The sequence below is a fragment of the Leptinotarsa decemlineata genome, unplaced genomic scaffold (assembly GCF_025532065.1).
Source record: "Leptinotarsa decemlineata unplaced genomic scaffold, Ldec_3_MD MMD2_tig00026317_RagTag_RagTag, whole genome shotgun sequence".
In the NCBI taxonomy this organism is placed as follows: Eukaryota; Metazoa; Arthropoda; class Insecta; order Coleoptera; family Chrysomelidae; genus Leptinotarsa; species Leptinotarsa decemlineata.
Window position 1 is genome coordinate 831,080 of NW_027412686.1, and position 141,007 is coordinate 972,086.

The window sequence follows — 141,007 nt, forward strand, 5'->3', positions numbered from 1 at the left end:
ATTCAATAAATTTTGCAGAATTTAATATTTGATGACAAATATTCTCCATATTCATTCAAGTATATGACAATTTTCCGTATTCTTTGGTCAGGTAATATGTCAAAACCAACTTTGAAATACAAATTTTTATACCACCAAGACTCTAGAGGGGATTTTTTTTGTTCTTTAGTAAAAATACATTTTAAATTTTGAGAGTTGGGTATAAACCAAAGAATTTGGATTTTAATTTACATATATTTCCATTCATTATCATTAGAATGTCTTCTTGTAAGCCAGTTGGTATTGAAAAAAGTAGACCAATGGCTTTGAATATACTCATTCCTCAAAAGATAGGACCAACTATTTGACTTCAAATATTTTGTTTGGTATTTTCATTCTGAAACTTTGATTCGATCCCATTACCTTGAAAATCAAATTCGACTTAAATAAATTCATAACATTTTTTCAATGTTCTGGTAGATTGTTTTGTTCGAGATTTTTTTTTGTAAATATTTATCATGAATCTAATATAATTCCGGTGGAGTTGAATGAAAATTTCTGTATAGTTCTTCATTCCTCCAATGAATATGTATCTTATCACCACATATTTTTCCCATTCCATAAATTATCCTAGATGTTGAAGTATAATTTTATTCTGGCTAGCTTTTTTGTAGAAATATCTCCTTCATGAAAGCTTTCAAATGTTGTTCACTGTATCACCAAAGAGGCTTATTGTATTATAATGACATACATAGGTGCCGAGGTACAATATTGTTTATACATGATATATGAAATAAATCATTATACAATAAGATAATCATCCAATACTTTTTTCTTTTCTGTATGGTTTCAGGCCGGAACTTGACTACCGATTGAAATAAACTCAACAGTGTGTATGTTTCAATCGAGAATTAATGAACCTTACCACTCGATCAACATTTTATAGAGTTCAAAAGAGAGCATGTCTGGGTCAAATTCAACGGAATGAGAGATTGTCAATCAAATACAGGGTTCAATAGACGGATATACTCCATAACTCAAAATGGAGTAGCTATAAAGTTTTGAAGAGAAAGGTAAACTCGAAGTCTTCACACAAAAAGGGGGAATATATTCAATTATTGAATCAGAGAAACATGCATATTTCGATCACAATCATGATCATTTTAAGTGTTGAAAAAGCTTGAAAATAAGGAAAACCATGCACAATGGATTATTTGACAATGAAAGTTATAAATTACATGAACAAATTATAGGTTAGCAAAGACAAATGGAATCAAAGACATCATTTTATTTATAAGTAAGTACATTTTTAAATTTCGAGAAAATGCCCCATAGTACAAAGAATAATAACATAATCAAAACAAGTAGTGTTTCCACTTGATCTTTCACCACGCCAATATAGATGGCATATTTGTTCGGTTTATTATTCTTTTCACGAAACGACTTCTCCATCTTGTATAATTTTTTTTGTTGCCATCAGCGTCATTCAATAAAAATTGATGTTTACAAACTACTTGTTTTGATTATGTTATTATTCTTTGTATGGTGAGGCATTTCCTCGAAATCTAAAAATATACTTACTTATAAATAAGATTGTAAGAAATGGGAAAAACTTGGGTGTAATACGAGTGCAAAATAGACTATTTATTAACTTTTCTGATGATAACTTGACAATTCCAAAATTAATTATAACGATTCTAAAAAGTCCCTGTCATAACAACTCATTCACATGACAACCGTTCCGATGAAAGTCTGAATAGAGGACGAACAGTTTTCATTTCCAACATTCTCCCACCTTTTGCAAATTAATTCACTCTTCCACTTTTCGTTATTCTGAACATTTTCTCTTTTCCTCCTGATTTCTTTTCTTCTTCTTCAGTATTTCTTTCAGTAGTCTGATCTTCTTCATGTTTTCCAGGACGTTGATACTATTTCCTCATTTCGTTTAGATAACTCAATGCTTTCATCTGTGGATAGTTCCAAGGCAATTATTAATCTTTGTAAAGGACGAATTAGTTCGCCTTTATTCACTTTTATTCGTGCTACTGTTATTATATTATCTCTGCATGGGGAAATCTCCAAAATTCTTGCTAATGGCCAATCCACACTCTTCTTATTATCTACTTCTAGCAATACAACATCGCCCACTTGAATGAATGGCTGTTCTCGCGAACCTGAATTCACTAAATCTGCCAGATATTCATTCCTGAAGCGTATTCTGTAGTTTTGTCTCAATCGTTGAAAGTATCTCTACCTTTTTATTAAATATTTTTTATCGATTGTATCTAAAACAGGTATTTCTCGGGAGTGCTTGTAAAAAACATGATGGAGTAAGAGCTCTCAGTTCCTCATCATCTGAAATATAAGTTAGCGGTCTTGCATTGATTGTGGATTCACAATCACAAAGAAGAGTTGATAGTTCTTCGTAATTGACAACCGCTAGTTACAGTTCGATAACCCCTTACATCAGCAGGATATTGTTCGATGACCCGAAGACGACATCAATTATTTTGCTGATATCTGCAAAGTCGGCAATAATTTATATATAAATAGGTGCAATTGATTTGTAATAGCCAGTACCTATATTTCATAGTTATTAGTTGTTACTCTGTTCAAATGAAATGTTTTTAAAAACCCTTTTGTGTGAACGAGAAATATAATTGGCGCAGTCGATAGGATAGTGGAAAAGTTCTTAGAAGATCCTCGTCATTCTCAAACGTTTATCCACCATTCTCCCGAACCAAGTTCCACCGAGAAGCAAGTACTCCAGGAAGAATTCCGGTCGTAGACAAGAATACCTCTTCACTATCGTCCGTCAAGAAATATCTACATAGAAATAAGTTTTTGGTGACAGAATATGCAACGAGCCATCATCGTCATCCTGTAAGCACAAATGAACTCAACTTCATCAATTTCAAATACTATTTTACGCCCCCCTACTTTAGTTTCACCAAATTCACCTTCAAGTCAACAATTGACCAACCTTTAAATCCCATCAACATGGCAAAACAATTCGACCTGAAGAATTTTTGGATTGTACCCGAATACGACGGAAGCCCAAATGAATTATACCAATTCATCAACGTATCAACAATGATTCTGAACGAATATTGGAATACTGAAGACCCCGGTTGTTTTCAGAACCATATATTGATACGAGGACTACTCAACAAGCTACGAGGCAGAGCCAAAGACGTCATCTCAGTTTATGGATGTAGTGAGTGGGACAGCATCAAAGGAACTCTAATCCAAAACTCCGCTGACCAACGGAATGAAAATTCCTCAACAAGAGATTTGGTAAACCTGCGACAAGACCAGAACGAAACACCACAACGTTTTTACGAAAAAGTCATGGGACTTCTAAACACAATATCAAACTATATCAAATTACACACATAAAGATCAGCAAGAAAAGCTTTTTCCAACAACAAGCTCTAACAACATTCCTAGACGGACTACGAGAGCCCATGGGATCCACCATAAGAGCAATGAAACCAATAGACTTGGCAAGAGCAATGCAGTACATCCAAGAAAAAAACAATATCCGTTATCTACAAAGGACGTTTGGACCCCCACGAGTCTCCAAGAAACCACTCCAGACCCAGCAAAGAACTGCAAATCACCAATATGCCCAACAATCAATACCACAGCGGATGTACCAACCCATGCAACACTTTCAACGACCCGGACAACAACAACCTCATCAGGCAATGGGACTCCAACCACAATTTCAACAACCGACCTTCAGACCACATTGGCAACCAAATACTCAACAGAGACAGATATGGCCTTCAGTTCAACCACAACGTTTTGGACAGAATCAACCAAACAGGCAGAACGGACAAGAGCCAACACCAATGAGTATCAGTACCAGAAATACTTATGGAGCACCAACGAGGAGCATGAGAACCCAACCTCAGGCAAGACCAAATTTCAATCCAGCTCCCATGTTCAACATTGAGCAACATGACGAAGACTTTGGATATGAAGCAAACCCCTATTACATTGAAGTAACCTGCTCTTATCCCAATCAAGAACCAACTGAAGAATTCCAGGTTCAAGAATACCAGCAGGAACCAGTACGCAGCAGCCCAATAAATCTTCAAGAGTATCATATCTATTCTGCTGACATAATCCCATCAGGAAGCAGAGACCCAATCAACAACATGGATGATCTAATCAGAACAGACCACCTGAATCCAGAAGAGGAGATGCATATCAGAAAATTATGCGGAAGATATGCTGATATTTTTCACCATCCAGATTCCTCACTCACATTCACCAATCATGTCAAACACCATATAAAAACCAGAGACGAAATCCCAGTCTACACAAAATCATACCGATATCCGTATGTACACAAGGAAGAAGTCAAGAAGCAAATAACTTCGTTATTGGACTAAGGCATCATCAGACCTAGCAAATCTCCCTGGTCCTCACCAATTTGGGCTGTTCCAAAAAAAACTGGACGCCTCTGGAAAAGCAAAATGGCGTATCGTTGTGGATTTCCGCAACGTCAACGAGAAGACAATAGACGACCGCTACCCTATTCCGAACATTTCTGACATCCTCGACAAACTGGGAAGGTGTCAATATTTCATTACCCTGGATTTGGCAATCGGATTCCACCAAATAGAGATGGCAGAGGAGGACATCCCTAAGACCGCATTCAACGTCGAAAACGGACACTACGAGTACCTGCGTATGCCGTTTGGACTGAAAAATGCTCCAGCGACCTTTCAAAGGGTTATGGACAATGTCCTAAAGGGTCTACAAGGGACCATCTGCTTGGTTTATATGGATGACATAATCATCTTCTCTACATCTCTGCAGGAGCATATGGTCAACCTCACAAAAGTTTTCCAACGTCTACGAGAAACTGGTTTCAAAATACAAGTAGACAAGTGCGAATAACTGAAAAAAGAAATCAGCTTTCTAGGACACATCGTCACTCCAAATGGGATAAAATGTGTTCAAACTTGTAAAAACCTGCTTACCAATGAATCACTACTACAGTATCCGGACTTCACAAAGCCCTTTAATCTGATCACAGATGCCAGCAATTTTGCCATAGGAGCCGTTCTGTCCCAAGGACCCGTATGAAAAGACAAGCCAATAGCTTATGCATCCAGGACCCTGAACGAAACTGAAATGAAGTACTCTTCTATCGAAAAGGAAATGCTAGCAATAGTTTGGGCCACCAAATATTTCCGCCCGTATCTTTTCGGCAGAAAATTCAAAATTCTGTCAGATCACCGTCCCCTCCAGTGGCTCTTCTCCTTGAAGGATCCAAACTCAAAACTGGTCCGATGGCGCCTGAAGCTAGAAGAATATGACAACAAAGTGGTCTACAAAAAAGGCACAAGCAATACCAACGCCGATGCGCTCTCCAGAATAGAGATACATACAAAGGAGCTCCATTAAGCAAACTTCGACGACGACAAGGCATCTCTATTCAACCATCCTCCATCAGAAGTTCCTGAGTCTGCAGATGACATCATCAACGATCTGTTTGAAGATTGCTTCCATCACCATTTTCCTGAAGATAAGGACCCCATACCGCAAGAACAAGAAATTCAGAATGAATCTCCAACCGAAGGAGATAAGGAATGCGTGAACCTGAACCCGGAAGTTACCCCAGACGAAGATACTAGTGGCATCACCAACCATACAGCCAGAGAAAGTCCAATATCAGATGTACCAATATCAGAGAAACCTCTCAATGTCTTCAATAACCAAGTCATCTTCAAACGAGTAAGCTATAACCCAGCAAGAACGGTGATAGAAGAAATATTCCCGAATAAAAGAAGATACTCTGCTCAGTTGGGAAACGACAATATGGACGAAAATGTTTTCAACGTTTTCAAAGAATATATCAGCCCGGGAAAGAAATACGCTTTGATGTTCGAAGATGACGAACTCTACCCCAGCATGTGCAGAATCTTGAGAGAGACATTCAAGAATTCCTCTTTCGATTTCATAAAATGCAACCGCCTTTTGGAAGATGTCAATTGCTCAGCTAGACAAAAAGAAATAATCAAGCAGCAATATGAAGGAAAAACAAACCATAGAGGAATCACCGAAACGGAAACTCGGATCAAAAGATTGTATTATTGGCCCAATATAAAAAAGAATATCGAAGAAGCTATCAACTTATATGAAACTTGTCAAATCAACAAGTATGATCGAAGACCAGAGAAGCCAAAGTTCATGCTGACACCTACCCCAACAAAGCCTCTTGAAATAATACACATGGATACCTTTCAGGCCAGTGGACAAAAATTCCTGACGATTGTGGATGCATTTTCAAAATATGGCCAGGCGTATCCAATAGAGGGATGTAATGCTATCAACACTCTCAATGCTCTCTTAGGATTCATCAACCATCATGGAATACCACATATGATCGTCAGTGATAATTGAACGGAATTCAAAATTGGACTGATCGAAGAATTTGTTGACACACATAAAGTCAACATTCACTATACCACTCCAGAAAACCCTCAGTCAAACGGGATTCCATTCCACATCGAGCACTTGAGAATATTGAGAGATACGCATAAGAACAGAGACATCAAAGAGCAGATGCTCTATGCCATCCTAGGATACAACAACTCTATCCATTCAGCGACAAGACAGAAACCTATGGATATTCTGAACGGACATCTCAATAGTCAAGACCCATTCGATATCGACATAAGACGAGCCTTGATTAACAACTACGTCCAACAACACAGGGAAAAAACGAAGGAAATATATAGAAAAATCAACGAAGATTTCCAGAAACAGGAAACAAATATCATAGAGAAGAGAAACAAGAAAAGAGAAACTCCTATTACCTACAAACCCTACACCAAGGTGTACATAAGAAAAACAGTGAAAAGAAACAAACTGCTACCACCCTTCTTCCCAAAATCCATCCAAAAAGACCAAACAGTAACTGTCGAGACAGAAAATGCAAACGTCCATAAGAAAAATATAAGATGCTTGCCTAATAAGATAACTAAATTCTTCGTCCCTTAACAGCCTTCATCTGACGAGAGGACAGGGGATCGAAATCCAGAACCTCAAGACAAATCTAGGACTACTTTCCCTCAAGATGGGACAAGCAAAGATCAAGACTAGTACCTACGACTTCATCCACTACTACGATCTTCAACCCATCCACGAAGAGATATTCGCTATAGAATCCCAATATGATGCCGTCTCCACAGCAATTCGTAACGGACTAAGTGACCCTTATTTCTTCAACTTGCAAAATTTCGATCAAGGACTGAAGTACCAACTGAAAACTGCCAAGGAAAAGCTACACACTCTTTATCCTCTCAGTAGACCCAAAAGAGGACTCATACATGGCTTAGGAAGTGTGATCAAAGCCATTGCTGGATGACTCCCATTTACATTTTAATCACCATCTTCATTCTATACGTAATTTACAGATTGAAAAGGCAAACGAAGAAAGAACCATCCAATGATGATCCACCAGTTTCCGAACACGAAGCATCATCTTCAGTCTTGTTCGTCCCTTACAAGACTTTCCCAGGGGATGGAGAAGTTACAGTTCGATAACCCCTTACATCAGCAGGATATTGTTCGATGACCCGAAGACGACATCAATTATTTTGCTGATATCTGCAAAGTCGGCAATAATTTATATATAAATAGGTGCAATTGATTTGTAATAGCCGGTACTTATATTTCATAGTTATTAGTTGTTACTCTGTTCAAATATAAAGTGTTCAAAAACCCTTTTGTGTGAACGAGAAATATAATTCGCCTCACCTAAATTTCGTCTTAGGGGGCCCTTCACCATCCTCACAATCCGCTCCCACCATCCACCCCACCAGGAGGCTGTGGGTGGACTGAAAACCCATTTAATTTTCCTTAATGAGGAAAATTTAGAAATTTCATCCCATTCAATATTTTTCACAAGATTATTACATCCAACAAATTATATGCCATTATGCCTCTGAGATTATGCCTCTGCGAGCAATGAACCTTCGAAATGCAAGAATAAATACCTCCGTGGATATCGACGCGACCAGTTCGAAGTGAACCGCTTAGTATACAGCACAAGTAAAAAAGACCAGCCATGCTTTTCCTGAACCTTTCAGAAACAAAGGCCCAGCATAATCGACCCCTGTTATTTCAAAATGTGCCACATTTACTATACGATCACTAGGGAGTGTAAAGGAGTTTCAAAGGTCTTCTGACTATTTCGTTTGCAAACCATACATTTAGATAAAACTTGTTTGATATTTTTTCTCGACTTTATTATCCAGAACCTTTTCCGTAATATTCCAAGGAGAGTTGTTACGCCAGCATTGTTGCGTCTTTATTTGTAATTTTCTGTTTTTATTACTATTATTATTGCTGGCATGGAGCGACTTCTAAGGGCGCATGCTCAAGACTCGATTGAAGTCTGCTTATCTATCAGAACCATAGATGAAGAGTGACCTACCTACGATCTCATGCTAAGTACGCTACGTGAATCGCTATTATTTTTACTAATTACTTATTTCGCCGTGTGTGCTCTAGACTCTGTGTCATCTTCGACTGTTTGGTAACTCATTTAACTTCCCGTTTTGTTGTACAATCCAGTGAAGCTGAAGAAAGAACACTCCAAGAAAGGGCCCTTTCAGAAGCAGGAATTTGTGCTAGGAATTCGGTGAGTTCGCTTTATGCCACAATTCATACAGTCCACTCTTGTTTTCATTTTTATTATTTTTTAAGTATTCGAAGACGCGACATTGGTCCTTCGAACCGAGATTACTTTGAAAATATATTTTTTTATCAATACAATTTTTTGTTTTGATAACGCTCACAGTTTCATTCCATTCATTCAGTCAGGCGCAAAGGAGAGTTGAGAGATCGTAGTGGGGATATCGCAGTATACAAACACATCAGGTGTCAGTTGTTTCTTCATCACGAACAGTGAATCTATAAAAAAGCATTTGTTTTTCTCTTCATTTTATCGCATTCGCTTCAGATTGTTTACAATTTGTACTGGCTTAGAGTTCAATAATGGCAGATAAATTGAAAAGGTACAAGGCTTGGCGGACTAGCGCACTTAACGAAATTTCTTCCTTGCAGGGAATCGCAAATTTGGCAAAAACTAATAAATCTCAACATACTTTGTTCAAAATTAGATATGCTGAGATAGAAACTCTCAGAGATGAATTCATGAAACACCATAATAATATTTTGGTTAGTTTATCTAGCGATCCAAACTTTGAGCTGGATCAGGAAAATACTTCAAAGGAAACATTTTTAGAATCATATTATGATATTCGCACAATATACGCAGATCTATTTGAAAATAGTTTACAATTGAATCAGACTGTTGAAAATACGAATTCAATTTCCGATAATTCGCGCATAAGGTTACCTAAAATGGAACTTAGGACATTTTCTGGTGATTACAAGGAATTTCCATTGTTTATTGATCTTTTCAACAATACGGTTCATAATAACGGATCACTGAATGATTCTGAAAAAATCAATTATTTAGTATCGTGTTTAGACGGACCTCCTTTAGCATTAGTAAAGATGCATCCTTTAGAAGGTCCCAGTTATGCAACTGCATATGCGAGTCTTGTGAAGAAATATACTAATGAAAGATTCAGAGCTACGGCTCACTGGAATGAGTTAGAAAATTGTCCAGAAGTTGATTGTGAAAATCCAATTTCGTTTCGACATCTGTTGGATGTTTTTTCAGAAAATTTATCCGAGTTGAGGAAGATGGGTCTTCCTATTGATGAGTGGAGTTTTATTTTGGTTCAAATGTTGATTAAGCGTATTAATCCAGAAATGATGAGAGATTTTGAGCGAATTCATTGTTCTACCTCTATTCCAAAATACATGGATTTATATAGTTTTTTGGATAAACAATGTACCGCCATTGAAGCTTCAGTTTTTTCATTCACTTCAAAATCAAATAAAAGTTCAGATACCAGTAATAAGTCAAGTATGAATTTCCGCTCTAAAGGTAAAGGTAATTTTTCAAAAAATGCTTCATTTTTTGCTAAAACTGAAAAACGCATTTCAAATAATCAGTGTCCACTTTGCCAGAGCAAACATTTACTATATACCTGCCCTAAATTTCTTGAGAAAACTGTTACAGATCGCTATAATCTTTGTAAATCGTTACATCGATGTTTTAATTGTTTGAGCAATATGCATGATATTCGGACCTGCAAGTCAAATGTCTGTTGTCGGTGGTGTAATAAAAGACATCATTCCTTGTTATGTTTGATGGAAAAATCAACTTCATCAACGCCTCAAACCCAAACATCTACATCTAATTCTACTGTTGGCAACACGCCTGCTGCTCAAGAAGTTGCTACTGTCAACTGTGGGTGTGGATTTACGAAACGCAATTCAGTGGTAATGTTAGCAACAACACGCGTTGAAATTTTGAGTAATCGAGGAAATTATCACAATTTTCGTGCTTTATTAGACCCAGGAAGTCAAAGTACATTCATTACTCAAAAAGCTTTCAACAATTTAGGCTTGCCAAAATATCATTTGTCTTTGGCTGTGCAAGGATTAGGTGAAACTAAAACTGTTACTAGTTCAGGTGGGGTAACATTGTGTGTCAAACCATATAGAAAAACTTCACCTGTATTTACAACTGATGCTGTTATTTTACCAAAAATATGTGAAAAACTTCCCTCCACCAATATTTCTATTCAAAAATGGCCACATATCTCCAATATTGAGTTGGCAGATCCTAACTTTAACTGTTCAGGTCAAATTGATCTCCTTTTAGGCGCAGATATATTTCCAAAAATTTTGTTAGGAAATCATTTGAAGGGTGGAAATGGGGAACCGTACGCTTTGGAAACAGTATTTGGTTATGTTGTAATGGGTCAATTCAACTGTGACGCTTCGCCTTCACTAAATTCATTTTTTTGTAAGATCAATTGTACATCTCTAGAAAACAATATTAAAAAATTTTGGGAGCTTGAATCTGTTCCTGATGTAACCTGTTTATCACTAGAAGATAAGCTGGTTGAAGATTTATATAAAATGTCAACTACAAGGGATCAGTCTGGGCGCTTCATTGTTTCATTACCTTTTCGAGACTCACCCCCTGTATTTTCCCGAAGTAGATGTCTTGCAATCAGGAGTTTTTTAGCCCTTGAAAAACGTTTACAAAAGCAACAACATATATATAAAGATTATTGTTCATTCATGCGAGAATACTTAGACCTTAATCACATGGAATTAATTTCGGAAAACAAAGTACCAATGAAAAGTTATTATATACCGCACCATTGCGTAATTAAACCTCAAAGTTCAACAACAAAGTTGAGAGTAGTATTCAATGCGTCTGCCCGTGATCCAAATGAATTATCACTCAATGATTATTTATTAACTGGTCCCAAATTACAACGTGATATTGTCACGATCCTGTTAAATTTTCGCATACATAAATATACCCTATGTGCAGACGTGCAAAAAATGTACAGGATGATTTTAATCACTCCCGATCATCAAGATTATCAACGCATTATATGGCGTTTCTCGCCATCTGAACCTCTTCAAGATTATAGACTGCGCACCCTTACTTATGGAATTTCAGCCTCGCCATATCTGTCACTGAAAACTATTCAGCAATTGGTGGCTGAAGATGGTGCCAATTTTCCGCTCGCATCTGCTTCTTTGTTGTCCGATTGTTATATTGATGACATCGTAACAGGTCATGCGACGTTTGAAGGTGCTTTACGTCTTCAAAAAGAGTTGATAACTCTATTGAAGAAAGGAGGCTTCGATCTACGTAAGTGGTCGAGCAATGAGCCCTCCCTACTGTCTCATTTACCCAAATCATATTTAGACACATCTCCAATTTCTTTTGATCAATGCCAAGAAAGCTTCCATAAAATTTTAGGATTATTTTGGAATTGTTCTGAAGATAACTTTTCATTTTCAGTTGAAGTATTGAATAGACCTTGCACGAAGCGAAATTTACTGTCCGAACTTGCTCGTGTATTCGATCCATTGGGAATTCTTGCCCCTATAACTTTTTCAACAAAATATCTTATTCAACAGTTATGGGTTTCAGGTTTGGACTGGGACGAAACTCCCAATGAACGAATTATTCAATATTGGTCACGCTATAAAGAAGAATTGAATTCACTGTCAGGAATTCAATTACCCCGCAGATTATTACACAATATTCATTTAGAATGTGAACTACATGGTTTTTGTGACGCTTCCGAAAAAGGTTATGCTGCTGTCATTTATTTTCGTGAAATACAAAATCAGAAATCGAAGCTATATTTTGTCTGTGCGAAATCTAAAATTGCCCCGCTCAAGCGCATATCTATTCCATGTCTGGAGTTGTGTGCTGCTGTACTCCTCTCTTCTTTAATGTCATTTGTCCTTAGTGTATATCAAGGTAAACTTAAATTCAGTTCTATTTGGGCATGGACAGATTCGGAAATTACTCTTGCATGGATTAAAGCTTCTCCACACAGATGGAAAACTTTTGTGAGTAATAGAGTCACATATATTCAGGATAAAGTGTCGCCTGAATTATGGCATCATGTTGATTCGAACGAGAATCCTGCTGATATAGCATCTCGTGGCCTTCTTCCATCTGAGTTGCTAAATCATCGTCTATGGTTTCAAGGACCCACTTTTTTGCAAAATTTTCAGAATGATTGGCACAAGTCAGATTTGAAAATGTATACCACGCATGAAGAGGAACGCAAAGTTGGTTTGTTAGTAGTAAATCGATCACACTATTTGAGCGAAATATTAAAAGATATATCATCATTCGGAAAATTACAACGAATTTTAGCATATTGCCAACGATTCATTTTCAATTCGAAAAATCCGAGAAGCAAATTGTCTGGTTCTCTTTCCTCTAAAGAGCTTCAAAACGCAACGAAACTTCTTGTTAAACATACTCAACAACTATCATTCTCAAAAGAAATTGAATCACATAATTTTTCGAAGCCGCTCAAAAAATTGAATATATTTATAGACAATGAGGGACTTCTCAGAGTGGGAGGTAGATTAACAAATTCTAACCTATCTTACGATAAGAAACATCCGCTCCTTTTACCTAGTAACTCAGATTTCACTTATTTAATTATTGAACATTTTCATAAAAAGTATTTCCATGCAGGTATACGAACTGTACAGTTCTTACTATCTCAACAATATTGGATTTTGGCATCAAAACGCGTAATTCGCAAAATTTTGTCTCGATGCATGGCATGTTGGAAGACGCACCCTGTATCATTACAACCTCCCATGGGGAATCTTCCTCTACCACGCATTTCACAAATTAAGCCCTTTTCTAACGTTGGTGTGGATTATGGTGGTCCACTTTTTATCACTTTGAATAAACGTAGGGGATCAAAAACTATCAAGGCATACATATGTCTATTTGTATGTCTCGCTACAAAGGCGATTCACATCGAACTCGCTTCAGATCTTTCGAGTGACGCATTTTTAGCAGCTCTTCGCCGTTTTGTAGCTCGTCGAGGACGATGTTCTTCGATAAGCAGTGATTGCGGAACAAATTTCATTGGAGCTTGTAGTCAACTTAAACTTTTACAAAAGGCCGCGTCCTCTGAGAATATTGAATTTCACTTCAACCCCCCTTCAGCACCGCACTTCGGAGGTATTTGGGAGGCGGGAATCAAATCAGTAAAGAGTCATTTGAATAAAACAATCGGAGAACAGGTTCTGACATATGAAGAACTTTATACGGTGCTGGTTCAAATTGAATCATTATTGAACTCTCGTCCATTAACACCTTTAAGTTCAGATCCTAATGATATTTCAGTTCTAACTCCCGGCCATTTTTTAACTTTAGAACCCCTGTCTGCCGTTCCTGACTCCGATCTCACGTCAACTCCTTTGAACCGTTTATCGCGGTGGCAATTACTCCAACGAATCCATCAAGATTTCTGGCGTCGATGGAAAATTGAGTATTTGCATACATTACATCAACGTAGCAAGTGGATTAAACCGATGACTCCGGTTGCACCGGGTACATTAGTTTTGATAAAAGATGTTACGCCCCCACTCCAGTGGACTTTAGGTCGAATCACTACTTTGAAACCGGGTAGTGACGGAATTTCCCGTGTTGCTGTGGTCAAAACAAAAAATGGTACATTAACACGACCTTTGGTCAAATTGTGTCCTTTACCAATTGAGGAGACAAATTGATTGAAATTCATTCTTTTCTTTCAACTTGAATATATTTAGTTTTTTGACATTAATATTGCTTTTTTTTATTTTAGAAAATTATAATTTTGTTTCGAATTGGAAAATGCATATTTAATCATATGCATTTTGGGGGCCGGTAATGTTGCGTCTTTATTTGTAATTTTCTGTTTTTATTACTATTATTATTGCTGGCATGGAGCGACTTCTAAGGGCGCATGCTCAAGACTCGATTGAAGTCTGCTTATCTATCAGAACCATAGATGAAGAGTGACCTACCTACGATCTCATGCTAAGTACGCTACGTGAATCGCTATTATTTTTACTAATTACTTATTTCGCCGTGTGTGCTCTAGACTCTGTGTCATCTTCGACTGTTTGGTAACTCATTTAACTTCCCGTTTTGTTGTACAATCAGTGAAGCTGAAGAAAGAACACTCCAAGAAAGGGCCCTTTCAGAAGCAGGAATTTGTGCTAGGAATTCGGTGAGTTCGCTTTATGCCACAATTCATACAGTCCACTCTTGTTTTCATTTTTATTATTTTTTAAGTATTCGAAGACGCGACAAGCATAATACAACAAAACATGTTGAAAAAATATCAACCTATGTACAATCGTGTCATCATGAGGCAACAAAATAGGATATTCAAAATCCTCTGTATCTTCTAAAAAAATAATCTAATTTGTACCCGCCATAACCTATGTTTTTCTTCAAAAACTGGTAAGCTTTTCTTATTATTTTTGAATTTCTCTATATTTTCTTTTTGTATTAACCTAATAAGAGTAATTTCAGCTTTATCAATTTCGGAAAACGTCAACTAACCACTCAATCGATCTTTACTTGATGAATTAACCCTGAATCTGAATATTCAGGTAATCAATCTGCATATCTTACTATATTTTAAAAAATAATGAAACCATTCAGTGAATTTTTCTCTGTAAGTTTCTGAAGTCGTCACTGTTATTTGTCCACCTTCTTCGATCCTATCACAATGAATAATTACAGTACAATACAAGCCACAAGTCTCTACTTCTTCGAAGCCATTCAGATCCTTCCCACCATTTACTCGCAGCTAAATGGTTGGCCTTGCATCCTCTAGAGGGAAAATCCGCTGGATTCATATTTCCAGGTACATGAAACCATTCATCGGGGCTATTAATATATTGAATTTCCTTTACCCGATTATCTACAAATGTGTTCCATTTCCCTCTTGTTTTGATCCAACTGAGCGTTACCATGGAATCAGACCAGAAGAATGTTTTCATCGAATTGAAAAACGACTTTTCTTATTGATTGACGTATTAGAGATCCTAAGACCGCAGCCATCAACTCCAATCTTGGCAGTGTCATTTTCTTGATAGGTGCAATCCTAGATTTGTACCTGAAGTTGACCTTCGAATTCAGCTCTGATAAATATACATGTGGCATAGGCAAGTTTACAAGCGTCGCAAAACACGTGTATTGTGTTAGTGGATGAATTTAAAGAAAAGGTAGTAAGCGCCCTGGGTATAATACAAAAACCAAGCCAAGAAATTTGTCGGAGTCATGATTGAAATTGATGAACTATATTTTCTGGCAAGTCTTTATCCCAACCTAATTTCAACTTTCATGATTCCCGAAGAAGTAATTTTGGCAACAAAGTTACTGGACATGTAAATCCAATCGGATCAAATATTCTTTGAGCCACTGACAACAAACCTCTTTTTGTTATTGGACTATTTGATATATTGGTCAAAGCCTGAATATCACAAAAAAGAGTATCATCTTTAAACTTCCATGGCAATACTAATACAGAAGAAACATTATCTGAGCGTGAAATATCTGGATCCGTTTCACCAAATGAATGTAGCCATCCCCGCAAATCAAACTTGGCTGAAAACATTATTTCCCTAGGTTGATTATTGAAAATTTTCAGATCAGCTTCATTTTCTACACTAACGCAATTATCGACATAGAAAGAAGACTCATCTTTTTCGCTGTATTAACCAAGTACTCAGGAACGTTCTCCAAATGATAATCAATTGTTGCTGCAAACACGACCCTAGTATGCCTAAAAATTTTTATTTCTTTCCTTGAATGATTCTTCCACCATAAAAATCTGAGATAATTTCTATCTTCCGGTGTTGAACTTATCTGCAGGAATGCCTTCCTAATATCAGCCGGTACACCAATAGAACCTACTCTGAACTGTATCAAAATAGATGGAATCAATTCAATCAAATTGGAACATATCTCGAGACACTGATTTAAAGAGTGACTTTCGCCGAAGCATCAAACACCGGTCGTACCTTTGTGGTGGCATTTCCCTCTTTAAAGATGGGGTGAATAGTGAGAAACAGCATGCCACTCGACGTCTGGAACTTCTACGATGATACCTTCTAGTTCCAATTCTATTAAAACCCTCTTATAATCACATATTCGATTATTTTCATTCAGCTTTTTACTAATAGAATGTAACCTTTTTTCAGAAAGTTCCTTACTCTACTAAATAACTAAGGTTTACCTAGCAACCACGGTAAACGCACTTCATATCTTCCATCATCATTCACACTAACTGTATTTTCGAAGAATTTCATTACTTCAACCTATCCTTCTCCCTTTTTTCGGGTTTCAATAGGATATCTTATTCCAAAAACTTCCAAATCACAAAGATCTGATACCTGTATTGAATTTAAAAAAGTGAAAGAGTTAAGAATTAATTCAACTCTTTCTCTGCCTACGATGGTCCACCCCATTCGAGTCTCCATCGCAATTAAACTATCGCCATTATTTTCTATCGACCCAGTATACAAATAACTAAGGACATTATCTCCAAAAAGGGGAGAAATATCTGAAATTTCAGTCTGAAAGTCTGAAATATTTATACTTTTACTTTTGTAAAGATTCCAATAAATTTCACTTTTGATACACGAAATGTAATTGCAAATTTTTTGTTGTTCTAGCATATTTATTCCATCTTTCATCTAAATTTTCATGATTCATTTCATCTAAATTTTGCATGGTTACCTTGTACAAACCAAATGTTTTTGGAGTAACTCCAATCCTCCAAAAACACCTTGTATGATTGATTTTTCAGCAATCTTTGAAAAACCCATCTCTTTAGCACAAGTACTTGTGATATATTACCTTTGAGATGCTGAATCTACTAAAGCCCTCACTAACTTAGTTTTTCTGCCATTAACAAGACGGACTATTGAAGTTTGTTATAAAGTTTCATACTGACTTTGAGTAGTATTACTAGTGAAAACATTGCTGCAAACAAGACATTTGACAAAATTTCTACACTTCTTTATCGTATGATTAGGCTTGAGACATCCTAAACAACATTGTTTTTTTCATTACTCTTTTTTTTGTTCATATGTTAGTTTTTGTGATTTCATACAATCTTGACTTGCATGAAGATTGTTGCAAAAAATACAAGAAATATCAATTTTTTTACTCACTTTTTGTTTATCGGATGAAATAAAGGTAGCCGCCGTGCATGAAAAGTTTCATCATTAACAAGAAGGTATTTACCTGTGCTGCGTACTTTGCCACTTTCTTTTTGTGAGAAACCCTTTTTTGCCAAATTTAGTCGCTTCTCACTTTGCACCTCCGCTTTCAGAAAATCTAATAACAAATTGAGATAATTAGTGGAATTTACATCTAATGAAATTTCATCCGTGATTTTAATTGAAATAGAATTGCGATGTCTCTCCCATGCCCTCAAAATATTTTCAGGAAGAGCAGATTCTACCAAAGGATACAGCATGGCTGCGTATTTGTCAGATGTGACACCTAACGTTTCAAGTGCCCTTAACTGTGTTTCTAGTTTGAGACATACCTGCATTATTTTCTGAAGATTGTTTCAATACAAGCTCTAGGAGCTCCCTAACATACACTTTTATAAGAAATTCATCTCTGGCAAACCTAGCTTCTAGTTGCTTGACAGCTTCATCGTAATTAGCACCTGACGGTGGATAGCTTTAGACCAATTCTTGCGCCTTTGAACCTGATTCCATTGATTGCAATGAGTATTGTAACTTATCTTCTTTGGCAATTTCTTCATCAACATAAATCTTAGTGAATTAGCCCCAGAAGCCTATACAATTCTTAACCTCGCCATTGAATTTCTTCAGTTCCAACCTAAGAAGCTGAAAATTCCGCATTGGTGCTAATTTTTCGTTAATACTTGATGAACCTGTCGACTTATTCTGTTCGTTCAGTACGAAATAAGCTTTTGACTTACTTCTGATGTACTCGGTACAGTAATATTTTGACGATGATAACTCCTGTTCAATTTCTTCATCGTTGGCGTTTGCTCTGACTAGTTCTGGTAAATTTGTTCATCCAACGCAATGACCCTTTGGCCCCTATCTTCTATTCGATTCAATAACGCTGCAAGCTCTCCTTTCTGCAATTCAACTTCGCTCAAAATAGTTTTGAGATCTTGCATGTCCTTTTCAAGCATTCATCTGAGGAAAACCCTTGTCTCTTGAAGTACTTTCAAATCTCCCATTGTCTGTCCTGTCACAGTCGCCAATAATGAAAGAAATGGAAAAAACTTGGGTGTGATACGAATGCAAAATATACTATTTATTACCTTTTCTGATAATAACTTGATAATTCCTAAATTAATTACAAAGATTCTAAAAAGTATCTGTCATAACTCATTCGCATGACAACCGTTCCGATGAAAGTCTGTATAGACGACGAACAATTTTCATTTCCAACAAAGAGGATGTCTTTGATTCCATTTGTCCTTGCTTACCTATAATTTGTTCATGTAAGTTCATAATATTTATTGTTAAATAATCCGTTGTGCATGATTTTCCTTATTTTCAGTCTTTTGTAACACTGAAGATGATCACAGCTTTAATCGAAACATGTATGTTTTTCCGTGTATGTTTTTGTGTACAGAAGACTTCAAGTTTACCTTCCTCTTCAAAAAAATACAGGGTGTTTTCTAACTGCGGTACGAAACTTTAGAGGGTGATTCGTTAGATCGCTTTAAGAAAAACATTTCCTATGAACATATGTCCGGAGTTACTTCGTTTCTGAGATACAAGGCGTTGAAGGTTAAAAAAAAAATAATCATAAAATATCATAAATATCCTTACACCGATTGTTTGAAATCAACAGTGATGGAATCACTGCTAAATGACAACTCTGACTTTAACTGATATGACAACACCATTCCTGTATTGCATCAGTTCGGACTCCCATTGTCTAATATAGTATAAGTTGATTTCCTCCTAGGATAAAGAACCTTATCCGAGAGAGGAACAGACTCAGACGAGTTTACCAGCGGACCCTCTATCCTGGGGACAAGACTGCTGCTAACAGGATGGCCAACGAAGTCAAACGGGCCATCATTGATTACAGAAACGAGAGGTGGAGTGAGTGTTTGGAATCTCTTGAACCTGGGGATGATGAGCTATGGCGAGTCACCCGCAGGCTCGAGAAGAAGAAAACCGCTCCCTCCCCTCTTCACGGACAGCGAGGTATCTGCTACTCCCCCGCCGAGAAGGCGCTGGCCTTTGCAGATACAATGGAAAATCAGTTCCAACTTAACGTTGATCCGGACGATGATATTGACCGTGATATCCGGCTGGAACAACGAGTTCAGCGTATCCTCAGGGAGAATGACGACGATGTGATCCGTCCAGCTTCGGAGGAAGAACTGAGGGGGTATATCAGAGCCTCCAAACCAAAAAAGGCTCCGGGAATTGATTCAATCAACAATAGGTTGTTGAAGCAGCTCCCGGAGAACTTTATCAGATATTTATTAGACATAATAAACAGCTCAATCGCCCTCAGATACTTCCCTCGAAGATGGAAGCATGCCGTAGTTGTCATGATTCCGAAACAGGGCCAGAACCCGTTGTTTCCCCAGAATCACCGACCGATTAGTCTGCCTTGCTCAGCGGCTAAGCTGGCTGAACGTGTTGTGCTGCAAAGGCTAACCGAAGAAGTTGAAGACCGAAATGTTCTGCCTGACGAACAATTCGGTTTCAGGAGGGCACACTCCACCGAGCTGCAGGCCTTGAGACTGGTCGAAAACTCCATCTCAGAGCTAAATAACAGGAAGACGGTACATCTGGTCCTCCTGGATATTTCAAAAGCCTTCGACCGTGTATGGCACGAAGGCTTACTTCATAAAATACTCGATTTCGACCTGCCTCGGGGCCTGATCCGGTGGATTAGGTCCTTCCTGAAAGGCATCATTTCAGGTCCGAGTTGAAGGAACCCTGTCTCCGGTCAGGGAAATCCAAGCTGGAGTGCCTCAAGGAGCTGTGCTGTCTCCACTACTGTACAGCCTTTACGTGAGCGACCTTCCGAGGTTTGAACACGTGAGGACTTCCCTATACGCCGATGATACGCCTCTCCTCGCTTCTTCCATGGGACGGGGGTTGGCGGTCGTCTATATGCAACGCGCATTGGACGACCTCGAACGCTGGTACCTACAGTGGAAGATTCGGGTGAACCCAGACAAAACTCAAGCGATAGATTTGGGGAGGCGCAACGTTTCTCCAGACACAAGAGTCACGATCTCAGGCAGGGAGATCGAATGGCAAACGCGAGTCAAATACCTAGGTCTTTGGATAGATCGCCGACTCACCTGGGCAAATCACATTGATTACATCAAAGACAAGATGCAAATGAGGATAGCTAAACTCTATCCTCTGATAAACCGCAAGTCGAAGTTAAGTCTTAAAAACAAGATTTTATTATACAACACGATGTTCAAGCCTGTCATTATGTATGCTTCAGGCGCTTGGGGACAAACCGCCCCGACAAATCTCTCCACTCTGGAGAGATTGCAAAACAAAATCATTAGGATGCTGGTGAATGCTCCATGGTTCGTGCGGAATGAAGCCATCCGCAGAGATTTGAAGCTGTTAACCATACAGCAGTCCATTCAGTTGAGGAATCAGAGAGTTTTCGAGTCAGCGGAAACTCATGATAACCCATTAGTTAGGGAAGCTGTAGATTACACTATAGACGACCCCACTCGATTCAGAAGGCCCCGTCGCTCAGTTGAGTGAAGGCCCCACGACGTCTGTTGAAATGAACAGTTTGTTCATCAATACCCCAGTCAGGTAGGGGTACACAAGGCCAGAGCGGCATAGATGTCATTGACCTCTATGTCGTTAGCAAACACAACACACTGAGACTTGAACCACTCGCCCCCATGGCGAAAGACAGTTTAAAGGGTACGGGAAGAGATTTTCAACCTGACACAAATCAAGATGGTTTCGATAAACATAATGAAGAATAAACATACTTACCTGGCGTGCCTGACGTCACAGCCAAGCCCAGCTCTAAGCTGGACGCGTTAACAGAAGTCGTTACGAACAAGCAGCGGTCGTTCCGCTGCCGTTTGGAGGTCAGTTCTCGCCGCTTGCGCGTCACCATCGACAGCGAGAGAAGAGCGATGCGTTACGTCAATGTCATCTCCGTATCGAGAGAGTTAAGAAAACCGATGAATACGCATTACTCAGCCACACGCCGTGGAGTGAACATCTCATTCTCCTACCGTTAAACGATTGCTGCTGTGACGTCACACCACTAACTTGATGGGCTCACACTGATGGAACATTCATTACTTGGACGATCTTTGAAGTATGCAGACGTACTAACTTGGCGGGCTCACACCGATAGAACATTCATTACTTGGTGGATCTTTGAAGTATACAGACGTATGTCTGTATTTCAATGTTAAAAGTGTAGTATGCAGATGTACTAACTTGGTGGGCTCATACCGATGGAACATTCATTACTCAGTGGATCTTTGAAAGAGAGGGCGTTACCAACTTTTTTCCAAACGGAAAGGGAAATTTTAAAAATTGTTTCAATTGTCTATTCAACACTGTATTACTTTTGGAATTTCGAATTAGCCATTTCTGTGTAATCAGCAGTTTCACATTCATTTAATGACAATGCAAACAAAATTTTGGAAGAAATATACTCAAGACGAATTCATCTCGATGCGCTCTCACATACTTAATGATGGCGTTCACGATCACAACTCGTTATGCAGACGTGTGTTTATTCTGTACAAACTAGTACAGAGTACACATGAACGATAATGTCAAATCCTAACTTTACCGTGTATGTCAAACCCAAAACACTACTTCAAAGTCGCCTTGTCCGCATGTAAAGACTTCTTCAAAGTCACCTTGTCGACATCGTGTGACGTATATTGATGTCATTTCAAAATTGAAAGTGTCTTGCGACCTCCCCACCTCGATGTGTTGACAGATGGTGATACGAGCAAGCAGTGGTCGTTGGAACTTCAGGGAGTGTAGACGTGTGCACTCTCTATCACGATAGGTACCATCCAAACTGATTAGAAAGGAGCACTAGTCAATGGATATTCGTGGTATGCAGACGTGTGTTTATTCTGTACAAACTGGTACAGGGTAATGTACACATGTCAAATCCTAACATTATCATGTATGTCAAACCCACTACTTCAAAGTCGTCTTGTCTGAGTGTAAAGACTTCTTCAAAGTCACCTTGTCGACATCGTGTGACGTATGTAGAGATAATTTCAATGTTGAAAGTGTAGTATGTAGACGTACTAACTTGGTGGGCTCACACCGATGGAACATTCATTACTTGGTGGATCTTTGAAGTATGCAGAGGTATGTTTGTACATTAACAAGCACTTGATGAAACCCTGTACCGTGCATTCTCACACACACCCACCAACACACACACACACACACACACACACACACACACACACACACACACACACACACACACACACACACACACACACACACACACACACACACAAAAACCAACCAAATGTAATTACGTCATTATGTCACACACACACACACAATCTCATATGAAAGAAAATTCTGAATGATCCATGCAACAGACACTTCAAGGTCACATCGCCTTGATGTTACTAAACAACAAAAAAAGCAATTAATACGTCATAGTAGTGGGGGGAGTAACACAGTCCTTGGCCGCCTGCGTGTCACCATCTACAGCGAGGCTAGAGCGATGCGTTACCGCATCGAGAGAGGTGAGGGCACACCGATGAATACGCATTACTCAGCCACACGCCGTGGAGTGAACATCTCGCTCTCTTACCGTTGAACGGTTGCTGCTGTGACGTCACACCACTACTAACTTGATGGGCTCACACCGATGGAACATTCATTACTTGAAGGATCTTCGAAGTATGCAGACGCATGTTTGTACATAGACAAGCACGTGAGGAAACCCTGTACCGTGCGCACGCACGCACGCACGCACACACGCGCGCACGCGTGCGTGCGTGAGTCGAATTCATCTTATCGTAATAACTTTCAAACTATTCGTCCAATACCTAGTATAAAAGACAAAGGTTATCTGTATTAAATACTATCAATTTTTTAAGAATTTGACAGATATGCATTGTAAAAAAAGTATCCAATTCAACTGTATTTATGGCTCAGTGTTTTGCATATAGTGGCTACCACATAAGAGGTAGATATATGCTATGGTGAACTTTTATTTAGACCTATTCAAGACAAACAAATCATATGGTACATTATCTTCATGAAACTCCAATGGTATAGGCAGCGCACGCCAAGATAGCACTCAGGGAGCAAGAATATTTATGACTTACTTAATATTTATCGTTATATATGACCAAAATTACACAAAACATTTGTAAATTGTAGCCTATATGTTATTCTTATATATAAGTCGTATTTATGTGAAATTTCATCCTAATCCGGGTAATCGTTCAGGCCTGAAAGAGCCGCATACATACATAAATACATACATATATACGTACATACATACATACATACGTATATACACATACATACACATGTACACATACATACATACATTCATTTATCGATCCTCACAAACTTTCAGATCTGTAATATTAATATAGATCCGTAATCTCTGTATTTTTATATGAACATAGTAAATGAAGTCTTTTTTTAATATACGAGAGTGTCTTAAGATCAGATTTCTGATCATCTGATAATTTAGTATCTGTTCTCTATAAACGGCCTTATTGACAGTTAAATATTCCATTTTTTATCTTTACCCAATATGTATAAACTATAATATATGTTGCTATCTTCAGTCTAACAAATAAGTAAAGGTCATGTGTTCCTTTCGAACGAGTTCATTTAGCATAAAATAAAGAGGTGAACGATTTAATAATTATATTTCTTGTTATGTTCTCCCTGAATTACCCTACGGTTTTATTCGAAACCTTGCTTCTTCCTGTAGAGGGTTTGCTCCCACTAGAGTTGTTCAATCTTCCTTTACTTTCTTCTTCAACCGATTCCGTAAAATCCGTCTGCTCTGCACTTATTTTTCCTTTCGGAAATTCCTCTCCGTAGTATTCTTCCCCCCCACTGAATTCAATTTCATAATCTTCCTCGTCACTTTCGTCACTATCTGCAGTAGTATCTTCGGTTCCACTTTCGAAGGAAATCGGCATTGAACTCGTGGTTGTAGGAGTTAATGTTTTTGTTTTACTTTTTTCTGATGTGACCGAATTGTTATCGCTTGATTTGATGCTTGGGTTGCACGGATAAAAGCTCACATTCACAGTTTCTTTCAAGAGAGTGGGGAACCTATTCTTTTTCATTTCTTGGCATATGCATTTTTCAACACTATCAATATTTTCGCTGACTAGCAGAGTTTTATCTGAAGGATCCATTCCGTCGATGCATGCTTTGATTTCTTTGGGAACTTTGAACTGTTTATAACACCAGTTCAGCAGACACATTAGTATCAGAATTTTTGATGCAATTGTAACTGCAAAAATCTGAAATTGAAAAAAACTGTGTATCAGAAACTATTTGAAGATGAAAGGTTATTTGTTAAATCATCGTTCATGTTCATTCATCAATCAATATTAGTGGCAAATCCATAATTTTTCATGAAGGATGAAAACACTATTATGTTTTCTATGTATACTATGTATTTCAATGTAAAATTTCAATTAAATAAAATTATTTTCTTCGTGGAAATGAAATTTTCTGGGATTTCAATAAATGAGGTAACTGCATTGAAACTCACCGCTATAATAAGAGCAGTAGTTTTGATTTTACTCCTGTTGACACAATTCCATCCACCAGTTTCCACGTTGCACATATGATATAGCATTAAAGATGGCTCATAAATGTCATCATCATCAAGAGTTGTTTTCCAGTCATTTTGACATTGACATTCACCACCACTATCTAAATCTCCATGATGACAAACAACATTTATCTGAAACGATAGAAAATTATCTTGAAGATTAACACTTCATGTAACAATATTATACTGTTGATTGTTGTTTTCTCAAGTCAGCTGGTACCTATTACTCAGACTCGAATATTGTGAAAATGAGCACATTAAATAGAACCATACTACTTATAATGCACTGTTTTCGAACCTTTGGTGTAGTAATGAATATCAATGAAGTTTTTTCCCAAGAGTTTTAATCTTCCTCTTGAAGATGATTGAAACACGTGTCGAAGTGTTAAAAATAACGGTTTTGTGTTGGGATAATACTGCAGTAATATCCATAACCGTACTAACAACCAAAATGATAAGGCAGTTGTGTATAAAAAAAAAACGTTCTCTTTATACGCAACCTTATTTCACTTCTTGTATTTCGTTCACAACGTGGTGAAACCTCCAGTCTGTGACCTCACAGAGACAATTTTTGAATCTGTGAATTGATCTTACACATCATTAAAAAAAAACTGTTTTTTGAATATTCTAATTATTCTCACCATTCCTAGAGCATCAATATCGCCAGCATCAATCTGATTATTTTCCAAATACTCCAAATCAAACTTCGTTATAGAAGTATTCAGATTCATGCAAACATTATTAGTGCAAGAGTACGCCTAAAAAAAACAAACATAATTTTTTCATTATAAATTCGAAATTGAATAATTATACAATATCCGGCACTTTCATCTGTAGGTCATTCAAACAGAGAGGAGCACATTCGCATTCTTTAGTACTAGGGTTGAAGTAGCTTCTTTCTCCTGAGTATTTTATAACACAATCTTGAGGCCTACATTCCTGCAAAGGATCTGTATCCACTGTTGGACAAATATTTCGATCTGAAAAAATAACAGTAATAGCAAACCACTTCATAGAAGTTGATGAGCAGGAAAATCTGAAAATAGGTGAAAAGTCACATATGATTAGATCAAACACCAAGGGAATGAGACGGCTTTTGATTTCAAACCTCCAAATATCTTGAAACTTTTTTCGGTTATCAGTTATCTGAATTCTACGACCATACAACAGATTAAACTGAATTCCGTATGAATTATTGTTTGTATTCTTATTGGATACCAATAATGAAAACACTACGGCAACGCTTTCAAATCGTGATAATTGTTGGTAAACTATCGGAAAAACTACTTTCAAATTTTTCTAATTCCGTTCCTTTCACATATGGTAAACCTTCATCATACACTACATGTCTGATAAAAACTACGGGTCAATTTCTCTTTCTCTCTCTTTCTTACGGGTTATTCCAGTGAGTTTTTCAAATTTTATCGAATTTTTTCCATACTATAATAGTCATGAATAGTATCATAGTCATTTTTCTGAAACCTCGGAGACATAATCCATAATAACCTCTTTCATAGATTCGGTTGAGGTCAATTAAAAGTATTCTTCATTTATTATGATACTTTCAGTAATTTCCGATTTTTCTCCATAATGAAAATTTTTCAAACTTTATACTAGTGTTTACTTTTCATGAAGAATCCCTTATTAGTAAATATCCTACATCATCATAAGTAATGTGACAAGGTAAGAAAGAGAACACGGGATTTCTCAGATAATATTATATTTTTTGATATCTCTAATAGACCAGGGTCGATAATTTTTCAAAACCAAAAAAAATAACAGTAGGACGAATTCAATTAGAAAAAAAATCTGTTTAAACTCTGTTTTTCCGTTAATCAGCTGTCGCCCCCATACGAACGATAATTCTCAGAAGTTGAGAAACGTGTTCGAACTAAGGACTAACGAGGTCTTACCTTTTAACGTGTGATTCCTAACACGGTTAGGAGAAAAATATGATGAAAATGAAAGGAAAATTAAATTACGGGCGATCTGAGTTCGGGAAGTAGGAGGGGGTAATTTTTAAGGGTGAAAAATGGTATATCTCGATTTTCAGAAAAACTACAAGTCTCATGGAAAAAAGTTAAGGAGCAAAATTGTAGGTAATAAAATGATCTGCAACTTTTGTATTTATAATTTTTCCACATAACCCCAAAATTTATGTGAAAAATTTAAATGTTGTTGTTTTTTTATTTTTATATTTATCAAAAAAAAAGTACGAAATTTTGTGGAAACACAAATACACTGTGATTCATTTGATTCAGAATATTTATTTTTTTCACCTCATTTTGACTTATTATCAAAAACGCATCAAAATTTTCAATCGAAAATTTCGCATCAAAATATCAGTTTTTTTTTAAGTCGGTGTGCTTTCTGTTTGTTAAAATATCTACTTCCTGATGGTGTAAAAAATGTATATTACTATAGTAAATGTTCTCAGAAAATACAAAATATCGAAAAAAAAAACTCGAATTCGAAACTGTTTTTTAATCATTATGTACAATATCATCGAAAAAATGTGATTGCTGCAATTTTATTCAATTAAATAGTTTATTCATTAAATTCTAATTGCATTCATGTCATAGAAAATCTCATTAATCACTTATCCATTAGCTTTTTTCTCTTTGATGGTATTTCATCATCGTTAGATTTGACAAACCCTTCCAATTCTAGTTGATTTTTGAAATCTTCAAGACCATCACCTTTGTCTCCAATATAATCTCCAGTCTGCATTGATTCTCCATCCACAATTTCATCTGAATCATTAACTTTCTCGTAGGTTTTTTCTTCCATATTGTGCATTTAAACCATGTTTTCGACAGCTACATTTTAAACTGTTACATTCAGTTTCACAGCTGCAGCAAATAGTTTTAAGCAATACTTCCGGAATTAATTCATTTTCTGTAAATTCGGGCATATTGCCACGTTGATGTTGCTTCTAGTTCCAATCAGTTGCTATCAGTTCGTTACCCAACCAAGTTTGAAGCTGATAATATGCCCTGCAACAATGTTGTTCTGCTGCTCCTTCTGTAGGTGGGATATTTGCCAAAATGAAAGACGATTTGATTTTTGCCAATTGATATTTTTGAAATCTTAATTGATTCAGTGTTATTTTTCCATTTTCTTACTTATAAATAGATTTCATCGATGTAATCAATTTTTTTATATCTTTTTCACTTGCATCTTTCTTATCGAATTTGACAAATTTTTAGCGTCTACAATAGCGGCAACAATATTTTTGAAGGATTGATGTTTGAAACTATTAGACGTGATCATTTACATTTCCAGAACGTGGTTTGAGAAAATAAATGTCAAGCTTATTTGAATTCAATTGATATAAAAGGAAATCAAATTATTTATGAACAATTCGTTCACGCCAGTCTCAACTCCCTACACAGTAGGTTAATGGACTGACACCTAACAGAAAACAACTACTCCCCTGGCTAATACCACGAAGGGCGTTGGATTATATCCGACAGGTGTCAGTGCAGAATTCTTAACAGAAGTTATTCCTGCATATGCTGTTGGCGATACAACTGTCACAATAGATTTTCAATTATTGGAACACACTTGCAGACCGGTTTCGTGCTATTTGGCCACTCGTCAGTGCAAGGTAGTGTATATCATCAACGTAAAGTCAATGATTTCCGATAATTGAAAATCGAATTCCGTCAGAGTATCATTCCTCGAACTAAGCTGAAGCATACAACAAACAATAGGTTTGTCGTCGCCCCATCTGCCTGTGTAGGGAGTTGAGACAACATCCCTACTGTGTATGGAGTTGTGACTGGCGTGAACGAATTGTTCACAGATAATTTGATTTATAGCCACTCTTCAAGTATGCCCACTACTCTATATGTGAAAGTTTTCTTTCCTTATAAGAGGAATTGGGCAAATTTCGGATATGCAATTGGTTACCTCGTTCCGCCGCCGATATTTTGATGGGAAAATTTTCGATTGAAAATTAGGGTGCTTTTTTGATATTAAGTCAAAATAAGGTGAATAAATAAATATTTCAAATCAAATGAATTACAGTGTATTTGAGACATGAAAAGGCAAGTTTTCACCAAATTTCGTAGATTTTTTTTTTGAAAAAAAAAACCAAAAACTTGTTTATTTCAATCATTAAACATTTCCTTGAAGATAATTTTAGAGGTACCAGAATACGTTTTTATGGGTTCCAATGCATTCTATAGATAATTCAGATGTCAATGGTTCAGTTCCCGACAATATCTTATAGAAAACTATAAGAGAAATATTTCAAGTTCCAATCATAGATAAAAAATATTTTCATATCAAATCGACACAAACATATCTGCTCCAATAGGACTGTCTAACATGTATGTTTATGTTTATAACATAGACATGACCTCACTGATTAATATCTGCTCCATCTGCCGGATGTTTATGATTATAGAGTGACAATACTATATTCTCGAAATTCATTACGATCATCTAGTTGGACATCATGACGACTTGAAATGACCACAAATGCTAAAAATATTTGGAGAGTACCCGTAACTACTTGTGATAAACAAACACAATTCTGGAGAGGAATATTCAATAACAGAAGTCCAACAAAAATTGTGATAAATCACACTCCTAATGTTGAATCGAACGTAAATTCAATAGAATTGGCCGAAACCTGATAAAAATCTATTCAAGTGTTACTATCTTCATTCGGGTTTGAAGGATGTCGTAGTTTGGAATCATAACGTTTCGTCAGCACAAGTGTCTGGCTTCTTCAGATGTTTATTCATCTTGATGATTCACCGATGACTGGTGATATCTAGTTTGTAGGTTGTATTTTTGTTGACTCAGGTAGTTCGCCTCTCTTGTTGATACGTTACTATTGGCCGAAATGTTATTACGTAACACAGCGTTGCGCAATGCAATGTTACGTCATTAACAATAGCAATGCATCAACAAGAGAGGCGGACTACCTGAGTCAACATAAATACAACCTACGAACTAGAAATTTTTTGTTTTTATTCATTTCATTAAAGTGATCATGAATTAGCACAAAATACATAAGTCATCAATAACACATATTTGAACTAGAAATCACCAGTCATCGGTGAATCATCAAGATGAATAAACCTCTGAAGAAGCCAGCCAGTCCGGCTGGCGAAACGTTAGGATGCAGTTCCAAAAACCGCAACACGTCTTCCGCCAGCTTTTTCCTTGAATAGGAAGGAAGCACACATCTTCGAAAATCAACTACAACGAAATCCAATCAAGTAAAATAATGACTAACTACCTATAAGAGTTCCAGAAATTGATCTACATAGAAGAAATTGATGAATAAGAATGAACATACTTGGGTTTTGAAAATTATGTTTCGCACATTGTTATTACCCTACATGACGTTAAATTGAAACCTTTCACTTCAATACCTTCTCAAAAACAATAACAGGTTGGAGAGATTTAAATCCGGACTGGTAAGCCGTGGACGAATGGAATCTGAAATACTAAACGGTCTCATCTGCAGAAGCAGACAAAACATTTGGTACTAGAAGTTTCGTTTGACCACGGCCTACCAGCCCAGATTTAGATCTCTCTAATTGTGACTACGTATGTGAAAACTTATGTTATGTTTGTAATTAAGACTGTTAACTTGGCGGATGTTTCATGAATGTCATGGATATTATAAGCAGTGTTATTCCAGGCGTTACTTCAGTAACAAAATGTAACTTTTTGGCGTTTAGAATTACCAAATTATATTCTCACCTAATTTGTTGCATCCTGAGAAAATTTCAACGGTCAATTTACGCATCAGAACTGACAAGTGACACATAAAAACTGTTAGTTAACCTGTCGTTTGTAATTTAATGAACTGAGGTATCCAAGCGGACGATTGAAGAACATTTTCACACGTCTCCTGTCACTTTTGAAACGTCATCTGTCACTTTTCACCAACCTCTCGACGCAAAATGCTGCGCTTTGTGTGCGACTCATTCAAAAGTAACAAGTTTTCATCGATGGCTTCACTCACTGACATAATATGTCACAAATAATCTTATAGCAGAAAAAACAACAATAATTATAAGCATAGGCGTTTTTTTTTTCAAAAATTTGTTAGCGTTATTTGATATGTACATATCAATCCAAGATCCCAGAGCGATCAGACATAACTTATTTTCACAAAGATGAAGCCTCAGGTTCCCAGTAGCGTCTCATGTTCTTTGAATACCTGTGTGCTTGTGGAGCTCGCCTTATGACACCTGGGCAGGTACCAGGTAAGAAAGGTAACAAAAAATAAGAGGTACTCATCCTGAATTTACAGGGCTGATTTTTATGTGTCTTGTAGAATATTATTCTAAAATAGTATCATCAGTGTCAAACACTTTCCTTGAACCAAAACTTTCATCATACGCTTGAAGCTTCACAAGAAATAAATGAACTTTACTTATTTTCACATGTCTGATTTTTCAATATGTTATTGAGGTAACTACTACAAAGTTATATTCCATCAGACAGGCAAATTGTAGCGACCAAACATCCCCTAAACACAGCGCAAGAGCACTATGCGCATGCATCTGAGAGTAAAATATTCAAATATTTCTGCAGTACTTACTGCTTTCGATTCGAAATTTTTGCATCTCTATTCAAATAAGATGAACTTCAGCATCGAAGTAATCATTAATATTTAAGTGAATTAATTCATTGCATATATTCGGGAAAATAAATTTATTCGGCGCAATTTGGTTTTATGAAGTATTATTTTCATTTTAGCATAAAAAGATACCAGTTGAAACAATTGGAACAAAAATCATTTTTTAAAAAATATTTAACTATGATTAAGTAAAGAAAGTATTTGTTTATCTTTTAATTATCGTAATCGTCGTCATAATCATGGGAATTTTGATCATTAGCCCAATCATGATATTGTCCATTCGAGTCATCATCCTTCTCATCATCAGGTATGTTGTCGTTGGTGGCAGCTTTTTCTTTAAAAAATCAAAAAATTATGAAACATGAAACTTCAAATATAAAGACTTTCAAACTTGAAGTCAAAGTATAGCAGCTGATTCTTGAAGGGATTCAACGTCTCCTGGTAAATAGTCAACATCAAAGCAATGAAAATGATATTGATTTTCTTCTAAAGTCTACCTATTGTTTTCAAAAGTTGAAATGGTAGGTTACTTTTGATTTGCATCGTTCCGATTGCTAGCAATGTAATTATCTCGAAAAAATTGTTTAAATAACAAAAACTTGCACGATGGTGAACTGCTGACATGAAATTTTTTACAGTTTTTGGAGTGAATTCTTGGAATATAAGATACCCTGTAATTATTTAAAAATAACTGAAATCGGGCAGCATCAACGACGAGTATGCCAGGAACACTATAAATTTCACAGATAAATTTTTATATTCAATTGAAAATGTCTTCTTGTATACGCTCATCGGTAAACGGCTCTGGATATCCAAATTGCATAAAAGCTTGCTGATATTCATATTTCTTCATTGATATATTAAATGGTCTTTGTTTACCTTTCTTAAAAAAGACGGAAAAAAGTCACATCCAGTCAATGCATGGAATCCTGGCAAACCTCAATACAAAGATGGTCCCAAGTGCTCTTAAACTTTTGTTAAATTAATGTATCTTTGGTTATTTCCGGTGCCTGTATGGGTATAGTGCTCTCGCGTTGAATAATTTTTGTATTTAAGGAATGATCGGTCACTACAATTTATCTGACTGACTAAATAGTTACCTTCATAGCATATTTAAAAGACAGACGTCAAAATAAGTAGATGTCATTTATTTTTTGTGTAATTTTGAAGCGTCTAACAAAAGTTTTGGTACATGGAAAATGTCTGACACTTATAATACTGTTTTTGAATAATATCCTGCAAAACATATATAAAAATTAGCCACATAAATTTAAGTTGAGTAACTTTTATTTTTAGTCACCTTTCTCACCTGGTACCTACCGAGGTGTCAAGGCGAATTCTATAAGCACGCAGGTATTCAAAGAACATATGACGCTACTGAGAACGTGAGGTTTCATCTATGTGAAAATAAGTTTTGTCTGATCGCTCTGGGATCTTAGTCCTATATAAGTTGTACTGACGGGGTGAGGTTCAAACTTTAAGTTGCTGTACTTTTGGGAGAGACTTTTGAATTTTGCTCACGTATTCTTAAATATAAAAGCCCTTTCGAAAATGAGGAACCCGAATATTTTAATCCATCCTGCAGTATGGCATACATGTCAACTCCATTTCCAAAACTACTCCAAAAAACTTCATAATTTGATAACTAACCTTCAGTTGTGGCATTAGTTTTAAATTCTATGACTTTAGTCAGTACTTTCTCATATTTTTCACTCCTGTATTTTACGGCAACAGTACAAGTTCCCTGGCGATACAGAAGGTACTGGAAAAAAGTAATTATATAATGTTGTTTTCAATATGCTTCATCAGTTACCAAATTGGGATATATAAGTGTCACATTTTTTGTATATTTCTTATATAATATTCCCATGTGACCTCCGATCAGAAGCATTTTACAATCGTTTTGATTTTCTTTCGATTGTTCGCAACATTCCTCCATATGTACCGATATTTCCAAATCTTTGTCACATTTACTCCCAATCGTAAGATCTGAAAAAATCGAATGACACAAAACCGTAAAGAACTGATTTTGTATTCTCACAAAAAATCATGGCAATATCACCTTCACTAACCGGAACAATTCCTGCATCCTGAAATTGAATTCAAATAGACAGTTTTATCAATGAAGTATATTATTTTACCTTTATTTCTATATCAGATCTGCACAATATAGAAAAAGTTAATATTGATATTAAATAGAAGAGCATGAATAACTGAGTTTTGACATAACTTATCAATAAGTGACATATCTTTGGGCACACGTCATTAGCGGCATTACTGAGAACATGATATGTGTATAGTATGTTACAAAAATCCAACGTTTAGAAGTACTTTAGCTGAATTTCATTTAAAACATTGATTTTTTTATGTTTTCACTCTCAGACTACGACTCCGAAAATATGTTATTTTTGAAGCGTGTTTTTTTTCACGTGTTTCTAACGAAATTTTAATTTATTGAAAATTAAACATCGGCATGACTTCATGGTTCTTTGATTGTCTACGTTTCATGATAGAGTTAAGTGATAAATGGGTGAAGGGGGCAAATGTTTTACCATAGCTTCTACACAAAAAAGTATTTACGTAAGGTAGGAACTTAAAGTTTATTGGTGATTTTGTTGCCCATTCAGTTTGTTATTAAAAATACCTTCTAATTTGAATGTTGTTTTTTATTTTGAGTTCACAAGAGGCTCTCTGCAGTATTTCAAAAAAGAATTTTGGAATTTAGCCTGTGATGAAGCGGTTTTCTTGTAGTTTTTGAAGTCATTCATCACAATTATGCAGTTTTTGGCTTGATTGTTATGCCTTCTGACATTTCATCACCAAAATATTCAGTCGATGTTTTCAATTTAGAATTGAAATCTTAGATCATTGTCGAATAATCGAAAAATTAATATCTTGTACAATTTTTTTCTTACCTTTTAGTATATTTGTCCTTCAAATGACCATATAAGGTAAACTTTAGAATCAATGGTCATATCCGGTCGTAATTCTTCTTCATCCTTTGATTGATCTGCAAAGTATTGATCAAGGTTGAATCAATATTTGCTTCTGTCTACTGCTCCAAACTTTTGAATAATTGAGTGGTACCGGGGCCTTTGGGTACATACTTTTTTGAAAATTTTAGGTTTATTCGCCTTTCTGATATATTAGAAATGGAACGATCATGGCTTGGCCCCCCTATGGTTTTGATCCTAAGTACGCCCCTGCCTCATGCTGATTTTAAGTATACCAAATAGTCAACTAATATTGAACACGACTAAGGAAGATCTTGTAAAATGAATCATGTGTTGCAGTTTTGTAATTATGAGATGATAATTTCGTAAACTATGTTGATCAGTATGGTTACCGTTACCAACCTTGAGGTTGGCGTTATTCCTGAAGTTTTTTTTGGTGCTCTGTAGTTCTCGATCGAGTTGAGACGTTTGCGTTGCTGTTAATTTCTCCTGGTCTGTATCTTATACTGAAACTATTCCTTCAGAACCATAGCCCCATTTTGCTAGTTTTGTAGTCTTCATCAGTTAACAGATAGACTAATAGTAGATGATCAGAATATGTAAAATAGCTGCCTACGATATTTTTTGATAATCCAATCTACATCCAAACAGTCTCGCTCATAAGTAAAATATTTTTGTTCTGCTTAATTCAGAGGACGACTACTATAACGAACTGGATATTTTATCATATATCTGGCTCATTCAAATTGTATCTGTGGTCACAATAAAATTAATTCCACATTTTACAGTTCTAGTTTCTGGGTAATGTTCAATTGCTTGTCTTTTCAGGCGCTTGAAGCACTTTGAAATCGATGCCTGTGCGAAAATAACAATTCACGTTTTTTTTTATATGTACCGCTCTTGGTGGAATCAAATGTGCAAAGTCACTCAAACACCTCCCGTGAAATTATATATTAAAGAGAGACAAATCTCCAACCTTTCTTCGATGTTCCAGACTATCAAGGTTGCAAGTGATGTTCGTGTCTCCAATCAGGCGAGTGGCTCTTTTCTGGATATAATCCAGCGGCTTAAGGGTATGCTTAGGGGCGGAGCTCCATCAAAAGCATCAAAAGTTGCTGAGGTGTGTACAGTTTTCCAGTTCGAAAAAGTATTTCGAGCTTTTGAGAAGCAGACTTTCCAATTCCAGCAACATGATTGTGCCAAGACATATTTGTGTCCATTTTAAACCCCAACAAAGTTATCGATGCAGAAAGCGGAATTATCTGTCCTGACAATTATCCAGTTCGGACACATTCATCTTCTTGGAGAAAACCGATGACTTGGTTTTTGTGGCATTGAATTGAACCTGGTTATTTTCACCCCAATTCGAAATCACTTCTAGATCCTCATTAGGATATGTAACCTCCTGCTGCTGGTGAAGATGTACCTCCGTAGCCGATGTCCTGGAATCCAAATGGAATGAAGAAACAAGTATGATGTCAGCAAAGCAATATATTGGATTCCTGAAGATAAATCGTTATAAATAGTCTCTCTTGAGGAAGTAGATATCTACACAATGGTTGATACTGTTATAATCTGGCAACCGATTAGCATAAGGCTGCTTTTTCTCGAGACGACGTACCCAACAATTATGTATTTTGTGTATTGCCTATTTCGAAATAATGTGACCTGCGTCTTTAATTTTTGTAACCATTACGTACATTTGTAACAAATGAAAGACTAATGAAACCAATAAAACTTTATTATAATTTACTATATTTACGAAATATAGAAACATGCTCGAACCATATCAAAACCGCTTTTATATTCAATTAGTTGTAATGAGTTCCGAATCATTATCTAGTTTCACACAGTCGCCATTTTTTCCTCGTTTGATAATATGTGGAATCATTTTGGGAACCATTCTGAAATTAATATGGAATAAATATAGAAGTTATTGTGAATTTCTACGAAGATATCTTACGTAATACAATCGATCACAGGACACACAGACATACACAGGGTACATCCTGTACAATCATCGTTAACTTTTGGGATGTGAGTTTCTGGATCAAAGTGTATGGCTTGGTATCCGGAATCATTACAGGCCATGTAACATTTTCCACAATTTATACACATATCCTAGAAAAACATTAATTTTTATCAATTCATATTTTTTTTTTCATTGATACAACTATACGTATACAAAATTTTCGAAAAGATTACTCATAGGTATCAGATGTCAACAAGCGATAAAATGATAACATCGATTTCTAATAACTAAATAATACACACACTGTAATTATAAAAGTTGATCAGTAGAAATTCAATGAAATCAGACAGTTTTTAAATTGCCCAGTCAATACAGGTGTCACCTGTCGTTTATTTTTTAGTATCCACGTTATTGGCGTGGTTATCATGTAGTAGAATCAATCCACTTACAAATTGATAAATGCTCACGAGAAAACTATCTAACAGAAATTGAAATCATTCTGATGACTGTGTCGAGGAAAAATGAATACATATTGAGGAAATGAGATGAAATTCGAGATAAATAAAATGTAGGGTCTTTTCAGGAGGCGCTTCCTATCTTTTCAAACTGTGTGTGAGATACATTGAAATGTTTTATTCGTTCGAAAAACCTATTGATATCATTATGTTTAGAATAGATCATGTTAGCTTTTTGGACCGCTGTGGTTAACCGATGACCGCCAGCCCTAAATCTATACCATAAATCCGGAATGCATTGGACGCTCTCGGTCTTTTGGGTATGGGCCCAAATTCGACAATTTTGTTTGTTCACGCACACATTCATCCAGAAATAGGCCTCATCGCTGAAGATGATTTTTCGATTGAAATTAGGCTCAGTTGGCAACTGCTCCAGAGCCCATTCAACAAACACACGTCGTTGTCTATGGTTCTCCTCAGTTCAGATCAGAATGATACTTATTCATTTATCTTTTGATTTTCATAGAATTATTTTCCAGCAGTTCGACTGCATTAACCCTTCTCGATTCCATATAATTTCTAGAAACATGTGGATTCGTTTTTCGATGACATTCCAGGTTAGCTTCCCAAATTTCTGCCACCGCAGTTGTCGGTTTATTGGTCAAACCATCAACACTGATATAAAATCTTGGTAAGTATCGCTTGCGTGTTCGCAGTTATTTCTATTAAGTACTTTTCTTAGTTTTTCACATTTTGTCTTCAATCGAGGACCGCTTTCTCAGCACTGACGATGCCCAATAGGCTGAAACAGCTGTATACCGGTGGCTCTTAAATTGAAATCAATATGGGAATGATCAGAATGGTACTTATTTATTGATTATATATATATATATATATATATATATATATATATATATATATATATACAGAGATAAAAATATTAACGAGTGTGTAAGATATAAATCAAAAGGGGAAAATTCGTGGACAGAACACTCAAAAAATAGGGGCAAATCGCGGACACGTATTTCTGGCTATTGGCCTCACCAGCGCGGTGCAGCCAATTGCAAAGATGAACAACAACTGGTTACCAAAAATGAAAAACTTCACATATGCACGGCGTCACCAACAGGAGCTAACCGCACATTTGTGGTTTCAATTAGAAGACCTAGAATTCCCAGGCATCATCTAACATCACCACGTAGGCAGCTATAGCTACCTGCGTGACTTCCGGGTCCAGGATATAAATACAGAGATATAAATATCAACGAGTGCGTATGATATAAATCAAAAGGGGAAAATTCGTGGACAGAACACTCAAAAAATGATGTTAGATGATGCCTGGGAATTCTAGGTCTTCTAATTGTAACCACAAATGTGCGGTTAGCTCCTGTTGGTGACACCGTGCATATGTGATGTTTTTCACTTTTGGTAACCAGTTATTGTCCATCTTTGCAATTGGCTGCACCGCGCTGATGAGGCCAATAGCCAGAAACACGTGTCCGCGGTTTGCTCCTATTTTTTGAGTGTTTTGTACACGAATTTTCCCCTTTTGATTTATATTTTACACACTCGTTAATATTTATATCTCTGTATTTATATCCTGGACCCGGAAGTCACGCAGGTAGCTATAGCTGCTGCCTACGTGGTGATGTTAGATGATGCCTGGGAATTCTAGGTCTTCTAATTGTAACCACAAATGTGCGGTTAGCTCCTGTTGGTGACACCGTGCATATGTGATGTTTTTCACTTTTGGTAACCAGTTATTGTCCATCTTTGCAATTGGCTGCACCGCGCTGATGAGGCCAATAGCCAGAAACACGTGTCCGCGGTTTGCTCCTATTTTTTGAGTGTTTTGTACACGAATTTTCCCCTTTTGATTTATATTTTACACACTCGTTAATATTTATATCTCTGTATTTATATCCTGGACCCGGAAGTCACGCAGGTAGCTATAGCTGCCTACGTGGTGATGTTAGATGATGCCTGGGAATTCTATGTATTCTAATTGAAACCACAAATGTGCGGTTAGCTCCTGTTGGTGACACCGTGCATATGTGATGTTTTTCACTTTTGGTAACCAGTTGTTGTCTATCTTTGCAATTGGCTGCACCGCGCTGATGAGGCCAATAGCCAGAAACACGTGTCCGCTGTATATATATATATATATATATATATATATATATATATATATATATATATATATATATATATATATATATATATATATACAGCGTGACTTACGGTCGATAGTAGGTTAGACGTTTCTGGAAAACGCGCAAAGCATGATTTTTCGTTGCCACTTCTATCAAAAAGTCCTAGCAATTATATTTTTTTAGATGGAACATCCCGTATATTAATACATTTTTGTAATCGCTCTAGTATTTCAATACTTTTTTGTTGATAATGTCCTATACCTATCTCTATCTGTTTTCGAAATAAAAAATAAATTGTGCTAAATATGGTCCAAAACATAGCCTTAATTGAAATTAAGTACATCAGTACTCTCAATTCATGAGAAGTTGATATTTTGATGATAGTTTGGACAAACTCGAAATATTCAAATAACACCAAGAAATCGACTCCATATCATACAGGGCGTGCGAAAATTACTATTATTTCCATTGTGCATTAAAGTAGTCGAAAGTTCATTTTTTCAAATGAAACCCCCTGTATATTACTCGATAAATTTGAAGATGGTGATCAATGCTTCAAAATGATATATCATGTCCCTATACCTAAATCGTCAAGTTTTCTTAATAAAGCCGTTTTTGTGGAAAAATAGTTATTCACGTTTTACCTTCAAGTGTTGAAAGTGGCATTTGATTTTGTGACTGGAGATTATTGCAAAACGAGCGTCAGCAAGTGGAGCAAACTCACGAGCAAAATAAAATCACTTTTAACAAATGTATCATACAAATTGTTTTGTATAACGTTACTGCTGATAATAAAAAAAAATTATAGGGTTCATGGGATTTGAACACACGATCTTTGAATTACAAGGCATATGTTACAACTACATACGCCAACTCAAGTTATTTCAAGGAGGAATATTGGTTAGTCATGAAGGACTTTCTACAGTTGGACTGAATACTACTTCGTCATCGTCAGTAACTTCGCAGGGATTTAATATTAATAATAGCACGAACTGCATGTGTGAACTTTTCTAAATGATTTGTTGGTGGGTGTTCTGATTGAAGTGTTTCTATCAAAGAGATTTTCAACAACAGTTGTACAAAAAATAATTTTTAAAAAATTTGATTTCTAGGTAGCCGTGGAAATATCAAGCTTATGACAGTTTGGTGACTTTTATAAGTAATTGATAAATGGTTATTGACGGTGTTTCAAAAAATCGCCAAAAATGAATGCAAATATTGATTATTCAAAGGAAGTTCTTATGAAATTATTTATTATACACGGACAGTGATTTGATCACACTGATCAAATCATTGCCAGAACTTGTAGAAAATTCAACCAAATGTATCCTGAATTGACACCAATGAACGAGAGGAAGTTTGTAAGATTACAAAATAATTTCCTTAACTATGGCTCCATGTTAAAAGCGCCTTCAACATTTCCAAAACCTATTACTTCAAATGAGGACAATACTGTTAACGTTTTGGCATATTTTTATGCCTATCCAGAAGCTTTCATTCGCAGTGCAGAAAAAGATTTAGGTGTATCACATGCTTCAGTACAACGAATTTTGAAAAATCATGGAATGCATCCGTATAAATTTACCAAAGTTCAAGCTCTAAAAGCAGAAGACTTCGAACGTAGAATGCATTTTTGTGAATCCCTTTTGATTCATACACAGGAAGATCGGGAATTTTTGTCAAAAATAATTTGGCGACGAATCAAAATTTACGAGGGATGGTATTTTCAATAGAAGGAATAAACATTTTTGGGCTGATCATAATCCTCATGTTACAAAAGAAATGGGTTTTCAAGAAAAATTTGACCCGAATGTTTTCTGTATTCTGAAGAACAATAAAATTAGCTTTTTTATTTACGAAGACACACCGAATGCAGAGAGATATCTCCAAATATTAAGGACGACTGTAACCGATTTTCTTGAAAATTTGCCTTTAGAGGAATATAGGAATTCATGGTTTCAAGTGGACGGAGAGCCAGCTCATTCCAACCAGAAAGTTTCCAGGAAACTTGACGAACTCTTCGACGATCGTTGGTTTAGGCGTTTAGGGCCGTGGGATTGGCCACCGAGATCACCCGATCTAACGCCACTTGACTTTTTTTATGGGGTGTTTTAAAAGAAAGGGTATACAGTACTCCAGTGTATACCAAAGAAGAATTGCGACGGCGAATAGTGCGGAGTATTGAAGATCTGGATCCCCAGGAAATTGAAAAAGCAACCACAAGTCGCGTACAAAAAAACATTTTAAAGTGTTTAGAATGTAATGGACAACATTTTCAGCATTTATTGTGAAAATGTGATATTTTGTTTACAATTTTGTTATTTTGAATCATCCTATTCTGTTATTGTCTGTACTTTCACATATTTCAGCCCACAAAATCTTACTTTTTACCTAGAAATGACATTTTTGGTATAGTTGTTTCCTGGAAACATTGTTAAGAAAATTATTTTGTAACCTTACAAACTTTCTCTCGTTCATTGATGTTAATTCAGGATACATTTGCTTGAATTTTTCACACGTTCTGACAGTGATTTGATCATTTTTTTCATGTGTATAATAAATAATTTCATAAGAACTTCGTTTGAATAATCGATATTTACATTCATTTTGAAAGATGATTCGAAATACCGTCGATAACTCTTTGTAAATTTACTTATAAAAGTAACCGAACTGCTATAAGCTTGATAATTCCACTGCTACCTAAATCCAAATTCTTAAAAAAAATAATGTTTCTAGAAGAAGCGACTTTATTGAGAAAACTTGACGATTTAGGTATAGGGACATGATATATCATCTTGAAGCATTTTTTACCATCTTTCAATTTACCCAGTAATATACATGGGGTTTCATTTGAAAAATGAACTTTTGACTACTTTCATGCACAATGGAAATAATAGTAATTTTAGCACGCCCTGTATGATATGGAGTCGATTTCATGGTGTTATTTGAATATTTCGAGTTTGTCCAAACTATCATCAAAATATCAACTTCTCATGAATTGAGAGTACTGATGTACTTAATTTCAATTAAGGTTATGTTTTGGACAATATTTAGCACAATTTATTTTTTATCTCGAAAACATATAGAGATAGGTATGGGACATTATTAACAAAAAAGTATCAAAATATCAGAGCGATTCCAAAAATGTATCAATATATGGGGTGTTCCATTTAAAAAATAAAGTTGCTAGGACTTTTTGATGGAAGTGGCAACGCCGCAATGCTGAAAATATTTTAGATCGATAGAACAGGTAAGGAAATGTGAGAGGTGAAATTTTCAGAGAAATCATGCTTTGCATTTTCCAGAAACGTCTAACCTACCATCGACCGTGAGTCACGCTGTATATACAGTAAAATGGAATAACTGGGTCTTTCAGTCAAGAAATCAAAAATCAAAACTCTGCTTTACTTTGCCAAGCTTCCGCTTCTAGTGGAAAGAGAAAAGTGAAAAATATAAATAGATTTCTAAGGAATGAGAAATTTGAACAAATTTCAAATTTGAAAAGGCGTGTTAACGCTAATACGAAGGTACTGTGAGAGACATGTAGGATTTTTGTCATAAAATTCACCAAAATAATCAGAAATTTCAACATCATAATCAAAACTTATTCGTATAATAAGCCATTTTTTATTCAAATGAAAATGTCATTCTGAATATCAATGAAATCGAATAGAATACGCGACGTATTGGTGATGTATCTAGCCGCGTAAAGGAACGATATATTTCACCTTAAAATCCTATTGTTGAAAAATACGAGTCATTTACGTACTCTGTTCATAAATTCACGTTATTCTAGTGAACAAAACGATTTAATTTGGGAATGGATATTCTGTTCTTATATGGATGCATTCAGTTGAGAATATTTCAGGAAATAATCTTTACTCGACCTCCCGACCAAAAAATTTTCTCAGATAAATGTCAATTTTGCCCTCATGGTATTGCTGAATAACAAACGTCTGATTGAAAATGGAGATTCATCGAAAACATCACTTTCTATAAGAGAGACTTCATTTAATCACTTACATCATCTATCACAGCCACCACTTGCTCATTCGCATTTAATTTCTTGTAGGGTCCAATCTTGGAAAGCGATCTACCAAGAAGATCCAGAACCTTTGGACTGTCTTTTCTGCAACCAGCTTGGTTCTTTTGAGAGGATGTAATTTTAAATCCATCAGTATGATGAAGAATAGGATCGTCTCTCACATTTGATTCTTTATATAACTTAGATAAAAGTTCCTCCCTTTTTTTATGATAGGGCCCGAAGTGTGGTAATTTCTGAAAATTGATAAGAAAGATACATCAAAGTTACTCAGTTATTCAGAAAATCCGATGCAAAGTTTTCTGAATTACTTCGTATGATTATATGACTTTGGCTTTCTTTTCAGAACACAGCCCCTTTTTTCCAACTAGTAACAAACTTCGTGAGACTTGCAGCATAGAACACATCTACTAATTACTAATATCTAATAAATTTATATAAATGTAAAATAATAATTCATCGAATCTCCGTTCATTATATGAAATACACATTAATATTTTATTTCAATACACTTTGTTCAGAACAAGAAAAATATTTGATAGCCACAAAAATATTTTCAATATGAATTTTCACGGCATCCAATTTCATTACTAAACATTATACTTCACAATTGATTTGTTGAATATTCCTACTTTCAACTGTTTCAAGCATTTGAACTTTCACACGCAAATTTGTTTTCTCATTCTATGACAAAAAATGTTGCTTGAAATCAATTGCTAGTTGAAGTAAAACGTCGCTGTTGATAGATTTAATTTATACTAATTGATCATGGAAAACGTTTATACCTTTCCATTTTCGTCGAATAGTGAAATAACTTTTTTTCCTTTCTGATGTTTAAAAGTCGGAGGACTTTGACCTTGCCAACCTTGTAGTCTGCCATCCAAATACAGCATTGCTTTCAGTCCGGTACAGTAATCATCGATGACTGTGTAATCCTGATTCTGAACTGCGCTGCATACTTGAAATGCTGAAGCTCCACATTGTAAGTATTGGAAGGCAGTATACGCAGAATCGATTCCACCCGTTGCTGAAAGCATTCAGAAATTATTTCAATTACAAAAATTATCAAACTATCCATGATATGCAATGATTGAACTAGTTTTCAGAAAAGTACTGCTTGTTGCCCCAGATAAAACAACATTCAATGAAATGAAATGACAATCGACAAAACTTTATTGATGACTGATCAGAACGACGCGATGCATCAATTCGATATGCCTGAACCAATATTGAGACCTTCAGTACTTTTTTTTTCCAAAGACTCATCAAACAAGTGTTTTTGTACTATTCAATGGAATTGTAGCTACATGTAGGTAATGATATTTTTTTAACCAATATCAGTGACTGGCGATATCGCTCACAGGACCACATCCTGGTTCTCCACCAAAGGAAATGTTATATGAGGATGTTGAAACATCACAGAATCCAATGTATGCTTTTCCAGGAAAATAATTGATTTCGAACGATTTTCTAGATATTCATCCATAAGTGATTGAAAGTAGTTGCATTAGAAGCAATCGTTTGTGAGGTAGAGCCGTTTGCAAATAATATAATTTGAATAAGAAATTAAGTTGACTTGGTCCTTGTTCATAAGGTGAACAATTCATTCACAACTTTTAGTAAAAGTTTTTTTTTGATTTTCAATCGCTAGAGAAAACAATAAGATGTTTGTTGTTCATCAGATACCCTTGGCAGGAAGGAACCCCTTCTGAAATCTTAAATAGTGAAAAATTTGAAATATCAAATTGAAGAACATTCAAGTATACAATTCGTTAAAACTCTCATACCATGAACTCTTGAGGTCATCCAAATCAAAAACAAAATTATGTATCAGAAAATTTTGTAGTCAACCACTCCAGAATGGTTTTTCCAGCAAAAGGTGATTTACTAGGAAAATAATTCAATTACGCTATCCTTGATTCTGCCATCTGTCTTTTTATATATCAACAGTTATTTTTTCTCATATCTAGAGGTCTTGAGGTTTCACCCACATATCCACAAAAACAAGATATATTGTAAATACATATTCTCTATTGATTTAGCTTTCATTTTTCAGATTATGGAAGGTTACAAACCCAAAAAATAGTAGAAAGTATTGAATCCTCCACAAAAAAATGTCATTCAAAGAATAACTAAAAAGTAGTTTTACTTCATCTGATCATATTTCGAATACACTCCAGAAGCAAATTGAACTTTTCGTGATTAATAGTCTCATTAGTGGTTCAAATTAAACGCAATCATAATATACAGAAAGATAAGACTTACATTAATATACTTTCCAAATGATTCAACAAATATTCGAAATTCTATGAATGAAGATTTTGAAAAATTATATTTTTCTATATCTATTATTAATCTATATTTATTAATAATATAGCACTCTCGCTATGAGATATCTCTCACGCAACAAAATTCAACTTCCAAAGCGGCGTTGTAATACAAGTGAGACTAAAATTCACAAGAGTCCTGAATGGCAAGGGTTTAAATAGGTTTAAGTCTTTGGCGAGTGTTTGCAAGACCTTCGACAAGTGCAACCACACGCGAGGGCAATATATTGCTATTATTTACTTGAGAATTGACTTTCTTTTGATTATTTTTAAATACATGCGTAAGTTTGAAAATGTGTGACGTCATATCAGGGGAGGTTCTAAAAACGTGATAACCTGTGACAAGAACCACGGGGACCTAAAAGTTCTGAAATTCGTATGACGTAATTTACGGATGTGAATCACTTATTGTGATCTTTCAAAAAATTTTCTGTTCATTTTGATTTATCGTACATTGATTTTTTCCAATATACTCTGTAATAGTTCCTTGAAAAAATAAGAAGTATTATTATAAATACCTAATATCGGGAAGCTTGGAAACTTTTTGGCAATAGCTGAGACAGCCCTGAGACCGACAGGCCTAGTTGCGTTTCCACTAACTCCTCCATAGGTAGTCCTTTTATCCATTCCAACTGAAGGCCACGCCGTTGAATCTGGATTGATGTGCATCAGTCCAGATATGGTATTAATTGCTGTTACTCCAGAAGCTCCACCTATAAGAAAAAAAATTAAACAAGTACCAAACACACATACAGTTTTTTATTTCACATTGGAGTGTATCCAAAATGAAAATCAACATTTCAGTTTTGTTACATTTTTGGTTCAGTTATATTGCCTTAACCATACAAATTTATCTTTTTTTTCAGATATACCTGATATTCAGTTATACCTATAAAAAGCTACAGACTCTTGCCGTTTCCTTGATGTGAGGTGAAGCTGCAAGAAGAGCACACTAATTCAATAGCGCCTTCGAAGGTAATATTTACGCTGATTGGCGGATGAACAAGTTGAAGTTCTTGATTCTTAGAATTTGGCGTGAAATGAATCCATTGACAAGACTTCTCCTACACCAGAAAAAATATACTGTCTCTCGACGCGCATGACTGTGCGTTCTAATACCTAATCTTCATCTGAATTTCACTAGTTCGGACTTCCATTGTCTAAGTCTACTATATAAAATGATTTGAAATCCCTGAAACAACTAAAAAGAAGAATTAAAAATAAATAGCTGAAAATAACAATTACATTAAACAAAAAAACCTGAAATGGAATAATACTGAAATAAAATATAAGTAAAAATAGAACAATTGAACAAAAATGGAAAATAAAGAATTACAAAATGGAAATAAAGATAAAAATAAAAAAGGTTAGGAGATTTCAAGCCAAGTTAGTTCATGACGTTTCGATTGTTATTATTCACAATCGTCTTCGGGTGATGACTGGACTGGTTCCTCCAAGAGATGACTATTTATGGGTCGTTCGAGTACTTTCACTTATCCCCGCTTTCCATATTTTCCGCTTCACTGGTTCTGTGGGAGATGACCGTTTGGCGGAAGTTGGCCATTTTTCGCTTGATGATGGGTTTCCATATGTTGCGTATTTCTACGCTAGCTTGGCTGAATACGTTGTTGGACAACATGTATGCGGCTTCCTCGAATTTTCTCCTGAACCAATGTTCCTCTCTGTGTGAGATCTCAGCTTGGGACTCCTCGATGTAGTGTTGATGGGTCCAAACATGGTCTGCTATTCTCAGGTTTCTCCTCGCTGTGTGTGTTTATTTTGCTTGGCAATGCGAACATTCAGAGCCCGAAAGCACGGTCTAATAGAGTCTTGATGATTCCTCTTTTAGTTGATTAATGGTGGTTAGATTCGTGGTTCAGATACTGTCTCTTGTGAGTAGGTTTTCGGTATACAGATGTTTCCCACTTAGTGTCGGTCCTCTTCACCAAAACATCTAAGAATGCCAATTCGTTGTGGATTTCCTACTCCATTGTGAAAGTGATGAAAGGTCTCACGCTGTTGATGTCTTTCAGGAAGGCGTCTAGTTCAGTATTCCTATGGTTCCATAGTATAAAAATGTCGTTAACATATCTCAACCAGACTCTAGGTTTCTCGTGGGCTTCTTCAATGGTCAGAGTTTCAAACAACTCCATATATATGGCAGTCCCTCATCTTATGTAAAGAATTCGTCCTTCAGTTGGAAATAACAGTTTCGTACACAGCATTCCATAATTACTTCTATAGGTAGATTCGTTCTCTCTTTCAGGTTCCCGTCTTCGGATAGCTTTCTCTGTATGATTTGGAGTGCTTCTCCGACCGGAACGTTGGTGTAAAGGCTTTCCACGTTGAAACTAATTAGTTGATATTCCTGTGTGACTTCGATTGACCCTAGTAGTTCGACAAAATGCCTTGAATTCTTCACAAAAGTCGATGTTTTTCCTTGTAATGGTTGTATTATGGAAAGTAAAAATCTAGACAAGTTTTACTAGGATGCTGTGTACGAAACTGTTATTTCCAACTGGAGGACGAATTCTTTACAAAAGATGAGGGACTGCCAATGGGATCGCCACTTTCGCCAGTCATAGCCAACATATATATGTTTGAAACTCTGGCCATTGAAGAAGCCCACAAGAAACCTCGAGTCTGGTTGAGATATGCTAACGACACTTTTATAATATGGAACCATAAGAATACTGAACTAGACGCCTTCCTAAAACACATTAACAGCGTGAGACCTTCCATCACTTCCACAATGGAGAAGGAAATCCACAACAAATTGCCATTTTTAGACGTTTTGGTGAAGAGGACCGACACTAAGTGGGAAACATCTGTGTACTGGAAACCCACTCACACTGGACAGTATCTGAACCACAAATCCAACCACCATCAATCATCTGAAAAAGGAATCATCGAAACTCTATTATAACGTGCTTTCGGGCTCTGTAACACGAAGGAAGGTCTCGAGACGGAACTAGACATCATCAAAAATGATCTTCAACGGAATGGCTACTCCAAAGCGATGATAGAAAAGATTTTGGCTGAAAGACAGCAGGAGCCTAGCAAGGAACAGAAGTCGTCACAACCAGTGCTTTCACTTCCGTACATCAGAAGATTATAGGAGAGGATAAGCAGAATGGGTTCCAAGTACAACATCAGAACCTGCTTCAGATCCGATAACACTATCCGTAGCAGCCTCATGAAAACCAGGCCACCAAACACGGACTGCGATTCCAAGAATTGCATCTAGCGGATACCCTGTGAGTGCGGAAAATCCTATATTGGTGAAACTAAGAGGCCATTGAATGTTCGCATTGCCAAGCAAAATAAACACACACAGCGAGGAGAAACCTGAGAATAGCAGACCATGTTTGGACCCATCAACACTACATCGAGGAGTCCCAAGCTGAGATCTCACACAGAGAGGAACATTGGTTCAGGAGAAAATTCGAGGAAGCCGCATACATGTTGTCCAACAACGTATTCAGCCAAGCTAGCGTAGAAATACGCAACATATGGAAACCCATCATCAAGCGAAAAATGGCCAACTTCCGCCAAACGGTCATCTCCCACAGAACCAGTGAAGCGGAAAATATGGAAAGCGAGGATAAGTGAAAGTACTCGAACGACCCATAAATAGTCATCTCTTGGAGGAACCAGTCCAGTCATCACCCGAAGACGATTGTGAATAATAACAATCGGAACGTCATGAACTAACTTGGCTTGAAATCTCCTAACCTTTTTTATTCTTATCTTTATCTTCATTTTGTAATTCTTTATTTTCAATTTTTGTTCAATTGTTCTATTTTTACTTGTATTTTATTTCACTATTATTTCATTTCAGATTTTTTTTGCTTAATACAATTGTTATTCTCAGCTATTTATTTTCAATTCTTCTTTTTTTTTTTAGTTGTTTCAAGTATTTCAAACCTCACAGATCATTTCGTAAAACCCAGACTTCCATTCCTGTCGTTTTGTCTTTCGTGTTGCCCAACACTTGTTGCGTATGAGCAGCTTTAAAAGACACTTTCATATTCAGTTCAACCTATCCGTTGGTGTCGTATTTGGTTCGTATTAAAGAACTGTAAATTTAGAGACTCCATATTTCTGAAAAGTTGAGGATTTACAACTACGACCATTGTCTAACAACAGAAAATGGCGGGACTAAATTTTCTTATCCACAGACTTGTCACGTTCACCTTGAGCAAGTAATCCTCGACTTTTTTGAAAAACAAATTATCATAGTCCAAAGTTTTTCTATACAAACCAAAAAAAAAACAAACGAATCAATTGAAAATTATGAAGAATTGAAAATGAAAGTGGCTTTCAAAACTGCTCGTACACTTCGAAAAATATCTTGGTCAAACTGATCGGACTATAATAACTTGCTACAAAGTACACGTTTCACATATTCGATTGCATGGACCAGAAAAATCTAATGTCGCTCAACATGCCATAGAGAACGATCATACCGGTTCCTACATGACAACCGCAAGTTTTTGACTGCCTTCGAAAATTTACAAATCGATAAATGTGGAAAGATCTATGAACGGCGACAAAGATATCATTCCTAACAGTCTTTTGCGTTTACTCTCTCCCACGTAATATATAGAAGGTATATGAAGCTGGGATGATTCTGCAACCATGTTAGGAATCACACGTTTAAAGGTAACACCTCGTTAGTCCTTAGCTCGTACAAGTTTCTCAACTTCCGAGAGTTGTCGTTTGTATAGGGGCGACAGCTGATTAACGAAAAAACAGATTTTAAACAGATTCTCAAACAAATGGTATCTATCAAATAGATATTGAAATTAGAAACAATAGAAATATACTAGAAATAATTTCAGTGACTTTCATTATGTGAGGAGGTGTATCGTTCAGATGCATATAAAACATCAACAGCAACAGCCGTAGAATTCAATCTAAGTCATCTCCTGATTATGCGAAACGCGCTTCGGGCGAGGTATTTTTATTCTGGTGTAGAAATTGTGGTTCGTTAATTTAGAATTCCAGCCTCAGGACTAAACTGTACAAGGTATATCAACGATGCCTGGTTGGCGATTCCTGCTTTTCTATGCGAGATTAATAACGCCCCGGATAAATGTTGCTGAAAATTTTCTAAAATTAACTACCGACATATGAAATATCCAAAAATATATTATATATCTGAACTAGTTGTTGCCCGCGGCTTCGCCCGCGTAGAATTTGGTTTGTCACGTTAAGTTTCGTGACAGACCATTTTAAACAAATAGTTGGTATATAGATAGATCATGACCTTGAACAACACATAGGGTAGGTTTCCACGGTAACGCGGGTAAAACAGCGACGAACAGCTAGTATTGTATATGTGGAACCCATTGATTGACTGACACTCTCATATTAATAAACGTACAGCTGAAGCTACTGAACCTAGAATCTTGAATTATACTGATTGTTTCTCTGTACAGCGTATAAAAGCACCAAAAACGAAAATCAAGAATTTTCACCTCCAAGGAGAAAAATAGGGGTTCAAAGATAGTATTGAATTTCGTCAGTTTTTAAGTTGGACACCGGAAGTTTTGGGTTAATAAAAAAATTATCGTAACTATTTGTTTGAAATGGTTTGTCACGAAACTTAATGTGAAAAACCAAATTTCACGAGGGTGAATCCTTGGGCAACAGCTAGTAATTTATATTTTCACTTTAAAAATACAGTAAAAAAAAATATGCCAACTGCCCTAAGTAATGAATAGCTTCGAGAATCGAATTATGTTACCTAGAAAGAAATTTTGCAAAACTAACACAACAGTCAACGACATCTGCCCTCACGCGTCTGCTCGCGTTGGGGCGCGCTTTCGGCGATGGCCCTTCATTGCTTAGACCGCCCCTCTACCCCCGCGCATCGTCACCCGTCGTCTCTCAGTAGATGCGACGCGTAATGGCTTACTGCTTTGCGTCAAGTTAATCTCATCGTGAAAACTTTCAAACGATTAGTTCAAAATACTCAGTATAAAAGACAAAATTTACCTACATCGAATGCTTAAAACGACAATTGTATCAATTTCTATAAGAATTTGACAGATATCCAAATCAATTGTATTTATGGCTCAGTATTTTGTATATAGTGGCTACTACATAAGAGGTCGATATGAGCTATCACGGACTTTTATGAAGAACTATTCAAGATAAACAATCTCTCGGTACATTATTTTCATGTAACTTTAACGGTATAGGCAGCGCACGCCAAGATAGCTCTCAAATAGCAAGAATTTTTCCGACTCACTTCATACTTATCGTTATATTATGACCAAAATCACATAAAACCTTTGTATATTGTAGGCTATATGTTATTCTGATGTATAAGCTGTATTTATATAAAGTTTCATCTATATGCGTTCAGTCGTTCAGGAGTGAAAGAGCCACAAACATACATACATACATTTATTCATCCTCACAAACTTTCATATTTATAATATTGGTATAGATTATATTTTTGAATGAAATATTTGGCGTCTTTTCGCATCGAACGTTCAAATTGAAAAAGGATTTTTTTAAATAATTTTGACTTTCTTCATTTCGAAAAAAATATTGGGAAACTTCCGAAGAAATAAAGAAAGAAATGTACTTCAATATAGACTCTTCTCAAAAATGTGTAGATCAGGCAGAGAAGTTTTTTCAGGTACAAACTGAAAGAAACACTACTTCCAGATTAACATTAAATAACACGAAAAAAAGTACTTTCGAAACCACTACTTTTATATGATCCTTGAATAACACGAAAATCTCATTTTCTGTTCTGTTTGTACACAAAACATTTGTTATGGAGTTGAAACAGATATCATTTATTGGAACGCTACACAACGTTGAATAAGAAAGAGTATTAATGTAAAATTTCACATATTTTCATGGATCACTATCATCGTTAAAAGTATACTTTTTGAAATTTTATGTTGAAAATACTCGTCATCAACTCTTCATTAGGACATTCTTGAACATTTAAAGACAAACATGCATTTATTACTCAAGATTGCGACTTCATGTCATCAAAACAGGCAATTCTGCTCTTGTTATATAAAATGACAATTCGTGAAAACAATCATACGGATAATAACCCGTATTTTCAGATCAAACGTAATAACGTTTTTATATTTCAGGAAACTTCGAATCAAACTTCTGTTGAAATATTCAAGAATTGATTAGAATTTCCAGGTGAAAAACCTCAGTTCCAAGTTAAAGTTAACAATGTTTTATTCAGAAATGTTTTCGTTTCGAATAATCCGCAATATTTTAGTTTTTGTACCTTCTTTTGCAGCCTCTGCCAATTCTGTGATGTCTGTAATATTAGGTGTTAGCTTAACGAAGAACGGTATTTTGACTGCATTTTTGACCCACTTGCATACATTCTTCAAAAGATCAGGTTTCTGCAAAAAATAAATAGTTATATAGATACAACTTCCTTCTATGGTATATCTCTGACTACTTTCGAAGTATAAAAACTATATTTCAACATTAAAATGTTTTCTATATTTTAATTTGGAAAAATACATCAAAATTTCAAAAATTCTACTCGAGTTTATCTAATTGTGCTCAAAGCTCACGTGAAAACACTTATGCTATTTTTTTATATGACATTATGACTCATTTGAAAGAGATAACATTGTTTTATTGACGAGTAGCTTCAGAAACTTTGACTTTTCCTGTATCTTCTTCGTTGAACTTTCTTCAAAAATTTGTTTTTCATCATGAATTGAAAAGGGTATATTTTTAGGAGAGAATGATTTTTAGATAAATTTTTGGCTTTCTAATTCTCCATATTTGAACAAAAAATGTAAACTCTTCACAAAGATGTGTAGAAAATGCGAAGGAGTAACTTTCAAATACAAAGTGAAAAAAAACGTTCTCTCCAGAAAATACACCCCTATCAATTTCTAAATTTCCATTTTATAAAACATAAAATTGCCTTAAACTTTCGAAGCAATTCATGATTGAAAACGAATTGTTGAATGAAACTTCAACGAATAAAATACAGAAATAGTCAAAGTTCATCATGAAACATTGTCAATCACCTTCAAACAAACACAACTCCACATGTTTTTTTAAAATCATGTTACCTCAGTGAGCTATTTTTTTTTGTAAACCAAACTCATCTTCAGAGTGATACAAGAGTATTCGTAGTTTGAATGAGAAACATTGTATTAGTGAATATTGAGAAGAAAGGAAATCAACCCGATATTTTCACAACTTTTGTTCATACATAATTGAAGAAGTCATTATATATCTATCTTCTGCCTGATGAAAAGAACTGTCGAGAACAAATTAAAAAACTTTTTCTATGAACAATTTTTTAAGTGGCACACTTTTCACCTGTCCAATTGCTAATCCCATTCCAGATTCACCAACACCATGTGGACAACTCAAATTCAACTCCAGCATATCAGCACCAGCTTTCTCAACTTTTTGAGTTATTTCTATCCAGTCTTCTTCGTTATAGGTAACCATGACACTACCAATTATGACCTTCAAAATGGAGAAATATATACTCAGTGTATTGAACTGAAGAAAGAATATACTCACTTTCTCTGGGAAGTCCTGTTTGAGTTCTCGAATACCTTGCAACCAGTAATTGAAGTATTTCTCAGAAATAACTTCGATGTTCAGAAAAGATCCCTGTTGGGGTCCGTAGTTTTCGCCAGATGTTGTTCCTCGAATTATTCTGGGAGATATATTAGTCACTGCATTCTGAAAAAAAAACGATAACTTTAGTTTTCATTAACTATTTTTCAAAATTTTTATCATATGGTACAATCGATAGCTTCTAGATATAGAGTTAGTAACAGATACCCATAGTTATCAGTCGATAGACAATAGTTATTCAGGAAATTGGGGTTCTCTAGTGAAGACATTTTCAAAATATCCAGATTTGGTGGAAAGTAAGCAAACAATTGTGAGTCAGCAGAAACTTTTTGAAAGTAACATCTGCCTGAATATATGAAATGTTTATTCCATTCGACTCTTAATGTTTCAGTGATTTCATTAAATATACTAAAGGCTATTAGAGAGTATCCATTACTATTGTATATTTCATTTCATCGAATTCGGTTCCACCTAAGAATAACGAAATTGAAACATTAAAAGAAAAATTAAAACAAAAAATATACTACAATGTATTTGAAATATCTATCGACTTTCGAGAAATATATCCAAAAATTCATCTCCTAAGCAGTACTTGCTTCGAATTTATTCTACGTCATTGAATATCAAGATTATATCAGAAATAGTCAAGTAACAAAATCAAAACTGCCAGGTCACAAACGGTGAATATCGAGTTCATCGTCAGCAAAAAAAACAACAAGATTCGTTGGATTTTTTTTAAGTTCTAAAGAGCGAAGTAGATTGTGGCCATGAAAATTCCAGATGAGTATCTGTATAATATCCTAGCTCTTTTTTGATAGGCATAATTGGTAGCCTCCCCATAAAATTTGAGGCTATTCATCGCAATCAATTAAAATATATTGACAAATAATTATGATTATTTTTTTCTAAAAATGCTTAGTTATCATCACTTTACCATTAATTTTTATTATAAATACATAATGTGCCCGAAAAAACACTCACTCATTCACTACGTAGTACGTACCACACTGTATCCTGCATCACCAAAACTCAACGCCCATAAACGAATAACGAATAAACCATCAACCCGAAATAATAAATGCCATACGTTGCAAGAGAGCCTCTGACCGCTTTGAAATACACAGGCTGCACGAGACCGATCCAACCAGCGATATACGTCCCGATTTGTAATTTCGGTTGCAGAAATTATAGCGTTAGAGGAGGCTAGCCTCCAGTTGGTATGACTGCGTTTGTTTTTTATTCAATTATTCGGACGGGATGCCGTGACGGACCGGGACTGAAAAATATTTCGGTAAATCGTTTTAATGTTTCTTGGTAATATTTGTTATTTGTGTATAAAACAGGCAGTATTGTATTATAGCAGTGCTTTTTAGTAATATTTTTAATGTGTTTTTAAAATGTTTTCTTTCAATTTCAAGGTGTTTTCAGGTTTTCACTTTTCGGTAAGTTTTTTTTTTTTCATTTATTATGGATAAGTTGGACCAAATTAAAAAATCTGACGATATAGTCGATTGGTTGCTGACAAATAATTTTAAGTCTTTATCTTATGATAATAAATTTCACATTATTAAAACTATGGAAAGGTCTCAACCAAATTTGGTTTCAATTAAAACGTCAGATAATCGACAAAATCGAGGATTTAATATTAGTTGGTACAATAAATGCAATTGGTTAACCGGCTCCATTGAACGAGAAAAACTTTTTTGTTGGCCCTGTATTTTATTTTCCGATCAAACCGAATACCAAACGTGGTCTAAAATAGGATACTCCAATTTAAAAAATTCACCTCATTTTACAGAAAGACATTTCAAATTTAAGGAGCATATATTTTCGTCTTGAAAATTAAAATTGTTTAGCAAACAAAATATAGCAACAGCTTTAAATACAGCTCAAAAAGAGGCCATAATTTCTTTTAATAATCAGGTTAGGGAAAATCAGTCGAATTTAAAAGGACTTATCGATATTATGATTTATTTGGGTTCCCAAGAATTAGCTTTTCGTGGACACGATGAAACCGAAGATTCGATTAATCGCGGCAATAACAAGGAACTTTTAATGTTATGGGACAAATATGATTCACAATTTGGCACTTTTTTAAATGGTAGCGTTTTAAGGGCACCTCAAAAACCATCCATAATCAGCTTATATACAGTGTGGCATATATTATTAAGGAAAATATAAGCAAGGAGATTGAAAGTGTTTCTTTTTTTGCATGGGAAATTGATGAAACTACCTATATTACCTGTACATCACAATATTCAATCATTTTTAGATATGTCAAAGATGGTAATGTAGTAGAACGTTTTATGGGTTTTCATGATGTTTCATCTGGGCGCACAGTTGAGGATCTGTTTAATTTTTTAATTCGTACATATGACACCTATAATTTTAGGCAAAAGTTGATTGCGCAAACCTATGGTTTACCAAAATGGTTTACAAACTAAAATGAAGTCCATAGCTCCTCATGAACTTTTTGCGCATTGTCATCCCCATGTCCTAACTTCAGTATTAAGCAAATCGTGCAACAACATAAAAAAAATCCGGCCTCCGGCGGGCTTTTCTGTGTGTATATAGCCTTTATGACTTTAGCCTCCCCTGTTCTTCAATGCACGAGCCGTCACTGGTTACTGATGAATAAAACATTTTTCTTTGTAAAAATACTTTGAGTTTACGCAGTAACTTATCGAGGTGAACTGAATAGATATCCCTTTTTACACCTCTATAAAGTTCCTTAAAACAATTTTCTTTGTTTTTTCAGATTGTGGAAGATGAAAACACCCAAAAAGTTCAAAAACCTAAAAAATCATTTTCGTTCTACATCCATTATTAACTTTTTCAGTGTCAATGATCGAGAATCAATACCACTTACCTTATCAAGTGTGAATGTTTTAGTCACAACAAAAGACCAGCCTTGCTCGAAACTCCTCCTGATCATAGCTGGAGTTGTAACTGGTGGGGCGGATGCTAACCCGAATGGGTTTTGAAATTTAACGCCACATATTTCCACAGATATATCGACTTCATCAATTTCTGTGTAGAATAAAGGCAACTTTGGTTTAGTCTCTTTCGGTAAACCCTATAAATATATGATTAATTTTAATCATCATAATGGAATCAAACCATTGGTAAAGTAAAAGTTAACGTACATTATGAAGTTTGCGACAGATGGAATTTTTTTAATTTCAAAAAAATCGCCAAAAGTCAGTGCATGTTCGATAACCATACTGTAGAATAGAATTCCATTGTATTTATATTTTTTCAGGTAACAGTCAACTTCATCTTTGTTGCTGCATTCAACATTTTCTTAATATATTACATTGAAGGTATATACAAGTATATTATTTATAATGATGATGTGCAAACAATTACAATGAAGAGAAAACAAAAACTGTTTGCATAGAAAAAAAATGCTGGAAGAACTTCAGAATTCAAAAAAACCCTAGAAAAATTAATACCACGCGTGTAGGTGAAATTGTGAAAAATTGTTCATTTCAAACTAGAGAATACTCATGATTTCAGATAAGATTTTTCTGTATGGGTCCAAGAAGAAATTGAAGAAATATGTTAATTCCATCGACATATTCTATTATATAACAAACGATGTTGTATCATCTCAATATTGAAGATATTGGACAACATGGCATTGCAAAATATTCACAATTTATGGTTCCAACATGATGAACGTGCTTTCCATTCCTATGGTGACATTTCTAAATGGATAATTAGGAAATTTGGTAATTCACAGATCCAAGATATCTTCCTCGTTCTCTGCAACATCAGAGGACTCAAAACCCAAATATAAACTCTGTGCACCAACATTTGCAAACAAGTAGTCCTCATGTTCTTGCACTCACAGAAACCAAAGTCAATGCTTCAACAAACCCCGTCAATTTTCTATATCTCGGCTGTGATTTCCACTCTCTATTCAAACAAAACTTTGAATTATGTATTTTTATCCAAAGCGATCTCTCCTGTCAACGAGAACAAATGCTGGAACCCCAAAACTGTGATGTTATGATGTTAAAATAATATCACAGAAGACCACTAAATTCATATGCTGCATTTATCGCCCACCAAGCGATACACCAAGCAAACAACATTGACTTTCTGCAATCCAATCATACTAGTGCCGAGATTTCGTTCATTCTTTAGTTCATTAAAAACGACGAAAACCAAGATAAATATATCTCAGGTCCATACCATCAACACACGAAGATATTTGGAAAGATTTTCAAGGAATTAAAATTGAAGGTGGTTTTTAAAACAAGTCATACCTCTTGAAGATGATCACTTGGTGATCGAAACACGGTTTAGTGTTGGTAAAAAAACTGCAATAATATTAATTACTACACCAAAGGTTCCAAACAGTACATCACAAGTAGATTTATGTTGAATGTCATCCGAAAACAAAATGTCATATACACTAATTTGTATCATTTATGAATACTATTCGAGACTCAATTTCTTCCACAGGATTATTCATTATACCGGCAACAGATTTTTCAATATCACCAGATATTCCCGTTTTTAAACTGTCTCTGCTTCTTCCTCTCTTCAATTCCCTTTGCTAGATTTTTCATACTCCCCCTTTCATTACTACTACACCTCATTTGAATTTTTCTACAAATCTTTTATGGGTAACAATGAAGGGCATTCTCTTTATCGTAGATATCTCCCTTCACAAAACTATTTCAGAAGGTTGACTACAAATTCTATTAAATTCATGTAAATCGTTTCCATAGTTAAACCTTTTTTCTATCTAGATTTCCAACATATCTTTAATATGGTGTACCAATGTTTCGTTTCATATTCTTAGTAATATAGAACAACATTTCTTCGAATGAAACATTTAATAATAAAACTTAGCAATGTTGTTTTGCGTTTCATATGGAGAGTTAGTTCCTCATGAAATACTGGGTGTAACTGAATGAGTGTAAAACATTCAAGAAGGTGATTCCTCATCGAAAAAAAGATAGGATCTTTCATATAAAGAAACTTCATTGGAGCATCCCTTGTTAAGAAACAGCCCCTTAAAGGGGGTACATAAAATTTGTATGACAATTTTTTTCAAACGCACTGTTACGCAAAGTTACAATATTGAAATCAATCTGACGTTTTGTACTACCAAAAAGACACCAGAAATTTATTTAGTTTACCCCATGGTTGTAAGGGGTGGAAAACGCAACCCCCAAAATTTATTTCCAATGTAACTTTTTGTCTTATTATTTGTTTATCATTTAAAAATTCATTTCCGATAGCTTGTTTCATTCTAAACCAAAAATGTTTCTTAGGTTTTTTGCCCAGAATGAACCAGTTCGCAGCAATTATTTTACGAACAACTACAGAGATACATCGTCATAAATGCGAACTGGATTTATTGTTATTTTGTAGTTAGTACCTGCATTAAATGATTGAAGGGTAATAAACAAAACTAATTTATCAATAACAAAACACACAACATGTAGAAATCATAGTAAATGTTCAATATGTCTACCTTCAGACATTACGCATGCGTCTAGACGTCGGCGCATCAAGCCACGTATTCGCTCAAATATTCCTGGAGTCTCTCTGATTACCCTGCACACATCGATGATGCGGTTTCTTAAGTCCTCTACATCGCGAACAGGAGTACGATAAACCAAATGCTGTAAATGGCCCCAAATAGAGGAACCGAGAGGATTGAGATCCGGAAATCGAGCGGGCCAGTTCTGTGGTCCTCCTCGACCTATCCACTGATTTGCATATGTTTCAGTGTAATGCTGACGTGCTACTTGACTGAAATGGGCGTGAGCCCCATCATGCATAGAAAACATTTCCCTTCTGACGGCCAAAGGAACTTCTTCCAACAGTACTGGATGCATTTCTTTTAAAAATTGAACGTATGCCTCACCATTCAATCGAAGAGGTAGGAAATGAGGCCCAATTAAATCATCCCCAATTTTTCCGAGCCACACGTTAAGAGAAAACTGTTCTTGATGGTTAGTTTCGACAATAGCGTGAGGGTTTTCATCGCCCATATGTGATAATTATGAAAATGAATAATCTGGTCCCGAGAAAAACTACATTCGTCTGTGAATTATATCGTCTTCAGAAACTCACAATTTCTTCTAATCATTTCTAGCATCCAATTGCAAAATTCAAGACGGTTCGGAAAGTCTCGCGGTAACAGTGCCTGTACTCTTTGCAGATGGTAAGGGTATAAAAGTTGTTCCTTTAAAATTCGAAATACCATCATATGATCAACATTTAGCTGGAAAGCAATCTTTCTAGTACTGGTAGTAGGTTGTTCTTCAATCAAATTAAGTACTGCTTCCTCGAGCTGCCAACCACAATCTTCAACCATATCCTCGTAATCGAGCAAATATTCTATCTGAAGGATGCTGCCGTTGAGGATACATTTCTGCATATCTTCTAGAAGCTTCTAATCCATTCTCCTCCGATAGATCGTAAACGTAATGCAAATCAGCCATTTCCTCATTTGTGTATGCCATTTTAATAACAAGTGAATTATTAAAGTAACAAATTAAGAACAGAACAACAACACACAATTAGTATTGATTCCATTTCGAAAATTCACAAACTGACAGCGTCGTACCAATTTAATTGGTATGACGCTGTCTACTAGATAGATTAGTTTCGAATTTTCGCATTTATGACGATGTATCTCTGTAGTTGTTCCTAAAATAATATTTTGCTACGAACTGGTTTATTTTAGGTAACAAACCCAAGAGACATTTTTTGTTTAGAATGAAACAAGCTATCTTAAATGAATTTCTGAATGGTAAACAAATAATAAGACAAAAAGTTACATTGGAAATAAATTTTAGGGATTGCGTTTTCCACCCCTTACAACCATGGGGTAAACCAAATAAATTTCTGGCTAAGTGTCTTTTTGGTAGTACAAAACGTCAGGTTAATTTCACTATTGTAACTTTTTTAGTGCTTGTGAAAAAAATTATCATACAAATTTTATGTACCCCCTTTAAGGGGCTGTATTTTAACAAGGGATGCTCCAATAAAATTTCTTTATATGAAAGAGCGTATCTTTTTTTGATGAGGAATCACCTCCTTAAATGTTTTACAGTTATTTAGTTACACCCTATATAAAGGCACCACATCAAAAATTAATTTTTTTGACCTTGTCATTGAAATGGCAGAAAAACTGACAAAAAACTTCTCTTCAAATATACAAGTGAACTTTACTCCAAATATCATTATATTACCTCAAAAGCACAGTGTATGTACCAAGCTGCTATTTTACCATCATTTACGGATTCTACCGTAGTCTGGGCAACTCCGGCAATATCTCCTCCACACCAAACGGAAGTATGGGAAGATTGCATTGTGATTGGGTCTACCACTGGTAAATTATCTTCATTCAGTTTCAGGGGTTTTAAAGCATCAATCACTGAAATAACCATGTGAATGTATTAAGAGGGCTTGGATAGGTATAGAAATTTTTTTATATAAATTTGGGTGATACCACCGATATTCGAAGATAATTCATCATTATAATAAAATTGAAGTTGATGTTCTAAATGAAAATAATTGAAAATAATCAAGGTACATATTTACAAAATTTCAACTTTTTTTAACAATCATGTCGAAATTCCATTGGAAAATCCAGATTTTGTAGAAATTGAAATAATAAATAAAATGAAAAATTAAATTAAAATCATTTACTTTCTTCATCTTCCAATCCTGAACCAAAAGCAGAAATGAGGAAATTCGCCTTTATCGTATTCAACTGTTCATTATCTTGAAACCATTTTCCATCTTCAGTTTGTTCATTTCTACAGAAAGTTACTGAATGAATTTTTCCATTTTTTATTTGTACTGAATGTGGTGTCAAGAAACCAACCAATTCACATTTCTCTTCAACTGCAACTGAAACCTGAAATAGTATAGAATTATTAATATTATCAAGTGAAATATGAAAACCACCATTATTTTCCAATTATAAATGAAGTTGAGTTTTGTGTCCCTACCGTAAAATTTCCTACTTTTTTTCACAACTCATGGAAAAATTAAGAATAATAATGATCGAAATCACTTGGTAAGTAACCTTAAAAAATAATTAAAAAAAACTAATCAATACTGCTTATTGTATGATTTTCACTATAAAGAAAGGGTTTTACACAAACCGGGACACGTGTTTCGCTTTACAACAGCGTAAAATTTATGCTTGAGGAAACTATTGTATAGTGAAACACGTGTCGCGGTTTTTGTAAAACCCTTCATAGTAAAAATCATACAATAAACTGTATTAATTAGTTTTAATATGGACTGCCATCAAGTATCGGCCAGTTCTATTCAATTCTTAGAAAATAATTCTACCATGGCAATTCCTAAACGAACATCCACTACTTCAGTTTAGTAGAATTTTTTTGACAAATATTCGAGATTGCTCAATATTTTCATGTTGAAAATTGTTCTTCAATCAATGAATACTTTCCGACAGTGAAGGACTGAATATTCGTCAATGTACGGGATACTCAATAAAACCGTGACGTGGCAAACAATAACAGTCATTACGTTATCAAGATTGAATCTTCCAAACGAAACTGTAATTACATAAATTTCTCCTTATCGTAATACTAACCAGAAGGGTCGATAACCTAAAATATGTAATTACTTTCAGCGATTTTCTACTAACTAAAATAATTGATCAGATAAATTGTACTCAAAAACACTTGAAATGTTGACAGTGGCATACGGTGGTAGTACTGTTAGTAAGAAAAATGTTCACAAGTAGTACAATATTTTCACATACGGTCGAGAATGTGAATGACGACGCTCGCCCTGGACGCCCCAGCATATCAACAACCGATGGAAATATTGATTATGGAAAATCGTCGAATCACTATTAGAGAAGTTGTTGAGGATGTCGGCTATCGATTGGATCATGCCATGCAATTTTTTCGGCAATTTTGGTCATGAAGCATGTGGCAACGGACTTCGTTCCAAAATTTCTGAATCTTGTCCATGAAAACCGTCGCATGAGCATCATTCAGAAATTGTTGAAAGACATCATCGGCGATCCAGATTTGCTTGAATGGGTATATGATTATAGTTATGACATCGAAACAAAAGTCCAATTGTTCCAATGGAAGAGCCCAGTAGAGCCAAGAGCGAAAGAAAGCGCACACTGCTTTCGTAGTGGCGTAGTGTATCAGGAGTTTTTGCCACACGGTCGTACGATTAATAAGGACTATTATCTTGAAGTTTTGCGCCCTTGCCAGAAGCAATAGGAAGAAAACGTACGCACAGTAATGCACCTACTCACTCGTCATTGCTTGTTCGTAAATTTTTGGCCAGTCTCAGCCACCGTATTCACCAGATTTGTCCCCCTGCGACTTTTCATCTTTCCATACCTATAACTTTAGTCTTTCATCTCCAACGTGTAATGGAAGTTGAATGTAACATTCACTGTATGTATAACAAGTCATTATGAATGCTATGAAATACTGATTTTTTCAAGAAATAGAAGATAGGCTTTCAAGAACTATAGAAAGTCATGCACCATCATGCGATGTTCGAATTCTGTCGAATTAATAATATATCTTATGGAAAAAGAAACTAATTAATAAACTTTATTGTATGATTTCCAAATATAGCGTTTTACAAAAACCGAGATAAGTTTTTCGCTAGTCAATAGCTTTCTCAAGCATAATGAAACTTTGTCAATCATAAACAATCAAATTCGTTACAAACGTTATATGAGTTTCATGAACATCAATTTGAAATTCTCACCTCTTCTGGTACCGCCCTTATATTAGTGAATCCTCTCCTGAATACAACGAATACTTTCTTAGCACCACATCTCAAAGCAGAAGTTGCACAGTCAAAGGCAGTATCTCCGGCGCCCAGAACTATCACTGTACCATATAATTTGGGAAGAACAGGCGTAGTTTGTTTACACAAGCAACTTCCACTTGTAAGGTTTTTACTGGCTTCCGAAACTCGGTGTAAGAAGCTCTTGGATGTATAAAATCCCATTTCCACTGTGAGATCCTTGAAAATAGGATCAATTTTTGGCTGGGGCAGACCGATTCCTATAAATACTGCTTTCGAGTCTTTAAGTATATTTTCTATCGTGAGATCTTTGGTGGAAAGGGACCTGTTTGTTAATATTTTCACTCCTAGATCTTTCACCAATCCAATTTCGTAATCCACAGTTGTGATGGGTAGTCGGTATTGAGGAATTTCGGTGGCACTAAAACAATGAGAAAATCGGTGCTTAACTGAAGTTGTTTGAGATCAGAAGTCTTTTAAACTATGAAAATTGAGAAATGAAAATTTCTTTGTTTTTTATCAATTCAATTTGTAAATAAAGTTACTGTAGTTTCGTCATATAATGACATTTTCAAACTTATACATTAAACAAAAAATGAACGATAATTTTACCCTTTATATAATACCACTGTATAAGTAATAACATAGGTACTTAACTTAATTGAGTACCTGCATTATTTTTACCTGTGAGTACGCTAATTTGAAAACCGGTGGGTAAACTAAATCGATTTAATCATTCACCAGGTTACAGCCCAACCCTTGATTGCATAGTGCAAAATTTCCGTATCGTTTAGATTCGGGAACTTGTGGTTGCATCCCAAGCAATGGTTTGAAAACGTCGAATCATTTTTACCTAGTCTGAAGGACCTTTCATGTTCAGCATACCGTTTTGAGAAATTTCGACCACATAAACACTATTACACTCCAGATTTCTTCAACTTGTTCAATGAATTCAAATGAATTACGAAAAGAACCGGTCCTAGGGCCGTACCCTGAGGTACGCCATATGAAACTGATTCTTTCGAACCCATAACTCCATTAACTTCGACACGCTATTTTTTACATGTTAGGAAGTTTCTGAACAAATCCAACATCACTCACCTCACACCAAGATGTTCCAATTTATATATCAAAAACTCGTACTAACCGTGTCGAAAGCTTTTGACAGATCTATAAAAACACCCAAACAACTTTTCTTGGTATCAGCAGCATTATATATCATACAAGTAAGCTTTGCAATGGCGCCTTGGGTGCTTTTGCTTTCACGAAAACCATGTTGTGTTTTCGAAATAATGCTATTTTGGTTCAAATAAGTACTTCACTCATATTTTTTTGATTATTTTTTTGAATAATTTGGTAAAGGAGAAGTTCAGGATATTGGTCGATAATTTCATACATTTGTTCTTTCTCCTCCTTTGTACAAGGTTTGATAGTTAGCAGTTTTAAAATGCTCTGGTACTTCATGTATCCATACATGAATTAAATATATAGGAAAGTGGTTCAGACACATAATCAAATGAAAGTTTGATAATTTCATTTTTTATTTTGACCGGTCCATTTTCATTTTTTAGGTTCAAAGCCCTCATTTCCTCTCTATCATATATGGATTTGTAATTTTTTCTTTTAATTGCTGTCCTACATGTGAAAAATTTGATTTTAATGATACCTTTGTGTTTATTTCGATAATTATTCTTTTCTATTTTTTTTTCAGATTTCACGATATCTGAATTGAAAAAGTCCTGGTTAGTTTTTGCAATTAATTTGTTCAGATTGTTTCTATAACCAACTATTTTTTTGTCGTTATCTAACGGATTTTTTATGTACATATGAAATGATTTATCACGTGTTTTTATTGAATTTATTAGGCCCTGAGATATTCATGGTTTTCATTTTCTCATTTTTTCCAAGTAAATGTTGTTGTCGCGGATTTGTTTAAACTCTCATATATGTTATATAATATATCAATAGCTTTATTTGAATCTGAGTTTACATATATTTCATCCGAACATTGATTTTCTGATAGCAGTATTAATTTTTGTTCGTCCAGTTTTTTGTGAACATTTTGGCATAGATGATTTTCCTTCTCTTCAATACTACTAATATAACTAATACTGGAAAATGATCTGTTATTGCTACTTTATGTAGGGCTGAATATAAATAATGAATGTCATTACTTTTGATGAATTGATGGATGTAGCCGTTAACGTGGTAGGAGATCATATTGAAAAATGAAATTTTCTATGTTTTTTACCACTTTCATTTGTAAGTAACGTTACTGCCGTTTCGCGCTATGAAAACATTTTCAAACTTATACATTAAACTAAAAATGATTGATTATATTAGCCCTCATATAACACTACTGTAGGTAATAACAGATGTACTTAATTTAATTGAGTACCTGCAGGTTACAACCGCAATGAGTTGCCAACCTTTGCATAGTGCAAAATTTCTGTATCGTTTACATTCGGGAACTTGAGGTTGCATCTCAAGGAATGGTTTGAAAACTTCGAATCATTTTTATCTAGTCTGAAGGACCTTTCATGTTCAACATACCGTTTTGAGAAATTTCGACCACATTGTCCCATATAAACACTATTACACTCCGGACACTTAAGCTTATAAACTCCAGATTTCTCCAACTTATCCACTTTATATTTGGCATTGAATAGGAAATCAGATAACCTGACATGTGATCTGAATGCCATTTCCACATTGTTTTTTTCTGAAGAAACCTGCAATTATTTCTGTTCTTTTACCAAAATATGTTAGAATTACCCATTTCTTGATTTCTGATTGTTTGATCTGGGGGTATATTAATCTGTAAGTGAATTTACGGCTTTGTTTTCTGACTAACTTCTGGATTGTATCTGCTTGGAGACCATTATTATGACCTATCTGTGTAATTATATCAATTTCCCTAGCTAGATTGTTAGCGGACGAAGGTAGTGAGAATGCTCTGTGCAACATTGAATTGTAGGCTGCTAATTTATGACTCTCAGGATGGAAAGAATCATTTAGGATTGTAATGCCTGAATAGCTCGACTTTCTGAATACATTGAACTCAAATTCATTCTGATTGTGTGTAATGGTCAGGTCTAAAATATAAATCTATTTCTCTATCTCTGTTTCAAATGTGAACTGTATGTTTCTATCGAGATTATTCATGAATGTCATAAATTGGTTCAGCTGTCGTGTAGTACCTGTGAAACAAGCAAGAATATTGTCTACATATCTATACCAAAAATGAATATGTTTTTACCCAGGTCGGAATTTACTATAGTGATCTCCAAGCTGTTCATAAATATGTCTGCTAAAAGTGGACTAAGAGGTGAGCCCATTGGTAAACCTGAATTTTTTTTATGAAATTTGTTGTTGAAATAATTCGTAATTTTCTATGAAAAAATACCACATTCTTTTGTATAAAGATGGAAAAATAGTCAGTCAAAACCTTTACCTTCCCAAAATATCAACCCCTTCTAGAAATATACACCTTTCAATTCAAACTTTTTAAATACAACACAAATAAAGATCAATTTCATCACAAAATAGCACAGATAATCAAGTATAATACTTATATTTAAGATGCATTTCTTCACACAGTAGGTTTAATTTATCGTGAAAATTCTATAATTATTATCACGTATATAGATTTTTTTAAACGGAAACATTAACTGAATCATTGAAAAATGAATTTTTCCAAATATCCCATTCATTTTGTTTTCTTATTGATAAAAAATACATGAACATATTTTTTCAACTTTTCATTCAACTAATATTCAAAAATTGATGACATCGAGGGAGAAATCTTTTTCATTTCTATTATATAAAGACTCATTCGTTAATTATCTATTTATTTTGCGCGAAAATATTAATATTAAGAACTTATATTTGGTGAAAACCATTAATCTTCCCAAATCATCCATCACATTTTTATACATTTCGTTGCTATTTGAAAAAGTCTCGTATGAAAGTTATTTGTTGTACAAGAAATTGTTCATCTGGCGGTTATTTCATGTTGAAACCCCATATGTCAAAAATTTATAATTTTTCAAGAAAAAAAAGTAAAAGAGGAAGTAGATGCTGTGTTTTGAGTATCATATGTTTCCGAAACCAGTGAATGATCAATAGACGGGCTCTTAAGATGAGTCCAATTGCGGTATGTACTATGCTTACTACGGTTTTTTTTATCATGCGAGTAAGTGTATTTTGGCATTGAGCAAGCATCACTTGAGTAATGAAATATTGTAGTTTGACACCGTAACAATTATTGGTTTTAAATATTATACCCCAAATATCCCCAACCATAAGTTTATGCATCAATCTCTTGAAAAAACTCTTGAATATTGTGGATGTGGTCTCTATATGGAATGTTCAAAAGGTATCGAACGAAGCCATATTTTCAATATTAGTCATGAGATATATATTTTATACCTTTTATCTGAGTTATAAATATATTTCACCTGCGTTTTTGTATGTCAGTCAGACAATTTCAAAGAAAGGATTGTATACTGTTTCAATAAATATTTGCAAGATACCCTCATTCCAACTTCAGAAGTATATTCCATTACACCTTTTTTAAGAACAATAAAATAAGTAAAACATTTTTTTAATTAAACAGTTTAATTGAAAAAATGTACTGAAATGTAAAAAATAATTCGTAAGGTCCTAGATAGCAGTCATCATACCACTCTTCTCAGCAATCTATGATATTTAATTTTTATCTGATCAATACCGTAGATTGCTGAGGAGAGTGGTGAGTTTTTCAATAAAACCATTTAACATAAACACTTTTTTTACTCATTTTATTTTCAAATTTTCAGTTTATAATTTTTATCCACCCTAATGCCACACAGTTCTTGGCAGGTTTTGACCTTTTACCTTAACTTGGGTGGGGTATCGCTAATGACCTATCATTTCTAGCCACCCTAACGCCACCCAGTCCTCGACACGATAGAATCGGGATAGAAGCATGAATCGCCCACCCAAGTCAAGATTTTTTTCAAGTTCTTTGTATAGATTATATCGGATTTGCATCTTTTTCATAGTGTACTTGTCAAGCCCTTTCGTTCTGATACCCATATTGGGGTAGTTGTAAAAAATATATAATCTGCCATTTTGTAGCTGTGGCCATCTGAAATTTACAATGGTACAGATTTCATTAAATTGTATTGTCTTCAAAACTAAATGTGTGTACCAAATATCTGATCAATCTGTCAACAGGAAAGAAGTCGAACTTCAATTACTAAAAAAAAACTAATCAATACTGTTTATTGTATGATTTTCACTATAAAAGGGTTTTACAAAAACATACAATAAACTGTATTGATTAGTTTTTTTAATATGGATTTTCATCAAGTATCGGCCAGGTCTATTCAATTATTCAATTAATAAATTTGACCCATATGAATGAATAAATAAACATAAACAAACGAACAGGGCAAGCTAAATAGAACAGTTTGAAAAATAGAGATGAATGAGCGTCTATTGGATATAACATAGACACATGTGATATAATTGGCAAAGTACACCATTTTTTCAGTTTATTTACCCACTTAATTTGATACTATATGTGTGTAGCATAGCAACTCAAAGATTACTGACATGGCCTTGAAAATTGATTCAAGTGATCCATTATTTACTGAGAGAAATTCATTTGATCAGATAAATACATGGTATCAGTTTCTAAGTTCATCTGGTAATGTACAATCAAGTGATGAAATATTAGTTTTTGTAATAATGAAAGAACTGTTTTGAATACCACTTCTGAACAGTTCAATATCATAGTAATTCTATGATACCTTTTTTTTGTATCATCACAAAAATCGTATTGTGAAATCTATTTTCGTGCTCACGTTCACTTGATAATTGAAATATAAAATAAATAAAACAAGCCCAAGTATTGATCTTTATGGTACAGTACATTTATTTATTGATGTGGCCGATATCTAAGATAGTATAGTTCTCACATTCGGGGTTATATATCTCAAATCAGTCTTATCCGCCCATTTTCCACCCTCAGATAAGAAATGAAGAATATCTCTATAAATTTGACACTTCTCATTTCTCACAACGAATTCAATAGATAGATAGATGGTTCATTAATAGTTTAGGTGTACATTCATCGTTCATTTAGAAAGCACAAATAATATTCGTCAATTTCGTCATATTGTACTTATATAAAAAAAATATATTAGATACAATACAGATATTAAAACTATGTTATTAAAATATACAGAATAATAAAATATTGTAAGTGTCAAAATAATATTTAAATATAAGTTTAAATAAAAGCATCAAAACATTTCAAAAAGAGAATGAAAATTTGCGACAATACAGTGTAAGTGTAAGTGATCTTAATGTGAAGTGATCTCAATACTGAACTGGTCTCTCATTTCACAGGTAACAGGGCAAGCGCATGATCCATATATTCCTTTATAGAGTACAAAGCGTTATCAGTTAAATAACTTTCCATGGTTTTTTTAAATTTGTGGGAATTTAGCTCTTTGACCCAAGAAGGTAGCAAGTTATAAAGATTAACATCGATTAAATTGTTCTTTGACCTTTGGAGTCTAAATTTGCTTGGTCTAATTAGTAGACGACTGCGGGTGCTGAATCTATGAAAGTCTGCATTTAATGCGTAATCGTTTTTCTTATTATGTATTTCCAATAAGGAGTGATATATATATATATATATATATATATATATATATATATATATATATATATATATATATATAAATGCTAGGTAGAGTCATAACTTTCAAGGATGAGAAGAGGGGTTTACATGAATCTCTGTATTCCGCTCCAGAGATAATTCTTATTGCCTTTTTTGCATCATAAATACTTTATTAGAGTGGGCACTATTACCCCAGAGGATTGTGCAATACGATAACTGTGAATGGAAGAACGCATGATATGCGTTCTATTATGATATGTTAATAGAGCATGTGTACTGAGAATGTCTTTCAACTTTCTAAGCAAGAACAGGTATTTGGAAATTTTTAGGCAAAGTTATGTGAACAGACCAGCTCAACTTATCATCCAGATATACACCCAACAAATATGTGTTGGCATGTGAGGACACGTTAGCACTTAAGGAAAAGAAAATTGTTTGTGTTTTATTTTTATTTAACATTAAGTTATTGTTCTCAAACCAAGTTTCTGCTTTTCCTTGCGCATTTTTTATGTCCTTATCCAACTCAGTGGCAAGGTTATGAGAGTTTATGATGGTTGTGTTATCTGCAAATGCAATCCATCTATACCAAATCATATAGGTGAAGAGGTCATTTAGATAAATAATAAATAAAAGAGGACCCGACACTGAGGGGGCACTCCACATTCAATTTTTAACAGGTCTGATGTATTATTAGAATCCAAGGAAACACATTGTTGTCTGTTTGATAAGTAGGATTTAAAGAGATAGAGGGCAATCCCCCTTACTCCATAATCCAATTTATGAACCAGAATAGTATGCGACACACAGTCAAATGCCTTACTCAGGTCGCAAAGTGCAGCCGCAGCATGTTTTCTTTCCTCAAAATCATTTATAATACAGTCTACAACTTTTTTTAGAGCTTGTGTAGCTGAGGAAGACTTCATGAAACCATATCGGTTTGGATTGAATAGGTTATTATTAGAAAAATATGTATAAAGTCTATTTTTTAACAGAATTTCAATTTTTTTCCAAAGATAGGAATTATTGATATGTGTCTATAGTTTCCAATATCATCTTTACCTTCTTTCTTAAACATAGGAAGACCTCTAGCAATTTTGAATTCATCAGGAAACTGACCTTTCTCTATGCATGTATTGAATAAAAAGGTAAGAGGTTCTATGAAGTTTGAAGCAGTTTCTTTTATCAGTTTGCTATTCAAATTGTATATTTCAAATGAATTGGATTTTTTTAAATCTGAGATTGCATTAACAACCTCAGTGTATGTGATAGGTCCTAAGAAAAATGATCCAGCATTTTTTGGCTTGAGAATAGCAACACCGGTATATCAATATCGTAGACGAAGCGAAGACACTTCGCTGTATAGTGAAAAGCGTCTTGATTCAATTCTAAAGTGTGAAAATCGTATAATTATCTTAGCAGCCTCGCGTCAGCCTCTGCAGTTTTGCTTGACGTGTTTACACCCGTTTGGGTATTGTGTATTGAACACATGAACGAATAAAGAATATCTATCCATCTATCTAGCTGACATGAAGCTCTATAGTCATCTCGCGACTAGGATAAACTGAGTCGTTGAAAACTCCATACCGGCAGGTCAAGATCTGTTTTGACTGGATGGAAAACAACACATATCTGCGTTGAAATGTGAATACCATTTATTGCACCATCGCGATAAAACATGTGAATCTTTTCGAAACTCATGGGACTCTCATTCAATTTGGTGTCATCTGCATATTGGGATTTAGGTGATTCAATTATTTCCCATATATCATCCTAAATGTGAACCATAAACAACAGGAGACCCAAAGCGCAGCTCTGAGGTTATCCACTGCTTATTAGAGTTTAAGAGGGAGTCGACTCATTAACTCCAATTTACAACTAACTGCCATTATCAAATCGAGAAAAGGTTTTTATCGTGTTCGATAATTAGTTTTTTCAATGCATGTGCTGGATCAAGTTAACTAACATACATGTCAGACGATTAAGAAAACTCAATCGGTTGATATGATCTAGCAAAAAATCAAACTGGAATTAATATGTGAAAAACTGCCTTTTATTTGTACAAACACCTATAGAAAACAAATTAATTTCAGTACTCTTCGAGTCAAAAATGGAAATGTAACGTATGAATTGTTAAAATCTAGTGTATGGTGAGTCTCATCTACTCATGAGTATATCGCTTAATGAAAAAAGTAATTAAAAAAAAATATTGTCGAACGGTTTCATTGAAAAATGAAGATAATAGTGATGTAGATGATGTACTAAAAAATAATTCGGAAGGTCCTAGCAGTCATCATACTACTCTCCTCGGCAATCTACGGTATTGATCAAATGATAAAATCGTTAGGCGTAGAATCTACATATTCACTCAGGTTACGCTACACCTAACAATTCTATTATTATACCGTAGATTGCTGAAGAGAGTCGTATGATGACTGCTACCTAGGACCTTCAGAATTATTTTTCATTTTATAGTACATTATCAACATAATTTTTATTACTTATTTTATTTTCAAGTTTTTAGTTTTTAATTTTGTTACTCAATTCTTCTCATTCTCTTTAGGGTATCCAAAATAAAACCTTTCAAAAGCCTTATCTACTACTATACTAACTGTTATATGACATTATTACCTGAGTCCACCTAGAGTGTGTTTGTTCTCGTAAATTGTAATATTATCGTATCCCAATCGTCCCAGAAACGTTGCACACGAAAGTGAAGCTGGCCCTGCTCCGAAAAGTACTATTTTAGCATCTGGACATTTAGGTTTGGCGGTTTTCGGGTCTCTTATTTGTCTAACACCCATTTTACTGAATACCTGAAATGAATATCAAAAATATTATTAAGCAAAATCCAATCATATAAAAACTTGCCTCGGTTGCAAATTGCTGCAATCCTCCAATGTTAATAGGACCTTCTTCGGTAGCCTGAAGGTTGCATCCTCCAACGCAGAGGTCACTCGTAGGGCAAACCATTCCACAAGTAATACCCAAGGGATTATCAGAAAAAATTGCTTTAGCAGCTCCATAGTAATTCTAAAAGTTTCAAGAAATTTCAACGAACCTTATATATTTTTCAATTTTTTTATTTCTTCTACACAATGGAAGAAAAAAATGTATTATATTGTATTAAGGTAAATATGTTTACTATAAATATAAATATAGCTATAACCAAAACTATAACTATAACTATTTGTCAATATCAACATTTCTCACACAATGGAAAAAAAAAGTTTCATTCACGACATTTCAAGGGATTGGTTTTTTTTAAGTATTATGGTTTTAGTTTTACTAACTAATGCAAAAGTTTTTCAAATGGCCATATTTCTAAATTTATTCAGTTAATCCTTAATACCCTACATACTCTACCAAATACAACTTACCCTGTTAGCAATACTGGTTATGAATGATTTAATGTCAAGTTGTGTCGGGCAGGATTTCTGACAGGGTGCATCGGCACACTTGAGGCACCTCGAAGCCTCTCGAAGGGCTCCTCTTTCACTGAGTGTCGTGGATTTAACGTCAGAGAAGTTATTTTCGAGTGAAGGGCATTCCTGAAACAATCAAATCATTCATTCATAGACCAGGGTCGATAATTTTTAAAACGAAAAAAAGTAATAGTAGGATGAAACCCATTAGAAAAGGAGGAGAATATTATAAAAATGAAAGAAAAATAAATTACGGGAGATCTGAGTTCGGAAAGTGGGAGGGGGTGAGTTTTTGAGGGTAAAAAATGGTTTATCTTGATTTTCGGCAAAATAACAAGTCCTATGGAAAAAAGGTGAATGGCATAGTTGTAGCTAATAAAAAGGTCTTCAAGTTTCGTGTCAAATATTTTTTCACATAACCTCTGAATTTATGTGAAAAATTGAAATAACCAAGTTTTTTTTTGTTTTCTTTTATCTTTGTTTAAAAAAAAACATTTTCTACGAAATTTGTTGAAAACTCACCTTTTTATGTCCCAAATACACTGTAATTTATTTGATTCAGAATATTTATTGTTTCACCTTACTTTGACTCAATATCAAAAAAGCACCCTAAATTTCAATTGAAAATTCTCACGTAAAAAATCGAAAAAAGCTCGAATTCCAATTTTTTTGTATGATTGCTGCAATTTTATTCAGTTAAAAAGTTTACTTATGAAATTCTAATTACACTCATGTCATAGAAAATCCTATAAAATATAAATGTACATGTAAATCGTACTATTGGTTGTTCAAACGTTAAGAACACAATATTTTACTCTTGTTTTTGGCATTGTTTAGACAATGGTGTCATAATAACTCGGAATTTTTATGAGCGGCACAGGAATAATTTTTGAAGTATGATAAGTCAAATTAGTGTGTACCTTTTCCATGAACCCATTCCAACCATCGGATTTCTTGTTTGCAAATTTGGAATAAAACCATGTAAAATCTGCCGCAGAAATTTCATAGTTGTCCGTAACATCTAAAATATCTTCTATCAGATTTATCGGAATTTTTGTTTTCAAAACGTTTGAATTTCACAAATCCAATTTTGCCTATCTCTTCAGAACATGGAATCTGTTTTAATCTAGAGATGGTTTTCTTTGAAGTAACACTAGACGCCGGAATAAGAACCATTATTCCATCCATTGCATGAAAAGTATATTTGCCATCAATCGTGCATGTATTATAGTCCGCATTGTCATAAATGAGGGAGCTCTCCTGAAAATCCCTTTTTCATTTCATTGACAGAAAATTGATATTCTGTTTCGTTGGCAACGATATAATTTGTAAGACAATCAATAAAATTCTTTGTGTTTTCATATGCTGAGCGACCCCTTTTTTCTTTCATTTCTTTTGTTATAAAAAATAGCCATACAAACAGTGTGATAATGAACTTTTACTGCGACTAAATCAGGAACATTTATCAAACGAGCTGATCTTTTTATCGTAGTCATTCAATGTGTTTTGTTAATTATAGTAGTATATTTCAATTTGAAATTTTTCCGTTTGTAAATGTAACTTGGATTCTCACGTTTTTTGAGTGATTAAAGTGAAAAATTCAATAAATAGCTCAAAATTGTTTATAATGATTAAAAACACATTTTCGAATTCTAGTTTTTTCGATTTCTTGCATAATACTAATGTATATTTTTTTACAATATCGGAAAGTAGAGATTTCAACGAATAAAAAGCATATCGAGCATAACGCGGGAATTTTCGATTGAAAATTAGGGTGCTTTTTTGATATTAAGTCAAAATAAGGTGAAAAAATAAATATTCATTCAATTCACAGTGTATATGGAACATAAAAAGGTGAGTTTTTACCAAATTCCGTAGAATTTTTTTTTTGAAAAAGTTAAAAATAAAAAACCAAAAACTTTGTTATTTGCATTTTTTACATAAATTTTGGGATTATATGAAAAAAATTGTAAATACAAAAATTGTAGATCTTTTTATTGCCTACAACTTTGCCATTCAACTTTTTTCCAGAGGACTCAGATCGCCCGTAATTTATTTTTTATTTCATTTTTATCATATTCTCCTCCTTTTCCAATGAGTTTCATCCTACTATTATTTTTTTTCACTTTTTACCATTTTTGAAGCCTTCAGCCCTGGTCTATCATAGCATAATTTTAAAATTAATTTTAACAAATCGTAAACCAGTCATACTTAGAAAATCATAACCTGAACATACATAATGTCAGTTTTATGCAAATCATAAACAAAATAATCAAAAAATGAAATAACGGAGATAAATGATAAAAAAACTTCAAAAAAATAAAAACATACTACTTCAGGACGCCTGGAATGTTAATATCCACGGACGACTTAAGCAGCCACATACATGTGAACCTAGTTCGCCGAACTGGGTTTTACAAGAAATGAGAAGAAAAGATCGCAATGTTCCAAGCAGTGGCTTCGTGAGAAAAAGAAGTGGTCTCACCTCAATCTCTTATATCACCTTAGGGAGAACAGTGCGAAAGATTACACCAATTATGTAACAATGAAATGGGGCGATGAAAGAAATGAGGTCATAGTGCCATAATATGACAACCCTTATCCATTAGAGCGGTTGAGGTGAAACCCGTGAACGGTAACAGATCATCTCAAGATGCTCCACTGAAATATACAAACAAATAAAAATAGGTATTACCGCTAGATAAAAGGAAATATTCAAAATTTTCAATTAATAATTATATAGATGAGCAGCAGCGATCCTTTATATGCAAAAGTACAAACTATTGACTAAAACAGACAGTGAAATGTTATGCGAGCTATGAATCTCTGCAAATATTATCAAGTCAATAATACTTACACTACATTTATTGTCAGCATTTCTCTTCCAGTGAGCTTTGTTCTTCTTTGTGATACTGGAAGGAACAAAATTAGAATGGTCGCTGACCCTTGGATTCAAAGCCAGAATATTCTGAAACCCAAACAAAAATTCAAAATGAAAAAGTGCAAAACAATTATAGTTACTGGAAATTGATTTTGAATACAAATTAATTTATAATGTTGCACTTCAGTTTCGGAGTGTCGGTGAATCGAATCATGCAATATCCATCGAAAATTATATTATGAAACATTACATTTTGGATAATGGATTTCAAAAGAGAATTTCGAAATTCCCGCTTGTTCAATACATGTATCAATTCACGTGTCTGTTTTATCACTCATTTACATGTTTCAGTTTGCTGGCTCCAACAACGCATCCACGGCTCTTTCTGTTCTGAAATTGATAAACGACTTTCAGAGATTTTACTGGCAATATTGTGTCAAAAATCATAATATTATGTCAGTGTCAAAACTTCAAAAACTGTCCCAATGTTTTTGGTTGAGCAGCTATTCCAAAGAGATGTGAAAATAACAGCTGTTAGATTTAGAATGTATGTTTTTATCATTCCCTCTGTATAGAGATTTTCTATTTAGTTTATGTGATGTCTGATAATATTTTTAGTTGAATCAAGTTTGTTAGTAAGAAGATTTTGATGAAAGTTGCCAAATAAATAGAATTTAAAAACGTCAGTAAGAATTTATTTGATGATAAAATTATATCCATCCCATATTTAAAAACAGCATTATCTATAGATAAATAAAATGTGTTTCTTCTTTTCATGTTTTTATTTTAATCCTCAAACTAGGATATGTATGATGAGAATATAATGAGTAATGTTTCAGTTTGATAACACACTAATATGGCCGATACTGTACTTTGGTACTTTGAATCGGTTAGAGTCCTTACAGAACTCATGCTCACGACTGATCAAAAGAATCAGAAGACGAAAATATATATTGCATAATTTGGTAAGGTGTCAGCCACCCTACCGAGGATCACATGAAAACGCGACGTATATTAATAGTAAAAAATTCGTTATTTGAAGTAGTACTAGATCTATTCATCTCATAATGCTTCATGACACAGGTTGATATGTAGTCCCGTCACGTATAGTCTGGGAACTTCTGTCAAAGAACACCGAAAATTATGATCCAGGTTCATTTGATTTGGAATGACCTCTAGCAAATTTTTGAGAAATTTTAAGAGGGGTTCGAAAAAAAATGCAAAAGTTATAAACAATTCAGTAAAAAAGGGGGGTTTAGTTTTTGACAAATATCTCAGAAAATATTAAAGATATCCGAAATTTGAATAGAGATCTTTAAAAAGGAGAAAATTTACTAAAAAAAGTCCCACCTCCCGGAACTCTATCACCAATATTTATAATTTTAATTTAAAGACGAAAATAGCGCTAAAAACGGCGATGCCCGTCCCGCACGCGCTAACCAATACGGACCTTTGAACAATAAAAATTATTTTAATCATCAAACATCATTATTAAGAAAAAAATTCACTTGAATAAACGGAAATACATGGAAAAAAATTTTTTCCCGTGATTATTTTATTAGATATACTTTAATCAACTGATTTTTACAAGTTTTAAATTTACATAAAAACATAATTTTTATAAAAACCTCAAATTTTTTTCACTTTTTGGAGCTTTTCTTGAAAACCTTCTAAAAATATTTCCGTTGGAAAATGAATATTATGATTTTTAAAAACAAAATCGTTTCTTAAATAAATAGCGATGCGTGTCCCGCGCGGTAAATTTCCTCCTCTTTTAGGATCTTTTTTCAAATTTTTGATATCTTCAATATTATCCGAGATATTTGCAAAAAACCAAACCTTTCTTTTTTTTTACTAATTTTGTTAATAATTCTAAAATACAAATCTTGAAATTATAAAACAACAACAAAAATCAATTGGCGCTCCGGGGCGACTTCACTGATTCCAGAGGCGCATTTGCTTTTTCAGCTGCAGGAAAACCCGGAGAAACCTGTAGCAACATCATCTTTTGCAATTCATTCGAACCCCTCTTGAAATTTCTCAAAAAGTTGCTAGAGGTCATTCCGAATCGAATGAGCCCTGGATCATAATTTTCGGTGTCCTTGGACAGAAGTTCCAAAGAAGGATTTCGAGATCCAGACTAGTAAGCAAAAATAATAAACTGTTAACTAGTTAACACCTTCATTTTGGTGTTCTAAAAGTTGTCTCAAAAGTCTTATGAAATCCCGTGTCTGCGCCGGAAGTTATTCAAAGTAAATGGTCACAATAATCAGTTTTTTGCGATTATCTTTTTAGCCAACAACATTTGTTGAAAAATGTAGAACATTAAATTTGCAACGCATTTTGTTTGAAAATTCTTTCATACGCCCGACAGCTTTTGAGATAGAGATCAGAAAACTTGCAGCACTCAGCCATATTCTCTGTAATAGAAAGTTAACCGTGAATCTCAGTGAATAATACCTCATATGAAGTTGTTAAATTGATGCATTTTATTGGTTCGGACTTCCATTGTCTAATATGATATAAATTGATTTGAAATCCCTGAAAGAATCTATGAAAAAATAAAAAGATTAGCTGAAAAATAAAAATTATTGTATTGAGCAAAAGAAACTGAAATTGCAATGAAAAAAAAAACAACACTCAAAAATTTGAACTATTAACACGAGATGTAAATTAAAAATTGTTAACAAGAAGTGAAAATTAACAATTAAAAGATTCCAAGCTAAGTTATTTCACGACGTTTCGATTGTTAGTATTCACAATTGTCTTCGGGTGATAACTGGACTTGGTCCTCCGAGATCATTCGAGTGGTTTCACCTATCCCCTCTTCCCTCTCTCCACTTCGGCGGTTTTAGCTGACCGTTTGGCGGAAGTTAGTCATGTTTCGTTTGAGTATAGGTTTCCATATGTTATGTATCACTACGTTAGTTTGGCAAAATGCGTTTTTGGACAACATTGTATATTCGGCTTCTTTGAATTTTCTCCTAAACCACTGTTCTTCCTTGTAGATGATTTCAGCTTGAGCCCACTTGTTGATAGTAATATAGCTATAGGAGTTCTGGCTCATTCCTTATGGAGATTAACATGGGAAAACGGTCCATTCTGGCGTTTTTTGCACCTCAGGATCAGTTCACACGGAAGGGACAAATGTCCGCACTTCGTCTCCGCCAGACGTACATTCTGTGTGAATATTGGTTTGTTCATTGATAGTACAATAACATATAATTCATTATAACATTAAAAACAACAATTCAAAAACAATTCTCCAAAAGGCTCAGAGGTGCGAAATTGTTTCCTCCTTTTCATAAAAGAAGATGTATGTATCTCCACTCACAAGCGATTTTGGTGAAATTGGTGACGCGTGTGAATCATTGTATTCGTGCCACTTGCCAGTATAAGGATGTCTACAGAATGCTGTATAATGTCTGCTGTAGGTAGACCCAGTGTGATTCGAAAGTGCATATAGATTATAACGACAAGGAGTCACATTGTGTGCTGCATAATTGTTCATATCTAATCCATCTAGACGAAATTCGATGGCAACATTTAACTTGCCTCTAAATCTTTCTGTTGGAGAAAATTTTATAAACTGAATGACTAAAATACGTGGAAACTTATGAATCGATAGAGACTTTGTGCATTTTCTTCTTTCCTTGCAACTTGAACACGTCGATTTTCCATATCCATCCAAAGTTTCCTCTTTTGTGAAGAAAGCCAAGCACTGTGATAAACTTAATGGCCAGTTCCTTGTGGTATGGGGAGTGATAAATCCCAGAAAGGATCGAAGGTTACAGATGAGTGTCCACAATGTGTGATTTTATCGTGGATTTTAATTGACCAACGAAATTATCTACAATCTCAGAGTTATATGTGAATCGGGCTTTAGATTTTCAGAGCCTACTTTTACCGTTATTCAGTCAACCAATCAGCTATTGCGCATACAGAGGCAAATTCAAACCACCAGTAGATGAACAAAGAGCTTCTGCCCTAAAATCCCATGTATTTTCTTTTGGAGCCAAACTTTTTTCAATTTTTGGTTCAAACAGGAATGGGGGAAACATGTGACGTAATCGACGAAGGATGGAATGAGTATCGTAGCGATTCAAGCGTGGAACTCCGCCCTCTGCCTCCTTAGTAATCCGCCTCGCCTCTCGGCCCCCTTAGTACTCCGAATCACCGCTCAGGCCCCCTTGGGACTCCGCCTCACCCCTTGCCCTCCTTGTCACGTTCCATTCACGTGATCCTAATTGAAAAAGTTTATAGTTATGAGAATCGAACCCGGGTCCCGGGTCATCCGCGTGGTACTCGTGGTAGACGTTGTTCTTAGCCTCAACACCAATGTAAGATATTGGATATGATTGCGAATGGTGGGTATTTATAGCGTTTGTTTTGTCGGGAATGAAATTGACTCATTTTATATACTTGACCGCATTTTTTTTATTTCCGTAGAATGTTAGGGAAGTTGTAACGTCATTATCATATTGAAGATAGGAAAATATACTTAGATTTATGAAAGAATTGATATTTCATATAAAGGTGTGTGTGAGAATGAGACACGTGTGACGTAATCGAGGCAAAGAGAGATGGAGATGGTATCGAGGTTATACGCCGTCAATGCCAGTATGGCAGGTTCGGTGTTGCCAGTTGTAAAATAAATCGCTGTTTATTGGGCTATGTAGTGTTGCCGGTTTCAAAATTAAGCATGAAGGGTTAGGAATACGACTCGATAAAAATTGGAAGCGCGAAAGTGATATACAGGGTGTTCCTTAAACAGATGCTAATATTTAAGGAGGTAATTCTCAAACCCATTTTAAGAAAAAAACGTCCTATGGACGTATGTCCTAAACGCCTTAATTTTTGAGATACAGGGTGGCAAAGTTTTCAAAAATAATCAGTTTTTTAATAATAACTGAGATAATTTTGTAGGCATCTTTGGCATATTTGGTACATATGTTCCATGCCTCAAGGCGCATTTTCTGATGTACAATTTTCTTAATTTTCTCTGCCAGTGGCGTACGTACGAGTTTTGAAATGTATATTTTTGGCGAAAAAAATACTACGCCACTGCTTTATCTTGAATTAAAAATTATTTTTAAAATCTCCATACATTTTTGAGCACATTTGATTTGCTGGGTTTTCTTTGTCCGACGCATGGTTTTCGCTCAAAAAATTAAAAATCGCTTTACTTAAGGATAAATTCCTTAAAAATCTGATGCGGTATCGTGCATCGACTGAAAGCAAACTAAGAGATCAGATTTGTTGCAAAATAATTGAGGATCTAAAAGGTATTTGTTTGTTGTCAGATGCACTGTTCTCAATTAAAATTACGTCATAACGCAGCACCGCTTAATAATTTTTGAAAACATAAATTTAGTTATCCTGGAATAAATACGTGTAGCAGAATTTATGTACTGCACCTCTTGGAAATATGGAATTTGTCGATATGTGATTTCTTTTAAAGATTGAAAGCAGAAAAAACAGCGTACCCACCATAGCAATAAAAAATTAATTCTCTGTATGTACAAACGTCAGTAGCTAATATTGATGTTGGTTTAAAGTAAGGTGTTGGTGTTAAAAACTGTCACAGCGCGTTTTGATTGATTTTGAAGTGTTATTGAAGTTATTTTGGTAGTCCGCTGTTTTTCTGAATATCAGTAAATATGGTAAATTATACGAATGCGGAAATGGCGCAAATGCATTACGCATATGGCCTTGCCGATGGTAATGCAACAGAAGCCAGGCGCATTTATCAGGAAAGATATCCTAATCGTGCCTTACCAGATAGCCGAACCTTTTCAAATATTCATCGTCGACTTGAGGAAACTGGTAGTTTCAAGAAAGGGGCTCCGGAAGGTAGACCTCGTGTAGTAAGAACTCCTGAAATTGAGGAAGCGGTGCTGCAAGAAATTGAGGAACATCCTGAGACGAGTACGTGGAAGATCGCTAGAACTCTGGATATTTGTCATCAAATTGTTTGGCGTATTTTGGTTGATTTTTTGTTATACCCATACCATATTTCAAGAGTGCAGGCATTACTCCCCAGAGATTTTCCACAGCGTGGAACTTCAGTCAGTGGTATCTACAAAGTATTGCACTAAATCCACAGTTTGAGACACAAATGTTGTTCACAGACGAAGCAAATTTTTCTCGGAATACCATTCAAAATTTCCATAACAATCATGTGTGGCCTGAAGAAAATCCCCATGCAATAACCGAAACCCATTTCCAACACCTATTTTCGGTTAATGTATGGGCAGGAATTATAGGTGATCATCTAATAGGCCCATTTTTTCTACCCGGACGCCTTGATGGTCGTTCTTATTTACACTTTCTCGAAGAAGACTTACCTGGGTTATTGGAAGATGTGTCATTTGCGTTAAGGAATCGAATATGGTACATGCACGATGACGCCCCTGCTCATTTCAGTGTAATTGTCCGAAACCATTTAAATACAGTTTATCCTAATCGTTGGATAGGTCGCGGAGGACCTCAGCAATGGCCAGCAAGATCCCCCGATCTCAACAGTTTAGATTTTTTTTTATGGGGTCACCTTAAAACTCTTGTGTATAAAACTCCCGTTAATACTTTAGAAGATTTAAGAGAGCGAATAGTTGCCTCGTGTGAAACTATACGAAATACGCCGGGAATATTTGAACGGGTGCGTAATTCCATGCGTAGAAGGGCGGAAGCATGCATACTAAGTGCAGGTGGCCACTTCCAACAATTTTTATAATCAGTTTTGGTATTATTACTAATTAACAAATTTGTGCTATTCGTTTAGACTTACTGTCACAAAATAAAATAAAACTCGTTTTTGTGAAAAATTTATTTTTTTGCAGATTATGTTTTCAAATATTATTAGGGAATTGGTAATGCGTTATGAAGCAATTTCCAGATTCTCATTCATTTTAGAATTGATCTAATTTCTTAATTTGCTTTCTGTCGATTTTTATTTTTTTGAGTGAAAATCATGCGTCGGACAAAGAAATACCAGAAGATCAAATTTTCTCAAAAATAAATGAGGATTTTAAAAATGATTTTATTTTGAAAAGAAAGCATTGGCGTAGTACTTTTTCCCCAAAAATATTCAATGCGAAACCCGTAGGGATGCCACTGTTTGAAAAAATACAAATTTGTGTACATCAGAAAATGCGCCTTGAGGCATGGAACATATGTACCAAATATGCCAAAGATGTCTACAAAATTATCTCAGTTATTATTAAAAAACTGATTACTTTTGAAAACTTTGCCACCCTGTATCTCAAAAGTTAAGGCGTTTAGGACATACGTCCATAGGAAGTTTTTTTCTTAAAATGAATCTAAGAATTACCTCCTTAAATATTAGCATGTGTTTAAGGAACACCCTCTATTGATAATAATGAATCAGATTTAAGAAAAAATATGACAACTCAACATTTCAACCTGCGATCCCTCAATTATACGAAGTGTCTCTAAATACATCATTGAAGGAAAAACCATGGCGTCGAGGTGTACGGGATGCGTCAAAATACATCATTTAAGAAAAAACATGCTGGTTTACCAGAAGTCTAGCATTCCAACATGTCAAAAGGACACCAAATCATATGATTGGTAACCAAGTTAGCATCATCAGGAGAAGGGGGAGATGGCACCAAATGTGTCGAGGAGTTACGTATTGTGGAGTGAAAATTCGAAAATGTAGAAGTATTCGACCGTTTACATGCGTTTCTACCGATTTATGCGCTTTTCGACCGTTTTAGTGCGTTTTCGACCGTTTTGCGTGCGTCTCAACCATTTTGCGTGCGTTTCAACCGTTTTGCGTGCGGTTCGACCGTTTTACGTGCGTTTCAACCGTTTTGCGTGCGTTTATTTTTTACGTACGTTTCATCGTCATTGTAGCCGTTTTCATGTTTCAATACGACAGTCATCTATCACTTAACGCGTTTCGTTAACCAAGTGTGCATCATAAGGAGAAGACTAAAGTCCATGCTTTATCGTATGAAGGCTCATTTTGTGAATTTTCGGACTGCTGAACGGAACCTTGTGGAACACTCAGCTTAACTTCTGTTACAGAGTTGTGTCGGTTAGCCAATCAAAATGGAGGAATCAAATATCGGTCAGTTGATTGTGTTAGATGGAATTGAATAGGAGAATTAGGGTCGAATCTGTTTAGAAAAAATCTGTTTTTTCGTTAACCAGCTGCCGCACCCCTACAAACGACAACTCTCTGGAGTCGAAACTTGTGCAAGCTAAGGATTACCGAGGTCTTACCTTTTAACGTGTGATTCCTAACACGTGATTATTCCTAATAATAATAATAGTGATAAAACATTGAAACTTTGAAAGTGACGTAGTGGTGTGTGAGATGATTTGTTAAAATGAATGAGTTATTACAAAAAATTGCGTAACATGTCAGGAAGGCACTAATCCACATCTTCGTTAATGATAGTTGAATCTCAACGGGCAGCATATCAAATGAAAGGGAAACAAATGCAGAATTCATCGACAGAGAGAAAAGAAAGACGGCGTAATATGTGAAGGGCACTAAGCCACATCTTCGTTAATCATAGTTGAATCTCAACGTGCAGCACATCAAATGAAAGATAAATGAATGCAAAATTCATCGACAGAGAAAAATCAAAGATAGCGTAACATGTCAGAGGGGCACTAAGCCAAAAACTAAAAAAAACCTAAATCGATAAAAGAGTTCACCAAATTGATGGCTACCCTCCAACACAAAGAAAAATATGTGATTCATTATCGCGCCCTCAAAAAAAGCCATTGCTAATGGTCTTATCATCACAAAAATTCATAGAGTACTTCAATTCAACCAATTACCATGATTTAAGTCCTATATAGATTTGAAAACTGAATTGCGAAAAAGGGATAACAATAAGTTTGAGAAAAACGTTTTCAAACTAATGAATAATGCAGTATTCGGAAAAACGATGGAAGACATTAGAAAAAGAGTCAACATTAAACTCACCACCAAATAGGCTGGTCACTACGAAGCTGAGGCCTATATTTCCAAGCCAGAATTCAAAAATTGCATGATATTCAATGATAATTTAGTGGCAGTCGAACTGAGCAAACTGCAAGTTTATCTAATTAAACCGATACAAGTAGGACAAGCTATCTTAGACTTGGCAAAGACTACCATATACGATTTTCATTATGGCTATACGCGCCATCGATTCAGAGATAATTGTGTAATTCTTTACACCGATACAGATACCCTGATTTATGAAATATGCAATCAGGATCCTTATCGCAGTTCCGATGACTGAATATGTAGACGTTAGGAAATTATATACAACTAGGGTATTGGTAACGGAGGATAGTGTCAATAAGAAGCGTCAGAGTTGGTAAATGATGGCTATGACGAGAAAGAAATGAATCAAATGATCTCATGCTTGGGGGTTACCAAGAAGGCAAAGGGTGTCAAATCTTCTGTGGTGAAGAATAAAATTACTTTCGATAATTATGTGAATTGCTTAGAGAATTGGAAGAATGTGAGTGTCACCCAAAATTTGATTCGATCCGATAAACATCAAGTACATTCCATCGCCCAATACAAGATGGCTCTCAGCCCTGAAGATGATAAACGTAATATATCCAGATTCACACGATACGCTACCTTGGGGTCACTATTCTATCTCTCAAACGTCAAATGCTATCCATGGATATTGATGATTATTAAAAGATATATATTTTAGTATTTCATCACTCAATGTTCAACTAACTACTCCATATTATTGATAGATTTTAGGTTTAGAGATTCAAAAAACTTTGATAGCAGCAGAATGTCTCGATACTCGAAAAATGTAATTGTGAACATATCAATGGAATGATCAGATATCAATAAATATTTCCTGGTATATTGTTTTTGAATTTACGAATGATTCCTTCCTACATTAGAAACTTCCAAATCTTTTCAGATTCTACTCACCCCTCACTCATAACTAACATGATGCTAATTACAGTCTACAAGCAATTTTTATCTATTCGAAAGGTAAAAGTTTGCTCCTTCATGTGGTGGCGCTGTTTCGAATCATTATGGTTTAACCAAAGTGAACTGATTTTCTATTTTTCTCAATATCCTTAGTGAAAAAATCTCGGTTCTTTACACGTTTCAGCGCGTTATATTTTTATGAAAATTTTTATGTGATTTCCACTTCATAGAATAATACGCCATTTTTTTATTATATTGACATTACCTACCCTAATCACTGAATTGGATGTGTAGGACTTCAAAATTAGCCAGCTCGTAGTCCTGATATGAATCCTCTAGATTTTGTATTTATAGGATCATTTGAAGACTCTAGTTTATGAAACTCCTGCACTAGATGTGAATGAATTGAGGAACCGAATAATGGACAGATGCAATGTCATAAGGAAATGGTATTTTTGAACGTGTCAGATAACACAGGTCGGCGATGAAAAAATTGTAGGACATTGTGACAAGTGATTTTAACAGTATTTTGTGTGCAGATTACGGAAAAAATAGTAAAAATATTTTATCGCCTATAGATAAGTCACAAATTTCACCTAAAATTTCTTATTAAATGGATTTTTAGGTTCGGTGTGGCTGTTTGCTCTGTTCCTCATAGACCTGACTTGCCTATTCCTTCACCTCCGGATACCTTGGACAACATTTTAGACGATTTAGACGCAAAAACACATAGTAGGAGTAGCGACAGTGATGACAGCTACGCTCCAGGTACCACAATGACCCTGAACTTTTCTCTCAATCAGACTTGAACGATTTAGTACGAGATCTGGGCCTCCCAAAAGACTCAGCCGAAGTTTTATGGTCTAGACTTAAAGAAAGACATATGTTAGCCTCCGGTGTTTCATTTTCATGCTACCGATTTAGAGAAAGGGAATTTATTCTTTTTTTTCACACAAGAGGGTGACCTAGTTTTCTGCAACAATATACCCGGCGTCATGGAAATGTTCAAGTGAAATGGAGACTTTTCATCGATTCATCAAAAAGAAGTTTGAAACCTATACTTCTTCACAATGTGAACCAATATGTTTCTGTGACTGTTGGACACTCAGTCCATTCGAAAGAATGCTCCAAAAATCTTGAATTTGTTCTTAATAAGCTCAGCTATTCTGATCATGAGTGGGCCATTTGTTACTAGATCAACAAAGTGGTTACACTAAGTTTCCATGTTTCCTATGTGAATGGGATAGCCGTGACAGGAAACAACAACAACACTATGTCATGCAGGTGTGGCAAATAAGAAAGGGTCTTATTTCTGGAGTTGGAAATGTCGAAAAACAAAGTTTAGTGGATCCTAAAAAAATCTTATTTCCACCACTCCATATCAAATTAGGGCTAATGAAACAGTTTGTGAAAGCATTAGACAAAGAAGGAGATTGTTTCAAGTATCTTTCTGAGAAGTTTCCTGGTCTATCCGATGCTCAACAAAAAGAAGGAGTCTTCGTTGGGCCTGACATAAGAAGGCTTTCAAAAGATAAAAGCTTTGTCATTAAAATGGAAATGAAAGAAAAAAATTCCTGGAATTTATTTAAATTTATAGCAGGCTTTCTTGGATACAAAAAGACCCAAACTACAAAACTCTGGTTGCTGAATTGATACAAAACTGCAAAATGTTGGGCTGCAACATGAGTGTCAAAGTCTATTTCCTTCACTCACATCTGGACTACTTTCCCAAAAATCTAGGGGCTGTAAGTGAGGAACGAGGAGAACGGTTCCTTCAAAACATAGAAAAAATGGAATGCAGATACCATGGTCGGTGGAATGTTAACATGATGGCAGACTAAAAAGGGAAAATTACCAAGAACATTTTTTCAAAGACTTATAATTACTTTGCAAACACTTGTGTATCATGCTTAGTTTAGCTATGTAGCATTGTTGTTTTTGCTTATACTTTATGTCAAAATAATAAAAATAAATCCATAATTACTCGTTTTTTGTACTTTTTCAATTATTTCATCTTTATTAAATAGGCAAACCTTACGTGATAGATAAAAAAAATGTCATTTTTGAAATCAGCGCAAAAAACTACATGAAGATCAATTTACGAAATTTTTTTTAAAATTTTTTGCTGACTTGTGTAATCAATGACAGATCGATCGCAGTCGTGTATATTATCGGACATTTCGCACATTAATTTCAGGCTAGAAATAGTTTATTATTTACTTTTGGTCTTCACCTCACCATCAACTACACACAACTTCACGCCAACCTAGCCAGTTCAGTTGTGACAGTGTGATAATGAAAACGTGTCTTGTGAATTTGAATCCCTCACCTCCAAAACTTCAAGACCCCTTCTGGTTTGATTATGATTAAAACTGCTGCTATTGAATTTCACTTATGGTTGTTGGTAACCTAACAACATTGAATTTCAAGTTTTTTTAATGTTTTTTCTTTGTATTTGAAATTCTCCCTTCGTTATTCCACATTAGACGCTCGATATTATATTTTTCACAATTAGCAAATGAAATCATTTAAAATGAGTACCCACTTCGGCCTGTTGCAGCCATTATAACTGAAATAGGTAATGAGGTCCTTTTGGCTTCGGAAAGTTATTAATTATGTTTCTTTACATCCAAACGAATTCATTGATGCCAAAATCATTGAAATCGGACGACCAGAAGTGGAAATCATAATATATATATATATATATATATATATATATATATCACTAAAATATATCGTATGTTTTAGTAAACGATGATTTTTCCATTACCGGATATATATATATATATATATATATATATATATATATATATATATATATATATATATATATATATATATATATCACTAAAATATATCGTATGTTTTAGTAAACGATGATTTTTCCATTACCGGATGTGTTTATTTTTGCATGAAACGTAAAGATATGTCAGAGGTTTCTTTATCATTTTCAACATTCATGCCCCTTCCATGTGCTTTACATCATAATCTGTATGCGAAGATGTGAACTAGTGCCCTTTTGACATGACGTTATCTTTGAGTTCCCTGTATGAATTCGATTCTCCTTCTAGCATTTGACGTGATGCACGTTGAGATCCAAACATTATCAACGATGATGCGGCTTAGTGCCTCGTTGGCACTGTCTTTGTTTTTTCTTTGTCGATGAACTATACATAAATTTCCCTTTCACTTGACGTGTTGTGCGTGACGATCTGATCATCATTAGCGAATGTACAGTGCCCCTCTGACATTTTGCGGCCATCTTTGTTTTTTTTTGTCAATGAATTCTGCTTTCATTTCCCTTTCATTTGATGTGCTACACGCGATGATGTGACTGTTATCAACGAAGATACAAACAACTCAGTGCCCTATTGACATCATCTTCGTTTCTTTTCTGTCGACGAATTCTACATTTCTTTCTCTTTCATTTGACGTGCTGCACATTGAAATTCAACTATCATTAACGAAGATGTGGCTCATTGCCCTTCTGACATGTTACGCCATCTTTGTTTTTCTCTGTCAATGAATTTTGCATTCATTTCCCTTTCATTTGATATGCTGCACGTTGAGATTCAACTATCATTAAGGAAGATATAACTTAGTGACCTTCTTACATATTACGCCGTCTTTGTTTTTTCTCTGTCGATGAATTCTGCATTCGTTTCCCTTTCATTCGATATGCTGCACGTTGAAATTCAACTATCATTAACGAAGATGTAGCTTAGTGCCATCCTGACATGTTGCGCCATTTTTTTAATAACTCATTCATTTTAACAAATCATCACACACGCCACCACCTCCCACGCTGACTACGTCACTTTCAAAGTTTTAATGTTTTATCACTATTATTATTATTTGACCCTAATTCTCCAATTCAATTTTATCTAACACATTCAACCGACCGATATTTGATTTCTTCATTCCGATTGGCTAACCGACACAACTCTGTAACAGAAGTTAGGCTGAGTTGATTGTTCCACAAGGTTCCGTTCAGGAGTCTGAAAATTCACGAAATGAGCCTTCATACGATAAAGCATGGACTTTAGTCATCTCCTTATGATGCACATTTGGTTAGCGAAACGCGTTAAGCTATAGATGACTGTCGTATTGAATCATATACGCACACAAAACGGTCGAAACGCACGTAAAACGGTCGAACGGCACGCAAAACGGTAGAAACGCATGTAAACAGTCGAATACTTCGCTTTCCACATTTTCGAATTTTCACTCCACAATACGTAACTCCTCGACACCTTTGGTGCCATCTCCTGATGATGCTAACTTGATTAACAAACATACGACTTGGTGTTCTTCTGACATGTTGGAATGCTAGACTTCTGATAAACCAACATGTTTTTTCTTAAATGATGTATTTTGACGCACCACGTACACTTCGACACCATGTTTTTCATCAATGATGTATTTTGAGACACTCCATATACATTGAGGGATCGCAGGTTGAATTGTTGAGTTGTTATATTTTTTCTCAAATCTGATTCATTATTATTAATATATCACTTTCGCGCTTCCAATTTTTATCGAGTCGTATTCCTAACCCTTCATGCTTAATTTTGAAACCGGCAAAACTACATTGCCCAATAAACAACGATTTATTCTACAACCGGCAACACCGAACCTGCCATGCGGGCATAACCTGGTATAACCTCGATACCATCTCCATCTCTCTTTCTCTCGATTACGTCACACGTGTCTGTCACTCTTACACACACCTTCATATGAAATATCAATTCTTTCCCAAATCTAAGTATATTTTACTATCTTCTACATGATAATAACGTTACAACTTCCCTAACATTCTACGGAAATCAAAAAATGCGGTCAAGTATATAAAATGAGTCAATTTCAGTCCCGACAAAACAAACGCTATAAATACCCACCATTCGCAATCATTTCCAATATCTTACATTGGTGTCTATAAACTTTTTTAATTAGGATTACGTAACTGGAACGTGACAAGGAGGCCGAGAGGTGAGGCGGAGTCCCAAGGGGGCCTGAGCGATGATTCGAAGTACCAAGGGGGCCGAGGGCGCTTCAATCGCTACGATACTCATTCATCCTGCGTCGATTACGTCACACGTTTTCCCCACTCCTATTCGAACCATAAATTGAAAAAAGTTTAGCTCCATAAGAAAATACATGGGATTTTGGGACAGAAGCTCTTTGTTCATCTACTGGTGGTTTGAATTTCCCGCTGTATGCGCGATTGCTGATAGGTCGACTGAATGACGGTAAAAGTGGGCTCTGAAAATCTAAAGCCCCACACAGAATGAACATCTGGCAGAGACAAAGCGCGGACCTCTGTCTCTTCCGTGTGAACTGAGCCTGAGTTCCAAAAAACGCCAGAATGGACCTTAGCCGTTTTCCCGTGTCAATCTCCATAAGGAATGAGTCAGAACTCCTATAGCTGTATTACTTGTTGATGACTCCAAACGTACTCTGCTATTCCTGATTTGCTGGTTCTTATGTTATACTTGAACAATTTTTTTATCCTTTCCGACAATCCTCTGATGTAGGGAAATACAAGTACTGGTTGTGGCGGCTTCTCTTCCTTGTGAGGCTCTTGATGTCGTCTAGCCATAGTCTGGAGTACTTCGAAGTAACCATTCCGTTGAAAGTCATTCTTGATGATGCCTAGAGGTGGAAAAAATTTGGCTAGAAGACAGCAAGAGCCTCACAAGGAAGAGAAACCGCCACAACCAGTACTTGTACTTTCTTACGTCAGAGTATTGTCGGAAAGAATAAGAAAAAGTGGGTTCAAGTGTAACATCAGAACCTGCTTCAGATCTAGGAACACTATCCGTAGCAGCCTCATGGAAACCAGGCCACCCAACGCGTACTGCGATTCCAAGTATTGCATTTACCGGATACCCTGTGAGTGCGGAGAATCATACATTGGTGAAATTAAGAGGCCATTAAAAGTCCGCATTGCCGAGCACAAGAAACACACACAGCGAACAGAAACCAACAAGTCAGGATAGCAGAGCATGTTTGGACTCATCAACATAACACCAAGTGGTCTCAAGCTGAAATCATCCACAAGGTGGAACACTGGTTTAGAGAAAATTCAAAGAAGCCTAATATATTTGTTTGAAGGTGGTTGACAATGTTTCGTGGTGTATTTCATCAATTCGGACTTCAATTCTCTAATTTAATATAAACTAATTTGAAATCCCTGAAAGAATCTGTAAAAAATTGAAAAGATCAACCGAAAAATAATAATTTTATCGAATAAAAAACTGAAATTACACAGAAATAACATACAAGCAACAACCAATAAAATAAAATTTGAAATATTAATACAAGCTGAAAATTAAAAAAAAATAAATATCATCAACAAGAAATGAAAATTAAAAATTAAAAGATTTCAAACCAAGTAGTTATGTCACGACGTTTCGGTTGTTAGTATCCACAATCGTCTTCGACAGTTATCAATTTTTTTTATTTATTTTGGTTGTTGCTTATATGTTACTTCTTTGTAATTTCAGTTTTTTGTTCAATAAAATTGTTATTTTTCGGTTAAACTCTTTAGCTTTTTACAGATTCTTTCTGGGATTTCAAATCAATTCATACTAAATTAGACAATGGAAGTCCGAACTGATGAAATAAGCCAAATATATGTTGTCCAACAATGCAACAAACTAGCGTAGTGATACGCAACATATGGAAACCTATAATCAAGCAGAATACGACCAACTCCCGTCAAACAGTCTGCTCCCGCTGCTAAAACCGATGAAGCGGGAAGAGGAGGTAAGTGAAAGAACTGGAATGATCCATAAATAGTCATCTCTCGAAGGAATAAGTCCAGTTATCACCGACGAAACGTCGTGAAGTGGCTTTGCTTGGAATCTTTCAATTGTTAATTTTCATTTCTTGTTAACAATTTTTAATTTTTATCTAGTGTTAATAGTTCAATTTTTTTATTTTTTATTGTTTCTTGTATTTTATTTCATTGTAATTTCTTTTTTTTTGCTTGATATAATTTTTATTTTTCAGCTAATCTTTTTAATTTTTTATAGATTCTTTCTGAGATTTCAAAACAATTTATATTATATTAGACAATGGAAGTCCGGACCAATGGAATGCACCAAGAAACATTGTCAACCACCTTCAAACAAATTGTTGAATTGATAAGGTTTTACCAGTTCAGTTGTTAAAGCAATCAGTCAAAATTAACGATTGTAAAATCTCAGTAGATCAATTGTTACTCTTCCAGAGGATAACTGTAACCGAATATTTTGAAAGTAACCTCGTAGGATACCTTCAATGTGAATTAATTCCGACATCATTATTTGATACTAATGACATGAGAAAAACCACGAAAGCCACATTATATGATAACATGACACCTGTTAATATCGAACTTTGTGAAAATAATGTGACCTATCTCATAGATGGTAGATTGCTTCTGCATTGCGTCGTATGGAGTAAAGGCAATGCTTTTTCAGTAGTTCTAGATGAATACGTTAAGTATTTACAAATATATTATGGTACGAAAACTGCTGTTTTATTTGACAGATACTTAGACTACACTAAAACATAAAAGCAATGGAATCAAATCAATCCAATAAAAAAAACTTGATTTCTATTAAGGACAAAATACAAGCAACACAGGACAATCCTTAAGGCGCTCCCAGAGCGGTGCCTGTGCGAAAGTAGCGATTCACATTGGATTTGAATCGCTGGAGAAAAAATCATTTTGTAAAAACGTTCTCAGGAAGTTTATTCTACATAAACGCAGTTCTCCAGATGAAAGAGTTCTCAAAGAGTGAAGTTCGAGGTGTACAGAGTTGAACCTCAAAACGATGAGCAACCACAGTCCGTCGCGTATTTCTGATATGCACCGCTCTTGGTGGAAGTATTAACAGAAGAGAGACAAATCTCCAACCTTCTTTCGATGTTCCGGGTTATCAAGGTCGCACGTCATGTTCACGTCTCCAATCAGGCGGATGGCTCTTTTCTGGATAGAATCCAGCAACCTTAGGGTATGTTTAGAGGCAGAGCTCTATACATGATAACAATACTCCAAAGTAGGTCTGATCTGAGCTTTATAAAGCATCAAAAGTTGCTGAGGTGTGTATAGTTTTCTGGTTCGGAACAGTGTTCCAAGCTTTTGAGCAATTTCAGCGACATGATTGTGCCAAGACATATTGGTGTAACCCCAACAAACTTTTCGAAGCAAAAAGCGGAATTGTCACACCTGACATTATTATATCCGATTCGGAGACATTTATCTTCTTGGAGAAAACCGATGCGTGGGTTTTTGAAGCATTGAATTGAATCTGGTTACTTTCACCCCAATTCGAAATCACTTCTAGATCCTCATTAAGACATGCAACCCACTGCTGCCGGGGAAGATGTGCCTCCGTAGCCGATGTCCTGGAATCCAAATGAAATGACGAACTGCTGTCGTCAGCAAAGCAATATATTGGATTCTTTGTTTTTTCCAATATATCGTTGATATATTGGGGGCAATATGGATCCCTGGGTAACACCAGCGTTGTTGGTGAAAGTATTCGAGAGATATCCATCGACGGCCACTTGCAGGGAACGCTCTTTCAGGAAGCTAAAGAGCCATACACAGAAATGATCCGACAAGCCATAGCATCGAAGTTTGGCCAGCAAATCCTCATGCCACACACGATCAAAGGCCTTAGAAATATCAAGCATGAGAGCTCTTGATTCTCCATGTTTCTTGACTGCGTTATTTCAAATAGGGGTGACATACGATAGAAGGTCGCCTGTTGATCTTTGAATCCGAAAGTCTTATTGATGATCGCTCAAGATGTTGAAGCGTTGCAAATATTTGATAGCATATAAATATATAGTTATTTGGAAGATTTTTCTTGCCTTTTTTGGGAATAGGCTGAACGCGAGCATACTTCCAACAAGAAGGAAAAACCCCTTTTTCGTAAGACAGGTCAAAAGACTGCAAAATACTGGTGGAAGTTCATTTGCGCACTTTTTAAGTACGATGACGGGCACTTCATCAGGGCCAGACGCCTTGTTGATATTGAGCTGTTTCAAAATTCTCCTGACTAGACGCTGTCGAAAAGTGATTTCTGGCATTGTGGATTCTAGTGTGGGAGTAGAATATAGAATAGACTAATCGGAAAGTTAGATAGTGTAAATATTATAACAAGACAAGCAGGAGATGATGCTATCGAAGAATACAAAGTATAGTAATTGAAAAGTCAGACAGTCTAAATATCGTAACAAAACAAGCAACAATCCAAACAAGGAAGGATTTCCGTCATCATTGGAGAAGACATAGAATTGCTCGTTATTTCATTTGGACGCACTCAACTACTTCAAGAAGATATTTTTGAAAATTAAAAGTGACAATTTCAAAGCAAGAAATTAAACGTTTGTTTGAAGGTGATTGACAATGTTTCGTGATGAATTTCACTAGTTCGGACTTCCATTGTCTACTATATAAAATGATTTGAAATCCCTGAAACAAGTAAAAAAGAATAATTAAAAAAGAATAGTTGAAAATAACAATTATATTAAGCAACAATAAATCTGAAATGAAATGATAGTGAAGTAACCTACAAGTAAAAATATAATAATTGAATATATAAAAAAATTAAAGGAATGCAAAAAGAAAATAATAAAAAATAAAAAAGTGTAGAGATTCCAAGTCACGTTAGTTCACGACGTTTCGATTGTTGGTATCTACAATCGTCTTCGGGTGATGACTGGACTGATTCCTCCGAGAGATGACTATTTTATAGGTCATTGAAATACTTTCACTTTCTCTACTTTCCATTTTCCGCTTCACTGATTCCGTGAGAGATGACCGATTTGGCGGGAGTTGGTCATTTTCCGTTTGATGATGGGTTTCCAAATGTTTCGTATATCTACGCTGGCCTGGCTGAATACGTTGTTGGACAACATGTATGCGGCTTCCTTAAATTTTCTCCTGAACCAATGTTCCTCTCTGTGCAAGATCTCAGCTTGGGACCACTCGATGTTGTGTTGATGGGTCCAAACATGGTCTGCTATTCCTGATTTGCTGGTTTCTCCTCGCTGTGTGTGCTTCTTGTGCTCGGCAATGCGAACATTCAATGCCCTCTTAGTTTCACCAATGTAGGATTTTCCGCACTCACAGGGTATCCGGTAAATGCAATTCTTGGAATCGCAGTCCGCGTTTGGGGGCCTGGTTTTCGTGAGGCTGCTACGGATAGTGTTACCGGATCTGAAACAGGTTCTAATGTTGTACTTGGAACCAATTTTCCTTATCCTCTCCAATAATCCTCTGATGTAGGGAAGTGCAAGCACTGGTTGTGACGGCTTCTCTTCCTTGCGAGGCTCCTGCTGTCTTTTAGCCAAAGTCTTTTCTACCATCGCTTTGGAGTATCCATTCCGCTGAAGATCGTTTTTGATGATGTCTAGTTCCTTCTCGAGACCTTCCTTTGTATTACAGAGCCCAAAAGCACGGTCTAATAGAGTCTTGATGATTCCTCTTTTTGTCGATTGATAGTGGTTGGATTCGTGGTTCAGATACTGTCCCGTTTGAGTGGGTTTTCGGTATACAGATGTTTCCCACTTAGTGTCGGTCCTCTTCACCAAAACGTCTAAGAATGGCAATTCATTGTGGATTTCCTTCTCCATTGTGAAAGTGATGGAAGGTCTCACGCTGTTGATGTGTTTCAGAAAGGCGTCTAGTTCAGTACTCCCATGGTTCCATATTATGAAGGTGTCGTCAACATATCTCAACCAGACTCGAGGTTTCTTGTGGGCTTCTTCGATGGCCAGAGTTTCAAACCACTCCATATATATGGTGACTGGTGAAAGTGACTGGTGAAAGTGGCGATCGGAGGAATCATTCGGAGGAATCAGTCCAGTCATCACCCGAAGACGATTGTAGATACCAACAATCGAAACGTCGTGAACTAACGTGACTTGGAATCTCTACACTTTTTTATTTTTTATTATTTTCTTTTTGCATTCCTTTAATTTTTTTATTTATTCAATTATTATATTTTTACTTGTAGGTTACTTCACTATCATTTCATTTCAGATTTATTGTTGCTTAATATAATTGTTATTTTCAACTATTTTTTTTTAATTATTCTTTTTACTTGTTTCAGGGATTTCAAATCATTTTATATAGTAGACAATGGAAGTCCGAACTAGTGAAATTCATCAAGAAATTAAAGTTGAGTCAAACCTTCAATTTTACTTAAAACAAAAATCAAACACAATATACAAAATTTTATGTATGGATTGTTTCGAAATATATAGGACAGTCTTATCAGTCGCATAACTTCACACAAAAGCAACTGCAGATGAACCATTAATTCTTGCGCATTCAATTAACACGTCAATACGGACACACCAAACTCTTAGATAGGGAAACAAACTTAACTAAAATTACATTTTTAGAAATGACCCACATCAATAATGAAGAACATCGCATGAACAAGAAAACAGATCTCAACAATTTGAGCAAAATTTATACATTTCTACTTAAATACTAGAAATATAATAGAAAATCACCCAGTATTCAGAAATTTGCCACATGACACTCTGTCAAAATCTGACATATTTAAAAAAATGTATGTTTCTTATGAGAGTTTCTATTCGTTTTCTTCCAGTTTCTTTATTATTCTCTCGTTAGTATGTGTTCCATATTTATATCTTTATGAAAAAGTATATTGTAATCTTATATTGTAAACTTGTATTGTGTATTGTCTTATACTGTAATCTTATATTCAAATACTTTCTTATCATCTTAGTCTAACCTGTATAGAACAGCGATCTTGCAATATTTGGAGTTTTTCAGGTAAATTTACCTACTTTCGGGACCCATCATCATTATACCATTATAATGCTATTTTAATATCATATAACTGAGTCTTTCTGACTCCATGCAATTATTGATTACTTACACATTACTTTATTTGCTTTGAAGGTGTCTACCGTAAAACGACAATGAAAAATTGATATTATGAAATCTTAGATATCCTTAGTGGTGGGTTTCGCGGTATAAGGTATTGGCTAAATTATTAAAATAAAACCAATCAGACCATTGAGTTATTAAACCCAAATCAAATAAAGGGAAGAGAGTCAGAATATTACTACACTACCTACACTACACAATGGGATTAAACCAGGAAGTTTATTGCAGTGGATAAGCCAATACCATTTCGTGTGAAACATTCCATAGGATCATTTTTTCTGGTTAACTTTAGCTCTCCTTCACTTCAACGTTTCGGATCAAATGAATGATTTTTTCGCAAATACAAAGCAAATACAAGCAAAAAGTTCTCAAAAATTTATTTGTTTCAACTTAATGTTAATATCATCTTTGCTGAAATCACAGAATATATAGAAGTATATAAGAGTATCAGAATGTATAATATGCTGATCTAACAATATTTTGAAAATGTTTCCCAATGAATGCATTTTTCACTACAAAATTCTCATTTTCAACCAACATAAATTAGGAATTAACATGAGATGCCAAATATAGTTGAACATCCCCTTTTTTTCAAACAAAGATGATAACATTTTCAAAATATTTAAATTATAGATATTTGATATAATCTTTCATTGAAATTTAACCACAATAAGGAAAATGGTAGTATTCAAAATCATTCTTTCAGTCAACGAAATTATAATACCACTCTCCTGAATTCATAATTTTTGAAAATATAACATAACCCCTCAATATATATAGCTCACAATGTTTTGGAATCTTCCTATGAAACCAGTCAGGTTTTCGTAGTAAACATTCTTGTGAAACAGCCTTTACAACTGACAGTTACTAGTTGGAACCAATTGATGGATAAAGGAAAGTATATCGTGGCAGTGTTCATTGATCTGAAACGAGCATTTGAAACAATAGATAGAGGTATTTAGTGCAGAAATTAAAAACATATGGAATTAAATCAACTGCTTTGAAATGGTTGGAAAGCTGACTGAATAATAGAAAACAGATTGTGAAAATAAATAACCAGTTTTCTACTAAAAGACAGATAAATATAAGTGTCCCACAAGGTAGTGTAATTGGACCACTACTATTTGTACTATACATCTCTCTGTTCTGTTTAAAATCTGTTTTTTCCGTTAAACAGTTGTCGCACCCCTACGAACGACAACCTCAGAAGTCGAAACTTGTGCGAGCTAAAGACTAACGAGGTCTCACCTTTTAACGTGTGATCCCTAACACGGGTTGGGTGATAGCAAGTGAAAATCGATCGTTCAGCCTGGGGTTTGAACCAACGACCAACACGGCGATCGATTTGAATGTCTAAACAGAGCACCCACGTCAAACCGACCGGCTACTGACCGACCATGAATGACATCAACTGCTCTGTTAATTGTGAATTTATTAACCTTTATGCAGATGATACTCTGTTGGCAGTTAGTGGTGATTGTGTGGATACTTCTGTTCAAAAAATGAATAATGAATCAATTTAACTTTGAAAAATTCTTGAAGAGGAATAAGTTGAAACTTAATGTACAAAAAACAAAAGCTATGATCATTTCTCATAAACAATAGAACAAAAAATATAGATAAAAATAAAATAACTTTAATTATAGAAATTAACATTGGGATTGTATTGGATGAAAATGTATCAATCCAAAAAAAAAAATTCTAAAATAACCTGTTTCTTCTCAAAAATAACTGCTCAAATATCTATGAAACCAAGATTGACAGTTTTTAATAGAATCATCAAACTGCATTTTGATTATTGTTCTACAATACTATTTCTATTAGACAATAACAGTAAAGTTTCTAAAAAACTAATCAATGCAGTGTATTGTATGATTTTCACTATAAAGGTTTTTTACAAAAACCGCGACACATGTTTCGGTATACAATAGCTTCCTCAAGCCTGAGGAATATTGTAATAAGAAATGAAGTACCTACTTCAAAACGTAAGTGGAGCCAAAAGTTTAGGTAAACTGTTGGACTCCAATTTAAAATTCGCAAATACATAAATCAGCTTATTCAACGTGTATACTTCACTCTTAAACTATATATGGCAATAGATATTTACTCCCTATTCAAATAAAGTCAAATTTGTGTGACTCAGTTATAAACTGAACTTCGCCTTTTGCTTTGGGCCAAATTCACATTATATATGTATTCTTTACATTCTATTAATGCAAGTAATTATTATTATTATCATTATTATCATATATGTGAAAATATTCTGCTCAACTAGAAATCCAGTCAAATTAAAGCGTTCCTTATGAGATCATGCACTGCATAAAAATCGTTCAGGCAGTGAAGGTTTTTAAAAATGTCAAGCATGAATTACTCATAATTGAAAAAAAACTCATTGAACAAATCAAATTGTCGAGTTGAATATGTTCAATAGTATCAAATTTCTCTGCCAGTGTTTTCTGCGAACAATAGAATGTATAATCTTAAATGTAGTTCGAGTCTCTAGTGATTGGGTGGGCTAAGAATCACGTTAGTTGCAAGAAATTATGCAAACCCAATTGAGATACATTTTTATTCTGAAAAGTGAACAATTTCCGTGTTAGGAATCACACGTTAAAAAGTATGACCTCGTTAATCCTTAGCTCGCACAAGTTTCCACTTCTGAGGGTTGTCGTTCGTAGGAGTACGACAGCGGGTTAACGGAAAAACAGATGTCAAACAGATAAACCAAAAAATACTGATAACTAATCATTCAATTCCATTACAATTACAACATAGTTTCGAACATTGTGGTTGAATTATCTGATGTTTATTATTAGCGTCCTTGTGCTGAAACTCTCATAATATTGATGGAAAACATAGAAAAACCAACAGAATTGTGTAGAACTACACTATCGGTTGTAGGTACATGAAACATGTCTAACAATTACCCAAATCCAAAATTTAAAATTCATCTATTTCAAGTACCTAAGTGTATCGATTCTCTTAGTAACATTATCTGAAATTAAGATCATTCAATATATAAAGGGAATGAATACATAGAGGAATTGTAAGTATATTCAACTGTCATGGGATATTTATCAAAAAAATATTTCATTGATTTCAATCGGTTTTCCTGAAAATGTGTTTTGTAGGCTGTCCAATATTTTGATAACATCCCATTTATTGTTTTCAATAATTTGTATGACTGTTACTGTGTTACTCATTCACAAACTCATTTCAATGTTCTGTTATATTTATAAGCGAAACTAGTAGAGTAGATATATTTTTATGAATATTTTTCGCGTATATATCACGTATAGGTTATATTGAAGATTTTTTTTAACAAACGAACAAATGATATTTGACGAAGTATACTTTTGTTGTTTGTTGTTTCTCCAACTAAGTTGGTATCATAAGGAAATCAAAATTGATCATCTTTTGATGACGTCAACAACGTTTTACTAACGGTTTTTGAAACGCGAATCAGTACTGGAATGTTTGGGAAATGTTCTGTTGATTAACAAGTATTATGTACCTACCAATAGATACCTACAAGTACCTAAGAACGATTTTGGCATTGTCTATAGATATCTCCGCAAATATCGATAATTTCAAAAATTAACAACACTAGTCTGATTTACAAATATTACCGGAGTTTTAATGCAACACCAAACCGTTATATCAACACCTCGACACGGGTTTCGATCACCAAGTGATCATCTTCAAGAAGAAGTTAAATCTTCCCCAGTAATATTCATTACTACACCAAAGGTTCCAAACAGTGCATCAAAAGTAATTTATTCACGTTCATAGGTTCTATAAAATTTGTGAATGACCTTGCTGAACATGCTCTACCATCGAGAAAAAATTATTAGGAATCGACAATTTGTGATTGATTTTTTATAAAATGCCGTTTTCCAAAATCTCTGAACCGGCTTAAAATTTCCACAAAACACATTTCATCAAAATGAACGATGTCAAAAAATATTTCATCGCCGTTTTTTAAATTCTCGGTTCACTTTATCAATGGCTCTCTATACGTTATTTACAGAAACGCCATTCTTTTATTTTTAATGAACATTCTTGAATTTTAACAGCCCTGGTTTCGCCTATTTTTCGAGACGATAAGACAAGATTTGACTTTCCCATCAAACATGAATATTCAGAGCAGATCCGTCTAGGAGGTTCGGAGAAAATGAAACCAATTTTGTCGATTCTGTCGTCCGTCCGTATGTGTGTCTGAATATATGTCTATCTGTCCATCTGTCTGTCTGTCTATCCGTCCGGCTGTGTGTCGTACGCAGTATCTTTCAAGGGAATTAATATAGGATTTTTAATGGAACATGAATCTTTTGAAGGTCAAAAATTATTTTGTATCAACTATCTTCAGAACGAAAGAAAATATTCAAAAAATTATATGATCAATTTTTTAGACATATTGATGAGTTCAGTCATATATATTCTTGACTGAAAATCAACACTTTTCAGCTAGAAACTAAAGTCTCTATAAAAAAATTTTCACTGAATTTTATCACTTTCAATTTTCCTAGATAACACTTAGACTTACAGGTATAATCTGTCCTCTAGACACCTTCAGAGGACAAGAATACTTCAGTCAATAGAATTCAATTTTAACTCACCTCTATGTCTGGTAAATCCATGCTCACTTTATGCATTGTTAGTAAAACGTACGCCTTTCACTGCTACAAATATATTTTTAAACCTTATTGCAAGGTCTATGGTTCGAGTGAGGTTTATCTTATCTTTTATTGCATAGTTACCAGATGTGTATCTCAAGTTTTTCCACTTCAGCACTAATAGATACAAATAGACTAAAACGATAGCTTGGATCGAGCTGGCTCGATTCATTCTTAAACCGTAATTGAGTTGGATTCATCATTATATAAACAATGGTCCTCTTATCCGGTTTTCAACCTGTAATCTGTAATGGCTTGAGAGTAACATTTACTCCAGTGAAATTAGTCAGAACTGTTTTCAATTTGATTTTGCATAAATTAAAGTTCGGTATTTCGAACTTTGTCGGAAGTATTGTTAATCGCGTTTTTGCTCTGATTTCTAAATGAAAAGTACATCATATTGAAATAATCAAACCTCTGCTGCTGAACGACAGCGATGCAAGTCTTTCATCCCAACGATCTAATTGAAACTATTTTACCTGTTGTTTGTATACCCAAGGAACATGTACATAAAGAATTTTTTTTTCAAAAATTGCTCATATCCAAATTTCACCAGACAAGTTTTTTGAGCTTATTGGCATCATCAGTACATGTGCAACACTTGATTGCACTCGAAGAAGTTATTGAATGAAAGTCATCTTTTGTGGAAAAATCAAGAATTTTTATTGACACTTTCTGGGACTTTTCACCTTCCGCAATCTGAAAGAATAAAAATTTGTAATGGAGAACCTCAGACAGATGTGGAAACGGCAAATTTCTAGTTTAACCCGATAAATTAGATCAATTTCCACTCTTCACTTCTCACCAGACATAAAAATATATGCTGATTCTTTGAATTTGGGCTTCTCAGTTTGTGGTTCATTGAAGATCATGTCAGTTTTCTTTCAATCTTCTCGATGGTCACCATAAAGTTTCAAAACGTTGACAATTTTTACCCTAATAATTGCCTATTCTTAACTATCTTTTTTTTAATTCATTAACCTTTCAGTAGTCGCGCGATTTTTTGTAACAAGTTTAGTCGCGCAGTGTCTCTGAGACCGGGGTCCATAATGTTTTTTTCAACAGTTTTTTTTTTCATTTGAATGTTCAATGACGCATAAATAACTTAATTAAATGTTTGTTTGAAGGTGATTGACAATGTTTCGTGATGAATTTCACTAGTTCGGACTTCCATTGTCTACTATATAAAATGATTTGAAATCCCTGAAACAAGTAAAATAGAATAATTAAAAAGAATAGTTGAAAAATAACAATTATATTAAACAACAATAAACCTGAAATGAAATGATAGTGAAATAACCTACAAGTAAAAATATAATAATTGAATAAATAAAAAAATAAAGGAATGAAAAAAGAAAAAAATAAAAAAGTGTAGAGATTCCAAGTCACGTTAGTTCACTAACGTGACTTGGAATCTAACGTGAACTAACGTGACTTGGAATCTCTACACTTTTTTATTTTTTTCTTTTTTCATTCCTTTATTTTTTTTATTTATTCAATTATTATATTTTTACTTGTGAGTTATTTCACTATCATTCCATTTCAGGTTTATTGTTGTTTAATATAATTGTTATTTTTCAACTATTCTTTTTAATTATTCTTTTTTACTTGTTTCAGGGATTTCAAATCATTTTATATAGTAGACAATGGAAGTCCGAACTAGTGAAATTCAACTTAATTAAATGATGTTTAATGAGTTTTGAGTTGATATTTTTTTCTCGTGTGTTAAAGGACAACTGAAAAAAAGGATCTGAAAAATATAACATTTTATTGAAATACATAAATGAAAGAAAATAAAAAAATCTAAGAAAATATAAAAAGAAACAAATATTCTAAGTTACATTTGACACGTGTAGCACTAAAACATGCAATTATTCAACCTCCATCGGGGGTTGTTTGCACCCTGAACATAGTGATGTAACATGTTCCAAACATATATATTTCCTACGAAGATAACAAAAAAATCTTGTTTTTCTATTTTTTCGCCATCCACATTCCTCACATCGACCTGGTGGAATATTGACTTCAACAGCAGTTGATTCTACGCCTGTGATTTCTTGTAGGCGAAGCTTCAGTATCCGTGGAAGACCTGTCAAACATGCCCGTGCAGCTAAATGAGGTTTAATCAGATCATTTGCTAAATCGCGTAAAAAATTTCTTCTTAAAATGTTGATGGTCGGATTATTCGCACAAAAAATTACTTGGGAATTAATGCCCCCTTTATTCAGCATCAAATAAAAAACGACCATAGGCCATCGCCTGGTCCCTCTAGCACAATTGTACGAAGCACAGAGTTTGGCCAGGGTATCTATGCCTCCTTTGGTCTTGTTATAGTCTCTTATCATAACTGGTTTATTTAGATTATTTGTACTTTCATCGATCTCATCTTTTTTATGATAACTAGAAACCAGTAGTATATTTTTATTCTTTTTGGGTAAATAGGAGACTAAAGTACAGTTTGGTCTGAATCCAAACATACTGGAGTGTGGTGGTCTAGGAAATGGTTTTGTAAATTGCAATGGCAGGCCTCTTCTATTTTTCTTTATTGTACCATATGAAGTTAATTTGAAATTTATTTGTAACTTGTCAACAAGAGAAATCGACATAAACCAGTTGTCCATAGTTACGTTTCGTCCACTGCCTGATATGTGACTGCACATCCTGGTAACTACATCTTCTGAAGCATTGGATACTTTATATATTCCCTCAGGTTGTGTACCAACGTAAACCTCCAGATTGCTTGTGTAAAACATTTTTGCATCGCACAAGGCAAATAATTTTAGGTATACCATATTTTGTTGGTTTTTTTGGCATATATTGGCGAAAGGCACATCTTCCGCGAAAAGCTGGAAGCATTTCATCTATAGTTACGAACTTAGAATGGTGATACCCTTTTACACAATGGGATACAAAGAGGTCAAATATCTTACGAATTGGTGCCAATTTATCCAACGCTCTTCTCTCTAGTCTAGTCTCAACATTGTCAAATTTTATATTTCTCAATAAAAATCTAAATCTTTGTAAAGACATCGTCAAATAAAAGATTTCAATTCCGTATCCATCTTTTCTCCATAGATCTTCTAGGTTCAATTTATTTCCTTTCATAATTCCAGCCATATAAATTTATCCCAACAAAGCACGAATTTCAGTGACATCAATTTTATTTGCATCTCTTTCCCTAGTATATTTAGTTTTTATTTTTTCTATAAAAAGGTTAGTGCACATAACAATTTCCGAAAGAATTTCTTCAGTGAAAAAGTGGTTCCATATTTCTAAGGGTCGCTTTAAAAGCCTTGTTGTTTGTGTGGGGCCAGGTAGACGTTTTATAATATTTTCTTGTCGTGTTCTAATTGCTGTCCTTGGAGGTTTATGTTTTTTCCAATAAGTGTTGTCTTTAGCTGTAACAAAAAGTACCAAACGTAAGATAAAAAAAAATATAGTTAATTTTTGTTACCTATAAAAGATGGACCTGTCATCTGGTAGTTATCATTATTTTCATCAGCATTGTCAATATCTTGTTCGGAGTCACTACTATGTTCAGTGACTTCCTCGTGATCGGATTCATCTATGTCAGATTCATCGAATGGGACTTCAGCATCATTAGTTTCCAAATCCTCTGATAATGTTTCCTCCAATAACCGTTGCAAACGTTCCTGTTCTTTTTCATAAGAGGCCATGGATGGCTAGAAAAGTGAAACAATGAAATAAATAACAAAAAAATAAAGATTTCAGTTACCTACTTACTTCACCCGTAAAAATTGTCACGCGAGTGGTCGCGCCGGACTGGGACACCGGTTTAATTTTTGTAATCCGATACACAAACTCCACAACGATCAAACTTAAACTGTTGATTCGTTATTCGTTCCTTCCGTCGCTACAGCTACTGCGAAAGATGCGCCGGTTCTCCCACCATCTCCCTCGGATTGCTCAAATAGCTCAAAACCCGGTCTCGTAGACAGGTACGCGACTACTGGAAGGTTAAATACGTCAAGTTACTGATGAACAGAACATTTTCCATCGAGAATTTTTTTTTATTTTCTCAGATCGTGGAGGAATAATAAAATCAATATATGGAAAGGCCGAAAAAATATGTAAGTCTCACTGTTGAATGTATGTATATATTTATAGAAATTTCTTGTAGTATAAAAATTCATTAATATCGTGATTTTACAAAATTAAATTGCAAGAAAAATTGGAGAAGCGCGTTAAAAAAGTTGTCCATCAAAAATTTTGTAATATAAGGCTCTACAATTGAAAAATGCAAAAAGAACGAAGAAGAATTATAGGTATCCAGCTGATATTTTCAAGGTTGTGTGAGAGATACATATATAATCATATTTTCATTACAGACCGGAGCGAGAAACTTTATTAATTATAATATTATTGAATCAAAAAATAACTGCCGTGTGGTCGAGTGACAGACAAATGAATTCCGGCCATTTCAGTATGTTGACGAAGTCAAAATCATATTCAACGGTCGCCATCCTATTCAACCATTCAGTTTTTGGAACATGGCTACAGACAAGACAAATTAAATACAGAATAGGTTTTTCAATGAAATTTTGATTCTTTTGGGTACACACACACGTAATGAAGTCCTGGACAAACAACACTAAGAACCTACGTTTGTTTGAAGGTGGTTGACAATGTTTCATCAATTTATTTCATACTAGACAATGGAAGTCCGAAATAATGAAATAGGGGAGACCGGGGCTGGTAGGTACGCTTTTCAAATTGAAGCCCCTCTAATTTTTTTATTGATAGATAGTGAGAAAATACATTTGATTTCCAGATTAGTGTTGTTTTGTTTATATAAATTTCAAACTACATAATGTTTGGACCTATCCTAAATCCAGAATTAAATTTTTTCTTCAAGGATGCAAGTGTACCAAGCAACCCCGTATTTGGGGATAGTTTGTACATACCTTGGGGTTGGTTGGTCAAGGCAAAAACTAAGAAAATGATTATTGTTTTTATTTTTATGTAAGAATCAGCCTGCAAAAAAAATTATAATACAAAAAAAAAGGTACCTATCCGTTAAAAAAGTGAATAATCTAGTCAGAACCATCCGAATCACAATTATGACAAACGTAGAACAAGCCCGCATCTGCGCATTTTTCATATGCCCACAATTTGCGTTGGGTGCACTGAATCCATTTCTCGTTAGGCAAACTATTTGACCAGGGTTCAACGCAAAGCAGGTAGAAGGTTTTTTCATCACTGCTTGAATTGTCTTTAATTTTTTAATTATTTGCATTTGCTTGTTTTTTTGTGTTCTTTTTGGTTTTGCCAAAGACCTGTTTTTTTATCGATCTCGTTTTATTTTCTTTTTTCTTTTTCTTTTCTTCTAATGCATCTTCAATAGGCGTATCTGTCAAGATTTCAGATTTTCTTTTTGTGCGACCCCGTTGCACTTTCCTTTCTGCGACTTTTGGAAACGGCTTCAAATTTTCGAGATCTGTAAAACTACATGTTGCTACCTTGTTAGATTACTGGAGACACTGAAAATTCTGGGTCGTGGGCGTCTTACTTTCTGCAATTCTGCTTGGTCCAGCTTATTGCACGTCTTCGTTGGGATGTCTCTTGGTCTGGCAAGGGGTTGTCAACACGGTTCAAAGCCTCTTCGATGGGTGTAATTTGACCAAGTTCAGGTAGATTTGCTTTTATTCCCAATACTTCACCAGGATTTACGTTTTGCTCAATATCTTGCAAATCTTGTTCAGGATCTGGTCTCTCTTCAACATAAGCAACCATAAACTCACTGTCTGTAAAAATATCAGTATTAAATGGATAAATTCCGGATACCCGGAATCCAGCTGTAATGTTGTTTGGAGTTGCCGCTAATAGTAGTGCAGTACGAACAATACTGGGTATGTCATAAATGGTCATCGTTGCACCCGGACGATTAGTCATCCAAGAATCACAAGAAATATTGACATACCTCTTTAACGGTCCATACACACTGTGATTCAGAGGTTGGAGTTTATGGCTACAGTGTTACAATGTTATCCTTTCCGCCTGGAAAGGATGACATTGTTACACTGTATAAATGCGAATCGTGGTTGTCTATCAAAAGCAGGAGAGGGTTTTCTTCAGACACTTTGGAGTATTGAATAAAATGCTGGATATATTGTATAGAATGAACTTCTTTCATCCAGCCTGATAGATTGGCACTTCCATCGCTTCCAGGCGGGGCATCTCTGAGAAAATGTGGCTTGAAATGAACACGAGGAAATATAAAGAAAGGTGGCACAGTATTTACAGCAGCAGAAACAGCACACGCCAAAGATACAAGCGTACCGCGTTCTGCCGAAGTAACTCTTCCCACTTGTTTGACACCACGTCTATCCACAATTCAGTCAGGTCTCTGAACTCTCCCTGTTTTGTCCATATTCCAGGTGTCCATAGGACTAAAGTTATACCTTCTAAGAACAATTTCTAGATTGCTGAAAAATGTATCTATATTTGTATTATTGAAGCTCGTGGCTCTAGACAAACTGGTGGCTTCAGGTGTCCTTATAGCCAATCCAGCATTTCGCTTTAAAAATGATGTAAACCAGTTGGGCTTGCCATCTCATTTTTCTTTCAGCTATTTGGAACCGTCAGGTGCAAAGTAGTTGCATATAGATAAGCTAATCTTTTCCCTTCTTTGGGCGTAAGACCATAGTCAATATCGGCAGCTTTTTTTATGAAATCTGTGAGATTGGACCCTTGAAGCTCGGTGAAAATCTAAAACCAAAAATTTTACTAGAAACTAGATCATCAAGTATATTTTTCTCTATTCTTAAAGTATCCAACAACTGTTGAAGGCATTTCTCTTTCTGATTGCAGTTCCTTTAGTGTATACTTGAAACAATATCTTCTTAATGTTTTGAATGGAATTTCGAAGTCACTGGCAGCAGATCTTAGAGATTGCCCTTCCAATTTTACGGCTCTGACCGCCCTTAGCATAATATCCGGGGGTGTTTTGCCTCTTTCCAATTTTCTTCTAAAGGTACGCATCTAAATGAAGGTTTCCTTAAAAAGCCAGCTAGTAGCAAAACAAAAAAAACGTTAAGCTTGGTACACTGTACCAACCAGCCCCTTGCAGTTTGAACCAACCTCCCCCAATGCATTTTTTTACGTTAGAAATGTCAAAACTGAATGTTAAAACATTATAAATCAAAGTTTTATATTTGGTAAGTAGGTATTGACAGAAGTGCAAATTTTCTCAATATATATACTCTGTTGTTATCGAAAAAGCAATAAAACTGATATTACAAATATTTCAAACTCATAAATATTTATTTACGGGTGACAAAACTATGTGCACCAAGTAAAACTAAAAAAAACGCCCACACATCAACGATAACTGTCTTCAACTAGCGCGTATTCAAACACCTTTCGATAGAAGCGAGCAACGCTGGTGTTAACCGAACGGATTCCGAAATTTTACGAAAGTACCAACCAACCCCTGTGCCCAACCAACCCCGGTCTCCCCTACACTAGGAAAACTAGCCGGTTATGAAAATACTTCGAAGTTATTCAACGAAAGTCATTTTTTGTGCAAGAAAATCAGTTTTTCATCGCCCTTTTTTGGGTATTATTTCTTAACAATGTTTTTGATAGGGAAATGTGTTGAATACGACAAGTTTCTGATAAATAGAACATGTTTCTTTGTGAAAAATACTTCGATTTTACACAGTAACTTATCGGGGTAAACTAAAAAGTGTGCCCTTTCTACACTTGTATAACGTTCTCCATTATAATTTTAATATTTTTCAGATTGTGGAAAGTAAAAAATACCCAAAAAATTTAGATGAAAAACTTCGAAGCTCTTGTTAAATTGCAGAAAACAACAAGTATCACCACAACATATTCAAAAATATGTGAATTGCGTTCAACATTTGTTATTTGATGACAATCCGTTTGTCAATGACTGTCGAAAAATTGTAGTGAATTTTCAAAAAAGATACTCAACTTAGAAATTGAATACTCACATTGGAAAATGGAACGTATACAGAGTGATATAGTGCATGAAAAATCCACTTTAGTAAATATTTTGCCAGAAAATATATTTAAAACATTTGAATGTAACCAAAATAGCAAAACACAACACTATTATTGTACAAGTGTTGTGAATCAGCAAAAATTACAGATTTTTTCGATTAATACTGATGAAGAATGGTTTGTGAACTTAACAGATGACGATTTTTCCAAATGATGTCAAAATAATTTTGAGTCTAGGAGATAAATTCAATTCACCACATACAACAGAAAATATTGCAGTGCATCATATTTTGATAGATCTGGAATATATCATAGGAAATTTAAAAGTTGAGAACGAACGAATAAGAAATAAAATGCAGCTATAAATGTCATCACAAGTTATCTGAATTAAAGAAAGTTCACTAACCCACTCACCCACGGTTTAATCGTAAAAACATGTCTAAAAAAGCAATCATATTCCTCAAAAATAAGCCAGGCATAAAAATAACTGTAGCAGTGAATAAACATGATAATTTGATTAAAGCTCAATGGCTACTAAATGATGATTCGACTTTCGCCACTGAATAAAGACCCGACAAAACAAATTCTGGAAAAAAACAACAAGCTCATTGAAAAATAAGTGGATGCAAATTATCCATGTTGATAACCTAAGGTGCTTAAACAGAGTTTTTTCGTAGATAGTCTATTTGCCCAAGGTACACAAAGAAAATAAGTATTCCATTACGCCCAATTGATAGTTTCATTGGATCACCTACATATAATTTAAAAAAATTTTTAGATGGTTTCCTCAAACATGCATTTGTAAATGCATACATGCATACATAAAAAATTCATTTGACGTATTGTTATTATACCAGACGACTTTATTTTAATATCAATGAATGTAGTATCTCTATTCACTAACATACCAATAGATCTAGTATTAAGACTCGTTAATGAAAAATGAACCACACATCACAATCCCAGCATTAGAAGCATTCATTGAATTATCTTAGTTTGTAACGAGCAACAGCTATTTCAATTTCAATGAAGTTTTCTATAAACAGATTTTTGGTATAGGAATGGGAAATTGTTTATTTTGCTCTGATATTGTTATGTCTGACTTACAAAATAAATGTCTACATCAATGTAATTTTCCGATAATCTTTTTCAAAAGATATGTCGATGATATAGTTTTATGTATAGGAAAAAAATGTAGATAGAATATTAACAACATTTAATAGTTATCATACCAAACTTCAGTTCACCGTAGAAAAAGAAAAAAATGATAGAATTGTTTTTCCGGATGTTTTGCTGACAAAATCTAAAAACAAAATTATAACTGACTGGTACCATAAACCAACATACTCTGAAAGATTTATTAACTACCACTCTATTCACCCAATGGCACTAAAAATAAACATTATCAACAATCTTAAACATAGAGCTACACACTTAGCACATGAGAATTTTTAAAACCAAAATGTAAAACTAATAAAAAGTATGTTACTCAAGAACTGTTATTCTAGATTTTTGACTGAAAAAATGTATATTCCGACATAGCAAATACACAAAAAAGAAAAAGCACCGTTGAACATTAAATATTTCAAATTAACACATGTAGCAGGTCTAACACCGCAACTATGCATAAACACCTAAGGACCTGAAATCTAATATCATCTACAAAATACCATGTGCTAAGTGTGAGAAAGTATACATTGGGCAAACAGGTAGGTATCTAAAACAAAGAATGGCACATAACAGGGATTGTAAAAATATACACAACCTATTGAAAACAATGAGAAATCCCACTAGCCTTCCAGAACATCCCTCCATACTTTTGATTTCAATTCAGTATTATAAGACAACAGACGATATTGAAAAAAAATATCTTGAATGAAATGATTGAAATAACAAAGCATGGAACAAAATGTGTCAATAAAAGATCGGACATTGAAAATTTACACACCTCATATTTCAATCTAATAGAAAAAAATCAAACAATAACTCATTAACAGATAACTTTTTCCAATTACAATTATTATTTCTTTCATGGGCCTTTTTTGCATTTTAAAGAAACGATTCACCGACAGTTCATTTTGTTAATTTCTTCGTGCCTGTATCAACCTTTTTCGTGAACCTCTGTATGTATTTATATTTTGTTTCTAATTTATTTACTTCACTCTTTTGAACTCGGAAAGCCGCCCTAAATGTAAATACTCATCAAGTGTTCGAAGCGTTCTATTATTTTTTAATGATTGTTATTTCACACATTTTATTTTGTTTCTAACAAAAATACTTTCTAGAATCCCATTTTAACATGTATGTCTTGTTATTGTACTTCAAAGTCCTGAAGATCAAACAATAACGTTTCGAAACGGCGACAGTAGTAGATTACAGCCGTTTCTGGGCCTTCCCCCGCCACTAGGACGTATTAATTGCTTTTTTGTTTAGTAAAATCAAGGCGATGTGACCTTGAAGTGTCTGGTGCATGGATCATTCAGATTTTTTTTCTTATGAGATTGTGTGTGTGTGTGTGTGACATAATGACATAATTACATTTGGTTGGTGTGTGTGTGTGAGATTGCACGGTACAGGGTTTATCATGTGCGTGTCTGTGTACAAACATACGTCTGTATACTTCAAAGATCCTCCAAGTAATGAATGTTCTATTGGTGTGAGCCCACCAAGTAAGTGGTGTGACGTCACAGCAGCAACTGTTCAACGGTAGGAGAGAGATATGTTCATTCCACGGCGTGTGGCTGAGTAATGCGTATTCATCGGTGTGTCCTTACCTCTCTCGGTGCGGCGATGGCTATGACGTAACGCATCGCTCTACCCTCGCTGTCGATGGTGACGCGCAGGCGGCGAGAACTGTGTTAGCGTCTGTCCTCTACGATGGCGCAACGACCACCGTCTGTTCGTATCGATATCTGTTAACGCATCTAGCTGAGAGGATGGGTTGGCGCATGTAGCTGAGAGGTGGAGTTGGTTATGACGTTTTGACGGTCCCGATCAGACTGTATTTAAGAAGCGGACGAGTGTTGATTATGTCAGTTTACATCAAGTGAGTTAGTGAGAACGTATCATAGGAAACGTATTCCTGTGACTGTGGTAAATCTTTCACTCGTAGTGATAATATTCGTCGACATCAGCTCCAGAGTTGCCAAGGAGGGCCTTCAGAGTGGGTGATGCAACACCTATGTATACATGCAATTGTTGTAATGTGACAATTCTAATGACCCAAGTGAACTCTCACGGAAGAACCATGAGTCATAAAAATTATGCATGTGTTCAATTGTCTGAAGGTGTTCAAATTATAACGAATGCATTCTATTAACACATTGCCTCATACAGGGTGGAGAGTTCGATTGTATCCACTGACTACATGTCATTTTTTAATGAGATTAGGCAGAAGGTCATTGAATTACTCGAATCAGCCATCAGGATCCATAAAAGCATCAAGGTGAATATGGAAGTTTTTGGAAATTATATTCTTCAGACTCAAGATTCGAGGGACACGAAGTCATTAAATTCCCAAAATAAAATAGTGGAACAATCTTCTGATTTGAATGCCGTTTTTGATGGATTCCGCGATGTAATTGTGGCTCAAATGACTGAATTCCAGGAACGTGACTCAGGTATTTATTTTTTGTGAATATCAATGAGATTGAATAGTAATAAGTAGCAGATTACAGCTGGTTCTGGGCCTCCCCCCACCACTATGACGTATTAATTGCTTTTTTTTTGTTTAGTAACATCAAGGCGATGTGACCTTGAAGTGTCTGGTGCATGGATCATTCAGAATTTTTTTCATATGAGATTTTGTGTGTGTGTGTGACATAGTGACGCAATTACATTTGATTGGTGTATGTGTGTGTGTGTGTATTGACCCTTTTCATTAGGTTACCATTATAGTCTCAAACAAAATGTATGTGAAAGTATCCTCATCCCACACTCTAGTACTCATCATTATTTGAATATATATTCAATGATTTCTAAATTACCAACTCCAACTTTTAGTTACAGTAGTACTCATCATATGCACAGATATTCAATGACTAACAAATTCCCAAATCATTTGTCACATAATTTGTGAATACTACTACTACTACTACTACTGTGTGTATGAATAATGTAGCCCTGAAAAGTGCTGTTTTTTTACCAGTAGGTTCACGGTTAATGTGTCACAGGTTTGATATTATTACATACTATACATGTCGACACTCGGGAGAAGTTTGTTAGGGGTATCTCGCAAGCATCGCACCAATTCCGTCCCATTTCCATCATAGAAACGGTGTTGTGGGTGTTGATATGATGATACCACCCTCCATTGTTGTTTCTAAGGGAGTAAAAACGAAAAAAACACCAACATAGTTTTTTGATGTTGTCATCAATTGTTTTGATAAACATTAAAAATGATCTTCAACGGAATGGCTACTCCAAAGCGATGGTAGAAAAGACTTTGGCTAGAAGACAGCAGGAGCCTCACAAGAAAGAGAAGCCGTCACAACCAGTGCTTGCACTTCCCTACATCAGAGGATTATCGGAGAGGATAAGGAAAATTGGTTCCAAGTACAACATCAGAACCTGCTTCAGATCCGGTAACACTATCCGTAGCAGCCTCACGAAAACTAGGCCACCAAACGCGGACTGCGATTCCAAGAATTGCATTTACCGGATACCCCGTGAGTGCGGAAAATCCTATATTGGTGAAATTAAGAGGCCATTGAATGTTCGCATTGCCGAGCACAAGAAACACACACAGCGAGGGGAAACCAGCAAATCAGGAATAGCAGACCATGTTTGGACCCATCAACACAACATCGAGTGGTCCCAAGCTGAGATCTTGCACAGAGAGGAACATTGGTTGAGGAGAAAATTCAAGGAAGCCGCATACATGTTGTCCAACAACGTATTCAGCCAAGCCAGCGTAGAAATACACAACATATGGAAACCCATCATCAAGCGAAAAATGGCAAACTCCCGCCAAAACGGTCATCTCCCACGGAACCAGTTAAGCGGAAAATGGAAAGCGGGGATAAGTGAAAGTACTCGAACGACCTATAAATAGTCATCTCTCGGAGGAGTCAGTCCAGTCATCACCCGAAGACGATTGTAGATACTAACAATCGAAACGTCGTGAACTAACGTGACTTGGAATCTCTTCACTTTTTATTTTTATCTTCTTTTTTTCATTTCTTTATTTTTATTTATTCAATTGTTCTATTTTTACTTGTATTTTATTTCACTATTATTTCATTTCAGGTTTATTTTGGTTTATTTTAGTTGTTTCAGGGATTTCAAATCATTTTATATAGTAGACAATGGAAGTCCGAACTAGTGAAATTCATCATGAAACATTGTCAATCACCTTCAAACAAGCATAAATCCATGGGATCTTCTAATGTGTCGCTGACGTTGAGCAATCGGAGACCGATTCTCAAACCACCTTCACCTTCAGATGAATCAGCTACAACTCCTTCATCATCGCCTTCTCCATCCACGACCCTGTCAAACTCCATCTTCGTCGCTTTCGTTAGCCTCGTTTTCATCTTCGTCGACTCCAAGGTATATCTCGTCTTCATCGACTCCAACATCTTCTTCAACTAGCACTTCCTCTAGCGGAATGTTGGCGTCCTCATCATCTGATTTGCCTATCCAATTATTTTCATCAACAGCAAATATTCTATTAAATGCAGCAACTATTTTTTCTGAGTTCATCTTGATGTTTTCTCACAGTTGCAGAGTGAACGAATGAACTTCAGGATCACAAGTCGTCTTATATGATTGTATAGGTAGTGGTAGTGGTACGACTCCCACTTCTCACTTGACTCGTTTTTAGTGGGAGAGAAGGATATATCATCTCAAAACATGAGTTGGTATGATGAAGTCATGTTTGTGAGAAGGAGAAGTTCTTCCACTATATAATTTCACATGGTGTGGAGAATGTCGGTATAGGAGAGATCAGTCAGAGTTTCTATAAGTCATCTCTTAATATTTCTAATCGAATTAGTGAAATGCCGTTTCCAAAAGAGTGGAATGAAAAACTAAAAGTGTGCGTATATCCAATGATGATTGCTGGGGCTATTGTGTGCTATATTCGCCAAATAAGTAGACCTAAAGAAACCATTAATCCTTGCACTGGTATGTGCAATGATTGTGTGTCGCGGATTCAGCTGTCACCTCCATCTCATCCACCGAAGCGGACAAAATCAGAATATCGTCAGCAACAGTCACAGTGCCTTAAGTGTTCCGAACCTATAATATTCAATAATATGGGTATCTGTAGAAATATTAACTACCTGTGCTGCTGCTGTTCCAGCTCCGCTGCAATGTTGTTTGCGTAGCGATACATACTCAATGAATTGTTGGAATCATGTATGCACTACATGTAGAAGTACTTCGGATCTATGTGAGAAGGTTGTTCAACTCTACCCCAATAGAAAAATTCATTTCTTTCAATGTTGGTGTCCGACATATGAACAACAAATATTGAGGAGGAGAATTAAAGAACATTCCACATCAACAGAGACATATTACCACTTTTGATTTTTATCACCGTTATTGTTCTCTGTTATTAATAAATATATTATTTTTAATCTATTTGTATTATTTTCTCACATTTAAAAAATGCATGCAACAAGTGTTCCTTTAAATGACAAAGATCGTCACATGCGTGAACAGTTTAGTGAAAGAGCGCATGTGCTAGTTGATGAAAAAGCGCATGCGTTAGTTTATTTTCTTCTATAAAAGGTAAAGTATCAGTAACATCATCATCTCTCCTATTCACATTCTATTGCTATCACATATCATTCCTCAGACCTAAATAATCATTATTATGAGTTCCATGCCGCTATTGATTGCTGAAGATAGTTCACCAATTGTTGATATCGATCTCACTGATTTTGAAAATATTCCAGTATTACATTTATCGAGTCAAGAGTCGATGAATGATATTGATATTAACGACTTCATTAACCTTGTAGATGTGCCGGAACCAATTGAGCAAATTGTTGAAAATTCAATCGTTTAGCAATTATCACCACCCAAATACCCTTCATCTACCCTTCCTCTTGATATTGATAAAAATCTAGAGCAATCAAGAGGAAGGTTACTGATGCATCTTCATCGATTGTCACTGAGTTCAAAGAAAAGAAACAATCAAAAAGTGGTGTGCGAAAGAAAAAACCCACAACGAAAAGTGACAGATTGAAGAGAAAGACAAAAGGTGTACCTGAAGAAATGAAGGGTGATTTGGAAGCTGAATCGCTATCTTCTTTCAGTCCACTACATCGATTTGGGGATATGAGAAAGAAAGCAAAATGCCGCCTTGTAAAGGCATTGCTGAACACGAAAAGAGTGAGCGAGCTACTAATGGCAATAAGGAAACTCTTCAAGCATCAGATGCCAAGATTGCATTAGCGAAGGTTGAATTGGTTAAAATGTGTAAAGATGCAGATGAACTCCGTTCAAAAATTGTGAAAGATAACGAATTCAATCAACGTTCGAGAATGCGAGCTGAGGCAGAACTTGAGGAGTCGACTCAACTTCATGAGACGGCATCATCAGTGAGAGATAATTGGCTAAAAGAGTTGGAGAGTGCATTTCAAAGTGACATCGATTAGTTTTGGGAATGGAAGTGTGTTTTCAATATCGTGAGTTGAAAAAATATAAGCGAGAAATGAAGTATACGATTAATTTGGTTTGGTATACACAGAAGGTTGCGAATGTTTGGGGCAACGTTTACCGCTGCAATATTTTTCAATTCACGTAAATATAATTAAAAAGAAAGCAATCATGAACTTTAACATTACTTTATTCATAAATACATTAGTAGATAAATTTAAACCATATTTGATTCATCAATCCAAGAATTCTCTTCGCTAGGAAGGCCTAACCACTTCACATATACTTTATTTTTTCTTCTCTTCAACTTCTCTCAATCAGATATACGTCAGGATTTTCGGTTCGCAATAACTCTGCTTCGTAAAAACACCCTCTAATAGGTTGTTCATTCATATCTTCAAGATTATAGGTCGTGGGGGCGGTTTTATTGATGTTAACAATCTTGAAGAGCTCCGTGGTAAAGTTTGCAGCGTAAGACTTTTCAAAAATATTTTTGTACTTGCTTATAATTACAATATCATTCAATTGGAATTTGGGTTCACTTTGTTTTCCTCCAATTCCTTTGATACTTTTGAATTTCAATGTTGTTGTTATATCATCGTTGATGGGTACCATACCTTTTGTACGATGAACTTCATTGTTATATCTACTAGTTATAGTTGGAAGAATATCAAGCCATTTGTGGTGACATCTCATCGAAAATTCCTTGTAGAGCCATGCCTTTATTGTACGAATCACTCTTTCTGCTATATCCGCCTTCTTTGTGCTAAATATTGAATAATAATTGATATTAAATTCTCGCATGAGAGATGAGAAGCTTCTATTGAAAAATTCTTTCCCTTGATCGCTTTGTATATGTTTGAGGAAAAATTTAACTTCCCTCAGTACATGTTTCATTGCATTAGTTATTGTACTACTTGTTTTATCTTCAACTGCTACAGTCCACATATGTTTTGAGTAACAATCAATAACTACAAGTATATATCGGTATCCTTTATTACTTTTTGCGTAAGGTTGTCGTTTGACATCATTTATTTCATTAGTCATTCTATTTCAATAGGATCAAAGAGAAAAGTTGATAATGTTACTGCATTGAATGATGATATGGCAGTGATCATTACTTGTGAATATATTAATATATTATACCTTCTTCACGTAATTCTTCAATTATTGAAATTATTTCATTGTCATGTCCAGTATGCCCAGCTGACTTTGAAGCCACCAATAGTCGTAAGCGAGCAACTAACTCTTTCGATAAATTCCAGTACTCATAATTCACAGGATTAGAATCATATGTTTTTCCCATTTTCACTCGTTTGAGTGCTCCACCAATTTTACCTCTACTTCTTATTGGATATTGTGGTGAGTCTAATAGAGGTTTAATAATTTCACGAATTTTTTTAGAATTTGTTTTTTCATAACCATTTTTCAAATAATATTGTTTATATGGAGCATTCGTTATTTTCAATATTTTGGAATATACTTGACAAATTTCTTCATTATCAACATCTTGCGGATTCTTCAAAAAGATCATATCATACAAGTCTGAACTACCTGCGCATTCATATTTTTTCACTTTACCAGCATACCAAAATGAAATGTTTCCATCTTTGAAATGTACCACTAGACTTTCCATTTTCAGCTTTTGTGTAATAGGATCCATACGTACACCATATGTTCTATCATATGATGAATTTCTAGTTTTTACATTATTCAAATGTTTCGCCAAAACACCTTCACGACTTTCATTCATACTAGGTGAGGAATCAAGATCGAGGAATCGATTGAGGGACGATGATGGTGTTTCGAATAGAGTCGTTGTCATATCGTTTCGAAGTGTGTTCGTGTCACTATTCGCAGATGATACACTATCAAAGATTGTTTTTTTTTTCTATTGGACTACTCATGGGATAATTTGAAGTATATTGAACATTTCCATGGTTTGACGATAACACTAATGATTTCGAAGTAGCGTCTGATGATAAAACATTCAATGGTTTCGTTATGGGCTCATACAATTTTTCGAATGTCGTATGATTTTCAATATTATCATTCTTGATAGAGTTGAATTTTCTGCCTGAAAGCTTCTGTTGTCTCAACTAACTGACGTTTCAAATCCATTTCATTGTTTTTATTTTCAGAATCATTTTTTGTATTCACATTGCCTTTTTTAAATTATAGCTTAATTCGCTGAAGTGACCTCTACAATATTCAGTGATCGAATAAATTTGAATAACAAGATCATGGATATATAAAACTATCGAATCCTTTGCAATATCTACCTTCATCTATTTTTCTATCCCAATCAACGACTAGCAATCCATATTGGTCCTCCCAGCATTTAACACACATCAATTGGAATTGCTTGAATGTTACATCGGGTGATACATGATCTGAATTAATGTGGTGTAAATTCGTCTCATCTTGTTTGAATATTATGATGAAATTGGTACTGTCACCCACTAACTGTTTGGGCACCCGTGAATATGTCTGTCCGAGATAGAAACAATCAACATCCATATGCCGTCCCATACAGAAATATGATCTAATAATATCCTGCTTTTCACATATCACATCATCGAAAATGAAAACACAATTAGGCTCAACATCGGAGGGTTCCACTATTTCTGCATTATTGCTGAATGTATAAAAACCTAATCCTTTTATAGGTTCCAAAACATTTCGCAAGTACTGATATTTAGGTTGATTGAGTGATTTCGAATAGAGATACACATTTCTAAATCTCAGTCCTTGTGGATGTGTTGATAGCGATATCATTACATTCGTCTTTCCACAATTTGAAGGTCCTATTATTAGTCCTCGAACTGGTGATGGAAGTAGTGGAGCATGTCTCAGTACTCTTTGTCCATTCAATCCACACCCAAATTTCTCATCTAGATTATCTACAGCAAACTTTTCTCTCTGTTTTACAATGCGCATCGTGTCGTGGTTGGAGACTACTTAAATGTTATTAGCTTATTCATTCCAATGTGTACCATCGAACGAAACGGACGTAATGAACGTGATCGTAAAATCAAAAGGGGTTGTGGTTTTGTTAATGATTCAATAAAAAAACTTCCTTTCGAATTACATATTCCCGGAGGTTATCAAAATTGAAACAACGTTTAGCTTGCAACGATCCTAGAATCAATAAGTTAGATATTGTATGCAAAAAACACGATATTCAATATTCTAAGCATTCCATCCAATCTTGCAGCAAGACATTTAGCCGACAAAAAACTTTAATGCAGCGCTTGGGATAGGGTTAAATCGAAGGAAGCGAGTATTGGGGAAAGAGCAGCTGCATTACTTGTCACCAACATTATGAAAGCAAAAAAACATATGGTCATGGGTTGTAGCACCAATAAGAGAAAAAGTAAGAGGAAACAAACGAATAAAAATAAATTTAGAAAAGTTGCATTTTGCTGGGATAGTTCATAAAGTGCGAAGTGTTTTGAAGAAAGCTGGCGTGGATCAATTTGTGAAGAATAATAGCAAAAAAGCTATCAGTATGACATTGCAGGCGGCACGAAAATACCTCAAAGCTGTCGGTGGAAAGAAGAAAATCCGCACACCACGCATAATTCCTGTTCTCAAGATCAGTGGACTTTTGCCATTGATACCAATTTTTGCCGGACTATCCGCACTAGGGAGTTTGGCGGGAGCCGCTGCTGGTATTACCAAGGTCGTGAATTTAGCAAAAGCCAGCAAAGCGGCTTTAATGGAAGCCAATTGCCACAATGAAACCTTGGAGACTGTTGCATTGGGTAAACGCGGTAGTGGAATATACATTAAACCGTACCGTAAAGGCTTAGGACTATATTTAAATCCATACAAACCCACAAACAAAACAAAAAACTAGTTGATCCCCTTCCTCAGAGGCCTCTCACCGATATCGATCTCAATTATTATGCACATGAAAATTGCACATTTTCGTGATTTTTTATCCGTGACGATTACCCTCTTTAGGTACAAGACAAAACGAAACAGCTATTGTCAATTTAGATGGAATAAGTGGACCAGGAACACATTGGGTGGCATATAAAAAATTTGGGAAAGAAGTCGCATATTTCGATAGTTTTGGAGATCTACCCCCAACATTGGAACTGATTCGATTCTTTCGAAAATGTTGGAATGTAAAAATCAAATATAACTATGATCGTCAGCAGAAATTTAATACAGTTCTCTGTGGTCACTTGTACTTACAATTTCTCTCTGAATAATTTTCCAAATGAAAATGAATACAACACCAAAACTGGATCGAAAGGCTATCAAGGGAATGGAGTTTCCACTAAGGATGTTTTCAAAATACGGTACCTTGAAAAAAATGGATAAAGTGATGCTTGCAAATATGCCCAAGGAAGTGATACTTACATGTGTTGCACATGAGATTGCATATGTTTGGGAAAAGTTACCCAAATATCTACAAGATGACATCGACATAATGAAATATAGATATTGTTACGAACACCACCCCGATGAAAATTCAGATTCGGATGTGAATGATGGTCCTATACTTCGAAAATCTGTATGTTGCATTTGAAATATAGAGGATATGAATATCGGTATCAATAAAATTGATATTTATCACAAAACAACACCTTCGAAAAAGTGTAAATTGTGTGTAAATTGTCTCAGATGTGCTGTTGCTGTGCACAACAATAAATTGAAATGTGTTTCAAAAGATTCATGAGTCATGTCACGAAAGTTCGAGCTACAAGCTGTCGTGACAAGTGTCTTGAGTGCGGATTTTTTTTCACCCATTGAATTGGATAGGAACAGCCTCTATGGATTAGGACTTTTGGGATTCAATGGATGCAATACAATGAATAATATAACTGAAGCTAATAATTTCATGAGTTTCAGAATCAGTAAAGACAACTCACCGATAATCCAAAAGTACACAATTGAACTTCCATGTGGTGCTTACGAAATAGAAGAGATCAATGTCGTCATACAGAAACATATCATGTTCAGGTTGTTTCATGATAAAAAACCAATTGATATCGTTGCAGATGACATTTTCTATCTACACGCCAATAATAATAATACATTCAAATTTGAAATGTGATCCAAATATAAAATATATTTGACACATCCAAATTCTATAGCAAACATGATGAGGTTCGCTCATGGCATATTTCCACCAAATCAGATTCATTAATCCTCATTACCAATAAATATTACAACTGTGAGACTTATCCGCTTAGATTGCAATATTATATCTGGTTCATATATAAACGGTGAAGAATCCCACATTCTTTTCTCATTCAATTTGAATGTTGAACCTGGATACAATCTTACTAAAGAACCACACAATATTATATATTTATATATATATATATATATATATATATATATATATATATATATATATATATATATATATATATATCGAATAACTATTTTTATGGTTTTCCTTTATAACAGACCAAATCGTATTGAACAATCCCAAACCAAAACCAACTGCACCATTAAAAAAAAAATTTTCCATAAAAAGAAGTTCATTCCACAAGTGTTTGCTAAACAGTTAGCACATAACGGTCTGTCTGTGAGTGATCTTAAATTTTTGGAATCGATTGGATTGAAAGTGAGAAAATAACAATAGTGCTCGAAAGAAACAGTGAAAAGTTGAATATATTCGATGAACCAGTACTCGATCATCCTCTCATAAGTTTACATGAGCACGCATATAAGCCCTATGGATCACCGTTATTCAGGAATTCAGATCAAATTAGAATTGCAATCAATAATCAAGATGTTATACTAGATATTGCCGAGAGCTTCATTTACATAGAAGGTAAATTCTCCCCCAAAGACGTAACGAAAACATGCTATCTCTCGAATAATGCAATCGCATTCCTCTTTGATGAAATTCGTTACGAAATGGGTGGTGAATAAGTGCCTGTTGTCAGAAAACCCGGGATAACATCTACAATGTGAACCATGATATCATTTGGACAATCAGATGCTAACACATTATTGACATCTAGCTGGGGGCTTTCACAATTGAAATAAGATATCTTGGATACAAACAGTCATGTATTTAGTGGAAAACTACCACTGAAATATTTGATAAGTTTTGCTGAAGATTACAACAAAAGTATCTTGAATGCCAAACAGGAATTGATTTTGATTATCGCTCGATCATTCATAAACTCATATATAGGTGAGGTTGATGCTCGAATGGAAAATAAGACAGTAGATGAACAAGGCGGATTCTGGCACACTTGGGAGTGGGGGAAACGTCATCGAAATCGACGCAGGATGGAACGAGTATCGTAGCGATTTGAGCGTGGAACTCCGCCCCTCGGCCCCCTTGGTACTCCACCTAACCTATCAGCTCCCTCGGCCCCCTTCAGTCACGTGATTTTAATTTAAAAAAGTTTATAGTTATGAGATTCGAACCTGGATCGTCCGCGCCGTAGACATTGTCCTTAGCCTCTACACCATCGTAAGATATTGAAGTTAACTGCGAATGTTGGGTATTTATAGCGTTAGTTTTGTCGGGACCGAAATTGACTCATTCATTATACTTGACAGCATTTTTCTTTTATTTCCATAGAATGTAATCGTCATTATCATACTGAAGATAGGAAAATATACTTATATTTGGGAAATAATTAATATTTCATGTAAAGATGTGTATGTGTGTGTAAGAGCGAGAGGCACGTGTGACGTAATCGATGCAAAGAGAGATGGAGATCGAGGTTTTACCGGTTGCTAGTGCAAGCAGGAGTTGCCAGTTGTACAATAAATCAATGTTTATGGAGTAATGTAGCGTTGCCGGTTTTGGAATTAATCGTGAACTACTCGACGAAAATTGGAAGCGCGAAAATTATATATTTCATAATAATGAATCAGATTCAAGAAAAAATATGAGAACCTGCGATCCGTCATTGTATACGGGGTGTCTCAAAATACATCATTGAAAACAAACATGACGTCGAAGTTTACAGGGTGCGTCAAAATATATTTAAGAAATACATGTCGGTTCAACAGAAGTCTAGCATTCCAACATGCCAAAAGGGCACTATGTCTCGTATCTTTGTTAACCAAGTTAGCATCATCAGGAGAAAGAGGAGATCCAAAAGTGTCGAAAGGTTAAGCGTTGTGGACTCAACGTGAGGGCAATGGGAGAGCGAAGTATTCGACAATGACATTTCAAAATACGTTGTTTTCCGTGCGTTTTCGATCATTTTACGTGCGTTTACGGTCGTTTTTCGTGCGCCTTCAATCGTTTTTCGTGCGCTTTCGACCGTTTTGCATACGTTTTCTAGTTTTTGTTGAGGGTATCATAAGGCAGTGAGGTTAGATAAAAAAGAAGAAATGATTTAGAAATTTATTATACATTTTTATTTTGGTAATATATCACAAAGCCATTTGTATAAAATATCTACGTTTCGGAGACTGCAACTGTAGTTGGTTCGCTTGCGAATGTGATGCATACAGGGTGAGACACCTTCGTTGTTGTCGAATGTGGGAACCATCCATGTTGTATTATCATATTCCTCCAAATTCACAACGCGTGTCGGTATATTCAACTCGTGAAATTTTTCAGTTAGAAAGTCATGTTTTTGATGTCCTCGCACATAAATGACATCGACACCTTGTAGATTTTCCATGAGGATGGCATCCAATTGATTATATTCCACAAAGCCAGAGATATACCTCAAATCGTGAATGTTTCGCTCCAAGTAACAGGCGGTACGACGATCTTCTTTACTCAAACAGGAAAATGGTGTGTTTGGCAGCAATAAAAAGTTACTACACTGAATTCCAATCCTAATGGCTATTTCTTTAGGATGGAATTTTTACTCGACGGTGAAGCCTTGAATATCTACAACAGCTATTCTCATGTTAACTCTTCGATTGATACTGAAGCAAAATCACATGTTCAGTTCCATTTTTTAATAATTTCGCTGAGTGGGAGGTGTTCTATGACAGTGTCGTGCACAATTATGCAATAGGCTCTAGTATTTTGAGGAAATCCCTCGGATGCTTCAATTTCAAGTTTTACATCAACACTGGAACTTTTGATGCTCTCATCCCTTCTGGAACAATCGATGACAAAGAGAGCTTTGTCCGTGAAGACGGTGGAAGTGAGAAAAGGATTATGTTGATTGGTCATTTTGTAGCTGAGACCAAATTGTGAGTAGTTGAAATAAGCTTTCGAAAAATTCCCATTTGCAAAATTCAAATGCATATTTTCCTTGGGGTAATTCTCACCGTTAAGAGTGAGCGTTATATTGGTAATATTCAAATGATTGAATATTGTTGGATCATTGTTGACTTTAGTGTAGTCACGATTTTTTTGGAAACATACAATTACATAGCGAGGGCTTTCGAGGAACGAAGAAGTCTTGACGGCCCATATTTCATTTTTTGCACCTTGTGTGAGAGCAGGCAGCAAATGAAGTTTCCATTTTCTGAACGGTATGAGAATAGGTTTGTCTGCTTGGATAGCTTTCAAAAGTTGCAATTTAATTTGATCATGCGGAAAGAGTCGTTTAACTTTCAGTTCGATATTTTCAATTTCCAATTTAACTTCCGGTTTCGGTATTAGTGCAGCAGGAGTCTCTTCTATTTTGAAACAGTTGCTATCATCTCCAGCTCGTACTAATCGAATGGTATGTTTACCGTAGGAAACACACTGATAATCGTTGAAGATATTCAAAAATTACTTGATGGGTATGAGCATGTTGAATGTTAGATGAGTTGTGTTGATGACGCCTGTATTGTTGGGAAAAGTCCAACGGAGGTGGCCAAGTGTTTGATATCTTCGTCGGTGTAGATGAGAAAGCCTCTAACAGTACTAACAATTCCAAGTTCACGAACTGCTTCCAATTCCTTACCACTCTGCTCATAACTAGCAGATTGAAACATGAAAGCACCAGCATTGTTTACGAATGACACCTTACCGTTCCCTTTAGTCTTCTCAACTTTTCCACTAATGAACAGCAGACTATCGTACAAAGCATCGTAGGCATCAGTTTGATTGATGTTGATTTCAATAACATCGTTGTTGCGAAAAGATTTGACATACGGATAGTAGGTCCGCCTTTCTATCTTTTGTATGGACTCATCGATTTGCGGTTTTCGGAAAATGTTGAACACTTGATTGGACAATATGATAACCAAGAGATTACAGAAACAATTTATTTTCCGTTGTCAATAGTTGTCGACTAGTGAAGGTCTTGGTCAAGACTGACTTGGGGTATGGAGGTGTATTATTTTTATAGATAGTCAGCACCATACTTCCGCTTCAATTCCAAACGAATTATTATTTCTTCGTTTCGGAAATCAATGAGCCTAGAATGTTGGTCGAGCACTCGTAGCGTGATATTGTTTATTTCGTCTCTATGTGCAATAGGTAGGTAAATGGGATGATTAGGTGTTTCGTCAATTGCATATCCCGGATCAACACCAACAGCAAATTCGTATATCGTATGAGTCGGAGTGTCGTTGTAGAAGGCTCCAAACGTAAAGTTGCTATCTATGTGTATGGTGCGTACTTTAATGATATCCACAGGTAGATCAGATTCATGATGTATGTTTGGTTTGAGAAGAGTAGATGAAAACCCCAATATGTGAGCCAAGCTATTTGCAGGTCGGAAATCAATTGAGTGCTTCAGACAGAATATTTCACTTTTCAGCGTATTATTATTCGGTTTCAGATAGAAAAAATCCTCAGGGTTTTCCTTGAACGTTTTAGGCGTGATGTATTTGTTTATTAATTCTTCAATGTCACCAATTTCGTAAGATCCAACAGGTATATCGATGCTTTTCTGTTTAGTTTTGTCAGCGTTTTCATAGTAGTAGAATTTCGTACCTTCTTCAATGTTGGGTATACTGTTGTACGAATGGAAACTGAGCAATGCCAAAGTATATTCAGAATCAGAATCTAATCGAATGGGTGGATTGAAATCGATGGAGAGCGTCGAAGAACGACTCGTTAGCGTTAATATCATAGACATGACTGATATAATGCCAGTATGACATCTCCTTAAATAATGATTGAAACAACAACAACATTTTACATAAAAATCATTTATTTCTACAATAATAACATTCTATTTGCGAACTCACAGGACCATAATACATTGCTTTTTGTAGCGATGACGCAGCTGATGTAGGTGGTGGTACCTCATGTCGGTAATGAATGAAACATGGTAAACGAATCTGCAAAGCAAATCGATGTTGGTAGTCCTTTGGTAATCTATGCCAAAAATCCAATAATTCCCAAGGTTTAGCATTCTCAATCAAATAGTCGATAGTCAAATTTTGATACTGATCATTGTTATAGTCTATTTCAAAAGAGTGTAGAGTAATAAAATCTCATTAAGTATTCAAAAGCGCTACAGGGTGATCCGTCAATAAATTCTGTCACTTCCCTAGTCCGCATTGCAAAATTATGTCGTTTCATAAAGAGCAGGTAGGTATCACCCTGTTTTAAGGGATTTGTCCATTGTTATCGACGGATAAATACTGAGCCAGAGGCGCGCTAGTGGGATAATTGCCAAAAGAATATGCATTCATAAAAATTATATTAAAGGAAATAAAAATTTAATACAGCAGAACAGTGTTATTAAAAAAATATAAAATGTAACAATAAAATATATACGAACCGAAATCGGGAAATACTCACAAACACACACGAACGAACTTTACGTATTGAAACACTTGTGGGGACTTTAAATCAATTTATTCACAAAAACGACAAGAACTTTACTGGATACGTTATTACAATTTGACACTTGAACAATACTAAAACTGTGAACTTTCCTTAACGTTTAACAACACTCTATTTATACCCTAATTGAATGTTCTTGATCAAACAATACCTTGACATCTTTCATTTTAAATGTGGTATTGTGCCTTGCAACATATCCTTTAACTTGTGCCCATATAAGTTCTATAGGATTTAATTCGCAATGATATGGCGGTAGGCGCAGCACAGTTACTTTATACTTTTCTGCTACATCTTCTACGGCATATTTCATGAAGCGAGATTTATGTTGTTTTACTATGGCTAGTAGTTCCTTCTTTACTGAATTCGTCTCAAACTGAATACCTTTTTTTGACAGCCAGTTAATAATTTCTTGCTTTCTCCAAGCTGAAGTTGGTACCTTCTCTAAGCGCCTTGAATGGTAGCTTGCATTATCCATAACCACGACCGAATCAGCTGAAAGAAATTTTAACATTTCCCCGAAGTAGTCTTCGAAGACATCCGAATTCATGTCCTCATGATAATCTCCCGTCCGACACGACTCAAAGCTTAACAAACCTTCTTTTAAAAATCCGTCTTCGCTTCCAATGTGAGCAATTATAAGCCTCTTCCCTTTTCCCGAAGGCACTTTAATACCCGTCGAAAGGCCTTCTATGAAAGCTTGGCGAGAACTTGTTATATTTTTATCTTGCCACATTTTTTTGACTATATAACCTTCGTTTATCCACGTCTCATCAAGATAAAAAAATTTCTTTTGCTCTCTGCGGTACTGCTTTATAGTTGTCAAATATTTTCGTCTCCAGCAAACAATTTCATCACTTTCCAGTAATAGTGCCTTTCGATTGTGCTTTTCCCAGGCAAAATTCATACTTTTTAAAGTTTTCCATAAAAGTTTTCTGGATATCAAAGGAATATCGTTATCTTGGCTTATCTCGATAAATATTTTTTCAAGAGTGGGTATTTCCTTTTTAAAATAAAACGAATGAACTTTTCTTCGAATGTCACATTTGGTGTCTTCATCTAAGATTTTTATTGGTCTTCCTGATTTTCTCTTGCATGGACTTACCTGGCCTGATATCTTTCTTTCTCGCAATAATTTAAAAATCGTGGACTGTCCAATTCCAGTCATTCGGGCACATCGCTCAACACTTTCTTGCACAGACAAACTAGGGTGATCGTGTTTTATGCAATCATATACATTTAAAATTATAACTTTTTCGCAAACAGATAGCGGAGAATTTTTTACACTTCTTTTCTTTGGAGTAAATGTCCCCATTTTATAACTTTTTCACTATTTCTATATCACAATATCACTGTACGTTTAATTGGTGTAGTAACAATTACTATTATAACTCGAATGTTTAAGACACCATTACAATATATTTAAACCCTTTTTCTTAATTACCTGGGTTTAATAGGTATTGCATGATTGGTGGGCAGGGTCAAAAAGGGATTATTATAATGACATGGCACCTCGGAACTAAGTGTTAACCCTTTTTTGAGAAATCATGCTCAAGTATATGAACCCAAATTGCATATTAAATAAGTTTACAAGAACCACTAAAATTAATCTTAATCTTTTTTTAAGAAATTTTACTTACCTAAATACATGTAGGTACTTAGTTTTAGACCAAATTACTTTCCAAAAATGGCCTTTTATTATTATCTATGTCTGTAATTTTTAATTTACTTTAATTATTAAGTTTAATAATCCTAAGATTTGCCTACGCCCATGGACGACAACGAAATTCAGGCAAATTTTATGACACTTCATGATTTATTACTCTACACTCTTTTGAAATAGACTATATATGTAATCGTTATACCCCCTCCAAAATATCTGACCAATTCCATTGGAGGTTTGAGATTACCGAAACTATCAAAATATTGTACAGCATTGCCGTTTTTAATGTAAGCTACCCAATGAGTGCCTGCATTCAATTGAGAATCCAAGTTCAATACAGCACATTCTCGCAGTCGAGGACCGGGAGTTGGCAACGTGTCGCGCATAAAGACTCCACGAAAATGTGGAATTCTCATTTGACGGGCACATTTTTGAATTTCCGAATCGTATAATGCTCTATGGGGTAGCTTCAGTAGGAGTTTTTTTGCTTTTTCAAGTAAAGACCTCGCCCTTTGCGTTGCTGTTGTTTCTTTAGGAACAGACCAAATCTTCGAGGTGTTTTGCGTAGGTACAAACCGGAACCTAAATGTTCCATAGCTTTATTGTGGCGTTGATCTTCTTCAAGTTTCTTTTTGGCATGTTTAGCATCTATTACGGTTTTTGCGATAGCGCCTGCTCCACCTGCCAACGAACCCAAAGCTGGAAGGGCAGCGAATATAGGTATGAGGGGAAGGATTCCTCCAGATTTTGCTTCGAATGGTATTATTCTAGGTATTCGTATGTTCTTACGTCCTCCAGCTTGACTCAATGCCATTTTAGCAGCTCGCAAAACCGATACACTAGATTTCTTAATATTGTTAGGATGTGGCTTCCAATTTTTAGTAATTTTTTGAAGCATATTACGTCGAAAGGACAACCCCATGCCGAGCTTACGTTTCGCTTTCATTGTTGTAGTTACGAGCCAAGCTGCAGCTTTTTCACCGAATCTAGCGTCTTTCGATTTAACGCGTTCCCAAGCTCTATTTTCCAACACTTGATCTGCTTCATGACGGTCTTCTAATGAGTCGCTTCGAGAGTACGCGATATCGTGATCTTTACAATATTCGTCCAAAGGATTTACACCGGTGTCACCGCGTTCCAATCTCTTTTTCAATTTGGTGCCTGGTCCGCAAAACTGATAACCAGGTAGATGTTTCGAACGGGAGCTCAGTGATAATCGAATTGACGACACCTGCACCGGAGTAAGTCAACATTGAGAATGATTGGGTGATGACTGTGATGTTTTTATTTATAACCGTAGCGCACTCATTATCCAACATCACATCATGAAAGTCGTTCAACAAGACAAGACATTACCTATTGAAAATTTAGACTTTTTGAATGAAGTCAACAATAGTAGTGTAGTTGGGAAGCATGGTATATTATTACCCAATTCGTTTCGTGCAATAATTTGTGGGCCGAGTGGTTGTGGAAAGACAAACGCTATCTTAACATTGCTATTCCACCCGAATGGCGCCAAATTTGAAAATATCTAGTATATTCAAAATCATTGTATCAACCTAAATATCAAGTGGTTCAAGAAATTTTCAGTAAAGTCAAGGGGTTGGGATATTATCCGTTCAGGGAAAATGAGGATATCATAAGCCCTCACGAGGCCAAAACAAATTCCATATTCATTTTCGATGATGTCGCATGCGATGGTCAACAGAAAATTCGCGAATATTATTTTATATGTAGGCATAAGAACATTGACGCCGCCTAACTTTGTCAGACATATTCAAAAATCCCCAAGCAATTGATACGAGACAATTGCAATATGATTGTACTTTTCAAACAGAATGAAATAAATTTGAAACATGTATTCGATGAACACGTCTCTCCCGACATGTCTTTCGATGAATTCAAGAGAATGTGTGTCGAATGTTGGCAACATCGATATGGAACCGTTGTAATAAATGAAAGATTTCGATAAGAATGGTGGACGTTATCGTCAAGGATTCGACAAATATATAAGTATACACAGTGCGTGATGTAGTATCATTCACCATCATGAAACCGTTGAGCAAAGAAGATGATGTTATTCGAAAGAATAAAATCAACGAAATTGCACGCATCATTCGAAAAAAATATTTGGCTCTGAAATTGGGCAAATCCGAAGAAGATGAGTCATTGCAAAGATTTTTCAAACCTCTGTCTATTCCATTGAGAAAAATAGGTAATAAAACAGCAACACAGTCAGCTAGTACCCCATTGAAAACTGAGGCAAAAACCGAAGTCAAACAAGAGACAGTGGATGAGCCTGAAACGACTCCATTCCAATCCCTCTTACATGTTGCAGGTACAGATGAGGATGACGATGATGATGAAAACGTCTTTAGTGGGTATGCAGAAGACGAACAAGACGACAACGTTGCGTCAGGCATAAATGAACAAGTTTTAGAAGAATATATCGATCAATATCCGATAATGTCTCAACCGTACATTAAAAAACATTGGGGAAATGACAAGGAAATCGACAAAGTCCCATATATGATGGGGTATCTTTAAAATGGTTCCTAGGCCAAAAGGAAATCGATTTTGATAAGCGTAGCGGATACATAAAATTGGCTGGTTATCACTGGAAAGGAACACCCGGTATATATGAACTGTTATTTCTCGACATGCCTGAAAATTATAACACTGAGGATTTGAATGTATACAAGAAGATTTTGAATTTATCGAGCGCTCACAAGAATTCGGCTGGGCATCTAAAAGACACACAGAGATACAAGTACACCAACATAATCAAACCGTTGTTTCCTACAACAGGAAATCGTCGAAAAATTGGTACTGGATTTTTTCAACCTAAAACACCTCTTACTACTACTACTGCGATGACATCATGTCTACCCAAAACGTCACCTCTTGCAATGATATTCAATACGAAACCCATTGAATACATTTATTGGGACGATCCCAACGAGCTATGCGAACGTCTCAAATTATTGCTAGCCTCTCGAGATGCAGGAAATACTTCACACAACAATGAAATCATTGCCATTTTGAATGAACTCAAAGAGGCAAAAATAATTCTATAAGATGCACTACGTTCCCCAATACATTATCATTTTCAAAATGGTTATCGATAAGTTTGGACGTAGCGACAGCAACAGAAAGCGAAAATTGCCAACGCCCTCTGAAAGATGTTTATTGCATTATACCTCAGATGGTAATATTCATTGTGGTGATGTGAAATTATGTCATGTGAAGAGCCCCACCGCTGATAACGATGTTGCTAATAAAAAGTATGTGGATGGAACCGATAATTAATGAACTTGCTTCATTTATATATCAACTAGCTAAGAAACACGAAAAAGAAATGATCCAAGTAAATGAAAAACTAACCAAATTTCAAGGTGACATCTCCAAACAAATTACTGAAATAAATTCGAAGGTACAATCTACCATCAAGGAAATCAAGAAGATACAAAATAAAGTTCAAGCAAAACCATAATAAAAGAGCGGGGTTCACACATCTTCACCATCAGTCGTCATGTCTTCCAAAGACAAGATTCAACTTATCAACGAATTACATAAACCAATTAGAAAAAATTATCCTCGACGCCGTACAGTTATCAAAGGAATAGATGACTTATGGCAGATGGACTTGGCTGAGATGAGATCGTTCGCTTACCAAAATCGAAATTTCAAACTGATTCTAGTCGTCATAGATTGTTTTTCGAAATTTGTGTGGACTCGACCACTGGAATCAAAAACGGAAGAGAAAATTACGAAAACGTTTGCAGATATCTTGACACATACGAAATGTTGTTCAAAAAATGTACAAACCGATCAAGGTAAAGAGTTTTACAACAATAAGTTTCAAACTTTGATGAAAAAACATGGAATAAATCACTACAATACGTACAGCATCACTAAGGCTTCTATGGCTGAACGTATCATTAGAACGTTAAAAGAAAGACTTCAAATATTTCAGTCTGAATGGCACCTACAAATGGTTGAATGTCTTGCCTGAAATCACGAAATCCTACAATGATACGCGACACTCGAAGACAGACATACAACCTTCGAAAATCACCAAAACTAACGAAAAACAAATTCTCAAATCAACATACACCCATGTGAAAATAGCTTGACCAAGAAAATTCAAAGTCGGTGATGTTGTACGAATTAGTAAGGCGAAACACGTTTTTGAAAAAGGCTATACGCCCAATTGGACTACGGAATTATTCAAAATTATCAAAGTCAATATTACCAACCCCGCCACCTTCATGCTAGAAGATATGCAGGGTGCACCTATTAGGGGTGCTTTTTATCTCGTTGAAAAAGTCTTGAGGAAGAAAGATAAAAAAATGCACGTAAAATGGCTGGGTTTGGATAACAAACACAACAGTTGGATCGAAAATGACGATTTTGTATATAATCTTATAGAAAACAAGCACACTGACAATGTATTGGGAGGGCCTTTTGTGAAGAAATATTTGTGTGTTTAATAAACGCACAATATCTGAAACGGACCACGTGATCTGAAGCTATAAGAGCGCATGCAAACACAGATGGATATTCAGTTTGAAAATGTCTCTCGATAGTGGTTACGGTAGTGAAGTTGAAGTAATATTCGACAGTGAGGGTGAAGAATACAATGGAACTCTAAATGCAATAGACAGAGGGTTGGAGCAATACGAAATGGCTGCTCGAAACGAACATCAATTGCTGTTGATGGCATTTCCAATGTCATCTTATGAAATTCGATGTGGCCTAAGTCCATGCAGAGACTTCAGCCCATGCATAATTTTGAAGCAGCAGTTCTCCATTCGTTCCATTAATTTAACAAGTTATGAATGGCGACCCTCATTGACATCCTGCAACAAATAAAGGAAAATTTCTTTGAATCACAAATCGATGGATATGTAGACGAATATGATCCAATTACAACACGTTGCAGGGATAATATTTACGTCACACAGTACATCGAAAGTAATACCAAACAAGTTTCCATTTCCAAGGACACCACGAACATGGAGCTGTTTCAACGAGATGTAAACGAGATCCTGAATACTCACCTTGGTGTGCTATCTGACCGTATCGCTATGCTGGATGCTTTGAACTTTTGTGATTATTATCGAGGTGTTTTCAATATAATAAAATCATGGTTACGTGAACTAATTTAACTTTGGAAGAAATCATAGAAGGTTTTTGTCAAGCCTCAGCTCTAGATAGTCTGTATGCTAATGCTTTACGTGAATATTTATTTTATTATAAACAAAAAATAGTGTATGATTTATGTAATAAATGAGAAAATGATCTAACATTTGTTTCATTTAATGTATAAGTTGAAAAAAAATTTCAGCTTTGAAAAGTTATTTGATGGAATAAAACACCAAAATTTCAATATATATTTTATTCAAATTTTATCAACGTGTGTGTACAACAATAAATAAGTATACAAAATTTAAATATATTTCATTCAAATTGTATCAACGTGTACATGTACAATAATAAATAGTATACAAAAACTGAAATACTCAAACATATTTCTGTTTGCAGTCAATTCTTGAAAAGTTGGTAGTCTCCTACAGCTGTTGAAAATTCTCAGAGTAACACACACCTATCAATCATATTCAAACAAGGACAAAATATATCAATTAATCACATCAATAGAAATAAAATCCAAATGATAACCTCATTTCAAGCTATAGTGCCCCCAAGGTAAAGTGTCGGATGATTTGGGGATTAATTTTCGTTTATCGTCGTGTGGACTCAATCCTATTTTCACCTGCTCGATACTGAAATCGAATATGATGATGAATATGTATGATCGAATAGTGAACTGCTCACATATTTTTTCTTTAAAATTTCTGAGACAATCGATATAATCTTTGAAATCAATTTTATTTCTGACTACATTATATCGAATTTCCTTTGATTTTTTGATAACTTTTCCACCCTGCACTTTGTAGGTGTACATTTTGGAACGTAACCCTGCAAAGTGCGTGATTATTTTACCATTTGCTTCATCTTTCATTAATCCAGGAATTTTTTTAATCACAAGTGGAATTTGAAACTTATTATCGGGCGAATAATCGGAAGTATCAAATTTTGATAGGTTATTTTTGATGAGTTCTGAATAGACATCTTCACACGTTATTTCGTAGATGAAGCTATCTGTATCTGTATACATTAACTTGCAATTTTCTATACCTAGAGTGGGCACCATGAAATCGTAATGGAAATCAAACATGCATGTTTTTGAAATATCTAAAATTGCCATTCCGATGTACAGAGGTTTATTGAAAACAAGTTCAGTCTTTTTCAATTCAATAACCACCAAGTCTGTATCGAAAACGGTTCGACTCTGAAATCGGGGGCTCGCAATTAAATTTTTGGCGCCATAACGACCATTCCACGAATTCACAAGTTTGACCACCCTGTGTAACCGAATGTTTTCCATAGTTTTCCCAAAAATAGCATTTACCATTAGTTTATATAGATTTTTGAACTGGTGGCTGCAGCCCTTAGACGAGTATTCAACTCGATGTAGGGACGCAGCCATGCAGATTATTTGAATTTCAAAACCCGATGAATTTTGGTTAGAATCAAACCATTTTTCAATGCTTTTTTCAAGTTGCGATAATGCAAAATATATTTGTTTTTATTATACAGGGTACCCATTAATTTTTTTTGTTTGGAATTTGGTGGTGCTTGATGCTCTGGACAAAACGGAAAATCTTTATGTGAATCATGTATTCTCTCAGGGTATTCCAAATCAACTTCCAATATGTAGCCTTCTGAAGCATTGTCAGATATATATATATATATATATATATATATATATATATATATATATATATATATATATATATATATATATATATATATATTTTTAAATATACAGGGTGTTTGGTGTAGGTGCTACAGACCAAAATTCCATTTTTTGAAATAGAACGCTCTGTATATCATTACATATTCAGATGCTACGTTAAATTCTGATGTTTCAAAAAAACTTATTTACTCGTACACGAATCCAGTCTATATCTTTTATTAAATTGAACTCGACTACTACTGAATACAAACCATTATTCTCACCTCTACGATACGATATCGATATCAGTTGAATATAATATTGAAATTCTTGAGAATGTGACTAACTTGAGGGTGAATTGGTATATTGCACAATTTCATCAAGTAGCTTATGCTTGTTGATGCCATAGTAACAAATGTTGTTGATGTTTGTTTGAAGGTGATTGACAATGTTTCGTGATGAATTTCACTAGTTCGGACTTCCATTGTCTACTATATAAAATGATTTGAAATCCCTGAAACAAGTAAAAAAGAATAATTAAAAAAGAATAGTTGAAAATAACAATTATATTAAGCAACAATAAATCTGAAATGAAATGATAGTGAAGTAACCTACAAATAAAAATATAATAATTGAATAAATAAAAAAATTAAAGGAATGCAAAAAGAAAATTATAAAAAATAAAAAAGTGTAGAGATTCCAAGTCACGTTAGTTCACGACGTTTCGATTGTTGGTATCTACAATCGTCTTCGGGTGATGACTGGACTGATTCCTCCGAGAGATGACTATTTTATAGGTCGTTGAAATACTTTCACTTTCTCTACTTTCCATTTTCCGCTTCACTGATTCCGTGAGAGATGACCGATTTGGCGGGAGTTGGTCATTTTCCGTTTGATGATGGGTTTCCATATGTTTCGTATATCTACGCTGGCCTGGCTGAATACGTTGTTGGACAACATGTATGCGGCTTCCTTAAATTTTCTCCTGAATCAATGTTCCTCTCTGTGCAAGATCTCAGCTTGGGACCACTCGATGTTGTGTTGATGGGTCCAAACATGGTCTGCTATTCCTGATTTGCTGGTTTCTCCTCGCTGTGTGTGCTTCTTGTGCTCGGCAATGCGAACATTCAATGCCCTCTTAGTTTCACCAATGTAGGATTTTCCGCACTCACAGGGTATCCGGTAAATGCAATTCTTGGAATCGCAGTCCGCGTTTGGGGGCCTGGTTTTCGTGAGGCTGCTACGGATAGTGTTACCGGATCTGAAACAGGTTCTAATGTTGTACTTGGAACCAATTTTCCTTATCCTCTCCGATAATCCTCTGATGTAGGGAAGTGCAAGCACTGGTTGTGACGGCTTCTCTTCCTTGCGAGGCTCCTGCTGTCTTTTAGCCAAAGTCTTTTCTACCATCGCTTTGGAGTATCCATTCCGCTGAAGATCGTTTTTTATGATGTCTAGTTCCTTCTCGAGACCTTCCTTTGTATTACAGAGCCCAAAAGCACGGTCTAATAGAGTCTTGATGATTCCTCTTTTTGTCGATTGATGGTGGTTGGATTCGTGGTTCAGATACTGTCCCGTATGAGTGGGTTTTCGGTATACAGATGTTTCCCACTTAGTGTCGGTCCTCTTCACCAAAACGTCTAAGAATGGCAATTCATTGTGGATTTCCTTCTCCATTGTGAAAGTGATGGAAGGTCTCACGCTGTTGATGTGTTTCAGAAAGGCGTCTAGTTCAGTATTCCCATGGTTCCATATTATGAAGGTGTCGTCAACATATCTCAACTATTCTTTTTTAATTATTCTTTTTTACTTGTTTCAGGGATTTCAAATCATTTTATATAGTAGACAATGGAAGTCCGAACTAGTGAAATGTTGTTGAATTGTATCTACTTGTCAGTTCGATTCAGTGATTCTTTGCAAAACAGTAACTGTGTTCTTTGTGCGAAAACTCCAGTATGCCTTTCGCGTTTAGTCCAAATGATTGCATTGATATGTTATTAATTTTTGGGGAATGTCAGAAAAACTGCCGTCAAGCACAACGTCTATACCAAGAACGTTTTCCAGACAGACCCATTCCGTCACGAATGACTTTTTCGAGAGTTGTAGAAAAATTGCGAACTGGGTCATTTCCTTCTACTATAAAGCATCGTCATCATACGAGATCTGTTAGAACTGAAGATTTAGAAATCAATGTGTTGGCTTATATTATTATTCATACACATGTTTCTATCCGTACTCTTGCAGAAGAAGTCGGTATGAGTAAATCTAATATACAGAGAATTCTGAAAGAAAATAAATACCACCCATTCAAAATTCAGTTGGTACAAGGTTTGAAACCCACGGACTTTGAACGACGACTTGAATTCATTGCTTGTATTCAGGTAATATTACATGAGAAAGTCCTAACATATTCAGTCAAATTTTGTGGAGCGATGAATCGCGATTCCACAATAATGGAGTTGTGAATCGACATAACAGTCACTATTGGTCTCAAGAAAATCCCCACTGGGTCCGCGAAAGTAATTTTCAAAATACTTGGGGTATTAATGTATAGTGTG

At 35.2% G+C, this 141,007-nt stretch overlaps 4 protein-coding genes across 9 annotated transcripts in view; 1 reads left to right on the forward strand and 3 right to left on the reverse strand.

Annotated features, from left to right (window-relative positions):
- The window catches only part of LOC111511924 (follistatin-related protein 5), a 673,378-nt gene extending 672,446 nt beyond the window's left edge, over positions 1–932 (forward strand). The window contains exon 19 of one of the 2 annotated variants that reach the window (XM_074181896.1): positions 1–932. This exon is cut by the window's left edge and continues 1,845 nt beyond it. The gene's annotated coding sequence lies outside the window, so the exon portion shown is untranslated. The other variant, XM_074181897.1, reaches the window with a different exon arrangement.
- Positions 933–24,278: 23,346 nt separating this feature from the next.
- LOC111508838 (uncharacterized) lies at positions 24,279–34,207 on the reverse strand. 2 transcript variants are annotated; one of them, XM_023164453.2, is made up of 8 exons: positions 34,019–34,207; positions 33,940–33,967; positions 33,691–33,866; positions 33,528–33,639; positions 26,078–26,244; positions 25,906–26,022; positions 25,202–25,396; positions 24,279–24,947 (listed from the first exon to the last, which is right to left on the reverse strand). In XM_023164453.2, exons 1-8 carry the CDS (start codon positions 34,082–34,084, stop codon positions 24,363–24,365), a joined length of 1,446 nt encoding a protein of 481 aa, XP_023020221.1. In that variant the 5' UTR covers positions 34,085–34,207; the 3' UTR covers positions 24,279–24,362. The 2 variants fall into 2 exon arrangements, with proteins under 2 accessions (XP_023020221.1, XP_023020220.1); XM_023164452.2 differs by having other exon boundaries at positions 33,919–33,967; positions 34,019–34,203.
- Positions 34,208–36,554: 2,347 nt separating this feature from the next.
- Positions 36,555–103,870, reverse strand: su(r) (dihydropyrimidine dehydrogenase su(r)). Of its 2 annotated transcripts, none has more exons than XM_074181888.1 (17): positions 103,641–103,870; positions 77,141–77,251; positions 74,239–74,409; positions 73,730–73,891; positions 73,490–73,674; positions 64,144–64,606; positions 62,074–62,284; positions 61,614–61,798; positions 57,260–57,466; positions 54,331–54,495; positions 54,121–54,273; positions 53,057–53,177; positions 46,299–46,493; positions 44,239–44,480; positions 43,435–43,689; positions 36,795–36,952; positions 36,555–36,735 (listed from the first exon to the last, which is right to left on the reverse strand). In XM_074181888.1, the coding sequence occupies exons 1-17, from the start codon at positions 103,674–103,676 to the stop codon at positions 36,639–36,641; spliced, it is 3,117 nt and encodes a 1,038-aa protein (XP_074037989.1). In that variant the 5' UTR covers positions 103,677–103,870; the 3' UTR covers positions 36,555–36,638. The 2 variants fall into 2 exon arrangements, with proteins under 2 accessions (XP_074037989.1, XP_074037988.1); XM_074181887.1 differs by lacking the exon at positions 103,641–103,870 and adding an exon at positions 77,507–77,626.
- Positions 103,871–105,539: 1,669 nt separating this feature from the next.
- On the reverse strand, positions 105,540–107,671 carry LOC141485371 (uncharacterized). Of its 3 annotated transcripts, none has more exons than XM_074181881.1 (3): positions 107,438–107,671; positions 107,152–107,380; positions 105,540–107,095 (listed from the first exon to the last, which is right to left on the reverse strand). In XM_074181881.1, the coding sequence occupies exons 2-3, from the start codon at positions 107,372–107,374 to the stop codon at positions 106,821–106,823; spliced, it is 498 nt and encodes a 165-aa protein (XP_074037982.1). In that variant the 5' UTR covers positions 107,375–107,380; positions 107,438–107,671; the 3' UTR covers positions 105,540–106,820. The 3 variants fall into 3 exon arrangements, with proteins under 3 accessions (XP_074037982.1, XP_074037981.1, XP_074037979.1); XM_074181880.1 differs by having other exon boundaries at positions 107,434–107,671; XM_074181878.1 differs by having other exon boundaries at positions 107,442–107,670.
- Between the last annotated feature and the right edge of the window lie 33,336 nt (positions 107,672–141,007).

Excerpts from the sequence above, each read along its gene's own strand:
- LOC111508838 (XM_023164452.2), bottom strand. The coding sequence starts at position 34,084 with ATGCTCTTCTATTTAATATCAATATTAACTTTTTCTATATTGTGCAGA. Across the intron at positions 33,968-34,018 it reads GATCTGATATAGAAATAAAG|GATGCAGGAATTGTTCCGGT; the intron begins GTAAAATAATAT and ends ATTCAATTTCAG. Across the intron at positions 26,023-26,077 it reads AGATGAAAGTGCCGGATATT|GCGTACTCTTGCACTAATAA; the intron begins GTATAATTATTC and ends TGTTTTTTTTAG.
- LOC141485371 (XM_074181881.1), bottom strand. The coding sequence starts at position 107,374 with ATGGCCTCTTATGAAAAAGAACAGGAACGTTTGCAACGGTTATTGGAG. Across the intron at positions 107,096-107,151 it reads GACAGGTCCATCTTTTATAG|CTAAAGACAACACTTATTGG; the intron begins GTAACAAAAATT and ends TTTTTGTTACAG.